The 144179-nt window shown below is 40.1% G+C and overlaps 4 protein-coding genes and 4 non-coding genes across 13 annotated transcripts; 4 read left to right on the forward strand and 4 right to left on the reverse strand.

Moving 5' to 3' along the window:
- Positions 1 to 11036: 11036 nt before the first annotated feature.
- LOC109413923 (protein kinase C) lies at positions 11037 to 69035 on the forward strand. Of its 2 annotated transcripts, none has more exons than XM_062858978.1 (11): positions 11037 to 11978; positions 44816 to 45009; positions 46194 to 46379; positions 51524 to 51597; positions 58198 to 58232; positions 58898 to 58971; positions 59042 to 59326; positions 59739 to 60437; positions 60503 to 60755; positions 64313 to 64452; positions 64522 to 69035. In XM_062858978.1, exons 1-11 carry the CDS (start codon positions 11828 to 11830, stop codon positions 64684 to 64686), a joined length of 2256 nt encoding a protein of 751 aa, XP_062714962.1. In that variant the 5' UTR covers positions 11037 to 11827; the 3' UTR covers positions 64687 to 69035. The 2 variants fall into 2 exon arrangements, with proteins under 2 accessions (XP_062714962.1, XP_062714963.1); XM_062858979.1 differs by having other exon boundaries at positions 58898 to 58968.
- Trnas-gcu (transfer RNA serine (anticodon GCU)) lies at positions 59576 to 59657 on the reverse strand. The gene has a single exon. It is a non-coding gene; the product is annotated as a tRNA-Ser (tRNA).
- A 9030-nt stretch (positions 69036 to 78065) lies between the features above and the next one.
- Trnas-gcu (transfer RNA serine (anticodon GCU)) lies at positions 78066 to 78147 on the reverse strand. The gene has a single exon. It is a non-coding gene; the product is annotated as a tRNA-Ser (tRNA).
- An 872-nt stretch (positions 78148 to 79019) lies between these two features.
- Positions 79020 to 79101, reverse strand: Trnas-gcu (transfer RNA serine (anticodon GCU)). Its single transcript has one exon. It is a non-coding gene; the product is annotated as a tRNA-Ser (tRNA).
- Positions 79102 to 79457: 356 nt separating this feature from the next.
- On the reverse strand, positions 79458 to 79576 carry LOC115254359 (5S ribosomal RNA). Its single transcript, XR_003891809.1, has one exon. It is a non-coding gene; the product is annotated as a 5S ribosomal RNA (ribosomal RNA).
- A 5992-nt stretch (positions 79577 to 85568) lies between these two features.
- On the forward strand, positions 85569 to 97833 carry LOC109622067 (uncharacterized). Of its 2 annotated transcripts, XR_009998633.1 has the most exons (4): positions 85569 to 87183; positions 95258 to 95393; positions 95458 to 96106; positions 96627 to 97833. XR_009998633.1 is itself a non-coding variant. In XM_029878279.2 (3 exons), exons 1-3 carry the CDS (start codon positions 86295 to 86297, stop codon positions 95723 to 95725), a joined length of 1293 nt encoding a protein of 430 aa, XP_029734139.1. In that variant the 5' UTR covers positions 85569 to 86294; the 3' UTR covers positions 95726 to 97833. The 2 variants fall into 2 exon arrangements, 1 of the variants encoding a protein (XP_029734139.1); XM_029878279.2 differs by having other exon boundaries at positions 95458 to 97833.
- A 13747-nt stretch (positions 97834 to 111580) lies between these two features.
- On the forward strand, positions 111581 to 126026 carry LOC109622066 (dnaJ homolog subfamily C member 3). Of its 2 annotated transcripts, none has more exons than XM_020076288.3 (3): positions 111581 to 111928; positions 112211 to 112318; positions 124286 to 126026. In XM_020076288.3, exons 1-3 carry the CDS (start codon positions 111835 to 111837, stop codon positions 125566 to 125568), a joined length of 1485 nt encoding a protein of 494 aa, XP_019931847.3. In that variant the 5' UTR covers positions 111581 to 111834; the 3' UTR covers positions 125569 to 126026. The 2 variants fall into 2 exon arrangements, with proteins under 2 accessions (XP_019931847.3, XP_019931846.3); XM_020076287.3 differs by having other exon boundaries at positions 111582 to 111928; positions 112205 to 112318.
- An 8522-nt stretch (positions 126027 to 134548) lies between these two features.
- LOC109622065 (large ribosomal subunit protein eL33) lies at positions 134549 to 135888 on the forward strand. 3 transcript variants are annotated; one of them, XM_020076285.3, is made up of 3 exons: positions 134549 to 134704; positions 135213 to 135717; positions 135794 to 135888. In XM_020076285.3, the coding sequence occupies exons 2-3, from the start codon at positions 135223 to 135225 to the stop codon at positions 135815 to 135817; spliced, it is 519 nt and encodes a 172-aa protein (XP_019931844.1). In that variant the 5' UTR covers positions 134549 to 134704; positions 135213 to 135222; the 3' UTR covers positions 135818 to 135888. The 3 variants fall into 3 exon arrangements, with proteins under 3 accessions (XP_019931844.1, XP_019543192.1, XP_029734117.1); XM_019687647.4 differs by having other exon boundaries at positions 134554 to 134704; positions 135217 to 135717; XM_029878257.2 differs by lacking the exon at positions 134549 to 134704 and adding an exon at positions 134743 to 134763 and having other exon boundaries at positions 135217 to 135717.
- The last annotated feature ends 8291 nt before the right edge of the window (positions 135889 to 144179 follow it).

The raw sequence follows: 144179 nt of genomic DNA on the forward strand, positions 1-144179 counted from the left end.
CCAGTTAAATACAGCCTATGGACCATTGTGCATTGGCGATTAAACGTAGAGGTTATATTTTGGAAATAATTATTATGAGTTTTGTAAGGGAATCAGTAATATATCAGTTCTTTATCAGCATAATTTACAATTTATTGTCAAATTTAAATTCATTTCTACTACCTGGAGAAATTGTAAATAGAGATTATAATCACTCTATAGAGCAAAAAAAAAAGCGTTTCACCTGCAAGTGAGTTACGTCATTTCCAACAGTCATTTTAAATTGCTTCACCATTGAAATAACGATAAAGTAGATCCTGCCAAAGAGTGAATTCTATTTTTAGGATTTTGTGCAGTTAATTTGACAGCGACGGTCCATTTTAGAGCGAGTACGAATATCTACATTGATATAGAGCTTTAATCTGAGATAGTAAAGGAAGAAAGATATTTTGCCCTTTAAAACTCACATACACATAGAAGAAATCATCTTGTATCGAATTGAACATGTAGCCAAAGCAGCTGCAGTCGAAGTCAGTGAGATCAGTGAGCGTTCTTGCCTCGCACACACGGAATCGTCGTCGCGCGTGTGGGACTTCTATAAACGTATCCCAAGTGAACGCGATACAATTTTGCGCGACAGAATCGTAACGAGCACCGTCATATCGTACCGCCGCCGCCAATATGAGAGAAGATTTGCAGTGAATGATGTATTCGGTGACGGAAGAGTGCTGAAAGTGAGTGTGGTTTGCAAAATTGTTTTATCCCAGTCATGCTGAAGCAGACAGAAACACATCAGCGCTGCCACTAGGAGAAAGGCGAGAGAAAGTGTTGTTGGATAGGCAGCCAGATACCCATACACTGTGCATTGTTCACCTGCTGTTGTCAATACAGCGTTGAATGGAGTCTATCCAGATGAACGAGTTCTCTCCATCGTAGAGAGAATGATTGTCTATACTGATGAGCCACTAACACAAACCGCGTTTTGTATTCAGAATCTCTCGTGCATAAAGTTGGGATATCGTGTCTTCGCGAAACATTTATATCTACTGCCTACTGTGGATATAGCGTGATGATAGGGAAGGTGTTCCGCCGTTCTGTGGGATCGTTAGGGTGATTCAGTAAATGGAACAAAATATTGGAATATTTCTGGAGCTCGATTTGAATAGGTCGTATGTACATTTGTCGATATAAAATTCGATCAGTTTATTTTAGTTATTGTAGCAATAGGGAAGATATTTTGGAGATTTTTAATGATGGAACGGAAAGCCTGTTTTGTGATAATTCTGCTGTATGTATCAACTTTGTTCAATTTCAACGCTTTTTGCTATAATAAGCGAATCAAACTGATTGAATTTTTAATCGACAAAAGCACATACGACCTTTTCAAATCGAGCTCCAGATTTGGCGGACTACTTAGGCCGTTCGCAACGCTGTTTTATTTTGTATGATGAGTTTTAAAAATTTTAAAACTCGCCATACAAAATAAAACAGCATTGCGAACGGTCTTAAATACAGGTCGGACTCTATTATTCCGAATCGCATTCTGAAGTTTCCCAATTATAAATTAGACGAACGAAATGCTGTATAAAGCTGAAATTTTGACATTTTATCGAACCAACGTAAATTATTAGTGATGAACCTGTACAATTGGGTTCTTTAGGGGTATCCAGATTATTGCATAATCGGAATCTCCGTCCAAAAATTAGTCGAAATCCAAAATTTCATCATTTTTGGTACCCGGGAACTATTCTTAAAATGCATTTAAAGTTTGTATGGGGATTTTTTTTTGTTCGGGGCAAGCTGTCATTTTATCGATTGAACTGTCATTATAGCCACAAAAATTAAAACTGTTTTGTTTATTTACCCATCAAAACAAAGGAATTGGAACGCAATTAAATCACGTTATACTCAGAAAAATGAGCTCTTTTGATTAGGCTAAACCGCTAAAGAAAATGACAATGTTTAATTCTCTAAACAACCCAGTTATGAATACACTATCGGTCATGAGTACCGACTCGTTTAAAAAAGTATTACAACACTAGTTGAATATTGCATTGCCTTGAAAAGTTTAGCATCACTTGAAAACAGTGCTGCGAAGTGTCAGTATCAACCGACATTTAAAGCTTAAAATTGAGAAGATAACCACTCATTTTTCCATTTACCACCGGAATATCAATTGACTAGCTTCTGATCATTCAATTGACATCAGGTTCCAGTCCCAGTCAAGGCACATATGTATCATTCAATTGAGACCCAACTAGGAAGCAAAATTTGCGCTGTTGTAGATTTCAAGCTTTTAGCATCATTATGACGTCAAACCCGACATAAACTTATCATTCACATATTTTTATTCTGGTTAGCAAACCCAACATAGACCCATTAGTGGTTCGATGTTGGTCAAACAGTGGCCTGCAAAATTTGATGATTATTGGTATAATATTTTAAATATGTAGTACAATCGAAATAATAAAGGGCGCTGACCAATTGCTGGCTGAGGGGCTAAAATTACGTTCAGTTCCAATACATGTTTCGACTATAAAATTCTTGATAGTGCATCGATTTTTTTTTTGAAGTTTTGCCTATGCAACAAATGTAGATTGAGAGGTTTGAGTTTAAAATTTCAGCCATTTACTTTGTCAAGTTCAAAAGTTACAGCACTGACAAGCAAAACTAGGGGCTGTACAAAATTCAATGGCGCACATTTTGCTCTTTCATTGCTACAACAAAAAGTGCTGCACCGATTCACATGAATAGGGGAAATGAACACATCTTAAGATGTTATTAGGCCATATTTGAACAATTTTAATGTATCTATTGCAGAGTTACAGCTGTATTTCTGTGTCTCGATTATTGCGCATACAGGCTTTACCAACGTCTTTTTATTAGCTTTCAAGAATTGCTCCTTTACTCTACTTTTACTTGAACATTAAGTATTTCTTCCAGCAGTTGCGTGGATATGAATGGTAGGACATGTCCTATCCACAAAAAATATGTACTAGGTAAGACAGTCCATGTATTGTCCTACCCACGATTTTTAGAAAAATTCAAAGAAAAATATTAATATACTGTAATATCGAATTATCATCACAGACAAACAGACATACTACTCAAATCGCAATCATCGCACGATTTAACGGTCATTTTGAAAATAAAGTGTGGTTCGGACTGTGCTCGCATGTGTCATGGTGGCGCTGCTGTGCCACCGTCACCTCTCAATTTTGGAGAGAAATGAACGCGACGCCGATCAATGTTTACATAAAATGACTCAATCATGAACCTTCATTCATGTTTTATGAATGGATGACGCCACGGGGGAGTCGTCACCTGCTAATTTTTTACATCGAGCCGAGGGAAACAACACCTGCAAATGAATGCTTCGGATTGAGCATTATAGAGGGTGCTAGTGAGATGCCAAACGATGTTTTTGAAGCAATTTTCTTCTAAGTAGTATGTCTGTTTGTCTGTGTTATCATCACAGAAAATAAAAAATCGGCTGCATCGCTACTTAAACTTGATAATTTTTCTAGCAATTCTGTTATAGATTCATTGAAGAGATCTGGTGGCTAAACAAAGCATTACTCAATGTATGCAATATAAAATAATCCCCAAAACAACTTCATTGTGAAATTTTGCATTGTGAAATATTATGAAATTCCTGAACAATTAGGATTTGCGATATTGTATCAAGCAGAAGTAGGTATTAGATTAGAAACTTCTTTTGGCTCTCTTTAACAAATCTTTCCAAGGTTTCCACCATACTTTTACTATCTCTTTTTTTCTAGTAATTTCTCCGAGAATTATTACAAAAAAAAACAATAACACTATCAAGCATAAAGAAGGTAGGGAAAATTCAGTTGGCATATCATAAGAAATTTTCAAACGATTTCTCCAGATATTTTTCAAGAAATGTTGAAAATCCACGTGGAACTTTGCTATGTTATCACAACTCAGGAAACATTAACAAGTTTCACCAATGATGTCCTATTTTTTCTAGATATTTCTCTATGAGATACAGAAATTTCACATTAAGCTTCTTTTTTCGTTCAAGAACTACGAGCTTTTCGAAGAATTTAACAGAAATCCTTTCAGGGCGTTTCTCTCGAATTCCCAAATAGAATCTTCGCTTGGAATTCGCCAAGATTTTATTTTACATAGAATTTCTCCAAAGATATTTATTAGAATTAGAAGACTTGAAGATAGCGCAAGAACTGCTACAACAAAAGTTTCTTGTCACACCCACGAAATTGGACGTGGTCGCGCCTGTCTTCCAGTTCCTTCAAATACTACTCCAGAGATTCCTTCGAGAACATCTCAATGACTTTCCCTCCACGATTCTTTCAGAAATTCTTCTGGTACGTCTTCAACGAATTCTCCCTAAGATTCCTTTCGAGATTCCTTGCGGTATTCCTACCGGGATTTCTTCGATGATTTCTCTAGGAACTTCTCCTGAAATTCCTTCTGGGATTCCTCTCAATTTTTCTTCAGGGAATCCTTGCGGGATTTCGCCCGCAATTCTTACCAGGATTCATGAGATTTTTTTCAGGAATTTCTCGTCAATACTTTCAGATAGTCTTTACGGTATTTCTCCTTCCGGAATTCCTGTAAAGATTTCTTCTGAGGTTATTTCAGGGATTCCACCTTGGTTCCATTCAGAATTCTTGCCGATAGTGGCGATGAATTGCGTGAGAGCGATGAAATACGATCCACATCTGTGGATGAAGGTGCTGTCCCAAACATCAGTTACGCCCTTTTGCAATTTTGGTGCTCAGATATCACTAGTTTACAAAATAAAACGAAAGTCGTGAACTTCTGTCAACGACCAAAATTTATGAAGTACAATTTAGTGCTGATTTCGAAACCACGATTCAAAAAAAATAAAGTAGAGCAGTTTTTGAGTTTTAGCTCAATATCGAGTTTTACAATTTTTTAATATATAAAATTTACTAAAATTCAAATATCTTGCGTTTTGTTCAACCAATTTCAAATCTTTTTCCATAAACTAAAAGCAGAATACAATACCATTCGATCATCTAAATGCAGGTTTTGCGTCAGATTGATGAAATTCAAGACATTAGCGAGTTTTTGGGACAATCTCCTTAAATTTCAGCAAAATTTCCAAAAATATATGAAGAAATGTATTTTTTTCAATAAGAAAAAAACAATCTAAAAAATCTTTTTCAACGTTTATTTGACATATCATATGTAGCAGAGTAACAGTAAAAAATTCAGCTCAATCGGAGCATTGATTACGGAGAATGAGATGTGTGAAGTGAGCGACTTTGCTTAAAAATAGAACAAAAATCGATTTCAAATCATCAACCTTGTATGGAAAGTCGAAAAAATGTCCGCTCCACTGTAATTTTTTTCCTTCGCGTTTTCGAACTCAGGGCATGATTCTACACCAAAAATGATCATCAGCTTACCGAGTTCAAAAATGCTGTAAACTAGTGTATTCTTTCCAGAATTCCTCCAGATTTATTTCCGAAATCCCTTTAAGAGTTTCTCCTGTTGTCCTGTTCCTCCAGGAATTACTCCAGGATTTTTTTTTTAGACTGGGTTCATTATATCTTTCCATGATTCCTTCGAGAATCATTTGATAGTATAACGAGCCATGAAAGTATTGAAGCAGGGACAAAGAAATGTCTAAAATTATTAAACAAAAAATTATGGATTATTCCTTTCAAACGATCCTCTTAATCAACATGGAATAGAACCCATACACTTTCAGCACTGTTTGAACTGTTTGGATTAAAGCAAATAAGAGCACGGAGTTGAAGAATAAATGAAAGATTTTTTAGTAGTTGTCATCTTTTTCACTCGTTTACAGTTGTCCTGTATCTATAAATCCGTATATATAAATATATACGTTTATATATACACGGATCAGAATGCAACGATATTATAAAAGTTGTGCTGACATAGAACTTGAGATAGTTATCAGATCTTGCGGACCTAGATTTTGGTACTACATGATATATTTTCATTTTTGTCAATCTAAAGCTTTGTTGATCTAGAACACCCCTCCCCCGAATGAATTATGCCTGATGGTTCATCAATTTTCAAGGAGGGCATAGATTATTTTTGGTTATGTTATGTTATGCTACCGTAACTGCTGTAGACCTCAAGGACTGAACTCCAGGACAGTTCGGACGTCCCAGAAGGACCCAACAATGAGTAAAATTGCCTGTTGATCTTTATGGAAGTTAAACGAGCATCTTTAAAGTGTCTCGTAGTTGTAAAGCCCACGAGGACCATATATTAAGAAAACAACTATACACTATTACTGTTGAAGATTTGGAAGAACTAAACTCCTTGACTGGTTGGAGAACTAGAACATTCCAGGTTATGAATACATGTTTTATTTAAACCCGCCCAAGGTGTCTTACAGTTTAAATTTTTAAATAAATTTGTTATCAAAGGTCAAGTTCCAATAAAATAAGCATAGTTTGACAAAAAAATGGAAGTCTATGGTATAGTTCCAAAAAAAATCTTCATTGTAGGGCCTCAATATCTGATAATTTTCTCAAGTTCTATTTCAGCACAACTTCTACGTTATCGTTATATTCTGATCCGTATAGATACAATACAGCTCTAAACAAGTAATAGAGAACCACTCAAAAAGAATAGAAAAAGAACTTATAAATTGGGACAGAAATCTAACCCGTAAAACGCCTAAAAGTATGCATGGTTACAAGGGCATGTAGTTTCAACTGCAGTGTTCAATATTTCTCAAATTTATTTTTCTAAAACAATTCAAACAAAGAATGCTCACTATGTGTAGCATAACCAAACGGTAAAATACTGTAGGAGGTAAATTTTACACAAATAATGATTTGTGATAAAGTAATTGAATTTATCATTCAGTACCCCATAAACACTATTTACGTACTCCACCATACGTAAAATTTTCGTAAATATTGCATATTTCAAAAAGATAATCGTGTTAAGTTCCTTTTAATTCCACTAAGAATTAGCATCCTTTGACAGAAACGAATTTTGACCTCAACTAAAGGATCGTATTCAGTGTCTCGTACTTACATGTGTTCCACTAACACGCCCAGGTGTTTGATATAAAATTTCAACCAGATGTACTCTACACGGCTTCTCCACTTATGTTTGTACTACTACAAGATTTTTTATTCGTGAACAATATGTGTGTTTTATGGTGTTATTCTGGGCACTATGAAAGTTACATCAAAAAGATAATGTGTCAATAAAATAAACAAATTTTCACAAAAAAATATTGAAGACTATAGTGTAGTTCCAAAAAATACCTTCAAGATCCTCGACATCTGATGTTTTTTTTTTCAAGCACTGTTTAAGCACAAATTGTATACTTTCGTTATATTCTGATGCGTATAGATACAATGCATCTATAATTAGTGAAAGGGAGGACAACTACTGAAGAAAAAATAGAAATTGACTCTCAGATGACATCATGGTTTACTAAAAAACATCTAAGAGCATCAAAAAGCCCATTTCTCCCTGTTTCTCTATTTTTCTTTTACTCTTCCACTCTCAAGCTGTAATTCACGCTCGGAAGGAATCCTTGAAAGTCACAAAACAAATCCTCAACATAATCCCTGATAGAATCCTTAAAGAAGTCATGGAAGGAATCCCGGCTTTAAGCATAGTTGAAGCAATCCTGGAAGGAATGTCAAAAAACGGGAAGAATCTTTGGAGGAATCCCGGCAGGAATCCTGGCATGAATACCTAAAAGAATCCCACAAGATTTTCAAGATTCACAGAAATCTTCGAAAGAATACAAGTCGGAATCCCTGGAGCAATCCTAGCAGGAATTTCTAAAGGAACCCTTTACGAAATCGCAGAAGGAATCTTTGAAGGAACTCCACCAGTAATCCCTAAAGGAATGCTGACTAGAACACTTGAAAGAAACCTTCCAAGATTTTCCAAAGCAATCCCGGTAGAAATTCTTGAATGAATCCCGGGAGGATTTACTGAAGAAATTCGGGGATGTATATCTGGTAGAGTCCTGAGAGGAATCTCAGCTGAAAGCTTGGTAAAAATCTCTGAAATAATCACAGAAGAAATACCGGGAGGAATTGCTGTATAAATCCCGAAATGAATGCCTGGAAAACTCCCGAGAAGCCAGCAAGGACCCCGGCACATATACCTGAAGGAATTCCACTAGGATTCTCTGAATATATTTCGACAGAACACTTTGAAAGTATACTAGGATGAATCTGTGAAGTGATTCCAGCAGAAATCCATGAAAGAATGCTGGCTAGAGTTTGTGAAAGAATCCTTTCAGGATTTTCTAAAGCAATGGTCCAGTGCACGAATTTATGCTGACCTCCTTACCATCACCGAAAATTTGACGTTTGAGCTGTGCCGGCACCGGCACCGGCACCGATAGATACCCATATTGCATGGTATCATAGCTCAAACTACCATTCCGTGGCCGCAATCTTGGATATGGTCCGCCATCTTGGATTTCAAAATGACATCGAATATTCATTTTTGAGTTCTACTCATGAATCCCGATCGACAGATACCCATATTGCATAGTATCCGAAGCAGCTTTGCCGTTAAATAGCATACATTCTAGAGTTTTAGACGCCACCTTGGAACCTAAGCCGCAATCTTGAATTCCAATACCCCAGCTACTACCTCCACAACCTAAGGAATGTGTATGCCAAATTTGATTGAAATTTCTTGACGCATTCCAGAGTTATGCCGGAACATACATACAACATTTACATACGTACATACTTAAAAACATAGGGGCCGTTCATAAACCACGACTTTTTGTTGGGAGTGGAGGGGGTCTGGCCAAAGTCTACGCACCATACCAATTTTAAAATTTTTGTATGGACAAAAGTCTACGAGGGGGAGGAGGGGTCTGAGATCGACAAATTTTGGTCTACGTGATTTAAGAACAGCCCCATACAAATAGACAAACATATAAACATTCAAGCATATAAACATACAATCATACATATATTGACTTTTGTATGCATTAATTAACACTCTGCCGAAGAAATGAACTATAAATTGTTAACCGTTGTCAAAATTCCAGGGATATTTTTTTTGCATTGGAATTGAAGCTTATAGATCGTGGCAATATGTAATCTTTGCAGCATCGTTTACGCCATCTAGTGAACCAGTCACAAACTATAAGAGATATTCACGTCAAAAGGATTGTCCTATTTATAGGACGCTGGGCGTTCGGAGTAATGAGCATCTGTGCTATTAATAGGACGCTGGGCGGTTATGGGTTGATGAAAAATTCAGCCAAGATGTCAGGATTAGTATTTGGAAGTGTTGGAAGTGAGAATGGGTCAAAAGCGCATATTTTCACATTCATTGTTCAATAACTTTTGCTTCTTCGAGTGAGAAAGTCCAGGTAATCTTTTAAGTACCGTCAAGGCGCCATTCACCGTGGGGCTCCATTCACCGTGTGCCTTCGAATATTTTTTCATTACTTCCATATTATGATTGAATGATATGACAATTTCCCTTCAATTTCATCAATACAACACTAATGTATTGTTACCATGCCATAACGCTCATTAGAAACATTTAAAAGTATCATTTTGACACTAAAGTGTGTTTACATGAAGCTGGTTTCTGCTCGTTCACTGCATTCATAGTGAAAAAACGAAAACTGCGCTAAGGTGATTTAAGCGATAAACTAAATGTAGTAACGTTTTTATTCCACCAAGAAGCAATTAAATTAACATATCAGGTATGTATTTTGCATTACCGACGTAAGTTTAACAAGAAAGTACGATTACTCGTACTTTTTAATTGAAACAAAAAGGCACGGTAAATGGGTACCCTAAAAATCAATGGTCTCCATTCACCGTGCCCCATATTGTCCCATATATCTAGAAAAAATCGAAAATTTGAACATTCGTTTTTCTAATAAAATCTTGCAAGTTATTACTTGAAATGAATTTCAACGAAGAAAATTGGCCCTTGGCTGGGTTGTTTTGATCATTTTTAAACAAAGAAGAATAAAATTTCTCATACACGGTGAATGGGTTCCTACTACCACGGTGAATGGTGACCAACCACGGAATTAGGCGACCCTACTACCCTTTACTAATTGTACTATATCACCAAATTTTGTGAAAAATGTTCTACTTCTGTGGATATTGCTTTAATTTTAACCTATAATGAAGGCAATTAAAAGCGGCACCAACAATGTTTATAAGACTGGTGTCAAATGACAGCCCTTATTTGCCCCGAATCTTCTTAGATCCACGGTGAATGGTGCCTTGACGGTACATGCACAAATATTGAAAAAATATTTAAAGTTCGTCATTTTTTCTTAAAACTACAAGTGAAAATTGGCCCATTCTCACCCCTTCGAGGGGGTGAGAATGGGTCAAGGGAATCAAATTTGTTCCACATTGACAACAAAGCAAGTTAATAAAGTTCTAGTCAAGGTTGATACAACCTAACAATAATATACTATATGATGGATATGAATTTGAGATACTAAATGTAAAGTGTAAGTGCCATTTTAAAAAGCCTTATTTCCAAGCTTTTTTTGATAATTTATCAAAAATTAACTAATTGCTCTAGAAGCCTAATTTTTATACAGGAACTCTTAGTTAGTTTTTTTTCGACGTAGTATTTGATGAGATATTTCAGATAATGTTTTGACTCAATCTCTTCTCTCTGACCCATTGTCACCCTCAACGACGATAGTATAACCGTTTTTTTTAAATAATTGATATAACCTGCACAGAAAAAAATATGTAATTAAAATTCAGCGAGAAATCATGCACATAAAGGGAATGCTAGAGTTAGTGCATTTTTACATGATATATAATGTAAAATTACATTACCATCGTGTAAATTTCCGCCAACCATCGCGTAAACCATCATAGACACCAACCGGTTACGTGACTATTAGCGGAAGTTTACATGATTGTAACGTAATTTTACATGATATCTCATGTAAATATGCACTTACTCTAGCATTCCCTTTATGTGCATGATTTCTCGCTGAATTTTACATGAATATTTTTTTCTGTGTGGTCTTGTGTATAGCCTCTAGTCATTCAATAGAGTTGAATGGAAATTAACCATTGGTAGTCCGTAGAAAAATGTTCCAACATTGTTTCTACAAATTGGCGAACCATTGAATCACCCTAACCGATGGATATTCAAATGTGCGAGTTTGAAGATTCTCGCTTTGCTTCTCCGGAGCGCCAAAAGAGTATAGGAGTTATGCGATCATCGTCTTTTCGCTCTCGCGCGACTAGCTGACTGACTGTAGTGCTTGCGTTTTCATCGCGAAGCCCGTCGTCGTCAGTCCACCAGTCAGTCAGTCAGTCAGTGAAAAAAGGTTTGATGGTGCAGAAATATGTACGAGAAGTGAAAAATTCGACTTTTTCTTCTCTGGTTCTTGTGTAGAAAAAGCAGAAGGATATACACGGCAACGCGGAGAAAATTTTACCAATTCTTGTGATATGCATTAGGTTTTTGGGGTTTTTGTTTTGTGCGGGCGTGATCCATTTTTGGTGGTTATTGGTAGTGCAGTTCTCGGGGCACACTTGCAGCGAAGAGGAAAATTTCGTGGGATACAGCCAAGGAAGAATAGCTGCTATCTCGGGTGAAGTGAAGAGTGAGCCTGCAGAAAGTTAAGCGAAAAAAAGCATAGTCTTAAAAGTGGTCCTACCTAGTGCGAATGGAAAGTGCGTGAAGAAAAGCTTAAGGCAGGAAGCGAAGAAAAAGCGAATCCAGTGTGGCAGAGTATTGATTAAGTGTTCCGTCGTCCTCCTGAACCTCAGCTGAGCGCCTCCAGGATACAAGGCACAGCCATCCGAATCACCTTCAGCACACTGAAAACTGGGATTACAAGGACGGGAAAATGTTTACGGGTACCCTGCGTTTGAAAATCTGCGAAGCCTGCGGCCTGCGACCGACGGATTTTCAGACGCGACATACGATGACATTCGGCAGACTCAGCGATCAACTCATCGATCCGTATGTCTCGATAGATGTTGATGAAAAGTTCATAGGTAAATGATCGTCACCTTTCTCATAGTATCACATCATCATAGTACACCCAATTAGCCCAGCGGAACCTTATAATTGCATAAGTGAACATTCTGGAGGTGTATCCTATCTCCAGCTTCAATAGACTGCTTAAAAACATGTCGAGAAAATTTCACTGAAAAATCTTAAATCATCCGAACTGCTGTGAGAATCTGGCATAGCAGAGGAAAATGTTGCTCGGAAAAATGTCTTCCTTGGATATTGACATTTGAAAATCACAGTGGTAGTGTGAAATGAAAATGGCTGCCAGTCAGGAGGAAAATGGAAAATTTATTAGGTGGAATTGGGGCAAGAATTTTTCCGTCATTCGACAAACACGCTAATTTGACGTGCAATTTCGATAAACGCATCAAACCGAATCAAGGATGTTTAAAATTTAAACGTTTCAAGAAATTTCCATTCGTTCTGCTGTTGCACTGTGTTTCCTATACATTACACGGCAGTGGCAGAAAAATGCGTTCAGTGATGAGCTGTGAAGGGAATCGTATGGTCCTGGATTTCCCCAGAGCTCGCTGTGTTTAGTCCAACCATCTGTGTGCGTGTGTGTATTTGGAGGAAAAACTCTCCCTCTTCAGGAAAAGTCATCGCTACTGCTAGTGCTGGCTGATGCCTCTTCAGATTGGGAGGAAGCAAGCTTGTGTGATTGTCGGGTTATGCGGGAGAAAATGATCACATTCTTACGCGTGTATGGCTTTCGGTGCGTTTGTATGACACACTGGATAGGTCGCTCTCGCGATTCGCGCGTATAAGCATGCGTTTCAGAGTTGCCAGCCGTTGAAGCCATCATCATCGGGTGGTTGGTCACTCGATTGTTGATAAACAATCGACTGTGACGGTGATCTGGGAAAGTGGATAAGCGAAGCGTTAGAGCATCTGCGATAATTAAAGTTAATAATCAATTAAATGAGCGGCAGCATGCAGTGGAACACCATATGACTGATGTAATTGCTTCGTACCTAAACTGTACAATATTATAAGATTTAATGTAACTCTAGATACATTTGTTATTTTTTAAACTTAAAATTTAGAAGAGGAAAAAACCACTTCGAATGATTTGTTTTACTTTTACAGGCAGTCTACTACCTGGAAAACCGAGAATCCGCAGGGGATTTTATTTAAGTATTTCCAGGGAAAATCCTTGAATATTCAGGAAATACTTTGAAATCTCAGAGAAATTTTATACTGATCAAGAAAATGAAACATTGGGCAAAAAGTGACGACCATTACTTGAAAATGAACTACATTGTCACTGTCGAAACAAATATGTTTCCCGTAATGCCGAGGGTTCTTACTTGAAGCTTTTGGTTCTTTGACGATGAGATTCTTCCGGATGATTATTCAAAAAACAAGTTCTTCCGGATTCTTACCGGCATTTTTCCAAGCCCGAAAGGAATGGGGTTCTTCCTTGAGAATCTTCCAGGATTCCTTTATTTCGACCGATTTCTTTTGGAATTTGTCACGAGCCTCCTACAGAATTTCTTTCCAGATTTCTTTCCGTTTTCCGGTGTTGCTCCCAGAGTCCGTCGTGGGATGTTTCCTGGAGTTCTTGCTGCATTTTCCCCAAAGAAATTTACGTGAAATTTCTTTCAAGATTTGTCCCAAGACCTCAACAAGAATTTCTCTCAGCATATCTCTTAGATGTTGTCGTGGAATTTCTCCTGGAGTTTTTCTCAGGATTCTTCTTAACCCGGAAGCGGTCGCGTCGTGTACTGAGTACACGCACCATGGAAAATGCACGCTTGTGAAACACAGCGTGAACGTGGTGCCGTTGCAGGTAGTCGAAGACACGACTTCTCGAGGGTTACAAACCTTCCGGTGTTCCTTTTGGGACTTTTCAGGATTTTCCAGAGTTTCTGCAGAATTTATTCCTGAGATTTCTACTAGAGCAAGGATTTCTTAATAAGTTTTTTACGAATTTTCTGCCGGAGTTACTCCCAGAATTTCGTCCGAACTGATGGCACACATACATTAAAGGTTCTTGCGGGATTTCTTTTGAAGTTTGGGAGATTGGGAGATTCTCTCACGTTTTCATCGATATTTCATTGTTGCGGTCAATGCACACATAAATATTTTAATGTTTTGAAAAGCTTAGTCTTTCAGCTTCCTAATGATGAGTTCAGATTTGAAATCGATGATTGCGAACACAGCAAAAATCACGGTTTAGATATAAAATTCAAAATGGCGGCCAATTGCAAGATGGCCTCTAACATTTTTTTAATTTCAAATGAAAGGTCTATACTTGCCCTTCATAGAAGCGTGTAGTTTTGTACATGTTACAACATGAATTTTCGAGATATTTCGCGATAAATTAGGTGCAATTTCATGAAAAATCGTCATTTTTGTGACCTTGTCAGCCCCTTGGCAAGTAACCCAACCTAAGCGGTTTTCATCCTTTTTCTATCATTTTCTAGCGAATAAGCAAGAAAAATTGAAAATTTCTGACTATGTAAATAGCGGCCTGGTTAGGGCCGTGTAGGGATTTCTGTAGAAATTCAAGAAGGAATCCGGGAAAGAATAAACGTGAGAAGCATCGAGAAAAATTCTTAAAGGAATTTCGGGACGAACTCTGAGGGAGTTTTGCAAAAATAAAAAAGTTCTTGATCTTACGCAATTTTCCTTAAATACTATACTTAATTTTCGAGAATATTTCTGTACAGTTTTTGAAAAATATATAAACTTTAATGATTGATGATTGATTTAATGACTTAATGATTGAAAAATTTTAATTTACAATTAAAAATGAGCCTTATTTTAATAAAATTTAAATATTTTTCATGAACTATACGGAAAAATCCTCAAAAATTAAGTAAAAATTTTAATGAAAAAATGCGTCTAAAAGAATTCCACCAAATCGCTGAATTGAAATTTAGTTTATAACTCTTAAAATTGTCCCTGCAAAAACCTGGAACTAAGCCACAATATTCAAATGTCCCAACCAAGCTGGCAAAGATAGTTTTGTTAATTTGTTTAGTTTTTTTTTGTAGGCTATTATCCTATTTATTTTTGTTTTATTTTTATTTACCATTTCCATGAGGCCTGTATCTTATTTTTCACTTTCTGGAGCCGGACTATTTCGCTGCTACTGCCACAGCCTTGCTAGCATCAAACACGTTCGTTATGGTCGATTTCATCATTAGGGTCATCGGAGGGTCACCTCTCCGCCAAAGAATTAATGTTCCTTAAAACATCTAACCAAAATCTGATTACTTCTCTATTTTTATGAGCTAGGGTATAAATGCCAGTTGTTTTGATGAGTTCAGATCCGATACTATTATCACCAACTAACTTTTTGTTCTTGAGCTGCTGGATAACTTTCTTAACTTCCGTCAACGTGGTATCAGGTATCAGAAGGCCGGCTCCAGAGGCACGTTATCTTCTATTTGGGACATTTTTGCCATTGCCACATATTTAAGCCTATTTCATCATCTACCTGAGGGACAATGGGACAAGGGATGGGAATTAGGAAAGGAAAAGGTGATAAAATATGGAGGGGTGCCCTAGAATAGTGATGAACGCATAAGCGCAACGAGAGCCCATAGCTCATACCATAACGGGTTTAATCAGTGCCCTGAAAAGGACACTGTAAAACGCGTTAGCGTAAAGAGCGCCTGTAGCTTATTGGAGGTAGCTTCCCAAGTAACCACAAGCATTATATCATTGCACGAATTAAACTGAATATCAACCTTTGCAATGCGAAATGCAGTAATTCCACACTTGTCATGCAATAATTCTTTAGATTGACATTATCAATATAATGATGCATTACATGTTTCTTTACATTAGGGTGCATTAAAGGCTGATTTGCGACAATTCAATAATTCAACACTACAAAAACTGAATAAATGCAATGTACAAACTAGATGATGTTGCTCTAACAATACAATTATTCAATTCAATTCATATTTATTTGTTGTTTTATCAATTCACTAAAGTAGTTACATTGGTTCATTATAGAGTTTTGGTTTGCCTTACAACTATACCATAATTCACTGTATCATTTGATGCATTATACACAATTCATGTTCATTCAATTGCAGGAAAATACTCGCAAAAAACCTGCCAGACAATACAATTATAAAAGACTCTAATAGTAAACAAACAAAATCAAGAAGAGTGAACAACTTGACGGTCAACTCTAGCGGTTTTCAACACTTCTGGTTCGACTCCCGACCAACTTAATCCCCGTTTGAACAACCGATTGACGATTTTCTTCAGCAAAACCGTTTAAGAGATGACCTTTTCTCTTTTCTGTTGTCTGCTATCACATGCCAATAATGATGGAAACCACAATTTGCATAATGAGTAGTGTGCGAAGGGTGTTTTGATTGTCTTATGTTGATTAAATAACTTCTAAAATGCATTATGGATTTATCAGTGATTTGAGATCTATTACACATGACATAGTTGTTTTGCCCTCTACTGCAATGATCGAGACAGAAAAACAGTTTCCTTTTATTTAGTTAATGAAATATCTGTTGTTATCACTGCAGCAGAAACGGTCCAAGGCGCCAGCGCGAATGGAACTCATCTAGCGGACTTCAGCACTTCTAGTTCGACTCCCGACTGGCAACAAAAAATAATGGTTACAACATTCATGTGTGGGCGCATTAGTACCGTCGATAACGAAACGGTGCTAAAAATAGATTTTTATTATGTTTTTTCGTGTTGCACGTATTAAGAATGTGCAAATGCAAATGTACAGCACATGCATTTATGTTACTTTTGCAATGGCTGTCAACGTGCTGCAATATGTGGCACTAATTTGGTTTTAGTGGGGCCCTTTTCGATTTTAATATTGCTTCAATGAGGTGTTCGTGGTTACTTGAGTTGTGACGTTTTATGCGACATTCAATATGACATTCAAAGGCACATCATCGAAAGCATCCTCAATATTCAGAAAATCACCCAATGAAATACTACATCTGAGCGAGTGCTTTCTTGAAAACGTACACAAATTTGTGTAAAAGAGTCACTGAGAACATCCCAAATTGGGAGGCATGTGAGTCACATGAATAGGCATGGTAGCCAGACGAACATCACAGATGGGATAATCCACAATGCGTTTCAAGCATTTCAGAATGAACGAGGTAACCTGATTAATCTAGAACTCATTCCTTCTTTATACAACTCACGCACCCAAAACCCCATTTGCTCCTGGAGATTCGAAGTAAGCAGAGCTTTTTAGTGCCCACTAAATCGATTCAATAGCTACAATTCTCGGGAAGTTACAGATTCGTAACTATACAATAGACTGGTTTATCCGAAGATATTTTGAGCTTGAACAGATCAGAGTTTCATTCAGGAATACTACAATCTTTATAAAGCAATAGTTATGGTATACCACAATGGAGGACGTTGTAGTAACAAAACCACAATAAACCTCTCTTGGAGTGCCAATGGAAGCGAGTTATCCATAAAATGTGTCGCAACAAACAAGTACAGGTTCCCCAGTTTGTTGAGCAGGAACGTCTGAATACGCAAAGTATGCGAAGGAACACTGTGCAAAGAATGTCAAATGGAGACTCCTTATCTGGCACATGCCAATCAGACAACTCATGACAAATTCTGCAGAGTTGTGTTTGGCGCAATTCTATGTTGAGTTATCCATGAACTGTACTACCTAAGTATTCCATCAAACTGAAGTTTCAACGTGGGTGTGTGGACCTAAAACATAGCTCATAGCTGTTGATGCTATTGCCATAAAACAACACACTATTTGCTTCAAAACTGTTGATAAACCTTTAGCACTTCCGCTTAGGTTAAAAAAAAACACTCAGTGTATGAATTTTCCATTTTTTTTTTTACTTTCACTTATCAATAATGAAATGGATTTATTTTTTCGATTGGGATGCTCAAAGTAAATGTAAAAATTGACTTTTGAATGATACGCGTAATGATAGGAATACATATTGCAAAAATGTCAATTTTGAACCCGCGTCTAATAGTACCTTCATTAAAAATACAAGAAAAACTTAGAGGGACTTAATTGAAAGCTTCTAAAGTAATTTTACTTTTGAAAGAACCATGTGCTCAAAGGATATTTATATAAAACTAGCTGTCCCGGCAAACTCTGGGGAATCGAAGTAGGCTTCACCGCGAACGGACGTTTTTTTGCTGCTTGTCACGTTTTTTACGTTCCCGTTTTCAAAATTTCGACTTTGAGTGAATGTTTTAAAGAGAAAAGTGGCAATTAAAGGTACATATTAATTGAAAAAAGATGTTGCACCATTTTTTAGTGCACTGCGGAGGATTCTTCAAAATTGTGTGCTTTTTGTGATTGCGCTCGTAGCGTAAAAACCAGTAATACGCCATCCAGATAGTGCGACAATTTCGCGTCGTAAAATTAGTCGGAGCCGAGAGAATACGCGTTTTTTGAAAAGTATCCGGAAAGTGGTTCGCGTTAAATTACTGGAAGTTGGAAGTGCCGGAGCTCGTCGTTGTCTTGCGTTTAAGAAAAACGCTGACTAAGCGAGCATACTTTGACGAAATTTAGTGTCTCCCGGTCTCGCGAGGAGCTTGGTTTCAAGATTGGATTATTACTTTCGGACCGCACAAACCAGATGGGTGAGAGCTTTCCAATATTCATCATATTAACATATCTGATACATTATTTACACATTTATATATTCATTTAACCATATTTAACCCACTGGAGCGTTTGGTACGGTATGTCCACGCATCCTTCCTCCCCTGTAATTCTGGAATTGCTTCGACGGAAAACTATCGTTTTAAACTCGAGACAGTTCCAAGAATCATCTTTGCGTCAAATACAACGCAGTAGGCCTGGCCGCTTTGACGCTTGCATCATATCCCTGATATGCTACAAGCCTCAATATAGACAAGAACAGTAATTGGGCCTAATCTAACCTGATTACTTTTCAGGATGCTTTCTAGTACTGGCTGCGTTTGTATTAGATTAGATTAGATTAGAACTAGCTGTCCCGGCAAACTCTGTCTTGCCAATTTTGTGGTGGTTTGACAGCTTTTAAGCTCATTAAAGCACCGCACTCTAGATTTGTTTGATTTCGATCATGTTGATTTTCTTCGCAGCTCATAAAAATCAGTACTTTATCAATTTTTCAACTTTTTGAGTTGATTTTCGTAACTTTTTATACATATAAACACAGCCACCATGAATACGAATCGAAACGTGCAAGGGTCATGCTGATCGGTTCGGCCGTTCGTGAGTTTTGTTGCCTTAAAGAAGCTACAAACTCATTTTTATATATATCTATCATCTATCATAGATGTATCATAAAACATACAATAAAAAAACACAGTTTTGAAAACAATAATAATAATTCGAAGCACTGCTATTATGTATTAACTTACAATAGATCGTTAACTGCTTTGACATCCATGCACACCACAACAGAAACACGAGATTTTTTTTGTTCGGGCGTGTTGTCATTCTATCTACGAAAATTTGAAATATTTTTATAATTTTCAAATGCGCTCTTTCAACTTCAACTTCCGGTGGGAATCGAATCCACGACTTCTAATTCGTCAGACGGGCACTTGATTCCTCCAAGTTACTGTCCCAGACAATTTTCTTAATGTTCTTGAGTTTTTGAATTCGCTGTAACTATTACATGTACATGTACATGTACATAGGAAAAATTTTGCGTAGTATTATCATTGGAGGAACCTGTAGGTACATAAAATCTTTTTTTGATATAAAATCTCAAAAATTGGTTCCTTTTGCTTGTTTTGAAAATGCTTGATTTTTTTTTTCTTCTTAAAGTCCAAGTATTATTTTTTCTAAAGTTCTACAAATACCCTCAAACATCTTCGAAGATCATTTCAATCTAACAAACCGTTTTCGAGTTATAATTTTCTGAAGATTAAAATTGAGTGTTTTACGTCTTTTCAACAGATAGGAGAGGAAAAATGATTGTGTTCATGCAAATGGATATAAATCATGTAAAAACTCATTCAAATTGAAAAATATTGATTAAAAAATGATGTTTTTTGTGTTTTGGGCTGGAAATGCTTTTTGAATAAATGTGCTTCATCAGTTTTGTAAAAAAAATGCGGGTAACGCGATCACATGGTTTACAAATGCTAAGGGAAATTTATCAACCTTAGCATCGTATTATGGCCATGGCCTATAACACTAGTTTACAGCATTTTTGAACTCGGTAAGCTGATGATCATTTTTGGTGTAGAATGATGCCCTGAGTTCGAAAACGTGAAGGAAAAAAAATACAGTAGAGCGGAAATTTTTTCGACTTTCCATACAAGGTTGATGATTTGAAATCGATTTTTGTTCTATTTTAAGGCAACGTCCCTCAATTCACACATCTCATTCTCCGAAATCAATGCTCCGATTGTGCTGAATTTTTTACTGTAACTCGCCTACATAAAATACATGTCTTCATAGGGGAACTTACGTATTTTCGGCAGTTTTGTTCTCTTCGTCATGGGGGGTTTTTTGAAACCTGTTGGTCTCAGAGTTGGCCTCAAATCCTTCCCAACCAAGCTGAGTTATATGCCCAAATTTCAGGAAATTCGGATCACAAAAACCTCGCATGACGAAGAGAACAAACCTGCCGACAATACCCTTCGTCACCCTATATTTTTTTAAATTTGGCTAAAATTTAAGGAGAGTGTCCCTAAAACTCGTCAGTATCATGAATTTCATCAATCTGACGCAAAACCTGCATTCAGATGATCGAATGGTATTGTATTAAGCTTTTAATTTATGAAAAAAGATTTGAAATTTGTTGAATAAAACGCAAGATATTTGAATTTTAGTAAATTCCATATTTTAAAAAGTTGTGAAACTCGTGATTGAGCTAAAACTCAAAAACTGCTCTACTTAAAATTTGTTGAAGTACGGTTTCGAAATCAGGGCTAAATTGTACTTCAAAAAAATTTTTGTCGTTGACAGAAGTTCACGACTTTCGTTTTATTTTGTAAACTAGTGTAGTTTTGGCCAATACTGTACATAATAGTATGTCATTTTTATTTCGTTGTGTAATTATTATAACAGAAGGTAGTAGAAGACCAACAATGGTTTATTTGTGTCAAACTGGCAACCATGTAAATATTCTTGGTATTGCTGAAAACAAGTCCAAGAGAATCCCCCGTGATAAGAGCAAAATACTACACGAGGTATTTGTACCACTCTCTGTATTTCTTCTCACTCACACTCACAAAGTCGTTTTCACGATATCGCAAACTCTGCTGCACGATTTTCCGCTTGTCGTTATTTTCTCGTGCGTCCTTCACCCCCTTTTGACAAATTTCCAAAATATACACAACTTTTTCCCCTGTTAGCGTGCAGCCAGCAGGGTTGTAAACAATACTATTGGGCTTGTTCAGCCGTCGTCGTCGTCATCGTCGTTGTCGTGAATGCCGCTTGAATGGCTGGGACGCTTTCGAAACTTGTTGGACTAGGAAGATGCCTACTTGTCGCTGTTCCGCATCGTCATCGTGCTAATAATGCACACATTGCTGTTGTATGTATCTCACCTGGCTGATTGTCGGAGGCTTGGACTTGGACCAATTAAAAATACACGAAGGGGGATCACACCGCCGCTGTCAAATTAGCACGCTTCTTCAATGATGCTCCCACTACTGGTGTGGTGACTACTGACTGGAAGGCACGTCCTTAGTAATATGTAATACAGAACTACTGTACTACCTAAATATGTAACAGGAAACATCTGAAGAATGCTCTTGCACGTATGCTGCCACTATTGCAATTACTAAGGTTGTGGGGAATTATCTTAAGACAAAAAAAATTTGAACAGATACACGCTGTAGCAACAATGAACTGAAATCATTCTTTACTTATATGAATAACTGCAGTTCGTAGTTGGGCAGTGTCCATAAATCCTTTTCAAGTGTTGGAGCCGTTCAGGCCGCGGCCTAAAACACATGATCTGATCCACATTTTTTCTCTCACCACTGACATATATTTCAATTGTCTTTTTCACGGCATACGAGCAACGTGACCAGCCCACTACAGCCCACCGCATTGAATTTGCTTCTCAATATCCCTCTTATTTTACATTTGGTACAATTATGGGTTGGTACCTGGTATTTACGGCATTTCTGGAGAATATGCAGTATGGTGAAAGTCTGTTCCATTGTCCATCGGCCGTCGAAGAAGCCGGTTGATAACTTCTGTCGAACTCATTTGTTTTAGGTGACAGGCGACGGCAAATTGTCTGAGACAGCACTTTGCATCCGACATTCAAAATAGTAGCTTTGTTCTCTTCAGCTCAATGCGCCATGGCCTGTGTGATATTGTACCGTATAAGTAATGTGAGAACAATCCATTGATTTCGCTTGTAGATCTCAAGGCTTTTACTCATGGAAGTTCTTGGAGGACCTAAAAGATCTTTGGCAATTATTTCTCAACATCACTATGCTCCCTGGACCTGTAGGACGCTACACTGTATCAGTAATGTGACAAAAAACCATTGATAACGCTTCAGGTCAAAAAACCATTGATAACATCTTCAGGTCTTTACTCGTGGAAATTCTTGGAGGACCTAGAACATCTATGGAAATTAGTTGCTTACAGAATAATGGTTCATGGACCTATACGATGTTACAACGTATAAGAAATGTAACAACAATCCACTGATTACGCTTGTAGATCTTAAGGCCTTTATTCGTGGAAGTTCTTGGAGGTCCTAGATCATCTTTGGAAAACATTTCTCTACAGAACTGTGCTCCCTGGACCTGTAGGACGCTTCACTGTATCATTAATGTGGCAACAAACCATTGATAACGCTTGTAGATCTTCAGGTCTTTACTCATGGGAGTTCTTGGAGGACCTCGATCATCTTTGAAAATTATTTCTCTACAGAACTATGCTTCCTGGATCTGTAGGACGCTATACTGATTCAGTAATGTGGCAACAAACCATTGATAACGCTTGTAGATCTTCAGATTTTTCCTCGTGGAAGTTCTTGTAGGTCCTAGAACATCTTTGGGAATTTGTTCCTTACAGAAAAATGGTTCATGGGCCTGTAGGATTTAAACGTATCAGTAATGTAACAACAAACCATTGATTACGCTTGTTGATCCTAATGCCTTTACTCGTGGAAAATCTTGGAGGACTTTGGATCATCTGTAGTTCTCTACAGAACCATGCTTCATGGATCTGTAGAATCTTGCATCGTATCATTCATGTAAGAACAATTCATGAAGTACGCTTGTAGATCTTAACTCGCGGACCTAGCACATCTTCGAAAATAAATACTTTTCAGTACAATGCACAATGGACCTCTGGGATGTTACAACGTATCGGTAATGTAGCAAGAAACCATAGGCTATGTTTATAGATTTATAGATCTTCAGACCTTTACTCGCGGAAGTTCTTGGAGATCTAAATTGGAGGTCATGTTTGAAAAATATTTATTTACAGAACAGTAGGATGTTTCATCGTATCAGTAATGCAACAACAACACTAGTTTACAGCATTTTTTAACTCGGTAAGCTGATGATCGTTTTTGGTATAGAATCAAGCCCTGAGTCCGAAAACGCGAAGGAAAAAAATTACAGTAGAGCGGAAAATTTTTCGACTTTCCATACAAGGTTGATGATTTGAAATCGATTTTTGTTCTATTCTTTAAGCAACGTCGCTCACTTCACACATCTCATTCTACATAATCAATGCTCCGATTGAGCTGAATTTTTTACTGTAACTCGCCTACATATGATATAACAAATGAACGTTGTGAAAGAATTTTTAAATTGTTTTTTTCTTATTGAAAAAAAATACATTTCTTCATATATTTTTGGAAAATTTGTTAAATTTAAGGAGATTGTTCCTTAAACTCGCCAATATCTTGAATTTCATCAATCCGACGCAAAATCTCCATTCAGATGATCGAATGGGGCCCATATAGCCGAGGCGGTAAACGCACGGGTATTCAGCATGACCATGCTGAGGGTGACGGGTTCGATTCCCGGTCGGTCCAGGATCTTTTCGTAAAGGAAATTTCCTTGACTTCCTTGGGCATAGAGTATCTTCGTGCCTGCCACACGATATACGCATGCAAAATGGTCATTGGCAGAGGAAGCTCTCAGTTAATAACTGTGGAAGTGCTCATAGAACACTAAGCTGAGAAGCAGGCTTTGTCCCAATGAGGACGTTACGCCAAGAAGAGAGAGAGAGAGAGAGAGAGAGATGATCGAATGGTACCATATTCAGCTTTTAATTTATGGAAAAAGATTTAAAATTGGTTGATCAAAACGCAAGATATTTGAATTTTATTAAATTCAATATTTTAAAAAGTTATAAAACTCGATATTGAGATAAAACTCAAAAACTGTTCTACTTTAAATTTTTTGAAGCATGGATTCGAAATCAGCGCTAAATTATGCTTCAAAAATTTTGGTCGTTGACAGAAGTTCACGACTTTCGTTTTATTTTGTAAATTAGTGCAATCAATCGATTACGCTCGCAGATATTTAAGCCTTTACTCGCGAAAATTCTGTCCTGGAACATCTTTCTCTACACCACCTTGCTCCATGGATCTGTGGGGGGTCTCCTTGATCTTTCGTTTCGTCCGTTTAAACAGTCCTTAACGCCCCAAAATATCCTCTGCGATCTTCCTTGGAAACAGTATGTACAGATTCAACCCTTACTACTACCACTTCTAGTACCGCTAGTGACGATGTAAGGGCGAGGCAAACTAGATGTTAGTCACACGAACAGTCGCGACATTGGACTTCTGTGGCTAGTTATTCTAATCTAGCCACAGAAGTCCACTATCGCGACTGTTCGTGTGACTAACGGCGGTGCCATAGTACCGCTTCAAAGTGAGAGTGGGAGTGCGCGTCCAAAGGATTTTCGTGGATTTGCTGTTGCTGATATTCTTTTTTGCGGCTTCGCACACGCGCACTCTCACTCTCACGCGTAACTATAACGGCACCCTAACATCTAGTTTGTCATGCCCTTACAGCGTCAGCAACGGTACTAGAAGTGTCAAGTTAATTTTGGTTACAATAACAAAAGTCCTCTATAAGATGGACACTTGAAAATAGTAAATTATTGCAGTCAAAATTATTAAAATAATTGAATAAGAAAAGTGACTACAGCACCATTGGAGTTCTAGTGTATTTCTATTACTTTGCCTTAGCCGCATTCACCACCAGTCCGACCTTTGCTGCTTCACGTTTCAGGCGGGTGTACAGTTCTGCCACCGTTCCAAATGTTCTAGCAATAATATCCATGTCATCCGCAAAACAGACAAATTGGCCGGATTTCATGAAGATCGTACCCCGGCTCGTCGCATAACACCTTCCAAGGCGATGTTGGATAGTAGGCAGGAAAGTCCATCACCTTGTCGTAGTCCCCGTCGAGATTCGAATGAACTGGATAGTTCACCCGAAATCCTCACGCTGTTCTGCGCACCGTCCATCGTTGCTCTTATCAGTCTGGTAAGCTTCCCGGGAAAGCTGTTCTCGTCCATAATTTTCCATAGCTCTGTGCGGTCGATATTGTCGTATGCCGCTTTGAAGTCGATGAACAGGTGATGCGTTGGGACCTGGTACATATTCACGGCATTTTTGTAGGATTTGCCGTAGGTGAAGATCAGGTCCGTTGTCGACCGGCCGTCGATGAAACCGGCTTGGTAACTTCCCACGAACTCATTTACTTAAGGTGAAAGACGACGGAAGATGATCTGGGATAGCACTTTGTAGGCGACATTCAAAATGGTGATCGCTCGAAAGTTCTCACACATTAACTTGTCGCCTTTCTTGTGGATGGGACAGATTATCCCTTCTTTCCACTTCTCGGTAGCTGTTCGGTTTTTCAGATCTTGACTACTAACTGGTGCAGACAGGTGGCCAACTTTTCCGGGCCCATCTTGATGAGTTCTGCTGCGAAACCGTCCTTACCAGCCGCTTTGTTGTTTTTTAGCTTGAGGATGGCATCCTTAACTTCCCTCAGCGTGGGAGTTGGTTCGTTCCCGTCCTCTGTTGCACCAACATAGTCGTTTCCTCCGCTGCCTTGGTCCTCCGTGCCTACATTCTCTTCGCCATTCAGGTGCTCGTCGAAGTGCTGCTTCCACCTTTCGATCACCTCACGTTTGTCCGTCAGGAGGCTTTAAAGGGCTTGTGCAGTCTCAATTTTCAACCAAATGAACTCAAATTTTGGGAGAAGGCATATAATCTGATAAGGAATCGAATAAGCGGTGTGGAGCAAAAACGATTTTTTGAAACACGCTAATAGACATCTGCAATAATGGTGATAAACCGATTATCTCAAATGCAATCAGACAAGAGGTCTTAGATCTAACACTGTGCAATGCTGCAATCTTTGACAAGCTCACAAACTGGCACGTGTCAGATGAGATTTCTCTATCTGATCATAAACACATAATCTGCCATTGGAGTGGCGGAGATTATTCTAGAACCTCATTTAGAAATCCCAGAAAGACAAACTGGGATTAATATGTAGAATTGTTGAATTCGCAATCATTTACAATTGGAGAGACTATCGATTCAACCCAAAAGTTAGAATCATTTTCTACTAGATACGTGTCATTCTGGAACTTTGAACTAGATCGCCTAAGCATTTTTTTTCTCGTAAAATGTTCAATAGAGCGAAACAAACGGGAGATTGGGCTCAGTATAGAAAAGCCCTGAGTGAAAACATAAACAGTACTCCTGTAGTTGCAAGACTACAAAAAACGCTTGCAAGAGATCACGCAATCGAATTGGGAAATCTGAAGCGTAATGATGGAGCTTTTACCAATACTTCTCGTGAAACTTTGAATTTAATGATGGAAACCCATTTTCCGGTTTCGGTTCCAATGATACTATATCTCTGGAAGGTGAAGGATGTCCTAGTATAAACTCTACGGAGTTAAATAGTACAGTAAACACCGCCTCATATTTAGCTGATGAAATCTTCACGAAGGCCAGAGTAGAAAATGCAATTAGATCTTTTCAGCCTTTTAAATCTACAGGAGTTGATGAGATATTTCCAGCACTGATTCAAAACGGAGAAGCAGTGTTGGTTCCATCACTAGTTGAGATGTTCAAGGCTATCAGGAATCCGCAGTGGCACTACTATCACTATGGAAACATCCAAACATTTAAACTACAACACACCCAATCGATCATCGCTGGACTATAAGACTTTATAAGACGGGTGCGTACACTCAAACTTCACTAATTTAATAACAAGATATGTAAAAAACTCGATTTTTTTTCTTATGGGTCACATTCAGAACGACACCTATTTTCGCACTAAAACTGCCCGGCTGTACACAGGAACGACGACGCACCAACAAACCGACGACTGCGCGACCAAACCGACACCAAAAAGGTGACCGGCGGCTACTAGCTGGCATCGCCACCGCGAATCACACTCCTACCTATCACTTTGCAAGCGCTTTTCAATGGAAAACTATCCAAAAGGCATAGCGCCACCATTGACGATTCGTCCGGCTAATTAAAAACAACGCGGGGACGAAAAACACGGGACAGAGCATTTTAAAGCAGCCGCCGGCGCACATGGCTTGTGAGCATGAGCATAGATGAGCATAGATGACCGCACAATTCGTAGTTGCTACTCCGTGATTGACCAGAGCAATCGAAATTGCACAAGGAACCAATGAATAGGGCTTGGGACTAGCTTACTATTCTCAATGTACACAGTTCGAGAGCTCTCAACTTTAATAAGGTCAATAACGGCGCCGGCCACGTCCTTACGGTCATCGAGGATGGAAGGGAATGTTAGTAAGACAAACATTGTTATAAAGACCGCGACTCGCTGCATCTCCACGTTTGTCTCAGGAAGGAATTTTTTGTTAGTAGGGTAAGGTACATTGTCAGTCCGGGAGTCACCTATGGTTGGTGATATGATTTGACAATGGATCAATATAAACAAACCGCCGTTAACAACCGACCACTTTTCGACGCAAGAACTAGGCAAAAAGAAAATTCTATCGCGCGTCTCCACTCCACTAGGGAGCAGAAACCTTTAGTCTATTCCACACAGAAATACACTGAACGCGACTCACTTGTTGGCGCCCGGATTTTTTTTCTCGACCGGCGAACCCGAACTAACATGTTTCGCTCTTTTGTGTAAATGCAAAAAATGAAAGAAAATATTTATTATCAACTAAAAGTGTATTGGAAACTAGCGCCGATGGGAAGCGAAAAATTCGGAATCGACACAAACCACGGCGCGCCCACCGCACACTCGTCCCGTCGTCGGAGCCCCGCAGAGAGAAGAGAAAAAAAATCGCAAAAATCTAGCAAAGCCAGCGCGCGAAACTTTGCTGCTGCCGAACTACCGCACACTACTGACTGCTTGGCGTCCCGTCGTCGGAGCCCCGCAGAGAAGGATAAGAAACCGCACACTCAGCCGCCGGCGCACATGGCTTGTGGCGATTTTCTCGACTACAATGATTCCGGAACGATCCTTAACCTTCACGTACCCGACAGCTCATTTTCAAAATGCTGGCATTTCGTCAATTTTCATCCGATTTTTTTTTTAAGTCGCCCTCAATCGATCATAAATTGGTGCTTGTTTATTATACTCAAGTGACCATGCAATATCCGGAACCATTCCGGATTGTGCTGGGTTCAGGGGATTGCCAAAATGACTAAAAGAGATTATTTCGTGTGTTATTGTGTCTGAACCACCGATTTTCAGCGAAATTTTTGTTGCGAACAGTGAAACACAACTGCGATAATCAGATTTGAATAATTTGACCCATCTGGAGCTTCGTGACAGGTACTGCAGGGCCTCATAGAGGACACTTCTGGTTTTCAACCTAAACATGCCGTGCGACATATCCATCTTTATGATTTCGAAAGACTAAGTCAGAAACGACAGACTGAAGTCTGTATCAACTAATATGGCCACCCCGGAACATCTAGCATAGGTTCCACGGGGGTGTCATCGGGAATATTTCGATTGAGGACGACTTAAAAAAAATCGGATGAAAATTGATGAAATGGCAGCATTTTGAAAATGAGTTGTCGGGGGTCGGGTACGTGAAGGTTAACGAGTAACTTTATGGTTCGAGCAAACTCATTCAGGAAGCAGATGAGTACTTTATTTAAATGTATTTTAATACCTTAAAAATTTCCAAATTTACATAATGCAGAGGCTTTAGAATATGTGATTTTTTTACAATTGAAAAGATGTCTTTGTAGTCTTTGTCCATAGTGGTAATCACGTTCAAATGTATGCGTGCCTTTTTTGTAGATGTAGTTGTGAAACTGTGAGGAAAACATTTGCGCTCTTACCCAGGATATTAGTTTTATCATTATTTACCCGTTTTACCCAATTCGATTGGGTAATATTTGCATATGCAATCTAAATAGCCTTTGAATTGTGTGAGGAAAAACTCGCGCTAGTGTTCGTGTGTTGAAATGTCACTTATCTCTATGTCGGGGACTAGTAGGCATCTTCAGTGTGTGTGTGTGTGTGTGTGTGTGTGTGTGTGTGTGTGTGTGTGTGTGTGTGTGTGTGTGTGTGTGTGTGTGTGTGTGTGTGTGTGTGTGTGTGTGTGTGTGTGTGTGTGTGTGTGTGTGTGTGTGTGTGTGTGTGTGTGTGTGTGTGTGTGTGTGTGTGTGTGTGTGTGTGTGTGTGTGTGTGTGTGTGTATTATGCTGCTGATCTTCTATTTTTAGGCAAAACGGCGCCTGCTACGTCAGGTTGCAGGTCAATGTGGAAAATGGGAATGGAAGCGATTATTGTAATCGTTTGTATCCACAGCAGATCGAATATACCTCTGTGCCTGCACAAATTCATGCGGATGTCGGAGTGTTGGTGTGTTATGGTTGGCAGAGGGTTCACACATTGATGCGTGGATGCCAGGCGTAAGGTTATAGAATTGTGTGTTTATTAAAATACGCGTTTTTACACATATAATGGCACCTTTTTCGTACAAATAATAAATTTCGCGAGTGAGCAAGTTTCATATCAAGTTTTGCACGTTTGTTCTATTTTGACCTCCAAATCTGCGAAAAATATTTTCGCATTCTTACATTCCCGATTTCCCTTACATAGAAGATACAAAGTAGGATGAAAGGGACGGGGCAGGGAAGAAGATGATAAAATCGGAACATTACTATATATCGTTTATTGAAGAACATATGTACTTTGTTTGAGCTTTTACGGTAGTTTGGGATATCCTGCTATCTAGAGGTAGAATGATATTTTATCTAACAGTTAGACTGGCCCGTGTAACTGCTGGCTTAGAATAACACTACGGACCACTTGTTCCGGGGGCAAAAGTCCACCAAACAGGTAACCCCAATCCACGGTGTCAGGCGACCCGTGCTGAGGGATGAATGGATGAGGGGGTTTAAAATATGCTCGATCTTTAACGGAGCCCGTAGCGTGGGTAGATCACCTTTTTAGGTTGCGTTGCGGTGAAAGATCTACCATACTTCAATTTTGGAATATGTATTCTGGTAATTCAAGGAATTATAGTATTTAGTCCTTGCTACTGGTGTTGTGGTGACTTCCAGTTTTTGAATAAAACTAGGTTTACCAACTTTACTTTTCATATAGTTAAAAACCTCACCATCTGAGGCTAAACTCAATGCAAAGGAAATCAAATTTGGTTAGGGATCCATGTATGTACTAATTCTTCGAAGACTGGAAAGTGCTAGTACGCAAAGAACAAGCAAGAATCCTTATTAATGAACACATGTTTCATTATTGGAATGGTATTGCTGCTCATGCTAAAACTCTGCCCAACTAGCATTCACTCATTTAACAGGCACCATTATGAGGAATTAATTCAGCATAAAGTTGAATAACATTTGCATTATTTTCGCGTATAACCTATGTTCGGGTTTTGTTCACACAAATTTGGAGAAGTTATAAAGCATCATGTTGTGCACCAACTTAATTTTTTGTTGTTAAAAGCGTTTAACAAATATACAGGAAAGCTTTTATTAAGCTTTGGCAAAAATGACTGAAAATAAATAAATCGCAAAAATGTTGAACTCTCACGAGAGTAATTAGTTGCTCTCATGTTGAGAACATCTATTATGAAATTAGAATTACATATAAAATTACCTAAATCCGGATTAGAACTCGAGACCTGTCGATTGCCAGCCGCATGCCTTCCTAACTGCGCCATCCTAGAGATGGTAAGATGCAGCACCCAAAGCAAAACATAATCTTAACATGACTCAATAATGATCACTCCTGAACTTGTGTTCAGCAGTGGTGAATTAGCACAGCACGTGGTAATCAACTAAACAACGCCTTATACTTCAACAGCTGTTCAGCTCAAAACACGTGTTTTCCATTCTGATTTCGCTGTCAGTATTTTTACACACTTAGAAAAAATGACGGATTACGGTAAAACGTACTGCGAATCTCAGGAAAATGCATCTGTCAAAATTACCGGAACGTTCGGTACTTTTTACAAATTTACCGTAAAACTCGCAGAACGTTCGGTAACAAATGAATTCTCAATATCACTGAACGTACGGTAAATTTTACAAAAATAACGGCGATTTTATGCGAGCACAAAAAACAATATTTTTATAAAAAAAACGTCGATGATGGGATTGAATACATGACCTTCTGATCAGGAACCACACTTGCTGCCATTGTACAAGAGAGTCTTGCTTGGAGATGATGCGCAAATTCTAATAGAACTGATGCTCGAAGCTGCCGGCGTGGCTGTCAAACGCATTTTACAGTAGTACGGTAAAATAGTTCCATCACCGATCTGTTCGGTAAAATATTCACAGGTCTCCTGTAAATTTGTCTGATTTCACCGGTTCTTCGGTGATTTCTTACTTCTTCTTTCTTCTCTTCTCCTGCAATTTCATTGATTTCGCCGTAATACTGTAGTTTACTTGTTTACAGACCAGTTTCGGTGATTTTTTTCACCGAATACTGTAATTTATTCTAAGTGTGTATTTCACGGTGAGAAAACTTGTATCGAACGCGGCCAAAAAGTGTTGGTATCAATATCAATGTCAATATCAATCTTTATAAATGTATGGCAGTATGTGGTGCGGTATGGTCGTAGACATGGTGCATTCACAACATCTGTTCAGGTACACGCAGAAAAATGGCGCTTGTTTAAAACAATAAAACGTATGGTTGATTTTTAAACTGAGAGTTTACTTATTCCAAAGTTATATTTAATTGTTTTAATTTAGAGTTTATCGATAAAAACAACCGATTACCATCATTTCATATAATGTCAAAAATTTCATTTGTTTCAACAAAATAAAAACCATAAACATAATCCGAAAGCACTCACATATCTATAAAATGCTTACCCCAACATCGCCACAACGAAGAAGGTGTAGCAAATCCATCACGCCAACTTCCAAGTGCAGCTTTGACCGTGCTGGATAACGCGCAGGTACTCACGACGGCATCCACAAAAAGTTGATCGGTTTCGCCTTTTTTAGTCGTTCTTCTCCCCATCCGCTTACCGACGCTCTAAAAATAGATTTCCGAACTGCCGCAGCTGCTGCCGTCATCAACATAACCACATTCCGGGTTTGTTAGTGGCAAAAGTGCAGTCGTTTTAATCAATCCATTATTTCATGTTGAAAATACCATATCTCTGTTTGTTTTAACAAACTGTCAGAAATTTCGACAAATGAAAATATTTGTATTATCAAACAATAGAACAGTTTAGTTTAAACTAGAAATCAGTTTGTCGCTATAGTAAACTGAAAAATTGGTTGATTTGAACTAGAATTTAATTATGTTTACAATTTATTTTTCTGCGTGTAATCTACTCATGCAAAGTCAAAGATCCGTAAAGCAATTTTTTTATTTATGTTTCTATCATGGAATCTTGATATTATGTTCAACAAATAGTACATAAGAATGTTTAGGGATACTTGAAATGTGTCAACTTCTGAATGCTGTTTGGTTATCTAGGTGACTGTGGGAACAATATTCAGTAAACAGACAGCGCTGAAATGTCAAATGCATCGATCCAAGCGTCTCGTACAATCGAACTGCTGCGAAATCAAGGTACAAGATATCCTATTACAGACTAATAAAAATTAATAAATGCCTCATTTTTATGTTGATTATGTCTCTTGGCAATCAATGTTGAGCCACATAATTCTATTCTGTTTTATGTTATGTGATTTGTTTAAAATATTGGTTCTTTAATAACTTGGCTGTCTTAACAGTTTTAGCCATAATTTATCCCATTATCCGAACTTAGTTCCGAGTCAAACTATGACGGGTTGAAGGCGTTTATTTGACAAGTGAAAAGCACATTGTACAGGAACATATGCTTATCGATACATCAGCTTAATAAGATGCAGAAAAATGTTTTGTTGAACTCTTTTGTAAAGGAATCGATGCTTGTCGAAGTCGAATAAATTTCTTGTTAAACTTTCAAAAAGTTAAGTTCAGCTATCAATACCATTATCAAGCAACAATTCAGCAAGCTTGCTTGTTTGTGACTTGCAATTGTTAGTTGGGTGGTTCTAAACTTCTTAGGTAAACAAGGGTGATGCTAGGTTTCCGATGCATGGCCAATTACACAGCACAACATTTTTTGTCTCAAGACCAAACTTATGTATCTCTGACAGATTTTGGGCCGCTGAATCCGAATCTGGGCTCAGATTTGCTCCAGCACGTCTCAATTTTCAGCTATACCTCAATTTATAGGACAAAATATGCGATTTTGGGCTTTTTTGACTGCATGCCATTAAGCATGGAAATATATTTTTTAAGCAATCAAAGGATAAATTGGCCAATTAACATCTAAGTTAACGACTCATGCAAAATATTTCGTTTTACCTAATCAAATTTGATAGATTTAAGCATTTTATGTCAGTATGTAAACTTGCATGCAACTTTTGGAGGGTGACTTGTATGGGAAATATCGCTTATAACTATCAAATTCGATTTGGTAAAACGAAATATTTTGCATAAGTCGTTAGAATAGATGTTAATTGACCAATTTATCCTTTGATTGGTTAAAAAATAAATGTCCATGCTTATTGGCTTGCAGTCAAAAAAGCCCAAAATCGCATATTTTGCCCTATAAATTGAGGTATAGCTCAAAATTGTGGCGTGCGGGAGCAAATCAGAGCCCAGATTCGGATTCAGCGGCCCAAAATTTGTCAGAGACACATAAGTTTGCTCTTGAGACAGACCAAAAGTTAATTAATTTTTGTTGCGCTGTGTAATCAGTGCTCTTGTTTTGTTTTCTATAAGAAAGAAATTTCTGAGAAAACAAAACAAAAACTGTTTCAAAATCGATACTTTATTGCTCTTCAATTGCAATTGAGTAATGCGACATGCACTACACTAAGGATATTTTTTTTTTCAATCAATTTATTTATGTTTATTTGCTCTTTTGGTTTAACAATCATTTTATATATATACATTGTAAGTGATACCGCTGTAGAAGCTATTCAGACTTTAGTCATTTTATCTTAGTTATTGCTAACTTGTTTGTTTTGATTTTTTTTTTTTTGAATAAATGTTTGTGCTGTGTAAACAATATTATGTTTTGTTTTGTTTACACTAAGGATACGGGTAATGTCCCAATAGATCTAAAAACTGGTAGCAGTGACAGACCCGAACAGGAATAAAAAAAAATACAGTTAGACTGACACAAACTTTGATTTTCTCTTATGGACGAAATTCAACATTTTGTAGGGAGACATAAGAGTAGCCCTACCAATCCAATGAGTTTAACGATTTTGTTTGGGTATTTTTCATCAATTTTATTTATTATTTATCAAGACCAACCAAAACCCACCCCCCCCCCCCTTTGCGAGCCAACGAACAATGTGATAAAAGAAAAAAATTAAATTTGTTCCAGCCTTATTCTTCAGGTCAAGATCACAGAACGAGTTTTACTCGACTATTCTATGAACGATCCATTCAAGTGGACACTGCAGTATGTGACTGCAGAATAGAAGCATGTTATTCATCCACAGCCTTACTATGTATGGGGATTCAGATTTCTGAAGCAATATCACAACTTTGGCGAGATTCCATCATTACGTACTAATTCGTCATGCTTGAATCGTATGCCAACCGATGTAAGAGGACTATCAGGAGTACCCAAACTGCCTTTGAGAATTCGTGCGGTGATATATAGCAACGAAAAATTATTCTTATGTCCATTACATACATTTATACTCCAATCAAAATGTTCACCAACACGGTCGTGAAATATGAGTGTTTACCTTTTTACGAGGGATATCTGAACAAAACGCTTATTTCAAATTAGATCTCATGAATGTGTTGAGCATGAAAAAGCGAAATAAACTAATAATGTTGAATTTGAGAGTGTTGGTATTTACTTCAAGTTGCTATAGGGTACTAATTCTTTGTAAAAAGACCGAGAAAAAGACACACAACACTTGTCCCCTTGCCGCTTCGGCTACAGATGAGAAACAGCATTGCAAAGAAAAAAAAAACTAATTTGAATTTGCATTATTTTATCCTGTCACTGAAAATGCGATTGTGGTAGTGACAGTCGAAATTTGATTCTACTTTTGTCGTTCCACTGATGAATGCCCTGTATGCGCATAAAATGCTGATGTAGTGCCAAATAACTGCTTGTATGCACAGTAGTATGGGACACGCTTGTATGGAAAAATATAAACCCTCGCTCCAGTCGACTTTTTAGATCCCATTTAGGTCCCATATGAACTGTACAAAATTTCAGCACAACCGGTGAAACTATAATTTAGTGCAAGCGGTTCAAAGTTTACGTAGGATTTACTATGGGAAAAGTTACACTTTCAGATAAAAATTCCCAGAGGTCGCCCCTTGTCTCCTTAATTCAAATCGATCAACGCTTCTTGTAGAAAAATCATTTATGAAACTTTTGACTCGACTCGAGTCAAGTACAAGACACTGAAGACGACCTTACAGTTGAGGTCGAAATACGTATCTGTCAAAGGATGCAAATTCTTAGTGGAATTCAAAGGAACCGTACTTAACCCGATTTTCTTTTATTTAACTCGTTTTTAATTCTCACCAAGACTGCTAAGCCATCTCCCAAAGTTCCATATAGGGAATTCCGAAATGGAGTGCAAATGATCTCTCCCTCAATTTTCTGGTTCAACAAAATCAGTAACTTAGTATATCCAATCTACCTAAAAGATGAACTAGTCTGGAGTTGAAAATCTCTATAATTAAAAAAAATCATATAAGTTAAATCAAAACAAGTGGCAACGTGAACCACAGTTTGGTAAACCCTGCTGAATATAACTATTCATCATCGTTGACTACCATATTACAGAGACGGACCCATGCTGAGTTTCCTATTCGAGAGTTTCACGACGGTGGCCGGCGGGCACTTACTGGAAGATTCATCACTTTCATCACATGTGACACTAATTGAGCCGTCTTTATGGGTAAAATGGCAACTCAAACTATGCATCCGTGTAATGATGAACCATACTTAGGCCTGTGCATCATATGCAACTGACGTGTCGAGGATCTTTAGGGGACACAGGGGCTCTGCGTTTAGCTTTTTTTGCAAACATATAACAAGAAGCATGTACAAGCTTCACATATCCAATTTAAGCGCGATTCGCACGAAGTCTAGATATGAAAATTAGCATTGCACGATGATATATGCTCGTCTCGTCCTCCAGTGTGGTGATCAGTCCGTGAAGCTCGCTTGCACGTGTTTCGTTGTGGGAGGGATAAATTGAAAAGTGCATCCGTTTGGCTACTCTTGCTGCCAAACAGAAATTAAAGTGCATCCACAATTCTCGTGGGGAGCTCGAAGAGTATACCAGCTCCTCGTGCTTCGTCGTCTATGAATACTCCGGCTCATTCTGACTCATTATGTCCATTTCCATTCTAATTTGGCATTGAACCGAACTGTACGTACTGTTTTCCATCGGGTTTTATTTTTCACCATACCTACGCCAATCCTTGTCTTGTGTCGGCTCGTATTGGTTTTTCTTTTATTTCCACTCGTGGAAAACGAGTAGGCAAATCGAAATCATAGCGACATGTTTCGTTTTAGCTGGCTTTGCATGAATCACATTTGATTTGACGTTGTGCGAGACCTCCCCGGTTTGTCGATTGAATACCAACATGTATACACGCTGCATTGCGGCCGAAATGAATCCCCATTTTTATTCTAGGGCACAGCATGCTCCAGCACTGACCTATAAACAGAACAGTGATTTTTAATTTGACTCGGGATGGTCAGGGTGCTACAGTTTTGTATGTGCAATACGATTGCCGGTCCGGTTGAATAAATAGCGTATGATTAGATAAAACCAAGATAGCGATACGCTTCTGTCTAGGTTTACAGAGCTGCTCTCAATTTTATCTTGAAATATGCGTTTAATTTGTTCACTACAGGGAGAATTTGCTTTGTTTTTTTTGTATGAAAAAATAGTACTTGTTTGTTTTTATACCTATATAGTTCAAATTATATATTTTACTAACTTCACTTCATGAAATACTACCGTGAAACAATATGTTGCTGGTTTAGTGACGAAAATATGGCATTCAGTAACGTTTAAGAAACGAAACTAATAAATGTTACAGCGGTTACAGAACGTATGGAAGACTTAGAATACCTATTCTAGTCAATTCTAGTTTACACATACAGAGTCATTATGATAGAAGTTAATGTCACTCCGTCGATCTTCTTCCTGGGATGGGACATAAGAACTTAACCCTTATGTCTAGGCTCAAAAGCCTAGGCGTAAGCGCCATAAGGCCAGAAAAAATCTTAAGGTTATTATTATTATTATATTTTATTAAAGACACTTTACCAAATAGGTTGGCATTCGTGTCCAAGTAAAAAAAAAAAAAAAAAAAAAAAAAAAAAAAAAAAAAAAAAAAAAAAAAAAAAAAAAAAAAATAGGAAATGCTTTAAATCTTAAGGTGAAACTTAAAGCATTTCCTATTTTTTTTGGTTTTTGATTTTTTTTTTTTATTAAATAACAAAGCAATATTTTTAAAATCGGTTTTTGTACATATGTAGAGTATGGATCAAGGTATCTTCTGAATTTTTTTGTGGTGGAAAATGTTTTCCATTTTTGCAGAAATCTTTTTTTTTGCGAAATTTTGTTGAAAAATGGTTTCTTCTAAAACGAAAAACATTTTCCCCACAAAAAAAAAATCAGAATTGATCCATACTGTACATGTGTACGAAAACCGATTTTGAAAACATTGCTTCGTTATTTAATAAAAAATCAAAAACCAAAAAATGAGGAAATGATTCCAGTTTCGCCTTAATACCATTTTCTTCTTTTGTCACAGTGTTCGTTGACTCGTAAAGGAGAGAGGGGGGAGGGGTGGCAGATATTAAATGTATTGTATTATATGTACAATATTAGGGTATTCTAATAAACAGTGGACCTCTAACCAATAGTGGAGAACAACTATTCCTAAATTTCCTGCTCAAATCTGTTTATACTAGAGTGCCCATCCCGGGACAAAAATTTCAGGGATTAAATAGGGAAATACTTGGATAATTTCATCATCTAAATAGTCAGAAAACAAAATTAAAAAATAAATATCCTTAAAACAGATTTACCGACAGATTTCCAAGATTCAAACATTTTTTTCCGAGATTCTTGAGGATTCCTGAATTTGTTTCTAGAACTTCTTCTAATGTTCTTCCAGAGCTTTTCCCGATTCATTCATTTATTTGCTCAACATCAAATTTATGGTAACACTGAATCAACAATTTGCCGCCACGATACTCGATTTGCAGCTGCAGCTCTCCAACGTCGGTCACGCCCAACGCTCGCCAAATCACGTTCCACCTGGTCCGCCCATCGTGCTCTCTGCGCTCCACGCCTTCTTGTACCAACCGGATGGTTAGCAAACACCAACTTTGCAGCAAACACCAATATGTCCTGCCCACCGTATCCGTCCAGCTTTAGACACTTTCAGGATGTTGGGTTTACCGTAGAGTGCAGCAAGTTCGTGGTTCATCCTTCGCCGCCACACACCGTTCTCTTGCACGCAGCCGAAGATCGTCCTTAGCACGCGTCGATCGTAAACTCCGAGTGCTTTCAGGTCCTCCTCGAGCGTCGTCCATGTTTCGTGTCCGTAGAGGACCACTGGTCTTAGTAGCGTCTTGTACATGGTACATTTGGTGCGGGGATGAATCTTTGTTGACCGCAGTTTCTTCTGGAGCCCGTAGTAGACACGACTTCCACTGAAAATGCGCCTTCGTATTTCACGGCTCACGTTATTGTCAGCTGTTAGCTAGGAACCGAGATAGATGAATTCTTCTACCACCTTGAAAGTATCCCCGTCTATCGTAACATTGCTGCCAAGGCTTGTCCTGTCTCGCTCAGTCCCACCTACCAGCATGTATGTACTTTGTCTTAGCCGCATTCACCACCAGTCCGACCTATGCTGCTTCACGTTTCTGGCGGGTGTGTAGTCCTGCCACCTTTTCAAATGTTCTAGCAGTAATATCCATGTCATCCGCAAAACAGACAAATTGGCCGGATTTCGTGAAGATAGTACCCCGGCTTTTGAGCCCGGCTCGTCGCATAGCATAACACCTTCCAAAACGATGTTGAATAGTAGGCAGAAAAGCAAATCACCTTGCCGTAGTCCCCGTCGAGATTCGTACGAACTGGATAGTTCACCCGAAATACTTACGCTGTTCTGCACACCGTCCATCGTTGCTCTTATCAGTCTGGTAAGCTTCCCGAGAAAGCTATTCTTGTAGCTTTTCCCGATACTACTGCCAGAATGCCTCACGAATTTTTTCCCGAAGTTCCTTCTGCATTTCACCCACATTATTTTTTGCTGGATTTCTTCCAGGATTTATTTCTAGATTTCCACAACACTCCCACAACTCTTTCTCGGCGTATCTCAGATGTTGTCGTGAAATTTCTCCTAGTGTTTCTCTTGAGATTTTCCTCTATTCCTCTTGGAACTTTCATAGCAGATTTTCTCGAAATTTCTCCCAGAATTTGTACAGTAGTACCATTCCTACAATCTCTACAAGAGCCAACTCCTTGGAGGGACTTCTTCCCAAGCAACACACTCGGTTACAAAAAAATCACGGCAGCGCATGTAAGGGTTGCACAGAAGTAACTGTGACTTACTACGTAACCCTTAGATACGCTGCCGTGACTGTTTTGCAACCATGTGTGTTGCTTGGGTATAGAAGTTTTTCACGAATTTTCTGCAGGATTTCTTCGGAAATACAGTACCGTCAAGGCACCATTCACCGTGGATCTAAGAGGATTCAGGGCAAATAAGGGCTGTCATTTGACACCAGTCTTATAAACATTGTTGGTGCCGCTTTTAATTGCCTTCATTATAGGTTAAAATTAAAGCAATATCCACAGAAGAAGAAAATTTTTCACAAAATTTGGTGATATAGTACAATTAGTAAAGGGTAGTGGGTCGCCTAATTCCGTGGTAGGTCACCATCCAACGTGGTAGTAGGGACCCATTCACCGTGTATGAGAAATTTTATTCTACTTTGTTTAAACATGATCAAAACAACCCAGCCAAGGGAATTTTCTTCGTTTAAATTCATTTCAAGTAATAACTTGCAAGATTTTATTACAAAAACGAATGTTCAAATTTTCGATTTTTTTTCTAGATATATGGGACAATATGGGGCACGGTGAATGGAGACCATTGATTTTTAGGGTACCCATTTACCGTGCCTTTTTGTTTTAATTAAAAAGTACGAGTAATCGTACTTTCTTGTTGAACTTATTTCGGTAATGCAAAATACATACCTGATAAGTGAATTTAATTGCTTCTTGGTGGAATAAAAACGTTACTACATTTAGTTTATCGCTTAATTCACCTTAGCGCAGTTTTCGTTTTTTCACTACGTATGCAGTGAACGAGCAGAAACCCGCTTCATGTAAACACACTTTAGTGTCAAAATGATACTTTTAAATGTTTCTAATGAGCGTTTTGACATGGTAACAATACATTAGTGTTGTATTGGTGAAATTGAAGGGAAATTGTCATATCATTCAATCGTAATATGGAAATAATGAAAAAATATTCGAAGGCCAACGGTGAATGGAGCCCCCACGGTGAATGGCGACTTGACGGTATCTGTATTTGTATGTCATATTTTCATTTCTTTGTTTGATGAGAGTTTCAGAAGGGTTTCGGAGGTTGTTCGAGTGTCTCAGAGACCTTCCAAGGGGGGGGGGGGGGGTGTTTCCTCGAGTGAGTCAGACGCGTATCAACACTTTTCAAGGCATTTCAGGATGGTTCGAAGAGATTTCCGTTGGATTGAGAGCCCTGAAATCCTTTGGAACGCCCCTGCAAATCATTGAGAACTCTAAAACATCCCTAAACGCCCATGGAACGTCCTGGAACACTCCTGGATCACCGCGAAACACCCGGAGCAACGATGGAACGCTCTGGAATCCCAAATAAAATACCTGAAAGATCTCGAAAACCCTTGAAACGCACTGGAACACATTTGAAATGGATTGTTACTAAAAATTGGATCCGCTTGAAAATTCCTGGAACCCCTGAAATCGCTTTTATCGTTTCTGAAACGCCAAAACTCTTTGTAACACGTGTAACATCCTTGAAACGCCCCTGAAATCTCTATGAACACTTTTGAAACCTGAAACTTTCTGGAATGCCCTTGAAATTCATTGAAACCTCCCTGACACGTCCTGGATCACCCTCGGAACCTCTTAAAAACCCCTGGAACGCCCCTGAACACCTCTGGAACACACTTAGAACTCCGCTCAAATCCCCTGTATCGACTCTGAAACCCCTAGAAACCCCCTGGAACGCTCCAGAAACCCCTGAAACGCCGCTAAAATTGCTTTAGAATATCCCTAAAAATCCTTAAAATTCTTGGAATACCCTCGAAATCCTCTGGAACACCTGTGAAACTTCCTGGTACACGCCTGAACGTCATTTTAAAACTGAATCAGCTAGAATGCCCCTGAAACCGCTATTAATGTCAAAGAAACACCCTGAAACACCTCTGGAATCCCTTGAAAACCTCTGTAACGCACCTGAAAACCCCTGTAACGTCCCTGAAACGCCCTTGAAATTTCTATGAAAACTTCTGAAACCCCCTGGAACCCTCTAAAATACATTTGAAATCCCCTGAACCACCTTTAAAATCCCTTTGAACGTCACTAAAAACTGTATCCGCTTGAAAATCCCTGGAACGTTTCTGAAATCGCTTTGAACGTCTCTGAAACGCCAAGAAACACCCATTAAACCCTTGGTAACCCATGTAACATCCCCAAAACGCCCCGGAATAGCTTTGAAATATGTATGGACACTTTTCAAACCTCTGAAATTCCTTGAAAATTCATGGACATTTTCTGTATCGCCCCTGAATCTTTCTGGTACATCTGAAACCCCCTTGAAAATTCCAGAAACGCCGCTGAAACCCCTCGATTGCTTTTGAAACCCTTCAACTTTTTCTAAGACCGAGAAAATTGAACGAGGTGTCAAAGCATACTAACATGTAAATTATTATATACATAATAACATGTACAAACCAATTTTTGTTTGCAAACATCTAGGTTGCAATATAGTTGCCACAGCCTGTTTAGTTTCGAGGTACTTTTCTTCTCTGGACTATGACAAAAAGCCCGAAGAGAGATTTCAAAGTAGTAAAGGCTAAGTAAAGCTTATTGTAAAAAGTTGGAGCTGATTTTCTTTACGTAGTCAAATTTTGACGTTTTTAAGTATACAAACAAGTCCCAAATTGCTATTCAAGTTTTATTCAGGATCAAAAAAATATCCAACGTAGTTAGTTATCTCAAGAGTGTGTAAACCAAAGAACCAAAAAGACGTTCGACATAAGTTGTTATCAAGCAGAAAAAAATATAAATTGTCAGTGGCAATGTAGTTGACATTGCCTTATAAAGGGTTCACGCAAATTTGCGGAGATATTAGCTTGAAATAAATATCATGTTACCCTAAACAAAACTAAAGTTTCGATCCGAAAAATACATATCTTTGTAATATTTCTTTACTTTTTAACTGTTTATCTCACCTCGTGGCGAACTCACCTAGGGCGAAAATCCACGTTAATAAAGGAAAAAAAAAACTCTTTATCTCTTAGGGCAGAGGTTCCCAAACTTTTTGCTATCGCGGCGCCTTTTGAAAGTTTCGAAAATTTCACGGCGCACCAACATCTTTTAACAGAGAATTTTCAATATTTTAGAACAATTTCGGTTAAAAAATTTGAATGCAAAATTGTGAAGAATTATCAGTTAACAAATATGACAAAAACTTCTATGTATATATTAATCTTCCTAATGCATCACGTTGGGAACAGCTCGCTGACGTGGTGTACAGTTTGGGTCAAAAGTGATCCTTATGCACAAGGAGGGTTAAGCAAGCTTCTGGGTCTAAATAATTCAACCAAAAACAGTAAAATACCCGCAATATTCTAACAGTTCCGGGTGAATTGAAATTATTTCTCAGAATTTTATGGAAATCTTAGATTTTTGCGGGAATCACAAAATTTTCACAGATTGACTAGAAGAATGTAATGTGAAAAATGTCAGAAAACTAAGATACAATGTTCAGGACCATTTATTATCATGCGTTTGATTATTATGTCTAGAGAAAAGCTTGGAGGGCTATCTTTCACATGAATTTAAGAGTGCCTCTGGTGCGAAAATTTTTAAATCACAGAAATTCACAGAAATATATTGTGATAGTGATGTTAGTAAAACATGTCGTCCCAAAAACCAGTTGAAAACTAGAAGGCTGGAAGACTGGCGGAAATTATTCTGGAAAGAACTCGAAAAGATTTTTGAAATACAGGTATTCTTCGATATAACGTACCCTCGATATAGCGAATTCGATATAACGTACATTTTGCTTCGATATAACGTACAACATTGAAAAATTTTATTTTTCCCACGAATAACCCTTAGATAAACTACGAAATCACTCAAATCAATGTTTTGTTGCAGCATTAGCCTTGTTACTCAGAATTAGCGCAATTTGGGGGAAAAATAGTGTACGTTATATCGAAGCAAAATGTACGTTATATCGAAGCACAAAAAACGAAATGACTTTTTCGTCAAAACTCAAGTTTTTCATTATTGTTTTGTGTATTTCACCGAAATCATTATTTGGGATTAATTTCACGTCAAATATGTACATCAATACTAGCATAAAAAATATTAAATTTTTCTCTGTTTCGATATAACGTACACTTCGATATAACGTACAAAGAGAAAACTTTTTTGTACGTTATATCGAAGAGTACCTGTATTTACTTTTAATTATAAGCTGTTGGTGAAATCGAAAACACAACTGAAGTATTGCAAATCCAATTGTCTATTTTGGAATCTAAACAAAAAATTCTCAAAACTATTAAAATTTAAAATTTGGTCAAAATTAAAATATTTAAGGAGCATACCAGAAATTCCATAAAATATAAATAAGGATAAATTTTGGAAAAATACCCTGAAGCAACACTTCTAAGTTCCATCAAATAAAAAAAATACGTTCCTATGTTGATTTATATTCTTTTTTGTTTTGTCTCAAGAGCCTGCGGCGCATCAGCGAAATATTCACGGCGCACCAGGGCGCCGCGGCGTACAGTTTGGGAAGCACTGTCTTAGGGCCTGTCCATAAACTACGTAGACTCGAAGGGGGGGGGGGGGGTGTATTGATGAAAGTCTACGGTCCAAAAGAATTTAGAAATTTTTGTATGGACAAAAGTCTACGAGGTGGAAGGGGGGTCTGAAATGACCAAAAATGAGTGTACGTAGCTTATAGACAGTCTTAACATTTTTTTTCAAAAATATAGGGTTATCAAGCGCTCAAACTGTTGTAGTACATTTCATTATTCTTCTTGTCGACTAAATTCCAAAAATAATTAGCAATTCCAATTTTTTTTTCTTCGTTTCAGAACGATCCACTACAAAACCGCGCACATTCGATCCAGTATGGAATGAAAGCTTTATACACGAGGTGGAAAATGCCAGCGCACTCGGCATGACGATATTCCACGAGGGTCCCATAACGGATGTATTCGTAGCCAACACGACCATCTCCTTTGACGATCTAGTCACACGAAACGAGTCTGATCAGCAGGATTTTTGGGTAAGTTTCTTCTCGATTCTACGATTCTAAGATTACGAAAATTTGGTATGCGATTAAACTGTGACCCTTGAGAAGGTATCTCTAAAATGCTATAAGTATATAGTATTTTTATATTTTAATGTTTGGAATAAAATGAAAATCAATTGTCGTTTGTAGTATAAATAACTCTAAAAAAAAAACAAGAATGAATGGCATAAAAAAATCAGTATTGCTATTAACTTTGCTAGTTGAATTTATTTGTAGTATACTATAGAGAAGTAATATGCAAATTCCAAAAAGTTCCATGTCCATACATTTCGAAGACCATTTATAAGTTGTTCTCTCCAGCAGATACGACGCATGATCAAGGTCACGTCTTTATGCAGTAGTTCGGTGAACAATGCTAGACAGTAATAGCGTCTTTATCTGGATAAAGAGCTGATACGAATTTGTACACGCATCTGTTTGGATACGCGTATCTCATAAAGCAAGACATTTCATTCATGTAGTTGTTGGACGTTATACCAAAGACAGTGAATCAAAATTCAACCATCGCGCAACAATAATGACAATGTCGCAACCTGTATTTGTTGCGACAAACAAACCCATGCGACATAAGTTTGTCCCAACTTGAAAATAATGGGATTAACATCGTACACCACGAGTTTAGAGATTGTTAAGCCTTGCATTGCGATTTTCGAACGGTAACTTCGAGTCGGTAAAGACTGCAGCTCTGGTGAAGCTCTATCATCAAACAGTTTCGACTTTGGGTTAGCAATAATTGATTATTCACGAATTGAAAAGTACGCAACAAATTCAGCTTCCGTTTTGTCTGCAACAAAAAAATTAGAGATCATGTCATTATCTGTTACCAGTAGGGATAAAAAGTAATCGTCGCACCTTCTTTGTTGCTTGTTTTGTGCCTCTTTTGTCTGACAATTCTTTTCACTGACCAAAGAAGAATTTGTCTTTTGATTGAAAAGTTTATTTCTAGGGATATACTCTTCTGCGCAGGAGAATAAGAAATAACCAGTGTTATGAACCACTACTAGACCTAGCAAAAGAAGAAATGAATTTGCCAGGGACTTAAAAATATAATTAGAACACATGCTGTACTTTATTTAAAAATGAGGATTTGATTTCAAGGAAACCATCTACATATTCACAAGTGCCCAACACTAATACCCTGTAAATCTCACTTCCAGGTGGATCTGGAACCACAGGGTCGGTTACACGTCAAAATCGACCTAAAATGGAACCAGGACTCCAGCAGTATTGCATCGCAGCAAATGCTCCAGCAGACGACGACAAATTCCTACCGACGGATGGGCGGCAAGGACCAACCATTCCTGAACAGGCGGCGCGGTGCCATGCGGAGGCGCGTCCACCAGGTTAGTAGCGTTGTGAATAAACATCATTGTTATGAAACATATTTTCCATCCCAAATTGTCTTGTTCCAAAGTCAGATTTTTTTTCCGATTCAGCTGCAAAAGTTATTCATTTCATTCATCATCATTCATCATCATTCATCATCATTCGTCAACATCATCATCATTCATTAACAAACCTGTCCCAAAATATCCGAAGATATTTTGAACTTGAACAGATCAGAGTTCCTCAGAATACCTCTTCTTTCAAAGCAATAGCTATGGTATACCACAATCGAAGACGGCTAATAACAAGACAGACAGCTCCCACCCTGTTGCTGGCGACATGGTTGAAACGCCCTCAACGGTTCACAGGAACATTAAAACTTGATTGTGTGCGTGTACATGCAAATATGTACACGGAAATGGTAGCATCACATGCACACTCATTTATGATGTTGTTCCCTGAAGTCGTTCATGGCGCTAGTGTGCTTGTAGCTCCCAAGGTATATGGAGCGAGAGAGTAGATGTCTGTCTTGTTATTAGCCGTCTTCGCCACAATGAAACTCTCTTAGAGTAGCAATGGAAGCGAGTTATCCATAAAATGTGGTCACAATCAATGATTACAGGTTCCCTAGTTTGTTTAGCAGGGACGCTTGAATACGCAAAGTTTGTGAAGCAACACCCAAAAGTGAAAAGAAAGTCAAATGGAGACTCCTCATCTGACACATGCCAATCAGTCAACTCATGGCAAATTTTGCTCATGCAGAGTTGGGTTAGGTGCCATTCTATGTTAAGTTATCTATGAACTGTACTACCTAAACCTAAGTATTCCATCAAACTGAAGCAACTCAAATTAATGTTTGAGTTACTTCAGATGATATAATCATCGTAGCAACTGCCAAATATCAGCGAAAAGATGCTGAAAACAAGAGCATGTTTAAAGGCATCCGCAAGGAAAGGTTGAAACATACTGTTAAAGTTATTCTAAAATATAGCATGCTCGAGGCACGACACTTCATTTATAATGAAAGATGCAAAACGATGTTCCCAAGGTAACCTATACCGTAACTACGAAAATCAACTTTTTGAAGTAGAGCCACTTGGGCTACACACGCTTTTTACGCTGAAAATTGATCCTAGGTTTCCTAGCCGTAGCCACTACCCAAACTAGACAGGATTACACTCTTCACAATTACAGCACAAAAAGGAAACATCAATGACAAACCAAATCGGTGTCAATTGAAAAACGCCAATGGCGAAAACGCATTAAGCGAAACCATATAGGTAGTAATGTAAGCTAATTTACAACATTTCAATAATCCCGCCCTTATTTTGCCTCAAATTTGAGACCTAAGAAGGGAAACACAAGGCCCACTGCACCGTTGCTCCGGTTAGCGCAGTAAGGGCGTAATACTGTGGAGGATGCCCTAACACTCTACAGGCTCAGTTTGTGGTTAGGGTTTTATTAGACCCCTAACCATTCATTCATTGGCGCGGTAAGCATAAAGCCGCGTAACACCATGAATTAGGGGTCACCTGTTTAGTGGACTCTTACCAATGGATCAAGCGGTCCATAGTGTTATTCTTAGCCAATTGAGACAACTGCTACCGACACTACACAGCTATCTAGGCTGATCGGGAAAAGAAGTTAACATTGACGGTCAACTCCCAAACGAGCCCGAACAGCCCGCAAACCTGTCCCATGCATTACGCTGGCATACTTACCTTACTGGTCAGACTAAGGCTTGGGTGACCTCTGCTGTACGTAGGAGTCGTCTCCATTCTACTCGGTCCATGACTGTGTGTCTCCAGTTCCGCACTCCGCGAAGGGTCTGCAGATCGTCCTCCACTTGATCGACCCACCTAGCTCGCTGTATTCTAGTACCGGTCGGATGACTCGAGAACCATTTTAGTCGGGTTGATATCCGACATCCGGTAGGCGGGTCCACCGTAGCCTCCCGATTTTCACGGTGTGGACGATAGTTGGTTCTCTCAGCAGCTGATACAGTTCGTGGTTCATTCGCCTTCTCCAATTCTCGTCTTCCATCTGCACACCGTCGTAGATGGTACGCAACACCTTCCGTTCGAAAACTCCAATAGCGCGTTGATCCTCTGCAGGTAGAGTTGCTTCCCATAGAGGACTACCGCCGGACTTCGTTTGACGGCGAACTTCGTTCGATTGTAGAGTTCTGCGGAGTCCAAAGTAAGCTCGATTTCCGGCCATAATGCGTCTCTAAATTTCTTGCTGGTGTCGTTGTCGGTGGTCATCTGTGAGCCCAAGTACACGAATTCTTCAACCGCCTTGATTTCATCACCGTCGATAGAAGTTCGGGGTGGCGGGCGCGCTGATTCTTCCCTGGAGCCCTTAAGTACATTCGACACATTAACGACTTATCCGTTTCACCTGGCTTCATTCTTCAGTCGGATGTACGTTTCCACCATCGTCTCAAATTTGCGAGCTATAATATCAATATCAAGCAGCTGAACGGACTTCGTGAACATCGTTCCACTCGTGTTTATTCCCGCTCTTCTGATTACAACCTCTAAGGCAATGTTAAACAGCAAGCACGAAAGACCATCACCTTGCCGTAACCCACTGCGATATTCGAAGGGACTCGAGAGTGTCCCTCATACTCGAACTACGCACATCACACGATCTATCGTCGCCTTGATCAATCGTATCAGTTTATCCGGGAATCCGTATTCGTGCATAATCTGCCATAGCTGTTCTCGATCGAATGTATCATACACCGATTTGAAATCGATGAACAAGTGATGTGTGGGCACGTTGTATTCGCGGCATTTCTGCAACACCTGGCGGTTGGCGAACATCTGATCCGTTGTAGCGCGTTCCCCCATGAATCCAGCCTGGTATTGCCCCACGAACTGTCTTGCAATCGGTGATAGACGGTGGCATAGAATTTGAGAGAGTATCTTGTAGGTAGCGCTCAGTAGTGTGATCGCGCGATAGTTCCCGCAGTCCAACTTGTCGCCCTATACTATACACCCGAATAAATGTGACATTGGAGTCTTCGGGACAAAATCTTTTTAATTGGTTGCAATTGCAAATTGAATTTGAGAACTGATTCGAAACCCCGAATTAAATCATACAAGTTCCTTGAACAGTTTTGCCAAAAGAAAATGAGTTGCACAACTTTTATATTGATTGAATCTAGTATGCGGCATATTCACAGATTCGTTGAAGATGAGATACCTGTCTATACAACACGATTTGAGGAGTAAATCTATACAGCATTTCTATCATTGTAGGTAGACTGATGAAAATAGTGAATGTGCCATCCCTGAGCACATCCACGAGCTTATGTGTGGCCAATCTGACATGTCGTTTCATCCCGTTGTTGATGACACAACTATTGTTGCCTATCAACAAGTGTGTTCTAAATAGACGTACGAAATGGGCGAAAGCGCAAGAACGCTCAGCTATGGCATCGTATCGGCAAACGAGAGATGTTTGTCATCAGTTAACTTGCAACGTGCATTGCCTTCGTTCGCTCCTGCTAGCATTCGATGGAGACGCGTGGTGTTTGTGTTCCAACAGGTGATAGGTAGACAGAGTTTCCCATTGCTCATGTGTACATAAATGTGACAGTGAGCCTCCCACAAAATTGTCTCCTAGCTCTTCAAAATCGCAGTGTGCTGCGCTGCTAGGAGGCTCACGAAAATCCTGTGGGTGCGAGCTAAGCGCATGGCTCCCGGGGAGCTCGTCTCATGTGCTGCATGAGCTGTTGGTATCTAAGGTGAAAAACAACTTCTTGGTAACGAAGAACATCAATAACTTTTTTCCGTACACAACTCAACTGTCTGGTTGGTCTATGCGATACGACTAGGGGCTCTCAATGCAAAGGTTAAGGTTTCAATTCTCGTTCGTTTAGGAAGTTTTTGTCGTGAAATTTTCTAATTTAATCAGCGCATGAGACGAAGCTCATGAGACACATCTTGAGAAAAATGAGGCACACAACTTTCAGTCTCAAAATGTACAGAGCTCCTGGGAGCTCGCTTGCAATGTGGCTCCCGTACATGGGACTACAGCACGTGTACATCAACTCTGTAGGTAGAGCGAAACAAAACTTGACTCATCATAACTAGACGAGCATGGTCGTGTCTTGAAACTGGGGTGAATTGAGTCAGGATCATCAGGTTGGTATTATTGTACAGATGGCTGTTTTGTGCACATATACATTATGGCTAGGATTGGTATCGTTTCAACAGTCTGTAGTGATGAATATAGTGGAATACGTGAAATGGCCAAAATTTGCAGTTTTATAGGATTTGTTGAAACTTATTTGTACTTATGTCAAATCAAAACAACACGTATCTGAATGAATTAGAGTGAATCAAACATTTTGACCGCTAAATCTCTATAAATTACACTGTGCGGAAGTGTGTCTCTCGCCGAGAACGATGTTCCTAACAGGTAAAACAGTAGATGCAAACTGAAACAGATTGACAGCCATCAGCAACGGCGTATGTAGCAATACAGGAGGAAAATGGAACGGACAGGGAAAGCACTGAGAACTGAAGAAATTGGTTCTATTTTTAGAAGAAAAATATTTTGAATAATGTGTCGAATGATTTATTCGAATATGTTTTGTTCTTGTTTGATCGCAACTGGGTTTTATTGTTTGCCCGTTTTGCGATTGAATTACTTACTTGCGGGTATGTTTCCTCCCGTTTCATGTGTGAAACAGTTTATGATCGATGAATCTCGATGACAGGAGATGTCCATGCCATACAAAGACAGTATAGGCGACGATAAACTATTTTCACCTCAGACACATAAATTACTACATCAACATATTTACTTCAGAAAACGGGGTTCAGAGTATTTCCGTATGATAGCATGATATTTCAGTAGTATCAATCGTTATTTGCATCAGTATGTACTGAATTCTTTGGAAAACATTTTGAAATATATTCATGTTTTATGCTTAGGTCCATTTTTACTGTTAAGACGTATGAGTTTACACATTTAATACAGTGATTTTCCTACAATCATCAAAACCAGGAGAGATAGAAAATGGATCAAACCCAAAAAGCTCATGCATTTCCCACCTCATTTCAACATCGTCCACTATTCCCCTAGATTTTCTTGTCCAAAACAAACCATATTACTCACGTTTCTCTCTTCTTTTCTTTCATTCTAGGTTAATGGTCACAAATTTATGGCCACGTTTCTGCGCCAGCCAACGTTCTGCTCTCACTGTCGGGAATTCATATGGTAATGTTTTGATGGTGTTTCTTTTTTGTCTATCGTTTTCTATCGACATCAACGCGGCGTGAGTCAAGTAAACTTGTCGCTTGTACTCGCTCACATAGCTGTGTTCTGCTGCGTCTCAATTATGGTACAAGTGACAAACAACAATACATTCTTGGATTGCGCAAAATATTTGCGATCAAAACAGAACTGAATTAGTCGCCCGATTTTGGCGAGACGTTGACTTTTTAGTATCATTCGAATAAGCGCGTAACAAGGTCGAATCGCTGTAGCGTTTACCTCTGTGGAGTTAGAATCTTGAAAATTAAGATCAGCAACAGTTGATCCTACGTTTAACAGTTAGATATGTTGATCGGTTTTGGAAATAGAACAGTGTTTTGTATGTTTAGATTAAATCTTTGTTATCTATCGCAGCGCCTAAAACACAGTAAACAAAATTCGACATTCAATTGGTTTATTATGTCCAAAATAATATTGTATCGACATTTGGGAACTGCGGATACGGAGTGTACAAAATTTATGTATATTGTTGCATGAAGCAAATGTAAGTGAAAGTGGAAACTAAGAATTGCATTCAATCACTCAGATTATGGCCAAAACAACATTATCATATTCAAATTTCTCCTCAAAGTGCGATGTCTTCAAAATGGGATGGGGAAAAGAACAGGTAGGGGAATAAGATTGTCACCTTAGAAGAGGGCACTAACGCATAAGCGTACCACAATGGGTTAAACAGCGCCTTGAAAAGGGCACTGTAATAACGCATAAAACGTAGAGAGCATATAGCTTCTTACCTTCTTACCACAGCAGGTCAAGTACAACAGAACGTCCTGAAGATTCAGGTTTCTGAAGTCAGGTATACTCAATAAGTGTTTACCGTGTACTCGGGAACGCAGTTGCGCTAAAACTAGACTGTTACATATCACGTGATATGAAGTTTCATAATCGGATACACAGCAACCACATACAAATGAACCGGCTTGCTGAATATTCGTCATGTGATAGCTAAGTCAGCAGTGGCCAGTCAATGCTTTGACCAGCATGCTGCAATTCTGCTTAAACAGATTAGTTAGATACTTCGCCATCCCTAGAGATGGTTCAGAACAATACAATTTTATTTGACAACATGACTTCAAACTATTTCAATATTGTTTCTGCTGAGTGGTCGCCCAGGTGTCAATCTGAAGCTTTACCCAACACTTCGATACCGGAATAGCTGACTCAGGGCCAATAATGAAGTCATGTGATGCTCCAGTGCGAGCTAACTCATCAGCCATTTCATCCCCAGCGATGGAAGAACGGCCAGATATCCATACAAGGTGAACAGCATTTGCTGATTTCAGCTCCTCGATTTGAGTTCGACAGGCGATAACTAACTTCGGCCTAGATTTTTCCGAAGCAAGTGCTTTAATAACAGCCTGGTATCTGAACATAAGTATTTTACGTGCTACTGAAGTGCTGATTTCACTCCACTCGCACTCATAAAAGCAAAGAATTCGGCCTGAAAAACGGTAGCCTTAGCTCACGAGACACCAGTACCTGCTCGACCTTCGAAAAGGGAGCCATCAGTGTAACATACGGTGCCGTCTGAAATACTTTTCTCCAGATAATCAGATGACAACCCTTCCCGGGAAAGGAATTTCGTAGAAAATATTCTATATGAAAAATTACAAGCAATTGTAAGACCACTTGGAACAAGAAGCACAATTCACCAAAAGTGAAAACACCGAAGTTTGTGTTAAACTGTGGTTTACAGGAGTTTTTGAGTTTTTGAGTTGAAATTGGCCTTAAAATGACTTTTTCCGACATTTGTATGGAAAAATAGGAAAACAAATAAAAATGTAAAAAAAAACAAGAAGAAATATTTTAAGCCGCACCAATTCTGAAAGTAGAGGTCCAAACCTACGATGCTAGGAAATAACATTTGGGGTACATTTAGTATTCATAATACTTCATAATACTTACATTGGGCATACCGTGTGGGGCTAGAAGTAGGAAAACCGCTATTACTGAGTTGCCTCAATAGCGTATCTGTTACGAGATTCCACAAAAGCGGTGACAAGACTCCCCCTTGGGGGCACCCACAAACACTCAATTTCCTAATGGCTGCTAGACGCAATGTCGAGAAGAGATAGCGGTTTTTGAGCGTTTTGTGAATCCAATTGGAAATCATTGGAGATATACCATGACTCCGTGTGGCTTCTAATATGGCATCGAAAGGCACGATATCAAAGGCTCCCTCGATATTTAAGAAAACAGTTGAGTTGCTTTTGAGCGAAAACATTCCCGAAGGAATACCAATAGAAATTGTTGGGGGGATTCTATCAATCATTGCCAGAGGAATCCTAGCGGGACTTTCTTGCGGAACTTGATGGAAGTATTTTTTTAGGTATCCCAAGAGGAGTTGAGGATCATTCAGAAATTGTAAGCAAGATTTCTGCAGCAATTCTTGCTGGAATTTCTAAGCCATTTCCAACTGAGATTTTTCCAGTAATTGCTCTCCAAAGTCATGGGATCCCAAAACAAATTTCCGGAGGAATCCACTGGTAAAATGACGGTAAACATTTTTGGAGGAATTCCAGCAGCTATACCTAGAGGCAAGGATGGCATGCTGTGTGCACGGTTTTCATATGAAAATGAGCTGCGCTGTGTACTTTTTAAGTGCGGAACGCCATCACTGCCTAAAGGAATCCCAGCAGCATTGCCGGAGCAATTGCAGAAAAAAATTCTAAAGGTATCTCAAGAGAATTTCCTGCAGGAATTCTATAAGGAATTCCAGAAAAAATCCTGAAAGAATGAATGAATCTGTGAAAACCTCCGGAGGAGTTTCGGAAGAAATCTCTAAAAAGAAATCCTTGCAGGAATTGCTTAATCTTCCCAAGGTGTTCAAAAAAAGTTACGTTTAAGGTGTTCGGGTCATATTGACCCGGATTTGGTGCAACGATTTCATAGTCAATAATCAAACCGACGCCAGAGGGACCATGATTTGACCATTTTCGCAGGAGAGTATTTTTCGCAATACATTATGCAAAATGCAACTGATTTCAATGTGTGGAGGCCTAAATGCACCGGAAAAAGCAACATCAAACTGCCCCAATCACTAAGCTAACTGACCAGATAGATTTTGGCTATCAGGTGACCACGGGACTAAATCTTGCGTGCGGCCCCGGAACGGCTTCTCGGAGACCCCCGATAGGCGGCCATTTTACAAATATGATGAATCCATGCCGTGCGACATATCAGAAGTTACAAAATTTTTTGCAGAATAGATCAATGATCATGTCAGAAGCCAGAAGCATGATTGACCACTTGGTGATCCCGAAACCGATTCCCGGGACCCCAGAAATGTGGCTAATTATCGCATTTTGTATGACCTTGCCGTATGGCACTTCAAAATTCGCAGAATTTCGTAGATAATTCATCAGTCATCAAACCAGCAACTGAAAACAATATTGTTCACTTGATGGTCCCGGAAACGGTTCCGAGGACCCCAGAAATGTGGTCAATTCTCGATTTTTTGTTTACCATGCCGTGCGATACATCTAAATTTGCAGAATTGTGATGCGTATATATCAGTGGCCACATCAGATACGAAAAGGAGGATTGACTACTTGGTGGTCCCGGACCCGGTTCCGGAAGCCTCGGAAATGTGGCCAATTCTCGCATTTTGTATGACCGTCACATGTGGCACATCAAAATTCTCAAAATTTCATAATGAATTCATCAGTTTTCAAACCAACTACGGGAAGCAATATTGTCCACCTAGTAGTCCTGGAAGCGGTTACCAGGACCCCGGTCAAGTGGTCAATTCCCGCAATGTCTTTGATCATGTCGTCCGATACATCTATATCGAGAGTTGCAGAGTTTTGATGGGAATACATCAGTGGCCATGTTAAATGCCAAAAACAGGATTGGCCACTAGATGGTTCGAAACCGGTTCCCTGGACACCTGGAATGTGCCATGCGGCTGGTCAAAATTCATAGAATTTCAAAGATAGTTCAAGTGCGATCCGGGTCGTATTGACCCGAACGCCGCCGTAGGAAGGTTATGAAGTCTCATGAACAATTCTTGGAGCAATCCCAATTGGAATTCCTAGAGAAATCGTTGAGAGAAACCACAAGAGGAATCCCAAAAGAAACTCCTGGAGGAATGACAGGAAAAACATTTGTTGGAATCCCAGCATGCACTCATCATTGGAAAAATTCGTAGGGTAATTCCTAAAGGAATCCATGGAGAAATCCCTAAAGAGTAATAAGAAGAACTTTTTACAGGAATCCCAGCAATCTTTCTAAAAACTCCGCTGGAAATTCCTGGAGAATCCTTGTGATAAAGCCTTGAGGAATCGTTGCTAAAATTGGGGGGGTGTGAATCTCAAGAGAATGAATTCTCGCAGAAATTCCTGAAGAAATCCGATTAGAAATTTACAAAAGGAATCCCAGAAGACAGAAGGGAAGAATCACAAGAAGAATTTGTGGCGGAATCCTTGAAGAAAGCCCTGGAGAAATCATAGCAGTATATTTTGGTTTAATTTTTTTTTTCTTCCAGTTTTTAATCAAAATGTATGGTTTTCACAGCTGTTATTGCTAATTTAAAGAAAACTTTCCGTTTTACGGTAGAACGAAAAGCTACCGCAACTGTCAGACTACTGATTTTCACTGAGGTATCATCGATCTACCCTAGCAAGCCCTAGCGATGCCTTGGATAGTCTTGGATACGACGCCGATGATCATTGTTTGTTGTTGGTTTTCAGTTCAATTCACCTTGCAAGCATGCTTTGATTTGGCCTTCAGTTTCAATGATAGGATGATTTTCAAGCCTGCGGTAGGACTTTGACAGCTGCGGTAGAACTCGGCGGCTACCGCAGAGTGGACATTTTTCTAAAAATCCGCAATATCATCATATTATATTAGAATCTACTAGTAAAAATAAAATTTATGCCGATAGATCGTAACAGGCTGAATACCGCACTCCAGGCTGGCCAAAACTGAAGCTTCTACCCTTTTGAAAAAATCATGAAGGCATCCGGAAAAGAATCTGGTAAAATCCTGAAGCATTTCTGAAGAAATTTCCTGCACTTATTTCGAAAGCAGTCTCGGTTCCAGTTGAGAACAAATAAGGCCATTATAATAAAAAGAACAAATTGAGGCCATTCAGCGCATTTTAAAAGCACACAAATTTGAAATTTGTACCACCGTCTAAAATCGCGTTGATTCGTGGAATCCCATACACTTATTACCTGGCGCAAGGTACTAGATGTTGGAATATCAAGGTCATTTTGTAACTTAAATGCATCTCGAAAAACTAGTGTTGTACACTCATAACGATAATTTGATTAATCCCCGAACTTAAAACGCTCGGAAATAACCGATAAATACCAATATAAGTAGCCTACTGCGATTAAGAAATGTTATCTGTCATGCAAGTAGAGCATCATCCAGCATATAAACTCATCTGGCCTGTCAGCCTTAAATACAATTATTCCGTGAGCAATCTTTTTATGCAGGTTCATAGGAGAACCGACCATGATGCATCTCTGGGAATGCGTAAGGATATTTCTGATAAAGCTGGCGGTGGTCGAAGAATTCGGGTGAAATTAATAGTAAGGGGATTCACTAAACAGTGTAAACTGATTAAACTGATTAAACGTCGCGATCACCAAGGCAATCTTTGATTATTTCATTCGCAAAATCATGAAACATTTCAAATAAGCAGAAAATCATGGCTTACGCAGCAAATTAATCTGTTTAGTGAATCCCCCTAGTGTTTTTTTTCTTTTTATTTATGTGTATTTTAACATCACGCTAATTCTACACTTTATAGAGTGTAATTTTATAGAATCTTTGGAATAATTCTCTGCTAGATTATTTTTGCTACTATCCCTTCCGATTTTTTTGACTAATTGCAGTCGGAAAGCATCTTTATATCCTTCAAGGATTCGAGTTTTCAATTTTAATTTTCATCATACAGATTTTTAGACAGGTTTTCAGGATTCTGATCAGTTTCGCTATTTTTTGTCAACATTCTTGAGAAAACTTTAATGTTAAGGGGATTGCGGTTACGATATTTGCGGGATTTCCTAGTGCAGTACTTTTACGATTTTCAATAATCCTTTCAGAATTCATGATGAAATTTTCTAAGAAACTGCTGGTAGAATCCAAATACACATGGATCTCTAAAGATGTTAAGTAACATAGTAATAGTGGCGTAGCAAGAAACTAGTTATTTGAGGAGATTTTATTTTAAATAAACGTACATCCGTACTTCTGTTAAATCATGGGTAGGACAAGTTATATGTAAAGTTTTGACTTAATCTCATTTTTTTTTTACGAGAGAAGTAATTAATATAAAAAAAATCAAACTGAACTACAACAAATACATAAGATCTAGTAATAGCAATTCTGAGATGCCTTATAAATCAAAATTCCATTATTTTTAAAACCTTTCTTAAAAAGTTTCAAATATTGAAAACTCGAAATATTATTTAAGAGTCAATACTCTACTGTTTCCCATTTGGTTTCTGTGCATTATGTATGAATAGATTATTATTTGTTACTAGCAATTAACGTCTAGTTGCACTGTTTCTGTTTCATTTCACCTTACAGGGGATTAATAGGAAAACAAGGCTATCAATGTCAAGGTAAGAATGACACACAGGCTTTGAGCACAGAAGCGCCTGTGTGAGCATTGTCTCTCGATGTTTTAATCCTATTTTGCCTCTAATCTATCAAATCTGCTCATCAAGTTTTCTGATTTCTTTGAATTTTTGTTTTGTGTTCGACAAAACGAAAAGCCTTGTTTGATCTTTACTATGTTTCTCATCCTTAAGGACAAGGTATTTGAAGTACATTGCTCAAAATTTCTAGAGCACCGTTTTTTAGAACCGTTGAACGGATTTGGATTAAAATGCATCACGCTTTTGACAACCACTGAACAATTAGCGTGATGCATTTTCATCCAAATCCGTTCAATGGTTCTAAAAAACGGTGCTCTAGAAATTTTGAGCTATGTACTCCAAATACCTTGTCCTTAATATCCAATCATTGGTTTGCAATGGATCATCTACATCGTGAACACCGATGGAATACCTATTCCACAAACATTCCTCACAATAATATCTGTACTTGATTTCAATTCACTGATTTATGTAACCTTATTTTACTGACACGTACTAACTCTTCAAAATCTTTTTTAAAACCTGCTGTTGAAATTGAATTGTTTCCTAATGCTTCTTTTTCAATTTAATGTTGTACACAAAAATCACTCAAATAGTTCAACTTCCACTAATATCCTATATTTTTTCAGTTTGCACATGTGTCGTTCACAAACGATGCCATAGTTCAGTCGTGACCAAGTGTCCCAAGAAGAAGGACGAGGTAGTGAGTTTTTAGCACGCGAGAGCACTTCCACTCGAGCAAACCGATTAATGGTCACCGTTCATCTTTTCAGCAAACCAGACCCACCCCGGAGGACGCGGCCCAGCGCTTCAATGTAAATATACCGCACCGGTTCGCGGTGCACTCGTTCAAACGGCTGACATTCTGCGACCACTGCGGTTCGCTGCTGTACGGCATCATCCGGCAGGGTCTGAAGTGCGAGGTCTGCAATATGAACATCCACCGGCGCTGCGAGGGCAACGTGGCCAACAATTGCGGCATCAACACGAAGCAGCTGGCCGAGATGCTGAACGAGATGGGCATCACCATGGATAAAACACCACCACGTAAATCTAAGGTGAGCTCGGTTCATGAAACTTATTTGTTTTTTTTTTGGGAAAATTCTTCCCAATGAAAGCAAATAAAGTACGTTTTTAACTCCGACACGAATTTCTCGATTGTCGATTTTTCACATAAGACGGTTATGCGTTCACCTGCTGTATACATGTGTATCAATAATCAATTTTCATGTAATTGCCTGAAAATGTCAAGTCGAGAGATAACCAATCTCATCCGCAAAAGAAAAATAAAAATAAAATAAATTATCCGACGAGGATGGGATTCGAACCCACGCGTGCAGAGCACATTGGATTAGCAGTCCAACGCCTTAACCTCTCGGCCACCTCGTCGCTTGGCAATTCAGCTCGCTAGAGCCCATCACACACGGTGGTCGTTTTACTGATCCTTTTTGCTCCTGTTTTCCATTTCAGTATTTAAACCAAGCGCCTAGTGATAATTCATCCATCTCGGAACGCAGCGAGGACAGCTCGCTGGATTCGCTTTCGACCAAGAGCAGCTTGGACACCGACAGTCTACATTCGCAGCAGGGCCCACACCAGCAACATCTGGGCGGCCGACCAACTTCTAGTCAACAGCAAAATCTGGTTGGTGCTGTGGGTGCAAGTCAGGGCGACGACCGGGCACCGAGCGGCGGTTCCATGGTTGGCAAAACGTGCCTGAACGACTTCAACTTCCTCAAAGTGCTCGGCAAGGGTTCCTTCGGTAAGGTGATGCTGGCCGAACGGAAAGGTACCGACGAGGTGTACGCCATCAAGGTGCTAAAGAAGGACGTCATCCTGCAGGATGACGACGTGGACTGTACGATGACCGAGAAGCGAATTTTGGCGCTGGCGGCCAAACATCCGTTCTTGACGGCGCTGCATTCGTGCTTCCAAACACCGGACCGTTTGTTCTTCGTGATGGAGTACGTCAACGGGGGCGACTTGATGTTCCAGATCCAGCGGGCACGCAAGTTCGACGAACCACGAGCGGCATTCTACGCGGCGGAAGTGACGTTAGCACTGCAATTCCTGCACCGCAACGGAGTCATCTATCGAGATCTGAAGCTGGACAACATCCTGCTGGACGCCGAGGGTCACTGCAAGCTGGCTGACTTCGGGATGTGCAAGGTTGGTATTGGCGGTTTTTCCATCAAAGCAGGGGACGATAACCTAACAAAAATTGTGCTTTTCAGGAGGGCATCACAGGTGATAATTTGACCTCGACGTTCTGCGGTACCCCAGATTACATAGCGCCAGAAATTCTGCAAGAATTGGATTACGGGCCCTCTGTTGATTGGTGGGCACTGGGTGTTCTTATGTATGAAATGATGGCTGGGCAGCCACCATTCGAGGCGGATAACGAGGACGATCTGTTCGAAGCGATTCTTCGCGACGATGTGCTGTATCCCGTATGGTTGTCTCGTGAAGCAGTATCGATTTTGAAAGGTAAGTACAAAATCCGGCTAGTGGACGCTCAGCCAATCCCTCTCATACCAACCTTACATACATACATTTATTTGCTTAACATCAAATTGAGGATAAGACATAATCAACAATAGTACGCCACAATACTTGGTTTTTGGGCTACTGCTCTCCATCCTTGGTCAGGCCCAATGCTCGCCAAGTCACGCTTCACCTGGTCCGCCCATCATGTTATCTGCACTCCCCGCCTTCTTGTGCCAACCGGATAAGTCGCGAACACAAACTTTGCAGGGTTATTTGTTGTCCGGCATTATTGAAACACGTCCTGCCCACCATATCGTTCCGGCTTTCCACCTTTTGGATGCTGTAGAGTGCAACGAGCTCGTGGTTCATCATTCTCCGCCACACACCATTCTCCTGCACACCGACGAAGATCGTCCTTAGCACGCGTCGCTCGAAAACTTGCAGGTCCTCCTCGAGCATGGTCGATGTCTTCACGGCTAGCATTATTGTCAGCCGCCAATAAGGATCCGAGGTAGACGAATTCCTCCACCACCTCGAAGGTATACCCGTCTATCATCACATTACTACCTAGACGGACCCGGCCATGCTCGGTTCCGCCTGTCAGCATGTACTTTGTTTTAGACACATTCACCAACAGTCCGGCCTTTGCTGCCTCGCGTTTCATGCAGGTGTACAGTTCTTCCACTGTTCCAAATGTTTCGGCGATAATGTCCATGTCATCCGCAAAGCACACAAATTAACCGGATTTTGTGAAAATCGTTCCTCGGTTGTTGAGCCCGGCTCATCGCATCACACCTTCCAGAGCGATGTTGAAGAGTAGGCATTGAAAGTCCATCACCTTGTCGCAGTCCCCGGCAAGATTCGAATGAACTGAATAGTTTACCCGAAAACCTTACGCAGTTTTGCACACCGTCCATCGTTGCTTCCATCCGTCTAGTCAGCTTTCCAGGAAAGCTGTTTTCGTCCATGATTTTCCATAGGTCTGTGCGGTCGATACTGTCGTATGCCGCTTTGAAATCGATGAACAGGTGATGCGTTGAGATTTGGTATTCACGGCATTTTTAGAGGATTTGCCGTACGGTAAAAATCTGGTCCGTTGTCGACCGGCCGTCGATGAAGCCGGCTTGTTAACTTCCCACGAACTCATTCGTTTCAGGTGACGGCGGAAGATGATCTGGGATAGCACTTTGTAGGCAACATTCAAAACAGTGATCGCTCTGAAGTTCTCACATTGCAAATTGTCGCTTTTCTTAAGAATGGGGCAGATTACGCATTCCTTCTACATCTCCGGTAGCTGTTCGGTTTCCCAGATCCTGAATATCAACCGGTGCAGACAGATGGCCAACTTTTCTGGGCCCATCTTGAGAAGTTCAGCTACGATACCATCCTCACCAGCTGCTTTGTTGGTTTTGAGCTGGTGAATGGCATCCTTAGCTTCCCTCAGCGTAGGGGTTGGCTCATTTCCTTCCTCTGCTGCATTTCCGTTGTCGTGGTCTCCCGTGCCTACGTCTTCCATGCCATTCAGGTGCTCGTCGAAGTGCTGCTTCCAACTTTCGATCACCTAACGTCCGTCCGTCAAGAGGCCTCCGTCCGTATCCCAGCATTATCGGCTCGCGACACGAAGCCGTTTCGGGTGCGTTGAGTTTTTCGTAGAACTTTCGTGATTCATGCGAACAGCATAGCAGTTCCATTTCCTCGCACTCCGCTTCTTCAGGCGGCGCTTTTTCATCCGGAAGAGACGGGTCTGCTGCTTCCGCTTCTGTTTGTAACGTTCCACGCTCTGCCGGGTTCCTTGCTGCAGCATTACCGCTCGTGCTGCGTTAATCTCCTCCAAAATCGGTGTATAATCCTCGTCGAACCTTTCGTTTCGTCGACTCCTTTCCACGTACCCGATGATGCTCTCGGCTGCATCGTTGATGGCTGCTCTTAACTGTTCTCCAGCAGTCCTCTAGAGGGGCCACATCGCGCTTGCCCTCGTCTGGCAACGCTGCCTCGAGGTTCTGCGCGTATGCTGAGGTTACATCCGGTTGCTTCAGGTACCGTGGCGGTCGTCGGTACCATACATTGTGGGTGGAAGTTTTGGGCGCATTTCGATCATCACCAAAAGTGGTGGGAACGCCACAGTATGTCCTGACACCGACAATGTCGGAGAAGTGCCGTCCGTCAATCAGAACGTGGTCGATTTGCGATTCCGTCTGCTGTAGTGATTTCCAGGTGTAACGATAAGGCAGGCTCTGTTGGAAAAAGGTGCTACTACGTATGGCCATATTTTTAGAAGGCGGCGAAATCAATGAGTCGTAGGCTGTTTCCGTTCGTCAGCTGGTGGGCGTTGAACTTTCCAAGCATCGTCGGTCTGAATTCCTCCTCCTGGCCTACCTGAGCGTTTAGATGACCCAGCATGATCTTGCGTCTTTGTCATCATCAGTGCTTCCGAAGTGAGGACTGTGTACGTTTATTACGCTGAAGTTGAAGAATCGGCCCTTGATCCTCAACCTGCACATTCTTTCGTCGATCGGCCACACACCGATCACGCACCTTTGCATGTCGGATGTCGCCCATCACGATTAAAGTTGTTCCCAGCTCACGTGTGTTGTCGCGACTCTGGTAGATGGTATGATTACCGCTAAACGTTCCCACCATGGATCCTGTCCAACACACCTCCTGCAGCGCTACAATACCGAACCCGCGGTCCTTCAGTAGATCGGCAAGTATACGGGTGCTCCCAATGAAGTTGAAAGATCGGCAGTTCCATGTACAGAGTATCCAATCGCAAGTCCTTTTTGTTCGCTGGGGTCGTTGCCGTTGGCCTCGGTTTATATTATTCTATTGCTGATTTTCCGTTACAATGTTTTTACGGCTGTACACAGTTGAGCTTAGGGTCCTTCTTCCCTGGCATTCGGACGTTGATCAGCCGTCCCTACCATGGGGACCAGACGCTGTTGTAAGCCGCTCCTCCTGGAGAATAGACGCTCAAGTTTGCAGAGGCAACCCCACCCTCCTTCCCTGTCAGCCTATGGCCAAAGTTCCCACCGGGGTTGGTTACCCGATCTTCCCTAAGGTTGCTCGCAGCCCGGCCGGTGCCATGCGGATGTAGGGATAGGAGTTCTTAACACCTTTTTCAGGTTGTACCCAGACAACGAGCGATCGTATAAGATTTTGCATAAGATGATAAAGTGGAGGCCATATGCGTGCATGCCTCCATTTAGGCGCATGTAAAATGTATGCATATAGTCTCCACTTTAGCATCTTATGCAACATCTTATACGATTACTGGTTGACTGGGTAGGTATAGGATCTGGAACTAACTTTGATATTGTAAAGATATTTTCGCCTGCTCGGGAAAAGTTTCCTAGGAAAACCTGGAGCCAACTGAATATCTAAGACACTTGACCAAAAGATATACTAACTTGGGATACTGAAATAGAAAATCATTTGAACGGTTTATGCAGCCTTTTCAATCAAATAACTATACTTTTTGAAAGGATTTCAATTTTTTCCGTTAACTTTGTGAACTTCAATTCCAGTGTCAAGTTTTCTAAAACTTTGTATGTTTCCAGGATTCATGACAAAGAATGCAGCGAGGCGGTTAGGCTGCGTTGACGGCGAAAACCAGATCCGTACCCATCCGTTCTTCAAGGACATGGACTGGGATGCGCTCGAACAGCGAAAAGTGCGACCACCATTCCGGCCAAGAGTGGTAAGATATCGCATTCTATGAATCCTTAGAATTAAATTAGCTAACTTTTAAATTTATTTCAACTTTCAGCGAAGTGCACGCGACGCCCTCAATTTTGATACCGAGTTCACCAAGGAGGAGCCAGTATTAACCCCAGTGCCGAACGACATCATCCGTTGTATCAATCAGGAAGAATTTGCCGGATTCTCGATTGTGAACTCGGAGTTCGGTCCGGAGCGTAAAATTGTTTGTTAAAAACGGCAGAACAGCAAATCAACCAGAGCAGCAACAACCAGCAAGCACACATTTATATACATTGCGCGCTTTACCGCTTATAAGTGATAAAACCAAAGAGTAAAAACCAACACAAGTAAGCACACAAACACACACAAACAGCAAAACAAACATACACACAACAACTAGGTGTTGCTCCCGGCTTAGGGGCACTTATAGGAAAGTAAAAGAAAAACAACAAAAAAGGGGAAAAGAGCGAACATGTTGTAGGAGCTTTTATAACCACCAGGACAGTCCTGATTTTTATTACAAAACGCCACCCTAACGGATCGGTATTGAACACGAGAGACTGCTGCATACCGAGTAGAGTTTGGCCAAGTAAGTGTGCTCGAAAATTTACGCACGAGATTGAGGAAGGCTTATTTTGGAAGGGCTGGGACAGAGAAACGTGCGAATACGACACGACGACAGTCAGTGCAACAGGGCGCGGAGCGAACAGCCGAAACGAACCAGTCGATTTTAGTAGAAGTAACTTTTAGTTGTTAGTTTCGAGTGAAGGGCGGGCAGGCAGGCATTACAAATGCGAAAACACGTTTCGTTGAAGAATCTGTTACTTATGGTATTGAACTTTAGTTGCCATAGTTTTTTTAACGATAGAATCGAACGAATCATCGATTGCGCAGTGATTTTTTGGTTTAAGCTTTCGTCGGTTAATTTTATTAGCAAAATAATAGCTTTATTTGGTAGGGTTATTACGCGCGCGCGCTAAAAGCAGGGCTTATAGGAGTGCAATATTTTGATGTTAACTCTTGTGTTTCTGTTAAGTTTAGAGCTGCTACGTATTTGATTTACAGTAATCTCCAGCAAACTATCAGATAGGTTAATTTTATGAATGCATTTCATCAGTCCGTTTTCTGGTTAATGTCACCATTGGAAAAACACCTCAATTGATGAGCTCTGTTTCAAAAGCATCAAAAACTACAAAAAATAAAAACGTCCTACTGTCTAACTAATAAAAAACTACAAAACAATCACAGAAGGTTGGTTAAGTTAGTTTCATTCATCCACTAAATAGTTATTAAGAAATCAACGCCATGTTAGCTAACGTATGCTTTCCCCCACGCTAGTCATTAGATCCCGTTCTATCCTATTAGTAACAAAGTGGATCAAGTGGGGTACATTGAGTTGTAGTTATGGTTGTGTTATCTCGAATGTTGTCGGGCTGCTTCCAATGCAATGGTTGTCGGATTGCTTTGAAGAGGAGTTTCAATTTTGAGGGAAGTTTCATGCATGATTTTGGAATATTGATGAAAGATAATGGTTCAATCCATTGGAGACGGTATTATCGCCTTCCTGAATGCAACCTCGCTGGTTTAGAACACGTTCGTAAGGGTCGGTTTTCTCAGCTGGGCTAATGTGACCCATCCGTATCCAAAGGGTTAGAGAGTAATTTGTGAAAAACAAGTGGATGTGAAATTCGGGAAACATCTCCTTACTTTCCAGCCTGACAGAAAATTGATTACTGATTGTTATTATTTCATCTTTTTTATCGAAATTTTCAGCCCTCTGCTGGGGCATCTTGTATTTTTCTTCTTCAGAATTTCTGTGAGACAGATTTTTCCTTAAATCATTCAGAAATTTGATAGACTATTTCAACAAAAGTTATTCATATCCAGTACCAGAAAAAGGTGGAAAATGAACTTGTACTGAAATGTATCAAAAACGAGAGTTGCTCGACATCAAAGCAATTGGACAACCAATTCAAGGAAACCAAGCCCGCTGCAAACCAAAAAATGTATTACCTTTACTATAGTTTGTTACGTTACAATTGTATAGAACAAAGAAATCTCTTCCCATGGAACTCACCAACCATGCCGTACTGCGGAGGTAGCTAGGAATAAGGAATGTTGTTGTAGGAAAACGAAAGAGTAAAGTAATATCACTACTGGAAGTTTTGCGAGACATATACTCTCGGATAGTAGAGCTATTTACAATCGAAATTGTTGATAGGGAAAATTAGTGGACGGAAAGAAAGGACGGGGGCCGTACCGAGATGGAATGGAGGCGAATGTCTTCACGATTGAGATGGTTTAGTTACTATATTGCTATTTGTGTCGTTGGATGTGTATATTCTGAACAAGAGGAGAAGAACTTAGCAACATTTGTCAAATTTTTATTACAGTCAAAAGATTCATGCAAATTGCTGGTGTAACTGTGAATGCAACTACTAGATAAATCGAGATTGTTTTTTTAGTATTCGATGCATGTTGCACCTTAGCAGAATGCATAAAAATCTACCGTGTATTTTGATTATCTAAAACAGTTGCAATTGTCTGCAACTAAAGTTAAAACTTGATACAATTACACTATAGCAAATTTATGTTGGTTTCTTGTTCAACGTTTTATATGTAGCATTACTTTCTGAGTGGAAATATCAAAACAGTACAGAATTGGGCAAAGGAAAGCTTATAGAATGCAAGGATTGAAGGTAACATTGTTTTACTAGGCATTTACAGAGCGAAGGAAGAGTAAAATGCAGGAAAGGTTCGGCGATGAACATACACAGAGAAAATGAAAATCCGTCTGAATATATGAAGAAGAAATAAAGTACTGTATTAAAAGAAGAGCAAACCAAAAAAAACTATGAGATTTTAAAATACATAGATTCCGGCGCTAGGCAGGTATAAACAATCGAATTTTTATTATTTTGAAAACATCGGTAAGTGGGTTTATAAACATGTTGAACGCAATCAACATACGCGAGATAGGTTTTTGTTTTGCGAAATGCGTTTGCCATCGGAGACAGAAGGTATCACACTGTGTCGTACATACTCCCACCACATGAATAATAGAAACCAGTGCGAAAAAGACTGGGTCCTCCAAGATTTAGAAGAAACACACATTTCCAACACACTAAAAAGGAAATCTTCCCATTAGAGCAGGACAAAATCGTTCCCTGTGTTACACACAATTCCATTACGGAGAAGCATGCAACACGTCAGAAAGAGTATTTTTGTTGATAGCTTATCGTTGTGTATTCATATGCTAACATATTTTTGTTCCCAAAAACAGTAAAAAAGTATCCAAATCAGCCGCAGAAGACAGAACAACAAAACATAAAATGCAGAATACAGTTGACGAGAAATAAGAAAATCCGTGTAAATTAGTTAAATGTTTAGGTAGATTAAAGAACACTATATTATTATTCTAAATCATACTGCAGCAGAGGCAGCATCGTGGTGGAATAACTTTGAAAAAAAAAATGAATGCGTAACACATATTACCTAAATATACGCTGAAGCATATACATCCAAAAATGAGAAAACGAAATTAATGTCTGCGGCAGAAAAGTAAGAGAACCGAAAAGTCAAAATTAACTAAGAAAACGATTGGAAGAAAGAGTAAACAACAAATGGATGCACTAAGCAGTATGTATGAAAATATAAATATTTATGATAACATATAATAACTGACAGCAGTAAATTAGTGCACTGGATGTTACAGAGAGTGTAAGGATGCAAAAACAATAAAGTGATGAATACTGTCACCAAAGCGACATTCTGATCACTTTTATACTAGATCCTTACAAACATATAAGTCGTGGTTTTAAAAGCAGAGATTAAAAAAGTAGTAGACGCAATGTGTAATAAACTAGGATATAACAGACGAGCACAAAATCGAGAAAGCAAAACAAAAATATTGCATAAAAAGAAACAGAATACACAAAGTTTAACTGTTGTGCATAATTTATCGATGTTGTATTTAGGCAATTCGTGCTATTTATTTACTGTTTTCGTTGACGATCATTAGCGTACAATCTCTCGTATTTTCCGACAACTAGACAAACGAATCACATCATTCTTGCCAGATTTATTTGCTGACAATCTTTCTGTTTTGTTCCTACATTACATTCTAAGACGAACTAAAGCTTACCGTTAATCCTCAAAAAAAAAGGAAATCACAACAGTAGGAAAACGTCATCAACTGAAGAAACGAATCTGTTTCAACCTACCACCCTCTCCCTCTTTTTGAAAGTATCCCACCGTAATTGAACGATCAAATATCTCCTGTAAGAACACCTTCAAAGACGAAACATGTGTATCATTGTCTCGATAAAAAAAAGTCTTGCCATATGTTCCGCGAGACGCTTCATTTCCGTCTTACTCACACACATTGTCTCACAGTCCCGTTCGATGATTCAGTTAATGACGTGCACTGGTCCCGCATAACAGTCCACTCCAATCGTATCGAACAGCTCGATTTGATGTGCTAACAATTCCAATCCAGGGGTCAACATTTCACATCAGCAAGAGCGAATGGTTAAATACATTTGAAGTGTCTGTGCAATTGACCCCGCCTACAACCAGAAGGGGGTCAATCAGGAAAAATTGCGCTGTTCAATATAACAAAAAAAAAAAGAAACAAGATGTGCAATCCAGGTTATCGTGGAAACAAGTCAAAACGTCGAGACATCCAAAACCCAAGAGCAAAAAGAATGAACCGAAACAGAATTTTAACAAACAACAGTTCCAGCACACATACAACAGACCCATACAAAAGAAGAAGAAAAAACAGGAAACCGACACGATAGAGAACGCGTTATGAGCAAAACAAAATGGAAACACAAAACATGAAAATTAATATATAAATACCAAAATATTATATAATAATAACAAGAAATAAATATATATAAAATATGTGATTATAACAATACACGATCGCTGCGAACAAGTGTTGAAGTTATTGAAAATCCTTGCCACATACTCTTTTTTAAGGGGATTGATGTTGAACCGAATGGCTTCATTGTCCTCAAAACGCTAAGTGTTTCCAAATGATGACAATACTTCTAGACAATAATAAGCCGTCTACTTTCTACGACTACCCAGGTAACAATGACAACTGAACAACAGCTTTTTCAGCCAAAATTTTCAAAATCATGCTTAAGAGCGGCTTATTCAGCTGTTCTACAACAATAATGTTTATTGGGTACTTTCTTGATTATAAACTATTCTAAAGGGATAGAAAATTGACTGTCAAATAACACTACGGCATGCTACAGAAATGTCTACCTACATATGTCGAAAATTTCTCTTGGTTTTCTATTTCGCCTTCATTTTTATTTGATCTAATTCAAACTATTTTTATTCTGGGTCTGGGTGTCTGGGACCGACCGGTCCAGATTATTCAAAAAAGACAGTGTCTTTTTATCAAATTATGACATTCTCCTGTCCTTGTAGCATATTATCACATATCGAGAAATACCCTAACTCCCCACATGGAGTAACCCCCACAGATATCTTGGGAAATTACCTGGAGAAATCCAGTCTCAGGTTGATTGATTGATTTGTCTTTATTAGAGAGACTTTCAGCCCTTGGCTGGTTCGTCTCTTTTCCAGTCTCAGGGAGAACCCTAGAAGGGATACTGGAAGATATCTCTGAGAGAATTAAGTACCATTAGGTAGCAATCCATGAAAGAATCCTGGAGTAATCCCTGAAAGAATCTCAAAAAGGGCGACTGGGAGAATCCTGGAGGAATTCCTGAAGGAACTCCGGGAGAAATTTGGGAAGGAATCCCGAAAGGATTCCTAGAGAAATCATGTCAGTAGGATTTTCCGAAAGAATCTTTGGAGAAGTCTCAAATTGAAATAAATGAATCGCTGAAGAAAAGCTGAAAAAATCCAGATGGAAACCTTGAAGGAACCCGGAGATGAACCAGCCGCTGGATGAAAATCTTAATAATAAAAATAATAATGAAAGAATCCCCCAAAATATCTCCTGAAAGAATATCGGAATTAGTCCATGGGAGAATCAATGATGGAATCGCGGAAGAAATCCATCAAGGAATGCCGGAGAGAATCATTGAAAATGTCACTGAAAGAATATCTGATAAAATTCCAAAAGGAAACCCGACAAGAATCAATTAAGGAATCCAGGTAGAATGAAGGAATCCTGAGAGGAATTCTTGAAACAATCCCTGAAGGAATCTCGAGAGAAATCCCGGCTGGAATTCCTAAAAGAACGTTGGAGTAATTAGGGTATGAGCGCCATCAGTAATCTCACGCTCCCATATTCATCTTATTCGAAAACAAGCGATTACGGCACCAACTGCTTCCGTTCTTTTTGTTTTCATGCGTGCTCACTTCTGACAAAAGATACAAAAATAAGAAACAAAACACGCTTCAATCCTTTGTTTATCGTAACGTCCTCACTGGGACAAAGCCTGCTTTTCAGCTTAGTGTTCTATGAGCACTTCCACAGTTATTAACTCAGTGCTTCCTCTGCCAATGACCATTTTGCATGTGTATATCGTGTGGCAGGCACGAAGATACTCTATGCCCAAGGAAGTCAAGGAAATTTCCTTTACGAAAAGATCCTGGACCGACCGGGAATCGAACCCGTCACCCTCAGCATGGTCATGCTTAATACCCGTGCGTTTACCGCCTCGGCTATATGGGCCCTCACCCTGGAACCAATACCCTAATGAAACTAAAAAAAAATCGTTTGAATAGCTTGGAAGAATCCATGAGTAGCTTTCTAAATCAATCCTAGAGGAATCGCTGAAGAAACTCCAGGGAGAATCCCTGAAGGAATCATTTAAGCAATTTCTTTAGGAATCCCAATAGGAATTAACGTAGGATTCCCGGGCGAAAGTTCTGGCGGAACTCCCGAAGGAATGTCAGGAGGAATCCCTAAAGAAATCTCAACAGGAATCGCGGAAGAAATTTCAGAATAAATATCTGGAGAAATCCCTGAAGGTATCGTTGAAGTTATCACTAAAAGAGTTTCGGGAGGAATCCCGAAGTAATACTGGAATAAATTCCTAAAGGAAACCCGGGAAGAATCAATGAACGAATCACGGGATAAATTTCTGAAGGAATCCCTGAAAGGATTTAAGAGAAATCCCCGATGGCAGCCCTTTAAGAATCTCGAGAGAAATTTCTGAAAACAGGAATCCAGGAATCAAAAAAAAAAAATCCCTGATGCAATCTTGGAAATAATCCGTCAGATAATCGCGGAAGAGAACCCTGGAGGAATCACTGAAGGAATCTCAGAAGCAGAAAATATCCATTAAATAACGAATCCCCGAAGAATTCCCTGCAGGAATCCCGGGAGGAATCAATGAAGAAATCACAGGAAGAATTTCTAACGGACTTCCAGAAACAACGCATGGTGGAATCCTTGAAAGAGTCCTCAAGAAATCCCTTCGGGATGGATCTATGAAGGAATCCCGTATCGATTTGCGGGGGAATTAGTTGTAGGAATTCCGTTAAAAATGCCGGAAGAAATCCATTGAAGAATTTCAGGCGAAACCATGGAATAAATCCCGAGAGGTGTCTATGAAGGAATCCAGGGAAGGTTCCCTGATGGAACCCATGCAGGAAACCTTGAGGGAAATCCAGAGGAAATTTGTAAAGGAATTCTTATTTTGTCCTTCTAAAGATTTTTTTCCAAAAAATCTAGGTTTTACAAGGGGTGACCAGAACGTTTAGGATAGGCAACTTTTTTTTATCTCTCACAAAAAAGTTTAACAAGCTATAGGGGTTGTGTGCTAGTAGTGGACCCTGCGCCTATAGTGGACCCCCTTCAGAAAAACTCAAATATAAATGCCCAAATCAACTATTTTCAAGCAACTTCCACCGGGGGAACCTCAATTACATTGCTACACAGCAGTTCCTGGCAAACAAATGACCTATTGGCCGCAACAATCGGTTATTTTAACTATTTAATGAATGTAAACACTCAAAAGGGTCCACTATACGCACACTCAAGGAGGGTCCACTATAGGCACCGTCGGCGGCGTGACAGCTAACATGGAAATCAAATGGGGGTCCACTATAGGCGCCAAGATATTTGTAAATAATCCTATAATGGACCCCGGTGGTGTCCATTATAGGCAACACCGATGCGTATTTTCAAATGCGAATTTCACTGGAATAATTTATAAATGTTGTATGATTGACGGTCTTAACATAAAGAGGGGACGTGAAACTTGTTAAAAAAATCGACTTTGGAGCAATCCACTGCCTTAACAAGCTTAAAAGCCGCAGAAGTAAATTTCGATGGCTTAGGGGGTCCACTACTAGTACCCAAACCCTATAACTTTTCATAGAGTGCATAAAAAATTCTCAAATTTTGACTGTTTGACAACCTATTATACATTACTGTATGTGCATCATTAGTACACATTTCTGCTCGATTGGTTAATCTTTCGCGAAGCTAGTCGAGAACGATTCCAGTTTCGTAGAAAGATTAACCAATCGAGCACAAAATTGTACCAATGATGTACATACAGTAATGTATAATAGGTTGGCAAACAGTCAAAATTTAGGAATTGTCATGCACTCTATGAAAAATTACATCTTGTTGAACTTTTCTCTGAGAGAGAAAAAAGTTGCCTATCCCAAACATTGTGACCGCCCCTGTGCATTCCAAAAATACTACCCAACTTTGCTTTTCGAAAATCCTAAAAAAATGTCATTAGAGTTTAACAAAAAAAAATCTTTGCTGAGGGAATGTTTCAAAAACTTACTCAGGAAATCGATTGGGCATATCATACATTTCAGATAAACCCAAAGTCTTTCAAAAGCATACAATTCTACCCACAATTCTTTCGAGAATCAACAATACTTTCCCATAAATTTATCATTGTGTAGAAGTTTGCCTAAAATTTCATTTAGGGCTCTTAAACATATTCAATCAACTAAAGAGATTAGGAAGAAAACACCCCAAGTAACATAATCTAATGTATTGCACAAATAGAATTTCATAAATAAAGGAGTAATTTTCCTTTACATTGAAATTAAAAAATTAACAAAGAATTGATTTAGATACTGTCGAAAGAACTGCTCAAAGAAATTTTCAAACAATTACCTAAAGAATTTCTAAAAGAAATTACGAAAGATTTATTGAAGCAATTCCTAAGGGAAACTCCGAAGGCACTCCCAAAGAAGTTATTGCACGAATTTCTGCAGGATTTTTAAACACAAATGTCCATGAAATTCTTAAAGAAATTTCAGCAAGATTTTTTTTTGTAGAAAGCATTTGCAAATATTTGCGAATTTCTGGAGGAATTGCTGACTTAAGCAAAATACCGACAAAAATATCTAAGTTATTTCTGAAGAAATTCCTGAAAAAAATCCGAAAATCCTCGCCAAAAAAACAACTGTAATCGCCGAAGGAATTTCCAAAGCAATTCTTTAGAGGGTTTTCGGAGGAATTGCAGAAAGTAGGTACTCCCGAAAGATTGAACCGAATCAATTTATAGATTCGAAGAAGTTGCTCAAGAAAATACAAACATAAATTTTTAAGGCATTGCCTGAAGAATTTTTGACGGAGTGTAGAATTAGTCTAAGTTAAAGTACACATAAATAGAAATTATAAAAAAATAATTTTTGACTGAATTGCCGAAGAAATTACAGAGCTCGAACTCGAGCCAACTCAATGAACTTTAACCTGAAAAAATATCTCAAAAAATAAACTATTTTTATAAATAAGATTTTTATCCACAATTATCAAAATTTTTTACTCGAGAACCACAGGAAATTTTGCCAAGTATTTCACCAAGAGAACCCCTTCAATCTTATTATATAATTTGACCAAATAACAAGCTTGGTTTAATGGCAAAATTTTGTGATATTTATTCATGGATCGCCGAATTCCTCCAGTGTTTCCAAATCTTACTTCAGTCATTCCAGCATGGATTGCTCCAGATTTTTTTTTTGAGAATTCCTCTATGGGTTTCACCAGACATTCCACCGGGAATTTATCCTGGGATGTGTGTGGAGGTTCCTCCAGAGATTGTTCACGAGTTTTTTTCGAGGATTCTTCCAAGAAATTCTCGAAGAATTCCCAACAAAAATTCTTTTAGGTATTTCTGCAAGTGTTCCTTCAGAGATTTCTTCAAATATTCCCCATATATTCATTCAAGAATTGTACAAGAGATTGCTCCAATAATTCAATCTTTAATAATTCGAAGTATTCGCTAGGAATATCTTCTGGAATTTTTCCAAGAATTCCACCAAAAATTCTTCCTGATTTTCCACCAGGAGTTGCTGCAGAGATTCCTCCAGGAATTCTGCTAAATATTCCAGGATCTTTTTCAGTGTTTTTTCCAGAGATTTTATCACAAATTTCTCCAAGGAATCCCCCAGGGATTCTTTGGAGGATTTCTCCAGGAATTCCTCCATAAATTTCTATAGGAATCCCTCCAGAAATTTCTCAGGATATTTTTTCAGAAATTTCTCCCAGAGCTCCCCTAGAGATTCCCCCAGAATTTCATCCAGTAATGGTTGCAAGAATTCCTCCAGAGTTTCCTCCAGGAATTCCTTCAAGGATTCCTCCATCAATTCCCAAGGGAAATCCTCCAGGCGTTCCTCCAGGATTTTATCCAGGAATTTCTCCAGGAACTCCTCCGTGAAATTCTCCATGAATTACCCCAAATATTTCTTCAGGAATTCCTTCGGCATTTTCTACAGGATTTTTTCCAGAAATTCTTCCAGGGAATTCTCCAAGAATACCCTCAGGAATTTTTAAGGGATTCCTCCTTAGATTCCTTCATGAATTGCTTCAGGGATTCTTCCAGGGATTTCTCCATAACTTTTTCCATGGATTTTCCCAGGGATTCCTCCAGGAAATCCTTCGGAGATTTTTCCAGAAGTTTCTCTAAGGATTATTCGAGCAAATCCTCTTTAAATATTTCGGGGATTCCTCCAGGTGTTCCTCCAGGAATTCTTTTAGAGATTCCTCCAGGGACTTCTTTACTGATTTATTCAAGGATTCCCCCAGGGATTCCTTCGAGAATTTCTCGAGGAATTCCTCCAGAAATTCCGCTAAAAATTCCTCCAGGATTTTCACAAGGGATTTTTTTTCATGCAAATTTGTATGAAAAACAGCTAAACAGATAAAAAACTCAAAATTTCCCCGATTAAATATTTTAAAAGTTTCTGCCTATGATAATACAGCATGAATTCTGATATTCCGTGGAAAGAAACATGATGTACATTCGATTTTTATAATCTGCTGGTTCAGACATAGTGTGTGGGCGGAGCAATAATCAATCTAACAACCTTTCATACGCCACTTATGACGATATGTTTATTATATTAAAGCAAATATCTCACAGCAGCATCCTAGCAGAAATAGAAAAAAATAATAGAAATAGAAATCTCCCAGGATTTCCCCGGAGATTCCTCTAGAAATTCATTCAGTATTTTTTTCAAGAATTCCTCTAGAATTCCTCCAGGCATTCCTCCAGAATTTTATCCAGGATCTCCAGGAATTCCTCCAGAAATTACCCCAGGAATTTCTTCAAGAATTTCTCCTGAGATTCCAGCAGGAGGCTTCAGGGATTACTCCAGAGATTTCTCCATGAATTTCATGAAGAATTCTTCAGGAATTCCTATAGAAATTTCTCAAGAGATTTTTTCAGAAATAGAATAAAAAAAAACAGAAATAGAAATAGAAATCTCATAGGATTCCTCTGGAGATTCCTCTAGAAATGTATCCAGTAATTCTTTCAAGAATTCCTCTAGAAATTCCTTCAGCAATTCTCGAAGGAATACTTCTAGGAATTCCTCTAAGTATTCCTCCAGAATTTTATCTAGGAATTTCTCCAGCAACTTATCCAGGAATTCCTACAGGAAATATCCCAGAAATTTCTTCAGGAATTCCTCCAGGAATCGCTCCTGGCATCCTTCAGAAATTATGTCAGCAATTCGTCTAGGAATTTCTACAAGAAATCCTCTAGGGATTTTTTCAGATATTCTTCCAGAAAATTCTCCAGGAATTTTTCAGGGATTTCTCCAGACATTCCTCCAGGAATTGCTTCAGGGATTCCCCCAGGGATATCTCCACAAATTTCTCCTGGAATCCTCCAGAAATTCCTCCAAGAGTTCTTCCAGGAAATCCTCCTGGAATTTTTCAAGGTTTTTTTCAGAAATTTCTCCTGAAATTCCTCCAGAACTCATCCAAGAATTTTTTCCAAGAATTACGCCAGGAATTTATTCAGAAGTTTCTCCAGGCATTCCTTCATGATTCTCTCTAGAGATTTCCCCAGGTTTTTTTCTCGAGTGATTCCACCAGTAATTTCTCCAGAATTTCCTCCAAGGAATCCTCTAGAAATTTTTCTAGGATTTCTTGTAGGATTTCCTCATGAAATCTCTGCAGAAATTTATCTAGGTAATTTTCCCATAATTTATCCAGGAATTCCTCCAAGTATACTTTCAGAACTTCTTTCAAGGATTCCTCCAGAAATTCTGCAGGGTTTCCACTAGGCATTCCTGTAGAAATTGCTCCAGGGATTCATCCAGGTATTTTTTCAGGGATTTATCCAGTAAGCCTCTCAAAGATTGCTCCGGGAATTCTTCCAGGAATTCCTCAAATGTTTTTTTTTTCAGAAATTCCTTTCAGGTTTTCTTCAAAAATTCATTCAGGAGTTCCTTCGGAAATTTGAGAAATCTGCTCTTGATGGACACAGAAACTGCCAATAAAGAATTTCTAAAGAAATGGTTTAAAAACTTCACAGGCAGTTGCCAAAGTCATTCTAAAAGGAATTTGAAAAACAGTTGATTGAAAACAATGCAGAATGATTTCTCAAAAGTATTTCCGCAGGAATTCTTAAACAAAATTTCCGAGAGTGTTCTATAATGGAATTGCGGGCGAAATTTGTTAAAATTCCAAAGGAATTCCTAAACGAATGACTGCTGTATTTTTCTGATGAAATGGGAATCAAAAGAATCCCTGCCGCGGAGGTTTTAACCCTAATTCGGCATTAGGGTCATTTTTTACCAAAACCGAACACTACGTCAGCGAGCTGCTCCCAACGTGATGCAAAAGCAAGGTTAATAAAGAACGAACTCACCAATATGAAAATAGTTATCATTGTGCCGACCGGAAGGAACTGGGCAGCTGGCATTGAACAACTAAATTTCACAAAACTACCTAGTTTGTGCCGTGCACACTCGCGAAAAACACCAAACACGACAATGCATGGAACGAGTACCTAAATCAGCGCGGTCTCCGTCATGATAAATGTTGAATGTCATTCGATAATTTATGAACTGTGCGATTGTTTCCACACAATAATGTAAGTGGAATATCCAATCAATTAAAAGTTCTAAGCAAATAACATTTTCTGCATTGCAATAATTCTCTTGAACATGTGATTATTTTAAGGCAATGAAATGCAAGCACTGCCATACTAAATGTCAAGTTAAAATCAAAAATCAAATTTTTCGAATTCAAAAAACAATTATGATTGTCAAACGATTAGGTACATTTTCAATTCAAGCAAAATCATCATCGATTTTCCCTTACATCAATTTCAAATTAATAACCTAAAACATTAAAATAGAGCCTCTACTGTAATTTCCCAAACCAACCAGTACCCAAAAAATATTACTCGACGAGGATGGGATTCGAACCCACGCGTGCAGAGCACATTGGATTAGCAGTCCAACGCCTTAACCTCTCGGCCACCTCGTCGTACGTTCGTTGCCGACCGTAAAGCCGATTCAGTTTTTTAACGGCCCCACTCGAGCTGGAATGCCAAAGATTTGCGACCGAAAGTAATCATAACGGTACGCCCAGCTTGGTAGTGGTGAGTGCTGAATCGAATGAATGACATCACCGTTAGGGAACGGTGCAAAGGGAGAGAATGAGAGCTTCCCGTTTGATATGATGGTGTTTGCTTGGTTGAGTTCGCATCGGAGTGTATACCTTGAAATGCAGGGTCGTTGGAATGAACCATCTTTATCGACGTCAGCCAGCGAAAGCAACCAACAATAATAGCAACATCGTAAAGCTGCCATAAACTATCTGACAGCTGCTGTGGAAGTGGAAGCGAGAACGGCAAATAAAAGCAAATCGATTAACAAATGCACGAATAACATCTAGGGGATAAGTGCTCTATTTACGTGCCACAGAAGTCTATAAACTCATATTTCAACTGTTGCTTGTACACAGCTGTTTCCATATCTTGTGAAATGTTGTCAGGCAGGATTTGGTGGTATTTATGGTGTATGTATTTATTTTTTTTTGTGTGGCGTTTCGGTGGAAGTCGAAGAACGTATAATTAGTTATTTTCCTCCTGTGTGAATTGCTTCTTTATAAATGTAAGTTAGCTTGACTGATGATAGCTCCAGCATCTGAATAACGAGATCATAGTGCTGAAGTTTCATCTTGATGATTGGACATGGAATCAATCAAATATCATCTCTCATTAATCATGCATGCATGTGTGATAAACATGATAAATGATAAATTCCGCATCTATCATTCACCAAATTACGCTACTAACTAAGGCCAGAGTATTGTCGTATTGTTATAGCTCCACAGTCGAGACCAAAAAGAATTACCGACGAGGATGGGATTCGAACCCACGCGTGCAGAGCACATTGGATTAGCAGTCCAACGCCTTAACCTCTCGGCCACCTCGTCAGATGTGTAGAAATAGGACTCCAAAACGCCTTTTTGAACGGGGATCCCTGACGTAAGTCAAGATTGACCAGAACGGTACAATTCCAGTGAGTTCGGCATTGGGTGATTGGCGGAGCAATAAATAATCTAACAACCTTTCATACGCCACTTATGACGATATGTTTATTATATTAAAGCAAATATCGCACAGCAGCATCCAAACATTTCTTTGTCGCTTTCATATAACGAGTATATTGTAGGAAGAATAGTCGCATAACATTTGGTCTATTTTTTACGGACTTATTTTTCCAAATAAATAATTTTTGAAATATTGGTAATAGTACTTGTCACACAAAACAAAACAAAACAAATAAAAAGGCCAACGACACGCGACGTTCCCAAGCGGTCACCCATCTAAGTACTAATCGCGCCCGATGTTGCTTAACTTCAGTGATCGGACGAGAACTGGTGCTTTCAACATGGTATGAACGTTGACGGTGTGGAATAGTTCCGAAGGGGGTTTTATGCTACGCACCAAAGGATATATTGAAGCCATGAGTCGCATTTTTCAAAAGCGCACAAATTTGAAAACTCCAACATCGCTTTGTGCTGGCATTTTTTTCAATTGACTACACAAAAATTCTAATAAATCAATGAGATTGCAACGTGATGCGATGTTCGGCTATGCAAATTTGTGAGCTTTTTAAAATGTGAGGTTAGGCTTCAATGCATTTTCGGCTGACAAAGGGCTGTCACTGTCTAAAATCACGTTGACTCGTGGGAGCCCATACCTCCCGCAAACTACTGGAGGTTGGAATAAGCAAGCATGTATTCCATAAAAATAAAAGATATCGGTTTTTGAGCATTTGGTAAATCCAATTGGAAATTATTGGAGATGACTGCGTGCGAATACCAATATGGCATCGAAAGGCACGGTATCAAAAGCACCATCGATATCTAAGAAAACGCTCAAGCTAGATTGCTTTTGTGCGAATGCCGTCGATATCGTACACAAATTTGTGCTAAAGAGTCACAGTGGAATTTCCAGACTGGTAAGCATGCTTGTTCACATGAAGAGGCACGTTGGCCGGATGAACATCACGGATGTGATGATACACAATGCTTTTTACGCATTTCAGAGGAAGGAGGTCAAACTGATAGGTCTAACCGCACCGCACGACCCACTTTCGGAATAAACTTTACAGTAATATCTCGCCAAGATTTGAATATATGTACACTGCAGCAAAACTGCAAACAAGTACATAGTTTTTTTTAAACATGTTTGAAATAATCAAATCCCATCTGAGGCAAAATAAGACAGATCCCATCCAGGGATGGGAACACTCATTTGCAAAGAGTTACACTCACTTGCTATTTTCTCAGCTCAGAAGCGTGCAATCAAAAAACGATGTATGGACGACTTTTGCTTTGTGGTTTTGTCTAAAACTTTGCCGAATATAATAGGGGTCGCACACGAATCCCACACACCAAACGCTTTCAGCAATATTTTGCTGAATTTTGCCGAGCTGAAGGGTCCAGCAAAATTTTTTGCTGAACTTTCAGCAAAGTTTGCTGAATTTCAGCAAAACGTTACTGGCGATCAGCAGAGCTTACTGAACAAAACAGCAAAATTTTGCTGAATTTCAGTAAAATTTTTGCTGAAACCTTCAGCTCGGCACAATTCAGCAAAATTTTGCTGAAACCCTCAATCGATTTTTGGTGTGCAAAGTCGTGACAGAGCTGTGGAAGCGACTCTCCACGAGGTGAGTGTAATTTACATTCACCTCGTGGAGAGTTGCCTTCGCAGCTCCCTCACGATTTCGGTATGCGTGTGCGTCCCCTACTCTATTCGGAAAACTTTTAGACAAAATCACCAGGCAAAAGTCGTCCATACATTGTTTTTTTGATTGCACGCAGGGTCGTGCAATTTCGAAAGGAAAACATGACGTACGACGACTGTAGCAAATCGTTTCCCATGCGAACGGACTGCTGTGATGCTTCATCTCTCACCCAGCAACACACTCGTTCGTTGCTGCTACAGAAACAAGTGTGTATGAAATATGGGATGATACACTTGGATTTTCGTTTCATTTATGAGTCATTGAAATACTTCAACATGCTAAAAACACTATTTAAACCACATTTTTAAAAAGTGGTGCACGCCAATAGAATGATAATTATGTTTTATGAAAGAGGATAACAAATTCGACCACTTAAATCCAATTAACGGGCGCCCGTAACCATTGAGAGACTAGCGCGCACCAGTGAGACACTAATGCTCTGACGGGTGAAGCACAAGCAATGCGACCGGGTGGGAGACTACCGAGTGCTACGATGAGTGGAAAAGTTTTTTTTAACGACCGAGTCATTAGAAAAATGTATGAAACACTTGAAGTGACTCATTCAAATGTTGCATGAAAGTGTATCATTGAAACGAAATTGTACGCCCCTGATTGCACGCTTCTGAGCTAAGAAAACTGCAAGTGAGTGTAACTCTTTGTAAGTGAGTGTTCCCATCCCTGATCCCATCTGCCCCAGGATATTTGAGAGGGGGGGGGGGGTTGGCAAAGCTATTTAGTACCACTTAATCGTTTTTTATAGTTACAATACTCGCCGGGCCGAAGACCGAGAATCATAACTACAAGAAAAGACATCAGGTTCATCCGAAGATGTAATATCTACACATCCGGGGAAGTGGGTGTTGAATAAGCATTCCAGAACCAAAGCCGTGGCGTGCGGTTGGCCTCCGCCAAGGGCGCTAGCCTCAGAGGGGCACCGAAAAGGCATAAGGCTATAGATGAAAACAGGATGATGCTAATGTTTTCTTGAATGTTATCAAGATTTCACTATTTTCAGTATTTGAAATAGATATGCTTTTTACGTTTTTCTGCATTCTCAAAAATTAAGATTTCTCTAGTTTATTTTGAGCATTTACAATGATGTTACCTGGGAACAAGCCCGTGCACAAGGGAGGGGTTTTGGGAGTTAAACCCCTCTCATGGCCACTTGGCACCCCTCCGCCCTTTGACAAAATTAGGAAAAAACCCCTACCTTGTCGCATTTTCTGTGCACGGGCCTGCCTGGGAATCTATCTACTATTTTATTTTGAGAAATTATTTTATTTTTTTAAATGAGCAAAGCAAAAATCATATACGTTTCAAATTCTAGTGAAAGTTTCATTCTAAGAATTCTTTTATTTCTTTGAAAATTTAGAAAGTTATCTAGGAATTTATTCAGATATTAGTCAAAGGATTCTTTTTGATATTTCTCCAAAAAATTTATTAAATAAATTTTCCAAAATTTCAACAAGGAATTTCGGCAGATATTCTTTCAAAAAGTCTTTCAGTGATAAATTTGTAAATTTTCTTAAAGAATACCTTCAGAAATTTCTTCACAGAATCCTTCAAAAATTATTCATGCTTCTATTTCTCACTTCTATTTTACTATTTTTCCTGGGTTTGTCCTGGAAAACCTTCAATGAATTTGTTGTGAAATTTTCCAGAGTTTTGTTTCAGAAATTCATATAGAGATTCTTGCAAAAATGTCTTAAAGAACTACTTTGAAATCCTTCAATAGATTTCCTCAGCAATTCCTCAATGGATTCCTATATAGAATCCTGCAGTAATTCCTTCTAGGGATTACTTCAGAAATTCTTCCAGATATGTATTGGTTTAGAAAATCGTCCATAGATGTCTTTTGTAATTCGCCAAAGTTTACTTCAGTAAGTCTTCTACCGATTCCATTTAAGAAGAAAGCTCTAATATCGCTTAGAAATCTTCCGATGATTGCTTACGAAATTGTCCTATGTTCACTGAAGATTTCTCCTTAAATCTTTTATGAATTCCTCCAGAAAACCACAAATTTGGAATTCCTCCGGGAACTTCTCTGGGCGTTCCATTGAAAAATCTTCCATTGATTTCATACAAAATTTCTGCAAAAGATTCTTTTGAAAGCCTTCCATGGATTCCTTCAGAAATGTTTCAGTGGTTTTTTTTTCATAAAATCTTCTATCGACATTTTTAGAAAATCCTCAAGACATTCATTCTTTGAGAAACTTGATTCCTTCAAAAAAGCTTTCAAGTATTCTTTCAGAAAATCTTACTCTAGTTCTCGACAAATCCTTACCAGGCAGTGTTGGGATTACTCACTTGCAAAAAGTTATACTCACTTGCAACGATCTCAGTTTAGAAGCATGCTATCAAAAAACGATGTTTGAAAGACTTTTGCGTTGTAGTTTCATCTAAAACATTGCCGAATACAGTAGAGGTCACACACAGCACGAGGTGAGTATAAATTATACTCATTTTACTAAATCAAACCCTTGCAAGTGAGTGTTCCCAATACTGCCTACAGGCACTCCTTCGGGCATTTCTTCACGAACTACCCCCGGAATTCCTGCAAGAATTACTACATGAACTCCATTGCAAATTTTTGCTGAAATGTGTCCCGGATTTTCATAAGGCTAGATATTCCAGCAGAATTCACTCAGAGATTCCTGCATAATTTTATTCAGCAATTCCAGCAGGAATTCTTCCAGGGATTCCAACAAAAACTCATATAGAAATTTCTTCAGGAATTTCGCCTGATGTTTATCCATGTCCATGGTTTGTCTAATGATTACTGAAAAGTTTCTTACAGATCTTCTGGAAAATATTGTACAAATTGATTTATTTTAGATCGAAGTCGATATGTGAAATCAAATATCCCCAACAAAAGTTCGCCGAAGTAAAAACGTCGGCATTCTAATTGAAGCGTCGCCGACACAGGCAATTCTTATGCGTCAGCGAACCCCAAATAGAATGCCGACGCCGAACTTCGCCGAAGTTTTGACTTCCGAAATTCCAACTTTCTCTCGCATGATCAATATTTTATTTAAACTCCATAAGTAACTGTTGGTAACGTTATTGGAGAATTCTGGTAAAACCAATTTAACAAGACCGAAAAAATGATAATGAGTGAGATGCTTGAAATGTAAAATTTGTTCGTTGTTATACTCCTATAAGAGAAATAAATTTTGGAAAATTTTTGAGCGACTCCCACTGAAATACCTAAAGGAAAACACTATAAAAGGAAATTTAAAAAAACGGGGGGAATTTGTTTCTTCGGAAGACCAAAATCCAAAAAAAAACTTCGAGAAAAAGTAAATAACTACAAACTTTTGCAAATTTCCAATTGTCGAGGGGCGCCAATCTTGATGCTTGCCAAGGGTGCCGGAAGATTTTGTTCAACCGACTGACTTCACTAAAAAGGGAATTTGTGCAAAGAATTTTCCAGCTCTGTTCCAACTCTTTTTACATTGTTTTCTGATCTTCGCCAGATCAGAGTTCCACCAAGGTGTTCCTCTCGTGATCTTAACAGACCGTAGAGGGCAAGCTTTTTCGAAAGCTTTCATGATGAAGGACGTTAAAGTATTAGCGGCATCATCTAAATCACTTGGAGTGCCATGGATGGTGAGTATCCATGAAATTTGGCCGCAACTAAAACAGTGAAAAGGTCCCAGTTGGTTGACAGGGGATTCCTGAAACGCAAAGTTTGCGAAGTAACATTCACATGTTCGTAAAAGAGGCAGCGATGGTCAAATAAAGATTCTTCATCTGACGCATGCCGATTGGTCAGCTCGTGATTTGTTATACTAGAGCAAAACAATATGTCTAACACTTCCTCTCTGGCAGATACCATGAAGGTTGGGCGGTTGCCTACGTTAAGTAATCCAAGATCTGTACCGTCGTTGGGGGTGAGAATGGGTCAAAAATTCATACTTCCACATTCATTGTTCAATAACTGTTGCTTCTTTGCATGAAAAATTCCGTTGATCACTGGAATATGATCTTTGTTAATGCATGCACAAATGATGAACAAACATTTACAGTTTGTCAATTTTCCTAAAAATTACATGTGTATGAAAATTTAGAATGGGTCAAGGAAACCGAATTTGTACCACATTGACAACGAAGCAAGTTGATAAAGTTCCGGTCAAGCTTGATACTACTTACCAATAATACATTATATGTATTTTATCAATTTTCTTACTTTTTAGTTGATTTTCGTATATTTTTCTATTTATATAACGAATCGTACCGAGCAAGAGTCATGCTGATCGGTTCATCCGTTCGTGAGTTTTGTTACCTCAAAGCGACTTCAAAGACATTTTTATATACACTACCCGTCATAAGTACGGACTCACAAAAAGTATTGCAACAATATTGCATAACCCTGACTCACCTCGATATCTCTAAAACCAGCACACCTACAAGAATGCCGCCTTCAGAAAAGTTGTTGTTTTTGGGCTTCTGAACAACTTACCTGAAGACAGCATCTTTGTAAGTTCTCAGGTTTTGGAGATATCGAAGTGAGTCAGGGTGATGCAATATTGTTGCAATACTTTTAGTAAGTCCGTACTTATGACGGGTAGTGTAGATAGATTCCCTGCAAGCGTAAAAGTACATACAAAAAAACATGTTCACATTCTAGGGTTTGCAAACCTGTGTTATTTGATTGCAGCGCAATAGTGCCCTCAGCTGAACAGGTGCCGTATTCATCAGGCGAGTAATTTCCTTCACCGTGCCAGTGAGACGATGACATTCATCAAAATTAAACACATGTTCATGCCAAAATGGCTCATATATTACTTACTAGAATTATACGCCATCCGCGCTGTCAATCTGGGAGGAGAAAGGAAAAAAAACGAGAAAGTAAATCGTCAGAGTCGTCGTTTCTAACAATTTTGAATTTATAGGTATCGGATGAACTTTGAAACGAAACTGGTGCGGAAAGAAGATTTAGCACGCCACCACCAGAAAATTCGCATATAAACAAAACATCATGTGAATTTTAGTACTGTTTTAAAAATAAACAAACGCCACTCTGTCTCTGGTTACCAGTGGGAACCAAAATAAAAAAAGAAGTCCTCCATCCCCCTACATTCCCTTTCTGTTTGAACCATAGCTATTTGTATGTACCGAAATTCACTAGCCGCACATTTTCCAAGAAAAGCGGAAAATCGCATCACACGCTGTTGAATGTCGTGTGTCCTGCCTGACGCTGAACGCCGCCCGCCAGCGCGCATTTTCAGTTGGCACCCGACGACGGCATTGATCAAACGTACCTACGGTAGATATATGTAGCATATCGGCGACGACGGACGGGATCAGACTCGAAGTTCAGTTCTTGTTGCAAGTTTGTATCCGTCGGGCGCGCCGCGCATTCTGTGGAAGATGAAATTTCCCAACACATTGGATTTCAACACTTATCGGGCGTACTTTTGCTCCCGGCACTTGTCACGGGATGAGAACCGACAGGTGGACAGTATCAATCTCGAATGGGACACGTGCAATCCGGAACCGTTGAAAATTCTATGCCTGAACACTATCGCGCACAACTGGCTGTCGATTCCGTTTTTCCGACAGATCCCACTATGTGAGGATAGACATTTTTTGTTGGATTTGCTAGATTTGAACTTTCCTCTGGAAAACCTTTGCGCCAGGATTAGAAGTGATGCATTTTGGAAGCGTGCTTTCGTGAATAGATGGAAGAATTACTATCCAGTGAATGTGGATGGTAAACCGTGGATTAGAGTTTACCTGGAGCAACATATCAAAGAAACGTTGGAGCGAATGAAACCCAACGATTACGATCAGGAAAGTGTTCAGCATTTGGTAGATCTATGTTCGCTGCACGTGAAAGAACTCAAGCTGGACCAATTGCAGCCGTCGACGAATGATAACACCGACCACATACCGCTGGATGTGGTCCTCTCGAATCTGAGAGAACTTCGAAAAGTAGATATCACATACGACGTGAAAAACGCCGGGCACAACTTCTATCTCGGCTGCGGTTCCATTACGGAAAAGGACATCAAACTGATGACCCAGGGGATAGAACGCTGCTATGAGCTGACGGAGTTTCGACTGCACAGCACCAAACTGGAACCGATGATGATGCGGCGACTGGCGGCAGCAATGGACAAGGGATGTCCGAATTTGACCACGATAGCCTTTCCGCACTGCCGGTGCGGTGACGTGGGTGTGCGAGCGTTCTTCGATGCGCTTTCGCCGGAGTCGCTTCCGAATATCAAGGAAGTGGTTCTCACGAACAATTTTCTTTGTAAGTAATATCGGGGCAGCTTTGAAGATGTTACAAAAACAAAACTAGTGTTTAGGACTCGGGCATAATGAACACCCAGGGCGAAATGGACACCCGTTTTACGAAACTGTTGAATTTCAAGTTAAAATTTCAATACAGAAGTGTGAAGTAGTGTTGACGCCCACTCCAAATTCATAACAGCGGTCCAGTTTCGAATTTATAGTGCGACAACGATACTGCCCCCACACGCAAAACAGTCCCATATGAATAGGAATCCCAGCAAATATGGGACTGTTATGCGAGTGGCGGCAGGATAGGGTTTCGAACTACTTGGGCACCCGCGTCAATTCCCGGCACCTCACAGCAAAACAAATCAAAATATCACTTGCCGCATATTTTCCAAACGCACTTCCGTAGGTAATAATCTCCCGCAACATTTCCGCAACGAGATCTACAGTCAATAAGCTACACGTTAACTCTGAAGCTGCACAAGTCGCACAAGTGCTCAAAACAAAACTTACACGCAGACGGGTGCACTTCGACAGCACAAAGATGGGTGCCGAAGTGATTTCCCATTTGGTTTTGCTAGAAGTTCGGCACTGGTGTCAAGAATTAGTGCTGAACTAGGGGCAGTGAACTCGTTCAAAATCAACTTTCCGGCAGTAAATTTTCACAACATCCACTGTAGGGTGGCTCAAGCTTGTATGGTAAAACCACATGTCAAAAAGTTCGATGGGCCCCCTTCTCATTTCGTTTTTTATGACGCCACGATGTTCAGGTCAAATTTTCAGCCAAATCCGTTAACATTAGGGCGGTGCTAAACTCGTTTGAAGTTTGTATGGGAGTTTATATGGGAAAACATTGATTTTTGCAATTTTCTTCTGAGGGGTTGTAATCTTCCTTGAAACACGTAATCAATTTTAAAGAAATATAGCCTTGGATATGCCGAAAAACTTTGTAGAAGACTGGAACGTAATCAGACACTTGCGAAAAAAGTTATAGCCTAGACAGTACGGGTCCATTCAATGAGATTTTATTGCTATTGTTATTCCTTTACATGTTAAATGTTAAGCACCACCAAATGGTCTGCATGTAATATCTTTTCATACAAGCCTCGGATGACTTTGCGGTCTTCGACAAAGTTTTTCGGCATATGTAAGACTATAGTTCTATATAATCGGTTATGTGTGTTAAGAAAAAATAGTGCCCCTCATGAGAAAAATGCTAAAAACGATGTTTTCCCATATAAATTCCCATACAAACTTCAAATGAGTTTAGCACCGCCCTAATGTTAACGGATTTAGCTGAAAATTTGACCAGAGCATCGTGGCGTCATATAGAACGAAATGAGAAGGGGGCCCATCGAACTTTTTGATATGTGGTATTTTGAGCCACGCTAATCCACTGTTAACAACAAGTTCACGCAATAAGGTAGCTGATTCAGATGGAAGAATTGGACGAAAACCATCGTTTCGTTGTAAATTTACGTATTAAAAAATTATGTTTACATGTAGTGCCGCCAGAGATGGCATACACCTCAGAGCGCTAAGTGAGAAGATAAAAAAATACACATTACACACAGCCTGCATGGTGAGAAAGAGTGCATGTAAAGAATTATCTTCTGCGTCTGGTCCGACTGCACGCGCTTGGCATCGTTGTCCCATCGCGCACGACGGTGAGCGCAGGAAAACAAAAAAAATACAGTCCAACACACAGCTCACATCACAGCGCTGCGCTACTCTGTACTTCCGAGAGCATACAACTTGCAGCTCAGTCAGCGCAGATGTGTAGCACATTCCTAGAAATGAGCAAAGCTCACGCAGAAGAAGTTTGAGCTCTGCGACGTCTCGCGCAGCTGGTGTGGCAACTTATACACATTCGCACTCTCACGCAAAGTTTTGCGACTGAGCGATGTGTGTTTGTTGCCGGTCCACATTCGTAGCAAAAGAGAGCGGCGCTCATTTTATTGAAGATGTGTGCGCAGAGCTGTTTATCAGTGTATCTATGCCATCTGTGCCGGGATTGGGGTCAAAAACCCTATACAGGGTGTTAGGTTCCTAAGTGCAAACTTTTTAAAGGGTGATAGAGGACCATAAATGGGGAAAAAATTGTTCTACGCATATGGTCAAATCTCAACCGTTACGTAGTTATTGAACTACCCATGTTTTTGACTCTCATTGCCTTAGCTGACTGTAACTTGAAAATAGTCAAACTTATCGCAATTTTTTTACCCTTTTTCAAAAGATTATTGAATTTTCTATCAAATGGCATCTTTGAATCGATTGGTTTAGTTAAATAACTAAGTTTTCTAGAGCAAACTAGCTCAAAATAGCGTGTTTTAATTTGTTTTTGTCAAATATCTTTGAAACATGCGTAATAAATTAAAATTATTTCTTTGGCAAAGTTGTGGCTTCTGTTCCACCCTACAATTCGTTCTTTGGCATCAAGCATCTATCTCTTATTGTTTTCTTGCAATTTCGATTTAAACATCGCATTTCAGGTCAAAAATTTGCAACTGTCAAGGTAAGCACTTTTTTGCGCACTGTGCCGCACATTTAAATCGAAATTGCTAGAAAACGATAAGAGCTAGAAGTTTGGTGTCAAAAAACGAATTGTAGAGTTGAACAGGGGCCACAACTTTGCTAAAGAAAGAATTTTAATTTATTACGCATGTTTCAAAGATAATTGACAAAAACAAATTAAAACACACTATTTTTAGCTGTTTTGCTCTAGAAAACTTAGTTAATTAACTAAACCAATCGATTCAAAGATGCCAGTTGATAGAAAATTCAATAATCTTTCGAATAAGGGTAAAAAAATTGCGATAAGTTTAACCATTTTCAAGTTATAGCCAGTTAAGACAATGAGAGTCAAAAACATGGGTAGTTCAATAACTACGTAACAGTTGAGATTTGACCATATGCGTAGAACAATTTTTTTCACCATTTATGGTCCTCTATCACCCTTCAAAAAGTTTGCACTCACGAACCTAACACCCTGTATAAAAAAAATATAAAAAGTAAACCGCGCTTTACGCGAGTATGCTCATGGTATTCAATCACTGAAATTTAGTCTGAATATTTGAGGAGGTCCCCAAGTAACCAAGCCGTAATGCATGCATAAATACGGTGTAAATGAAGCAAGCATTACTCTCTATGCACAAATGAAGTTGAAATTCCGAAAGCAATCTCCACGAGATTCCGAAGGGAATCGCAGTGAATCTCAACGACATTCCGAAGGAAATCTCCATGAGATTCCGTAAGGAATCTCTACGATATTCCGAAAGGAATCCCTACGATATTCCGAAGGGAATCTGCACGAGATTCCGAAGCTAATTTCCACGAGATTCCAGGAAAAATCTCCACGATATTCCGAAAGGAATCTCCTCGAGATTCCGAAGATAATATCCACAAGATTACAGATGGAATCTCCACGAGATTGCAGGAGGAACGTTCTCACTAGCGCCGTCTAGTGGTACCATCGTGAAAGGAACGGCCCAGCAACTGTGAACCCTTGACTTCCAAAGTGCTTTGCCAAAGAAACCATCTTTCTAAACACTGTCATATTCCTGGTACATTTGGAGCACGAGAGAGTTATATCGAAACAAAAAACTGATGTAGATCTAGTTGTAGTTGTTTTAAACCAACAACGAAAACGTAAAAATAAATTACAGGGTGCGGCAGGAAAAAATGACAAAAGTTCAAGGCACTATTACACAGTAAATATGGGATATATATGACCATTTTTTCATGATAGTGTATCAGTCAATGTCTATATTCTAGCACTGCTAAATAAAAATGAACATATATGATGTTAAACATGTGATAATGTAAGCCTAATAAGCGGGTATCAATAAACTGCGCGCCCAATGATCATTAAACAAAATGACTATAACAGTACAAAAATTAGCTTAAATTCGATGAACTATTAGACCACACTGATCCAGAGCCATGTAGTTTCACATACTAGATGAAATAAGTACATATTTAGTGATATTGCAGAGAAAATTAAAAATTTTGTTTTATCAGATACGAAATTTAGCGACCTGTGTACTTTTCTGCGGTTTGAAAATTCTGATTGTCTTCAGTTTCAGGCGCCGCCCTGTAAAGGTTAGTGACCAAAATGGGAAAAATCTCAGATAACTAGCCTATTAGAGATCATGGAACGTTGAAACATGGATTGGTTAACGTCAAATGGACGAAAACGAGGTTTGAAGTTGAAAAACACTTTCGCATTTTTTCCTGCCGCATACTGTAACAACCATATACGAAGCACTTTTCTGAAGACTGCAACCCTCGAAGATGCACATCCAGACTCTACAGTAAAATAAAACTGATCTAGATCAAAACCGGAGACGTAAGGATTCAGTACCGTTATCTGGGGGGAAGTTGACCACGTTTCCTCTATTCTTTTGAATAAAATCATGCACATGACTCCAAACAAATATTTTCAAAAAATGTACTGAGTGGACCTGTTCGAAGTTCCGTAAACGAAATTCTTACAAGAAATTGCTAAATTTTATAAAAATTGCTCAAATGGCCAAATTTGCAAACTTTCAATCCGGGGTGAAGTTGATCAATCAATGACATAACGTTCTAAGAATGGAAAATTATCGAAGAAACTAAATTCAATGATGCTGATTCTGAATAAGTTTTTCAAATTCTTACAACTGGTGTACCGTAAACTGGGGTGTAGTTGATCAGTGGGGTGAATTTGATAACTCAATTATCCGCGGATATAGACTTTCAAGGTAGCAACAATTATATTTTAACCATTCGCATGCCAATGACGTTACATTTAAATGGAATGGTAACTTTCTTAAAAGTCCATATTCGCGGGTAATTGATTGATCAGGTTCACCCCACTGATCAACTACACCCCAATTTACGGTACTTTGTAAGTTAAAAATAAAATAAAGTTATTAAGTTACAGAATGACCCACATTAAACGCCTAAAGGTATGCAATTTCTTTAAAAATCGTCTTACTGTCGCAAAAATACGCTCTTTTTCATATAAAAACTATATGTTAACATCAATTTTATGGCAAATAATGTAAAATATTCTTCGGTTGGTCGATTCTACGATGAATTTGTTTTCAATTAACGTATTCACTTGTTGTGTGTGATACAATGCGTAAGCTGTACGAGTGCACCGAAAATGTGCTTCCTCTGGGGGGAAATGGGTGAAATCGCAGTGATTTTTCAATTACTTATTTTCAATGACGCTCAATTCAATGCTTTTAAAGTCAATGCTACCAGGTTATATTACGGAAAGCCATTTTTCAACCTTTTTGGGACAATATTTGCCCAAAAAGTGTGTCATTTCAATGATAGGGGCTGTCCATTTATTACGTAAGGGGATTTTCAAGGTTTTTCGACACCCCCAACCCCCCTGGTAAGATTTTTTGAATGAGAAGCCAAATATTTTTGTATGGCGCGTAAGATTTTTTTTGTCCACTGATACACAACTAATTGATCCACTTACAGTAAAAATTTGAGAATATTTGATGCACTTTTCGAATAGTTACAGCTATTTGAATATTTTTTGAGAAGGGAAAATTTTGCCTGTCCCGATAATTTTGTCTATCCCCTACCTATAATCCCTTAATCAAGAAAGATCGAATATTTTGATCAATGTTATAACCGTACAGCTGTGTTCATAAAAATAGCAGTGAAAGCCGTTTTCCATATAAAATGGCCAACTTTGACATACTGTAACATTGTTCTCCTATGAGCTATTGATCTGAAAATTCGACAGCGAACTACAAATATGATCAATTTCGTCCTAACAAAATTTGAAAATTTTCGAAGCAGGTGAAACAAAAGTTAAACACTATGTGAAATTGTTCAAAATAATACCGTGCCATGCCCTAATACCGTGACCTTAAGGATACTCTTCACTTCAAAGAGCCCTGTAAAAATAAATAATCTATGTTTCTTGATTTTTAAAACGCTATATTATTGCTTATTGTGCGTATTATGTATAATAAATATGATTAATGGAATTCCAAATGTTTAATCCATTGTTAAAATCAAAATTGTAAAACATACCATTGTTCCTAATACCGCCCAGGTAACCAATAAGCATTTGAATAAGCCGAATTTCTGTTTTATATCTGCATTTGACCTGCTTACTGCCGTATGATAGCAGTTCGACGGCTAAACTGCCCTATATTAGCAATTGAAATGCTACTTAAAATTTGACAGCAGTTATGTAGCATTTCAGATGCACGGTATGTTTTGGTCAACAAGCAGCATAACTGCTATATTAGTGCCATAAAACTGCTATGTGGGAGGAGTGATGCTGAACCCACAACACATTTCCACTTTTTAATTTACGTGCCCCGGATGTAGATGCCATTATCATTCGCTTGTCCTGTCATTTATAGAGTGGCAACTAAAAAAACATGCTTTGGCAAATAAATTCCATGGTTTTGGCTACTTTCCAATGCTCGATTTAATTATCAGCACATGCTGGGCACATAGCATATCCGACGAAACTACTGCCGCAGTAATATTCAAGCTTTAAATTGATCAAAAAACCAACGCACATTATCTAATCATCTATAGCTTACATCGTAGCGAGGTTCAGCATCATCGTCAACCCGAGGAACGGGAGATCAAATCCCAATTTCGCCGAAATCAGCAAAAAAAACAAGAACAGAATTTCAAAACGTGCCCCAAGCCTCAAAAGTTGCACAGGAGAGTGAAGATAAAAATAGAAGAGAAAGAGAGGCCGTAAAATGGGCAGGGGAAATTTTTTGTTTTTATTTTTGACAATCTGGGGGTAGGAAATTTAAGCATTAAATCATCCGTATATTGGGCCAAAACCTGCATTTAAGTAGCACTTATGGCGCATATGGGGCAAATTAGCATTTAATGACCTGCCGTAAAGGCGCATATAGTGCCGAATTAATGCCATTTTTACTGCTTATTGGTTACCTGGGCGTGTATGTGACCCGCATACATTGGTGGTCCTTTGAATCATCATTATATCAATCATACTAAGTTCATACTTAAAAGAACCTATGCGTCAAACGTTGCCTAGAGGTTAGTGCAATTGATTCATGAAGTAAAAATTATCAATAATATTTTCAGTTTGCAAGTTTTAGCCGAAACACGGTATTTGGAACACTAAAGGAACCATGCCCCAATACCGTGTATTGTTACTTTGCACTCACATTGTGTAAATATTTTTAATTGCTTGTTTTTGTAAATATGTGCCAAATTTATCACGCCTAACTGAGAAGGTTCGATATGCTAATGATTGAGCTAGTTACTCAGTTAAAAAAATAATACACTTAGTAAAATATTTGATTTTTTTTGTCAAATACACGGTATTAGGAGGCACACGGTATTAGGGCATGGCACGGTAGCAGTGTAAATAAATTGGAATGTAGCTTTATCTTGAAGAAAATAGACATATTTTTGCATGCTATTTAAAAAGTTTCCTTCTTGATGACAAATTAATGCATAAGATTAAAAAAAATGAAAATGTTGGCTGAATAAAAATAATCAAAACAAACACTGCTATTATTTTGATCAATTTCACATAGTGTTTAACTTTTTTCCACGTGCTTCAAAAATTCTCAGATTTTGCTTAAACAATATTCACCATATTTGTAGTTCGCTGTCAAATTTTTAGCTCAAAAGCTCAAAGCAGAAAAAAGTTACAGCATGGCAAAGTTGGCCATTTTGTATGGAAAACGGCTTTCACTGTTATTTTTATGAACACAGCTGTATATCGTGGACTACGATACCTTTACAAACTATGTATTTGACAAAGACAGCCTCAAACTTTCGTTGTCATATCAGTATCCGGCATGTAGTGAATTTCTAAATTGTAGTATCTAACAGCCAGATATTTAATTTGAACCAGATTTGAAGTAATTATTTTATGAAAAATATAGGGTATTTTGTTCGGTTTTGGTGTGCAATGTGAGTGGGAAAGACATAGAATCTGTTGCGCAATCGTCATCAAAGTCAATTTAATTAGGATATCATACTGTTTTCACGATCAGAGCAGTAATTTTCAGCTACTAAGTGGTTCACTATTGGTTAAAATACCCTAGTAACGGAACTATTTTTAATTGCAGCCTCCGACAGTATCGTGGACCTTATACATCTAATAAGACGACGACCCATCGAGAAATTAGATCTCCGATTGAATCCTATTCTCAGCGAGGGTGCCATATGTGTGCTAACAATGATGTTTTATCTTCCCTTGAAAGAGTACGGAAATCATACATAGAACCTATTCGGATATCATCCCTGATTGATTTTTTTCATTTGACAGACTGAATCTCAGCTGCTGTTCCATCGACGAGGAGATCGAAGAATATCTGCTGATGATGTTGCGCTTCAACAGCAGTATAAAATTTCTGGATTTCTCCTCCAACAAATTGGGTCCGGCCATGGGTGAACATCTGGTGGAACGAGTCCAGGAGAACAAAACGCTGCAACGGTTCGACCTACGCAATACGGAAATATCCGCGGACGTGCGTGCCATTGTGGACGAACTGGTAATGGAAAACCGCGATCCGCACAGTTTGAGCGACTGGTGAGGGGATTTGGCGCATGTGTGGAAGTGTAATAATGTTTGCAGCTGACACTATAATCCAGGATCTTCGTATTTGATTAGTGTATATTTTTAGAAAATATATTTCATCTGTTTTAGAGGCGAATGCCGCATTGCGGTAAAGTCTCTTAAAAAAAAAAAAAAAAAAAAAAAATATTTCATCTGTATTTACTAGAATTTTCGCAAAACAAATGATATGAAATTATTTGCAAAAATATGAAAATGTTTTTTTTTGTTTTTTTTTTTTAACAAACGATATTAACATTGATCTTTCCAGCACAGTTGAACTACTCATCCTAGTTAGTTTCACCGGAAAACCGTGTTCTGACATGCTAAGGCACTATTACTACACTGCTGGAGATAATAGGTGAATAAAGCTTAGTAAATACTCATTATTGAATCTACTTAAAATGCTCATAACAACATCAAAGTGGCGTTATTTTCCTGTAGATTAAGGGTGGATTTTATTATTTTCAATTCAATCCATGTAAAAAGTTTGCTTGGAGCGATACAATTGTGGTTTAAACATGAACCCAGTGCTTAACTCCTCCATGATCGGATCAATTACCCCAGTGCTTCCCAAACTGTGCGCCGCGGCGCCCTGGTGCGCCGCGAACCTTTCCCAGGTGCGCCGCAGGATTTTGGCTTTTGCGACGAAACGAAAAAAACAAACTCTTTATTTGTATTGCGGAACACCTTTAATTTTTTTTATATTAGTAATACTAGTGTCGCTCACTTTTTTTAATCTTTCCTGACTCTTCGATTGTTTCATAGGTTTTCTGGTATCAATTTCAAGTTTTTGATTTTGTTTTTGCTTCAGACTTTTGATTTTACTAAAACTTGTCCAAAGTTTTTAATTTCAAAAACATTATTTACGTTCTTTTCAGAATAATTACAAGGTCTTCGGAATAGCTTACCGGCATGCAGGTTTGCCGATCTGGTAGTGTGAAGAGCTAGCTTTGACCTTTTCGAACCGGACTGTTTCATCAATACTGCCGCAACCTCGCTGAACTCGAATAAGTTTTTTATGCTCGGTTTCATCAATGGGGTTATAATCCAGGCCCAAAGGGTTAAGTTGAAATTTATGAAAATAAATTCAATCAAAGCCCACCTGGCAGGTCTTTACAATCTCTTTATGTGTCCCAATTTGCCAAAATTTTCCAAAATAAATAAAAGTTGTTGAAGCTTTGGTCAAGTTCTGTGTAGTCATTTTCATTCAATAAGAATTCTTTAATTAGTGAAAACGCTTTAGAATTTTTGGCTGAATTGTTGATATTCAGCAGCTTGTTTTACCTTTACATCTGAGTTTCTTCTTATTTTTAAAACTCCTATGATGAAATCTACATGATTTTTGAAATCTTACAAATATTTAAACTATCTTTGAGAAATTAATTTTAAAAAAAAGTTAGTTTTTCAAATATTGAATTCTGAAAACATGATATTAGAGAAGTGATTCACGATTTTGTCTTGCACAATGTAAAATGATAGTTGCCCAAAATTTAAAAAAAAAAAAATGTTAAAAACTTTGGTGCGCCGTGACATTTTTGGAAATGTCAAAGGGCGCCGCCATAGCAAAAAGTTTGGGAACCTCTGAATTACCCTATAAATCAAAACAATGACCACGAAAATGTATTCCAGGGTGTACATTCAAATTCAATTTTCGGATTCCCGGATTTTTCCCGGGTGTGAACACACTTATACAAATTGATCATACACACTCAAAACAGATTCGCGGGCTCGGCAAAATCGCGCACAGCCGTCTGCTCAGCAAAATCTTTATCTGGTATCTCAGCAAAAAGTGACGATTGTTAGCTGATTCTCAGAAAAACGATTGCCGACTATCAGCAATGAACTGTCAAAATTGCCGAGATCCCGGCAAAATGATTGTTTGCTGATTGCTCGGCTGTGCGAATCTCGGCAAAAGTTTGAAAAAATGGGATATCAGCATTTTCTGAATTAAGTGTGTAGGGTATGCGTGCCATCAGTAATCTCACGCTCCCATATTCATCCTATTCGAAAACAAGCGGCACCGATTGATTCCGTTCTTTCTGTTTTCATGCGTGCTCACTTCCAACAAAAAAAAAAATACAAAAATAAGAAACAAAACAAACAGTGCTTAGTCATGTGTTTTTCGTAGGATGAAAATGGGAGCCACAAGCTTAAGAAGGTAACCAGTACCCTAATGTGCTCAATTTTTGATATTGAAGACCAATTTTTATGCGATCACAAAGTAATCTAGAAAAAATGGTGTTTACTTGTCCTCTCTCAAAACTATTCGAATAGCCCCTTTAAAGAGGGAATACTTGCTTCAGAACACTCATCTGGATGTCTTTGCTGACAATAATCATAAATCAATAGAAAAAATGATGGAAAACTACCATAAAAATTTTTTGATGAACTCCTTGGTTTTCAAGGAGATCATGACATGTAGATATTTTGAAAAGAATTTTTTTGTTCAATTTTCAAAAAGAAGGCCAGAAATTTATGAACCATTTTTATTGATATTTCTGAAAAATGTTTTGCTGAAAGTTGTTTAAACCGATTCTTCGTAAAGCTTATCCAACATTCGGGAAGCTTACCAGAAAATAATAAGCAATTACCAATAACTACGGAACCCAACATTTCTTCCTTCAGGAAGTCCTCCGTAGGCTCTTAAAAAACTCTCAGGAAACCTATAAGATATTTCTTAAGGTAATCTGTCCGAGATTTTATGAAATTTGACCTGAAGTTTCATCAAATACTCTGTCCCGAAGTGAATGCTCTAGGAATTCAATCGGACATCCCTCAAGAGATTTCTTCAGAGTTATGCCAAAGAGATCACACGTCTGAGGAATCAGACTGAAAACAGTCCAGTAATTTCACTAAGAAAGTCATTGGAATTCATTCAGCAACTGCTATTTTTTGTAATCTTTTCAAATTACATGATCAGTATCAAATTATATGAATCCCTATTGTTGCGTCCACCGCAAATTGAATTGTATTTTTAGCACACAACACACCAACTGAACCATTGTGTCCCACTACACAACAAATGATAAAAAATAGCTATTGAAGTCAGTTACTACCGCCTCTTTGACCCGTGCGGTTGCGAAATACACGTTGTACAACGAGCGACGCAGTGAAGTGCCCATTCTTGCAACGACCGAAAACTCCCCAGTGCAGTGACTATTCCTCGCGAACCAGTGACCAAACTCCGAATCTGTCCACTCCGTCGTTGTCCCGCGGTTGAGCTCCGAAGAGGATTCCCTTGCGTGGACACCTATATTCAAAAAATCATATCTAAAAACTAAAAAACAAACATCTCAGATTTTTTTATATGTTACGCCAAATTTACTTAAGTTTTCTGATATTTTAAAAGAATTCTTGAACGAAAAAAACTGTTTTCAAATGTTTGACGATGACGATGATTTCAATGACGAATGGTTCAACGTTAAGTAAATCTCTTTGAATTTTCACAGAGATCTTTGTTGAGAATATTTATTCAGTGTTATATAGGGTGACTTTGAGTATTATCGGCAGATGTGTGCTCTTCGTCATGGAGGGTTTTTTTAAGCCAAATTGCCTTAATGAATTTTGAATGGTTATGAATGGTAAAAAATATCCTACATAAATTTAATGAGATCCCATAGATTTCTTCATACAAATTGCTTTAAGCTTCATGGCCATAAGCTTGTTACTTATACTGCCGCCTAGATTTATGCAACGCTAGTTCAATTTTAGAAGCCATTTAGGGCGCCAAGCCAGGTAAGTGCATACATTCAAACACCGATGACCTACAAACACGAGGATACGCGTAATAATTCTGCAACAGTAGGAGGATGTGTTTGTAGAAATTTGTAATGGATTGCAGTCGCTTATAATACTAGGAGTTGTCAATTTCATTCACTGGCGAAAACAATGTAAATAGATTCAAATATTTTTTCAAACGCACAAATTTGCGCGACAACATCACCGTGACACGCTTCGCGCGTGAAGTCGCAATCTGCCAAGGATGGAGGTTGGATTGTTCGAAGATGCAGCAGATGGTGAAACTGAGCCAAAGGTGGACTGCCCGGAAGATATTGGCGCATCAGAGGAGGAAATTTCATCGACGCAACAGGGCGAGGAAAATTTCGAAGATCGATTCGATGATGACTGCGAAACGCTTGAAGCTGGCACCGTGGTGGTGGATCTAACTGATGATGAAAACGAAACATCTCGCACAAGTGAACAGCAGTTCAAATCGCTTCTGACCTGGCTTCAGGAATACTTCGAGTTGAACCTGCAGACCAAGCTTACAAACTTGGTCGACTTTACACTTTGTGAGCAGTGTAAAAATCCGATAAACGATATCTTCGATATGGTATTTGTGGAACAGTTCCATTTAGTTTGCTACTATAAATTTCATCTCGAACAGGATTTGAGCCAAGAACATATAGCTAGTATACAAATGTTGAAAATCAACTTATTTCAGGCTTTCAAAAGTGTACGCGCAACTAATACACTCATAAGAAGCCACCCAGAGTTCCGACTTTTCCTTGAATCTCTAAAATCCGATATCAGTAAACGCGTATGCCTAGAATGCGGCCAATCATCGGACAATATCCAAGACCATGTACACCAAGAACACTCCCCAACGAGTACCAGGCCTATCATTACCACGAAAAAACGGTACCAGTGTCGGTTTTGCTCCGAATGCTTCAAGGAAGAATATCTCCAACTGAGGCACGAAATGCAGCACCCCGATCTGGTGAAGGAAAAGTATTCCGGAATGATGCTCAGGAATGAGCAGTTCCTGTGTCCATACTGTAGGGTAAGATTCGACAAAAGCCATCGTATGCAGCAGCATCTGGAAGCACACGAAAAAGCCATTAAATTTAGCCAACCCAAAAGACTGCGAACCTATCCGGCTGTGACTGTCCGGGCCCGGAGAAAAGTGAATGTAAAATCCGAAGCGGATCAATCTAAGCGGCCATACTCTTTGAGATGTTATTCAAAATCTAAGTATAGACACAAGTAGCTGTATTGTCAAGTTTTTGTGTTGTAGATGAAAAGTACAAATTGTAACAGATTTTATTGTTTCAACAAAATGATGAAAATAAATTGTGTTCTTGTAATTTATAATTCCGAAATTCCATAAACCTGTAACTAGGTAAGTAATTTGCTGCTTACTGACAGGACATTTTTGTAATCAGAAAAAGATTAATCCCTTGCACTAAATGTACCATGTACAAAACGCTAAGAAGACCGGTGGTCCTCTGCGGACATGAGACTTACACGACGCTCGAGATGGTCCTATAGTCCTGGTCCTGGGGTGTTCGATTGACGAGTGCTATGGACGATCTGTGCAGCGATGTGCAGAAGAACGCTGTCGCACCAGAAATGTTACAACAATCCATTGAATGCTCTAGAACAGCTTTGGAAACACAGAACAATGCTTTAAGGATCTGTAGGATGTTGTACCGCATCCGAAATGTAACAACAATCCATCGACTGTCTTTGAAGATCTTACGGCCATCACTCGCGTAAGTTCTTATAGGACTTGGAACATCTTTGGGAATCAGTTCGTTACAGAACAATGCTCAACAACCCATTGATAGCGCATGTAGATCATAAGTCCCGAATATCCTCTCAAATCCTCCATGAAACCAGTATGCGCTCCCCTCTACAAACCTCTAAAATCCACCCTCACTTGAACTCTCCAAAACAATCCTCGGATATCTGAAGATGAGGATATTTTCAGATTTTTCTTTATTTTTTACATGGAGCACGGTATTTTTTACGTGGTTTCTTGAATTCGGTTCTTCAGGAGGTATCCAGATAATTTCATGATCGAAATCTCCACCTAAAAATTAATCAAAATCTAAAAATTTAGAATTTTTGGTAGTTGGGAACTATTTTTGACATGAATGTGTAGAGAGGTGAACCAGCGTCTGGCTGAAAACCTCTTTAATAAAGACAAAAAAAAATATTTTTGAATTGAATTTAAATCTTTTATGGGGATTTTTTTTTGCGAGTAGAAGTCCTCTACATACAGGGGATAGACAAAATGATCGGGACAGGCAAAATATTCACTTCTCAAAAAATGCTCAACTATAATTGTAACGTTTAGAAAAGAGCATCGAATATTCTTAAATTTTCACTGCGAATTAATCAACTAGTTGTGTATTAGTGGTCAAAATTTGGAAAAGATCGAGCTATTCCGCACGAGGTTATAAAGATTCTAAAAAAGGTAGAATTATCCTATAGCCAACTTTATGCTGTTATATCTCCGGATTAAATGAACCGAATGCATTGAAATTTTGACCATTTATGACTTATATAATGAGCTCGAATACGGATTCCCGGATAAACTGATACGATTGATCAAGGTGACCATGGATCGAGTGATGTGCGTAGTTCGAGTATCAGAGACACTCTGGAGTCCCTTCGAATCTCGCAGAGGGTGACGACAAGGTGATGGTCTTCGTGCTTGCTGTTCAACATTGCTTTAGAGGGTGTAATTAGGAGAGCGGGGATAAACACGAGTGGATCGATTTTCAAGAAGTCTGTTCAGCTGCTTGGATTCACTGATGATATTGATATTATTGCTCGTAAATTTGAAACGATGGCGGAAACGTACATCCGACTAAAGAGTGAAGCCAGGCGAATCGGATTAGTCATTAATGTTTAAAAAAGAACATTATGGCAAAGGGCTCCAGGGAGGAATCACAGCGCCCGCCATCTTGAATTTATATCGACGGTGATGAAATCGAGGCGGTTGAAGAATTCGTGTACTTGGGCTCACTGGTGACCGCCGACAACGACATCAGCAAAGAAATTCAGAGGCACATTGTGGCAGGAAATTGTGCTTACTTTGGACTCCGCAGATCTCTACGATCGATTAAAGTTCGCCGAAACACGAAGTTAACTATCTACGAAACGCTGATCAGACCGGTCGTTCTCTATGGGCATGAAACATGGACCCTACGTGCAGAGGACCAACGCGCCCTTGAAGATTTCGAACGGAAGGTGTAGCGTACCATCTACGGCGGAGTGCAGATGGAAGACGGGACTTGGAGAAGGCGAATGAACCACGAGCTGTATCAGCTGCTGAGAGAACCAACCATCGTCCACACCGCGAAAATCGGGAGGCTATGGTGGGCGGGTCACGTCAACAGGATGTCGGATAGTAACCCGATTAAAATGGTTCTCGAGAGTCATCCGACCGATACAAGAAGACGTGGAGCGCAGCGAGCTAGGTGGGTCGAGCAGGTGGAGGACGATCTGCGGACCCTACGCAAAGTGCGGAACTGGAGACAAACAGTCATGGACCGAGTGGAATGGAGACGGCTACTATGTACAGCAGAGGCCACCCCGGCCTTAGCCTGACTGGTAAGGTAAGTAATAATGAACTCTGAAAAACGTTTGACTTAACTTTAGATATGGTCGATGTTCAGTCAGAGAGGACTACGCGATTTTTCAAGCAGGTAAAGATAAGCTGAGGAATTCGTAACGTGATAAATGGACAGCCCCTTACGTTAGTGCAACTGTAAAGTAAATTGTTCTTTGGATTCCTTGGTACTACATTATTACGTCTTCAGTTGTGATCTAGATCTGCTGATGCTGATCTAGATAAGTTTCATCTTTCAATACGACGCTCTAGTGTTCTCGATATGTATCCTAGAAAGTTGGAGGCTGCGGCAATATGCTTTGGATTGGCTGGTACTACATGCTTACATCTTTCGGTTACTCTAGATCTACTTCATTGATCTAGATCAGTTGTATCTTTCAATATGATTGTGTAGTGTTCCAGATATGCATCCTGAAGGGCTGAAGTCTTTGAAGAAGTGTGTTGGATTTATTGGTACCACATTTACCAGCCTTTGATATTAATCTAGATTGGCTGTAACTACTCCAGACATTTTTTAGCATGTTTCTATAGAACACTAGAACTAGCATCCTAGAGAGTTGCAGTCTTCGACAAAGTGCTTTAGGTTGATAGTTACTACGTTTAACATCTTCGGTTTTGGAATAGATTGACTGCAACTGATCTAGATAGATCTAAATCAGTTTTTTCTTCTTTCGATGTACCTCTTCAGAGCTCTAGATATGCTTATGTCGTGGGTTCGAATCCCACCAAAACAAGTGATAATTTTTTCACAAATTTATCTCTCAATTTGCCAATTAAACGTACTTTGCCTAAAAATACTTCAAGTTTTTACGTCTATTTCCCTTGTAGTTGGGGGCCAATTTAAACTGTTGGTAATAAAGCTCGAGCACGGGAGTGGTCATCAAAATAACTACTCCCTTCTACGTTCAATTTTTATTTACAGAGTTAGGTTCACTTGTATTTGCTGGTGCCGTGTGCACCGCTCCTAGCTGATCCTTCTTGGTGCCGGGTGCACTCGATTTGCTGACCAGGCAGGCGTCGGATGACATCGCTCGACGTTTAGGTTCCCAACGCTAAACTATGTTGGTTGGCGGGCTCGCCTCGTTGCTTCCTCCAGCTCCTGGATCCGTCTGGCGTTCCGCTTCCATCTCCAAATGATGATGACGATGATTACCGCAGTGCGAATATAGATTCGGATCACTACTTAGTCGCTGTATGCATGCGCTTAAAACTTTCGACAGTTATCACCACGCGTCGAAGTCGAACGCCGCGGCTCAACATCGAGCAACTTCGTAACGTAGAAGTGGCTCAAGACTACGCGCAGCAGTTAGCAGTGGCCCTACCAACGGAAGAGCAGCTTGGCGCAGCTACACTTGAAGATGGCTGGAGGGACATCCGATCCGCCATAGGTAGTACCTCGGCTACAGCACTAGGCTTCGCGACTCCGAATCACAGAAACGACTGGTACGATGACGAATGTGAACAGTTGAAAAACGAGAAGAATGCAGCATGGGCGAGAATGCTGCAACACCGAAGGTGGTGTGGTAACAGATCTAGAAGTATGTGCACAGGACGAAAGACTTCCAGCCCCTGACCTTCAAGAGATTGAGGAGGTTGGCCGGTTGAAAAACAACAAAGCCGCTGGAGCAGATCAACTACCAAGCGAGCTTCTAAAATACGGTGGAGAAGCACTGCCCAACTAACATTTTTTGTGAATGTAAACGTCAACAAAGCGTCCTTAATACGGCTTGATGCTGAGCTACTGTGTTGTACATATAGATGGAAGCTTCTATGCAAGCTCTATACCAATGAATCTGGCGAAGTTAGTCAGCATGTATATGCTGTGCGAGAAGCTTCTATGTCACCAAGTCATAGCTCTTTTCTCGGCTCCTATGTAGCCACTAACTGAATAACATCTTGAGAAGGCGCCTTTTCAGCCTTTTCGCAGTTGTTAAATAATAGTTATACGGCATCCCCAAATTAAACGATTAAATATAATTAGGTTATGGATACCGTGACGCAATACATGTGAAACTGGAATTAGGGGTAGGCGGGGCATTATGGACACCCGGGGCAGAATGGACACCCTCTATATTTTGAAATGTGCGAACTTATTTGAACTTTTAATGAATGGAGAATATAGTCCATTTGTCTAAAACGTAATTTCAGGAAATAAACATTCGAAATTAAAATTATACTTGATTTTACACGAAAAAGTTGCGTCTTCCGTTTTTTGTGTATGGAAATTATAATTTTCACACCATCTAAAATAAGATTTAGTGATTAATTTATTGCAGGTCGATTAAAACCTGATATTTCTAGAACACATGCAAGTAGTTTTGCTGTATCTACATGCTTAACATGTTTATATTTTCTTCTTTATTATATTAAAAATCAAGTTTGAAAATATCTTCTGCTGCCGGGGCAAAATGGACACTCACCTTTTTGAAAGAAGCGGCAAGAGAAAAATATAACCTAAATCACAAACCAACCAAATTCTTCGATTTCAGTATGTTTTCGGTTAAATGTTCACTATAGTAGACATAGGGTGAAACAAATTGGTCAAAAAACGGCAGAAGTGGAAAATAGTTGTTCTAGGCACAGCTGTACATGCCGACAAAAAACGAAGCTTTATCCAAAACAGCCTGAATTTAAATTAACTGAACAAAAATGAACTGCTTCAGCGTATTATTCATCCATAATAGTTGTTTTGTAATGAAATGACTTTATAGGTGTAAATAATGTACGAAATTCGTAAAAGTCTCATGGTGTCCATATTGCCCCATGGGGGTGTCCATTCTGCCCCGTAAGACGGTCATGAAAAACTAACATTTTTCAAAACATTTTTTGAAGTGGATAAATCATTTTTCTTCATGAGCATTCTTATGCAATAGATGCTAAATAGACTTTAAAAGGTTACATGTATCGAAAAACTAAACTTTTTTGACATCTTGCCAGGTAATGTTGGCAAAAACCTTAGGGTGTCCATATTGCCCCGCCTACCCCTATCACTTTTAAAATTGAATAATTAAAGTACTTGCCGCTACTTGGAATTGAACGTCCAATCTCCGTATCCACTGCTCCCGATGATGTCCTCACTGCCACACTGCTATATATAAATAGCATAGAAAATAGCCCGTTTTGTTTTACTCCAGACAAGGCTTCACAATTGTGCCACAAGAAACCTTACCCAACTTCATCTTGCAGCAAAAGCTTGTGAAACGTCAAACGCAATAATGTTTACATTGAACAAGCTGTGTGGTTGCGCCAACAGATTCTTCTTCACAGCTTCTAGCTGAAAGAGTGTTCTTTAAACGGCTACGAAGCGCTGCTGTTTTGTGTTTTGGCAACATTACAAAACGTACTGTATAAAAGCAGCTGTTGTAGTGGCTGGGACTCTTACTCGATTTGCACATCTTCCGGAAAATCTTCCGGCATTGAATAAAAGTGCAATAAAAGCAACCCAAATAATTTCACAGACAGCACAGAAATGGATAGCTGTAAAGAATTTGTGTAGTAGCTATATATCCCGCTTGAAGTTTGTTTTGACAATAATGTTTACATCCGACAAGCCGTGTTGGTAAACCAACAGTTTCTTTATTACAACTTCTAGCTGTAATGAAATCGCATAACGGCCTTTAAAGCGCTGCTGGTTTTGGGATTTGTCAGTATAACGAATTGTACTGTATAGTAGCAGCTGTTTTGTTAGTGGGGACTCCTATTCGATTTGTTCAAGTTTTCACATCTTCCGGGAAATCTCCCGGAGTTGGAATAGAGTGGAGTAAAGGCAGCCCCAGTGACATGCAATGGAGCTGTATGGTGCTTGTTTTACAGTCGTGTAATAGCTTATGATTTATATTTGACTAGCTTCCCTTTTACTCAGCATTGACTGCTTTTATTCGATGATTACACAACAGAAAGCAAATGACTGAAGCTTATAGCGCTGAAAATGTTAGTTGGGAGGTGAGAGCACTACACTGGGTCATTACCAAGATTTGGGAGGAGGAATATTACCGGAGGAATGGATGGAAGGTATCGTGTGTCCCATGTCCATCTACAAAAAGGGCGACAAGTTGGATTGTGGGAACTACCGCGCGATCACACTACTGAGCGCTGCCTACAAGATACTCTCTCAAATTTTATGCCGCCGTCTATCACCGATTGCAAGAGAGTTCGTGGGGCAATATCAGGCTGGATTTATGGGTGAACGCGCTACAACGGACCAGATGTTCGCCATCCGCCAGGTGTTGCAGAAATGCCGCGAATACAACGTGCCCACACATCACTTGTTCATCGATTTCAAATCGGCGTATGATACAATCGATCGAGAACAGCTATGGCAGATTATGCACGAATACGGATTCCCGGATAAACTGATACGATTGATCAAGGCGACGATGGATCGAGTGATGTTCGTAGTTCGAGTATCAGGGACACTCTCGAGTCCCTTCGAATCTCGTAGAGGGTTACTGCAAGGTGATGGTCTTTCGTGCTTGCTGTTCAACATTGCTTTGGAGGGTGTAGTACGAAGAGCGGGGATAAACACGAGTGGGACGATTTTCACGAAGTCCGTTCAGCTGCTTGGTTTCGCTGATGATATTGATATTATTGCTCGTAAATTTGAGACGATGGCGGAAACGTACATCCGACTAAAGAGTGAAGCCAGGCGAATCGGATTAGTCATTAATGTGTTGAAGACAAAGTACATGATGACAAAGGGCTCCAGGGAGGAATCACCGCGCCCGCCACCCCGAATTCATATCGACGGTGATGAAATCGAGGCGGTTGAAGAATTCGTGTACTTGGGCTCACTGGTGACCGACGACAACGACACCAGCAGAGAAATTCAGAGGCGCATTGTGGCAGGAAATCGTGCCTACTTTGGACTCCGCAGAACTCTACGATCGAATAAAGTTCACCGTAACACGAAGTTAACCATCTACAAAACGTTGATTAGACTGGTTGTCCTCTATGGGCACGAAACATGGACCCTACGTGCAGAGGACCAACACGCCCTTGGAGTTTTCGAACGGAAGGTGTTGCGTACCATCTACGGCGGAGTGCAGATGGAAGACGGGACTTGGAGAAGACGAATGAATCACGAGCTGCATCAGCTACTGGGAGAACCAACCATCGTCCATACCGCGAAAATCGGGAGGCTACGGTGGGCGGGTCACGTCATCAGGATGTCGGATAGTAACCCGACTAAAATCGTTCTCGAGAGTCATCCGACCGGTACAAGAAGACGTGTAGCGCAGCGAGCTAGGTGGGTCGATCAAGTGGAGGACGATCTGCGGACCCTACGCAGAGTGCGGAACTGGAGACAAACAGCCATGGACCGAGTGGAATGGAGGCGACTACTATGTACAGCAGAGGCCTCCCCGGCCTTAGCCTGACCGGTAAGGTAAGTATGATTACCGCCAGCAATAGTAGGCCGTCTATAGTGTACTTAGCCTGCTGCCTCGTGAGTGGAGATCTCATTCTCCACGGTGATTTCGGAGCTTGCGTCGAATGGCCACATTGTAGTTGGTTATGGTGAATATATAACGAAGCCATACCTCGAATTTTCAAGAGCACAAATCTGAGGAACCGAAAGACGGATTGCGCTGAAAAGTTGATCGGTTGGTGACCCGCTGATGGTGACCAATCGATCAACTTTTCAGCGCAAATCAACTCTCGGTTCTTCAGATTTGTGCTTTTGAAAATTTGAAGTGTGGCTTCGTTATATATTCACCTTATCTCAGTTAGGAATATAAGAAAACAAATTGTATGTTGTTGAGAACCACTGGATTGGCTCTCATGCTCTCGTCGTTCTGCGTGCTCGCCGATAGCATTTCGTTATGCCTTCGGTCGATGCACAATCGCAGAGTTTAATTTAGAAGTAATGTAGTCGCCGTGTCGTACATACGTGTCGTTTTGTAATGTAGTCTTTTATGTAAATAAAGTTACGTTTTAATGTGTTTGTTATTCGCTACGCCTGGGAGTTTAAATAGACAGTGATGTCTCTCGGCCACCCCGAACTCCAGGTCGTAACAGTGGCGACGAGAAATCCGTGCGTGCAGTAGTGAGGACCCGCGACGCGTTAAGTTTTCCGCGGAGGAGAAGATGGGCGACGGCGACACGATGGACATCGGGCGGAGTGATGAAGCACAGCGCCAGCATTCGGCTTCAATGGCTGGACAGGATCTGCACCAGCGTCAGGTGGATCAGTGGCAACACTCGCCGGTTCTAGGAGCAGTTTACCGGAACCGAAATGCTCCATTCCCATCAGTGCCCGTGGAAATGCATCCTCTTTTGCAGCACCAGTACAACAATCAACCCTCGCATCAATCCCTAGCTGGAGTCAATGAATGCCCCATTGACTCGCTATCATATGATGGGCAGTCAGCGGTACAAGCACCACCGCCGCCATCATCGTCAGGCCGGTTTCCACTCGATCGAGAGCAGTACCTCAAAGAGCAGTTTCGGCAGATGCGAGAGGCCAGCGACAAATACTTTGATAGTATGAATCGGCTGATGGAGCTCCAATATCAAGCTTATGTGGAGCGAATGAAAACATTCAACCAACAGACGCAGTTGATGTTTTCTGTATGTTGGGCTGCTCGAGGACTGCAGCCAGCATACGAGTCACCAGAGTCTTCCCCGATCAGCACACAACAACTGGAAACACAACACCAAGCACCGTTTCCAAATGATGCCGACTCTACGGCGGCGGTAATAAATGATGAGCAACCGCGGCAGCCACGAGTGGATCAGCTGTTTGTTCCCGTGTCGACGTTTCATCGTGACGAACAACAGCAGCAGAAGCGAGCAATAAAAAACCCTATTGTCGTACACTCAGCCAAATAACCTTAAGATTTCCATAAGGCCCAACTTATGAAACGGCCTTTAAATAATTCATAATGATTCGGATGAATTTCATAAGGTCACTCTATGACATAAAATCGTCCCACAGCTTGGCTTTTATTCATGTTTAGCAACATGGTATTCTCAAGCGTCGGTAGTCGTGTGGATAAAACACGGGCTCGGTGATCCCGACGTTTATGGATCGAATCCAGTCTGCATCATTTTAGGATTTTTTTGTTCTTTTCATAAGTCTATCTTATGAAATTTGTCATAGCAAGCACGATCAATTTTCATAAGGTATTCGTATATCATGCATAAGAATTACTTATAGCAAATTTTCATAAGGTATTTCGATGAATTTCGCTAGTTTTTTTCGCTGAGTGTTATCTCCGATAAGCGCCCACCCATCAGAGTCAAGTCGGATCCAAAATTCGCCCAATATTTTGTGGATCGACATGGGCATCGGATGGATTTGGCACGTGGACGTGCCTCAGTGTTCAGCGACGTCTTCGAGTGGATGATACACAATGGTGGAATCAGGATCAAGCTCCGGTGTTCCGTACATCATTGTTCGTCAACCTGGTTACCGGCAACGCTTTCACCACTGTCCACCATCATCGCTCTTCCTGCGCCAGAAGACCGCTGCAATGGTTTATCGCCAAACCAATTAGAGGGGGAGATGTTGAGAACCACTGGATTGGCTCTCATGCTCTCGTCGTTCTGCGTGCTCGCCGATAGCATTTCGTTATGCCTTCGGTCGATGCACAATCGCAGAGTTTAATTTAGAAGTAATGTAGTCGCCGTGTCGTACATACGTGTCGTTTTGTAATGTAGTCTTTTATGTAAATAAAGTTACGTTTTAATGTGTTTGTTATTCGCTACGCCTGGGAGTTTAAATAGACAGTGATGTCTCCCGGCCACCCCGAACTCCAGGTCGTAACATATGTTATAATAATTGCAATAAAATTATGTATCATTGAAAATTTTCTAGCTAATAAATAAAATTTAAATGCTTTTGAAAATATCATCTTCTACAGTAGTAGCAAAATATCTAAATAAAAATAGAAAAGTTAAGTCGAAGATCCCAGAACGAAAATTTTAAATCGGTTCGCAGAACGAGCAGAAGAGCTGAATGAAGGTTACTGATCATTGACCTCGCTCTCCTCCCCCTAGTGTTACGTAGACGGTGCCTAAACGGCTTAAATAAACGCTCAACACCGAAAGGTGGCGGCTTCAAGATTAGTGCTTCTTCAGGGGGTTGATGTAGATATGAAATCATTTTGAGACTACGTAGCATAAATACCTTGTTTTTCACACGTTTACAATAGCCATCCTATTCGAACAGTCCACAAAAAGTATTATTCTTATTCTATGTTATTTAGACAATGAATTTGGAGAATTAGCACACAAAATTTTAAATGAAAAACCTGCATGCGCGTAAACATTACGAACTCGCGCCAAACTTAAATCTACTACTTCCCAATCGGCCAATGTTGCCAGTTTCCCTTTGATGCGAATTCAGCTCCTTCATCCGCTGTCCCATGCAGCCGAACTGCATCTTCAAACGTCAAAATTCCAACCAATCAGCGTCGACCACATCCAGGCGGCTGTCAAAACTGCTCGACTGGTCCCGCTATCTGCAGTCTGTCTCTCGCCAAAACACGTCAGTCGTTCAGAAAAACCACGGTCGCGGTTGCAGTTCATTGTCTTATGAAACAAAATCATCACAAGAAGCTGCGCTAGACGGCAGAATTCGTTTTACTATTCGGTTATTAACACGGTTTCAGCGAGAATATGAACGTTGTGTATTAGATTAGAAAACAATAGTTCGCGATTTGGATAAAGTGGGTGCAATTTAGCGAGTGCGCAAGTGAACGATTCCGCTACTTGCCGGAAGGATGCTGCCAAACATCTACGAAATGTCGCAGCTGAGTGATAGCCGAAAATTGACTTCGGTGCTGCTGGTTCTATTATTAGAACTACTTTTTAAACGTAAGTATTTTCGGAGGATTTGGAGGAAAGGATAGATGGGTTTGAATGGAAATGTCCAGTTGTGTGGAAAATTCGAAGAATGAAGTGCGATAACAACCTTTGTCTCGTCAATCATCGCCGCACAAGATTTCACCATAGACAACCAAACACTGACGTGTCCCAAATATAAATTTATTGGGTGCAGTACGTGACGTTGGCGTGAAATAAGCCTCTTAGATGTAGCGTTTCGAAGTTGAAGGCCAAGTGTTAAATTAATATTTTGGTTTCTTTTTTAAGGTGCAGCTTCAGCAGCCTCACAGGCAGAAATCGATAGACATCTGGAGATGGGAAGAGATCTGCTGGCCAGAGGACAGTTATCGGATGCCTTGACTCATTATCATGCTGCAGTTGGTAAGTTATGTCGGATTGATGTATTTATTATCTACAATGATACCTTATTGACTACGAAGTAACTTTATTCCAACAACGAGTGTATAGTAATTGTAATTTATTATCATAAACGTAAGCCTGGCGGTATAACCATTAATCAGGTCAAGGAAATTACTGTTTAGTATTTTACAAACATTTTGAATAATAGTACAATAACCGATTTTGTCAGCTGTTTGACCCGATTTTGTGAGCCTTTTTTGAATTAGGAAAATAGTACATTATTTCAGTTGATATCTTTTGGCGTCATATAAAAACTACGTTCGTTGAAATTCGTTTCTTGTACGTATTTTTACTGGCGTTTCTCCAAGAACTCCGCCGGGAATTCTTCCAGCAATTCTATAACAATCCATTCAAAAGTTTCCCTTTAAGATTTTTCCAGGCATTTCTCCTGCAGGCTGCAGTGTCTACCTAATGGTTGTGTGCATACCTACCTACATTCATGACAGTACCTAAATATCTAGGTATAGAGCTTGCTGACGTTTATTCACCTCTCTCTTTCAAGCATGCAGGCCGGGTAGGATTTGTTTTCATCGGGAAAGGTTTCCCGATGAAAACAAATCCAATCCCGCCTGCATGCTTGAAAGAGAGAGGTGAATAAACGTCAGCAAGCTCTATGATTCATTATGTCTACCTAAGGTAGTATAAATACGGGTGGTCATTGGACCACACAGCGGAGTCTGCACAAGCTTTGGACTTGTCAACATCTTTAATATTCTTCTTTTGAAGGATATAAAACAGGCATTCCTCCATAAATTCTTGCTGATATTCTTGCAGGATTTTTCCAAAAAAAAATCTGCATGAACTCCTACAGCGATGTATCCAGGGGTTTCTCCTATAATTGCCAAGTGGATTTATCCAAAAATTTCTCTATACATTTGCCTAGAGATTCTTTCAAGATATCCTGCTGGAATTTTTCCATATATATCTGCTTTGATTAATTTAGGAATTTCAACTGGAGTTCCTCCAAGATTTTTTCTGGAAATTTCTATGAGACGTTCAGATATTTTCCTAAGAATTGTTTATGCATTTTTCTGTGATACCTCCAAAGGTTCCTTCAGGAACTCCTGCTGGGATTCCTTTAGAAATTCTTGTTGATATTCCTGCAGGACTTTATCCAGTTATGTCTACAGGAACACCTTTAGTGAATTATACATTACTCCGCGCATTCAATCGTGAATAAACCTGCGGATCACGGATGGCACACATTTCCTGAATGGAGGAGAACGTGCCCCTGGAGCCGACCTACTAATGAATAAATCTAGGGATTTTTTTGTTTCAAGAATTCCTCTTAGGATTCCTTCAGAGATTTCATAAAATTCATAAGGAATTTCATAAAATGTTCCTCTATAAATGCCTCCGATTATTACTTGTGTAGGAATTCCTCTAGAGATTTTACTAGGATTCCTCTATTAGATTTCCCAATTTGGCCTCCTATATGGGTTTCCCGGGAGTTCCTCTTGGGATTGCTTTTCCTCATCCAAGTTTACCTCTTGGTATTCGAATTCGGAAATATTGATCTTGATATTGCTTCTAAAATTGCTTTACAAATTCTTGCTCAACATTCTCCTGGAATTCATCAACCCATTTGTGCAGTGATTCTTCCTGGAACTGGTTCAAATATTTCCCTAGTGCTTTTTTCAGGATTCCTTCATGGATTTCTTAAGAAATTCCATCTGATATCCTAACAGAGATTTCTTCGAAGATTGGAAATCCTTCATTTTTTTATCTGCATTAACGAGATTTTTAGCCCTATGCTAGTTCATCTCGGGACCCACGCTTTACTTCCCTTCCGAAGGAAGAACTCACATTTTGTGAGTTTGTCGGGAGTGTCGGGATTCGATCCCAGGTCCTCGGCGTAATACTCAAGTGTTCTAACCTGATGGTTAGGTGATCACCAGGTTCGCTCCCTTACCTAATGTTTTGCTCAAACAGCATCAAACTATGCAAGGAATCATTTTTGCCCTATTACATTGCAAAACGGAGAATTGACCTTTCACCATACAAAAATTAAGCTCAAATTGGGTTTTTAAATTAAGAAAAATGTATCGTTTTTTTGATTTTATACGAAAGAGCACCTTTTTCTGAGCCACCATGATTTTTTCAGATTTTTAGAACTTTGTTTTGGTACCTAAAATCAATTTCAAAGAGATTTTTTGAAATCACCTTTTGACAGCTGGGTAACTGTTTGACAGCTCCACCCAGTACAAAATGCGACGAGGGGTGATTCGACAAATCGCTCCCATACAAACTTAAAATTGATTTTTAAATAGGTTCCCGGTCACCAAAATTCATGAAAATTTGGATTTCGGCTCAGTTTCGCATGCAGATTCAGAATATGGAATTATCTCAACACCGTTAAAGAAGCCAATTGCAATTGGAAATCCTTCAATGATTTTTCAGAAAATCATCTAGGAATTCCTCCAGGGATGCCTCAAGGGATTTCTACAGAGATTGCAGTAAGGATTCTCTCAGAAATTACTTCAGGGATTTATCCGGAGCTTCCGTAGAAGTTTTTGCAGAAACTTCTTACGGGATTCCTTCAGCAATGCCTTGAGGGTTACGTCCCGTAATTCCTCGGGTAATTTCTCAAGGAATTCCCTTAAATTTTCTTCAAAGATTTCTCCAGAGATTTTTTGGAAATTAAGCTATGGAAATTAAAGTGGAAAAGCAGCGGAAACGTAGCCACTTCGGTAATATGAGTTGTGACATACTTGTCAATAAGATGTTGGTTCATTTTTATTCGTTGACAGCTAAAGCTAGAAGTTATAATTTAGGCTGCACTAACCAGAAGCGGTTCTGCTGCCGTCAACTACCTTCTGTAAACTACAATTGCTATGAGCTGAGAGAAGGCCAGCGTTCCGGTAGGGATATCATGACAAAAAAAAGTAATAGATTCAATAGTTCTGCTGTAAAATGCAAGGTAAAATGCAAAAAAAAGCTTATTCCGAAGCATTGAATATTCCCTTTAAAACCCCATTTTTTATCTGTGCCTTAACCCACTCGAATTGTTTACTACAAAGCAGACCCTTCCCACCTATCTGTCTGCTTAACCTTCTTCGTGCATTAACTTGCGCTCACTTCGCTGACCTAGTGCACGTTTAGGGGTCATAATGACCCAAATGCTACCAAGAGCGGAGAAAATCGGGTCCTTATTGTATTTTTTTAACTTTATTAGGATAATTTGACAAGTTTACCACCATGGTTAGGCAGGAAAGACCTGCAGGCAGGGTTAACCTACGAGCCTAACCTAGGCGGTCGCAAAATTCGGAAAAAATAAACCTCTGCTGCCCTTGGTTGCTTTAGAGCACCATCTATTTTCAGACAAACGGAGTCAGATGAATATGATGCAAAAGTTTTTTTTTATATTTTAAATGTATTTTTCGGAAACGCTTTCTTGCCGTAGGAGTAGTCCTTCAAATTCTTGACAAGTAGTAAAGGGCACAGAGAACAGACATCCAGGCTAGAACAAATTTCATTCGGAAAGTTGTGTAAGGATTTGAATCTTTACTTGAGTAAGGTGGCAAACCAATACACGATGACAACACTAACGCCACCAAACACCATATTGCCACAGTCAGTGGTGAATTGAAACATTGATGAAGGAGCATTTCTGGAAGCGCTGGTCTGCTGAGTACTTGCACCACCTCCAATCTCGACCGAAATGGCATAGCGGAGTGACGGACATCAAGATCGGTGCATTGGTAGTACTCAAGGACGATTCGCTCGCCAAGGTGGGCGCTATAGAAGGCGATATTTATGACCGTCATATCGCCACCAGTGGGTAACCAATCGATCAACTTTTCAGCTCAAACCGACAATCTATTCTTTAGATTTGTGCTTTTGAAAAATCGAGGTGTGGCTTCGTCATATATTCACCTTCAATGATTTTTTTTTTCGATTGCTCGTCAGCATGCCTTGGTCAGTTGGCAACAAAAATGGGATGCAGGGGAAATGGGCAGGTGATTACATTCAATTTTCCCACAGGTATCGAAGACAGCGTGGTTCAAGGGGTTGGACATGGGTGAAGATTTTATCAAGATAATGTGTCGACTAATGTCCAATCACTACTCTCTGGGCTCGCATTTCTATCGAATAAGGCTCACAGATAGCAATCGTTGTAGCTGTGGAGCAGGCTATCAAGATATCAACAATGTTGTGTGGGAATGCCCCGAATACGGTATTGCCAGATCCGATTTATGTGCATCCCTCAGGGCCCAAGGGAAACCAGAAAAGGAAGACATTAGAAATGTGTTGGGAAAACTTGATCTTGTGTACATGAAGCTTGACTTCTTGAAACAAGCTGAAGTCTTCGTTTGATATCCCCCTCTTGTTTTTCCACTTGTCCAATTTGTGCCTTTGATTGATACCCCCGAGGATACCCCAGTCACATAACATAAGTGGAACTTCATAGTCAGAGCGAAGGAAAAAGTTGTATCCTTTTCCAGCACGCAAATCTGTTATATCTTTTATAAAAGGCGTCGAACTGTCATTTATTTTGGTAAACAAAAAACATCTGATCCAACCAGTATTCCAGTTTTGGCAAAGAATACAGGCACAAAGATTGGTATCTGACACTTGCGTAAAACTAGCTGCTGGAAATCCACTTATTCATTTTGTCATATTGTCATTGAAATCTTCGAAATAACTCATCCACGTTTCACATATCAATGTCAGTTTATATTTAGGGCTAGAAAACGTATTTTTGACTTGAGCTTAAAAGTTTCAGCACAATTTATAACCTATGTTAGATCTCCACGGGCTACCAGTCTAGATCTATGAGGTCTTCGTTTAACTTCACAGCAATGAAAAATGGTATACATGCTGAAAAATAGTATAGCAATAATGTTGTAACGCATTTGACATTTCGATGCTCTGTATACCAGTGTACAAAATCGAAAAGGCATCAACTTTTTGAGCCAGAGTTCCCCTTATGTTATGTGCCCCAGTTGTTATCCACCTTGTGTCCCTTCGAAAATCGTCTGTTTGTATCATTACAGGTTATTTGTCCACTTTACGTTTGACCAGCAGCAATAAGCTGTCATGTGTCAACGAAAAGCCCCCATGACCCTATCCTTTCCTCAAATATTATTGTTATCCCTAACCTCGACCAAACCGCAAAACTAACATAGTTTATAAATCAAAAACATAAAATTGAAAAAAATTTAAATGAATTCGGCTCGGTTATGCCTGTTGGCGCATGAGCCTCGAATAAATGATTAAGTAAAAAAACGGCGCGCTCTTGTGCGGGCTGCGTGCCATAAAACCTGCGCATATCGTTCCTAGCCATGTGTTCCTCCGAATAGCACACGAGGGGACAATTTCGGTGGTAGACGACCTGGAATCAAAAAAACTTGCGTCCGTTCGGGGTGAAAGTCTACTTTATTCTAACAAAAGAGTGTTCTTATAAAAATGGGGTTTGAATGAGAGTCTGATTGTATGTGTGTGAGTGTGATTACAAATGAATGCATGGTGGACTGTATGAAAGTTAGGAGTTAGTTTTGATTTGGGCGTAACATCCTCCCGGGGCCTTGAAATGACTTCATTTCTAAACATCACTCTTCGCTATCCAAAGGTAGCAAACATATCTTTTTGACCGCTCGCTTAGTTGTTCCATTCTTCGTCTTCAGGGTTACAACACGTGTGTGTCCATCGGTACCAGGGTGCGTGTCGATAATCCGCGCCAACGACCATTGCAAAGGAGCAAGGTTATCGTCCACGATCAGTACGAGTGCACCAGGCTTGAACTCGGTGATCTTGTAGTCCTTTTGTCGTCGCTGAAGTTCTTGCAAATAATCAGTCATCCAAATTTTCCAAAATTTTTGTTTCAGGTCTTGCAAAAACTGCAATCGCGACAGTCGTCCAACTGGAATGTGGTCATACGAAGGCTCAGGTATCGCCTGGAATTCACGGCCGATGATAAAATGAGCAGGAGTGATTGCCGTGATGTCGTTCGGATCGTCGGATGATGGCACCAGCGGCCGAGAATTCAAAACAGCTTCAATTTGGGAAAGCACGGTAGCAAACTCTTCATAGGTCAACTTGTGCTCAGCCAGAATCAATTTGAGGTGTGATTTGACCGATTTTACCCCGGCCTCCCAAATCCCACCAAAGTGGGGACTACGAGGCGGAATAAACGACCACTCAATGCTTCGTTGGGTGCAAAACTGATCGAGTCGTTTTTGGAATTGTTCGTCCTTGAAAAGCACAGCAAGACGCCCTAATTCATTGCAGGCTCCTTCGAAATTAGTGGCATTGTCCGATACCAGCTTGTTGGGCAAACCACGACGGCTCACAAATCGTTGTAGCGCTGCTAGAAAGGCTTCACTCGTCAAGTTCGACACTGGTTCCAGATGCAAAGAACGTGTACTCATGCACACGAACACGCAGACGTAGCCTTTGGTGTACATTGGCTTTCTGGATTGGGTGGAAGATTTGAAAGTAAAGGGTCCGGCGAAGTCGACGCCTGCTGTAGAAAAAATAGGCGCCGGTTGAACCCTGTAGTCCGGCAGGTTACCCATCAACTGCGTTGCCTTCGACGGTCGCATTTTGAAGCAGGGGATGCAGTGATGTATTATCTTCCTGATGACACTCTTCGCTCGCAGTGGCCAAAAGCGTTGCCGTACTACTGCTAACAACCCTCGCTGCCCCAGATGATGGTTGTTCTTGTGGAGATGTCGAATGAGGGTAGCAGTGAACGGATGTTTCTCAGGCAGCAACATTTGGTGCTTGCTATCATAAGGGATGATGGCATGCTTATTGCGGCCGCCTACCCGGAGAAGTCCGTCGTTCATGTCGATGAAAGGACTAAGACAGCGTAGCGGGTGTCGAGAGGATTGGTCCTGGTTGAGAAGTTCTAATTCATGCTGAAAACCCTCGGCTTGTACTAGGCGGATTATCAACAAGTTAGCTCGTTTAAGCTCGTCCACAGTGATCGGACCCTTCATCAATTCCTTCCGATGTCTTCGAATGTAATCAGTAAACCTGACTACGTATGCCATTGCTCGTTCAATTATCGAATATCTGCTGATACGATCAAAGAGTGCCAGTCGGGTAGAAGTCTTCACGGTTGCCATTAAAGATGTCTGCTTCGTTTCAGGAATATCATCTTCCTTCAGAGGCGGAGGTGATTCTGTGTTGCCTGATGTTGGTGGCCCATTCCACCAAAGTTCACGATTGATGATCTGCGTCGGTGTAAGTCCCCTTGAGATCAGGTCGGCTGGATTGGACGCCGAAGGAATGTAATGCCAATCTGCTACATCCGTGATTTCTCTGATCTTCCTCACACGATTTGCCACATAAACCAAGAGTTGCTCTGGTCTTTTGGCTATCCACGCAAGAACAATCTGCGAGTCGCTCCACAGTGTTGTTGATTCAAAGTTGTAGTCTAGCGCTGACTTCACCTTGTTAGCAAGATTGGCGAGTAACAAGGCCGCTTCCAACTCAGCACGGGGTGTGGATATCTGTTTTGGCTGTCCTTTCTTCTTCTTTGGCAAGATTTTGGATTTGCTGCATATCAGCGCCATCTGTGACGATCCATCCGAGGCAACAGATCTTGCATAAACACAAGCTCCACAAGCGTGATCCGATGCATCGGAAAACCCATGCAGCTCCACCATTACAGCGCCCTCCGCGATGAACCGTCTGGGGAGATCCATGCCATCGAGGGAATTCAGTTCTTCACGAAAAGTTTTCCAGCGTGCTGCTATAGCCGACGGAATGGTGTCGTCCCACTTGATGTCAAGCACCCATAATTCTCGCATCAGTAGTTTCGCTGTAGTTAACACAGGTCCGAGAAATCCTAAGGGGTCAAATATTTTGGCAATTTGACTGAGGATGCTTCGCTTGGTGAGTCCTTCGTTCAGCTGCAAAGGGATGCTAATCCTGAAGACGTCCTTCTGCGGCTCCCACACTATTCCCAGGGTTTTCGTGAGGATGTTGATATTTCCATCATCTATCTGTAGACTAGTTTCTCGCTGGTGCTCTGGAGTTTCATCGAGTAGTTCGCTGGAGTTGGAACAGATCTTGTGGATGCTAAATCCACCCTTGGCTAGAAGATCAATCAATTGCTGTTTCAGCTCCAACAATTCTGGAATGCTTCCGGCGCCCGAAAGCATGTCATCAATGTAGCACGATTTTGTAATAGCACGGGCAGCTAAGGGAAACGAGTGTCCCTCATCCTCCACAAGTTGTAGCAGCGACATGGTGGCCAAGAATGGAGAAGACTTCATGCCGTACGTTACTGTTGTCAACTGTAGTACCTTCAACGGTTCGCTGTTGTTCTCCCTCCAAAGTATTCGTTGGTACGGTTGATCGTCAGGATGTACCGCCACCTGACGGTACATTTTGGGGATGTCTGCGCTAATGGCATATCGATACGACCGGAAGTTGAGCAAGATGGAAACCAGGTCGTTCTGGACAGTTGGACCTACGTACTGTGCCTGGTTGATTGAGATCCCTGTAGAACTCTCCGCCGACCCATCAAATACTACACGCAGCTTTGTCGTAGTACTTGACGGTTTGAGTACGCAGTGGTGGGGCACGTAGAACGCACCGCCCGGCTCTTCATTCATGGGGGGAGAAATCTCACGCAAATGCTGCAAATGTTCATACTCACAAATAAACGCCTTATACTGTTCCTTTAGCAACGGTTCTCGGTCCAACCGCCGCTCGAGTGACAAAAAACGTTTTTCTGCCATCTGTCGGGACTCGCCCAGCTCGGATTTCAGATCGTTGAATGGGATTCTTACGATGTAGCGCCCATCCGGGTTTCTTCGGTGTGTCGTTCTGAAGTGGGCCAGGCACGACTCTTCATCCTCTTCTTCCTTGGGTGATTCGGCGCATGTCTCGACCTCGTAGAATTTAGCAAGGATCCTACTAAGGTCGTCTTCTTCTACCACACTTGTCAAACTATTTCCTACCGTGGTATGAGCCGCCGGAACAAGGCCACTCACGATCCAGCCGAATTGTGTTTCTTGGAGAAAAGGAGCACTAACCCCAAGATCGTGTTGACCGGGTCTTAGGAGTCTGAAGAAAACTTCTGAACCAATCAGCAAGTCCACGGTGTCTGGAAGATTGAAAGCTGGGTCGGCTAATACGATTGCATCTGGAATTTGAAGAGCCTTCGCATCGAACTTTGCAAGGGGTAGGTCTCCAGTGATTCTCGGAACTACGAGAAGTTCCAATGGCTTCGTTGCGTAATCATTCATCCTGGATTCCACTTGCGTATGTAGCTTGAACTTGATGTGCACTTGTTGTCCGTTGATCCCGGAAATGACACAGAATGCGGGTTTCCGTTTTAGGCCCAGCAGAGTGGCGAATTGTTCAGTAACGAAGTGCGAGTGGGAAGCTGAATCGAGTACTGCTCTGCAGGCGAATTTCGAGTTACCTTTGCCACGGACGAGTACCACGGCCGTCGCAATAAGGTTCTGGCTCTTCCCAGTCTCCACCATGGTACATAGGGTGGTCGCGGTGCTTGCAGTCGTTGGTGCAGGATCGGAATTCGGAACGATCTTTTGCTGGTTTGTCATGTCCTTGGGTGGTGTAGCAGGTTGTTCTTCTCGGTGAATCAACGTATGATGACGCTGTCTGCATTTTTTACAGGTGTGGGTCGATTTGCAGTCGCTTGCTGTGTGCCCTCGCTGAAGGCAATTAAAACAAGCTCCGGATTTGATGAGGCTGGTTTTTTGCGCATTGTATCCAGCTTTCTGGAATGTGTCGCACTTCCAAATCGGGTGCGATCCGCTGCAGTGAAAGCACTGTGCTTCTGTGATGACGAGCGAATGTGCTTTCACTTCTGATTTCACAGCCGGTCGATTCTGCTTCACAGACTCACCAGCTGCCTTCACACTGACTTGAATTTTCTCCAAGGCCTTGCACCTGTCCTTCAAGAAATCCATCGTGTTAGAATACTGGGGAAGCTGACCCGGTTTCTGAACCAGTTCCCAAGCCTTTCGTGTTTCGAAATCCATTTTTGATGAGATAACGTTCAAAATCACCATCTCACCCAATCCGACGACAGGTAAGTTCAGGTTGGTGAGGGCATCGACATTCTTACTGCAAATATCGATCAGTTTACGAAGATCGATCGCACTCTCCTTGGTCATCTTTGGCAGGCTCAAGATAGCTTCGATGTGCTTGTTGACGATTAGCCGTTTGTCTTCAAACCTGTCGCGAAGGGTGTTCCAGGCTGCGGCATAATCATTGTTGTTGATTATGTCCTGGTCTATTATCCCAGCAGCTTTACCTACTAAAGCGTTCCGTAGGTGGTACAGCTTTATGGCTGGCGATTCCGCGTTGTACCTGTTCATGATGTTTTCGAACATGCTGCGGAAAGCATACCAATTTTCGTAAGAGCCATCGAAAGTTGGCAGCGGTACCTTCAATGGTGGCAGATTCGGCTGCACAGCCTGGTTTAGCGCCTGAGGTGCAGATGAGGCCTGCTGGAGCTTCACCTTCGACGTATCTTCAACCTGCTGGGCCAAGCGAGCTAGTAGGATGCCATAAACCCGCTCGAATTCGATGTACACCATCTCTTCTTGAGCTTGACGTTCGTCGCTGGTGATCAAATCGTAGATTTCATTCTGGAACTCGTTGTATTCCTTGTAGCATCGTGTCAGCATTTCAATTTGCGTTTGAAGGTAGTGCTTGCTCATATTGTTTGGATTGTCCGGATCCGATGTAGCCACATAAATCCGCTGCACCTTCCGTCGCACGGTTTCACGTTTCTTCGCCAGCATTTGAATTTTCTCTTCCATTTTCTTCTTTTCTTCTTTAAGTGTTTGTTTTTTCTTCTGATTGCTCACTGACAACGGATTTGCATCTCGTTCTTCACTTCCTATGCTCTGATTATGTCCACTTTCCAAATCCGTGTCTTCACTGTGGTTTTTCGAAGCACTTCTCGTTTTAACCGGTGTACGCTTCATGTCACTTTCATTGGTGTCTGTGTGGAGGCAAACTCTTCCACTGATCCGACGTTCTTGGGCAGTTCACTTTTAGTGTTCCACACTATCCGGCGTTTGTCTTCCAATTCCGGTGAATTGGATCTTTGCACTTGCTGCAATCTGCAGCTCCGGTTTTGTTTCGCGAACAATCGATTCGCCAAGATGGCGTCCACGGATAACACGCCGATGCGTGTTTCGCATCGCTTGTGCACGGCACTCGCGTCGAATTTTTAACTTTTTCCGGCTACTTTCGCGTCCCGTTAACAACGGTCGGAAACCATCGAGATTGTCCTTCCGTAAATCCGGTCGAATGGACCAATGTTCCTCCGAATAGCACACGAGGGGACAATTTCGGTGGTAGACGACCTGGAATCAAAAAAACTTGCGTCCGTTCGGGGTGAAAGTCTACTTTATTCTAACAAAAGAGTGTTCTTATAAAAATGGGGTTTGAATGAGAGTCTGATTGTATGTGTGTGAGTGTGATTACAAATGAATGCATGGTGGACTGTATGAAAGTTAGGAGTTAGTTTTGATTTGGGCGTAACACCATGCTTTCATGCGCTTCAGGAATCTTGCTCTTTTTGTGCTGCAGTTGGATTTGCTTTTCTTCTGGTATTACCACAATGTACCTCTCCATGGCTCCATGTTTAGCCGGGTACCGGTCACTAGCATTCGACTTCTGACGGCATTCTTCTTGTTCATCACTCGCTGGCACTCCTTGTCGAACCAACTATTGCGTTGGCAACACAGAAGCGGTTCATATCACCTTTTGCGCTGTTAACTATTTCATGAATAATCTCCTAAAAATTTTTGACATCGCCAGATCCGTTGGTCTCTTGTACAAAGTAACTTTAGTATAATGCCGAGCGTGAGCACAATTACCGTGCGATGATCGTATGATAGCATAGCTACCTTCCTTTAATATAAAACAATAGCATAACTATAATGATCTAATAATATCATGCACATCTCCTTCTTTTTTCCACAGAGGGTGACCCGAACAACTATCTGACCTACTTCAAACGTGGCACGGTTTACCTCGCCCTGGGCAAAGCCAAATTCGCCATCAACGATTTCTCCCGGGTGCTGGAACTGAAGCCGGACTTCGTGGCGGCCCGGGCCCAGCGCGGTCAGGTGTATCTCAAAATGGGTGATTTCGACAACGCAGAAATCGATCTGATGAACGTGCTGCGGATGGATCCGCACAATCACGAGGTAAACTTCCAGTACGCTAGGATCGATCCGGCGCGGGATCAGTGGGCTCTATGTTTGGATTTGTTGGCGAGGGGTGATTATACTACGGCCATTGCGCTGCTAACCCAGCTACTGGAGATTTGTCCATGGTCGGTGGAAATTCGGGAAGCGCGAGCCCAGTCTTACATTAGGGTTGGCGATCGACTGTCAGCTGTAAGTGACTTCCGTTCCGTTAATCGGCTGTCCCAGGATAGTACCGATGGATATTACACCCTTTCGAAGATTCTCTATGATCTTGGTGATTCCGGATCGGCCCTGAAAGAAATTCGAGAGTGTTTAAAACTCGACCCAGAACACAAAGATTGTTTCCCATTGTATAAAAAGATCAAGAAGGTCGATAAAGTTTATACAGAAGCTCAGTCTGCCTTAGAGAATCAACAGTATGCTGAATGCATTGCACAAGCTGAAAAGATCATCAAACTGGAACCGAACGTTCCAATGATTGTCTACAATGGCAAGCAACTGCTTTGCTCTTGCCTCGTGAAGGATGAACAGTTCACGGCAGCCGTTGGTAGATGCCGGGAAGCGCTGGATATTTACCAGGATCCAGAGGTCATGTGTGACCGTGCGGAAGCCCTTATCGGCGCGGAGATGTACGACGATGCAATCAATCAGTACCGGGACGCCCTGGAAATCAACGACGGATTCCAACGGGCAAAGGAAGGCATCGAACGTGCCCAGAGGCTACAGAAGCAATCCGAACGAAGAGATTACTACAAAATCCTGAACGTGAAGCGAACTGCCACCAAACAGGAAATCACCAAAGCCTACCGGAGGGCCGCCCAAAAATGGCATCCGGACAACTTCCAGGGCGACGAGAAGAAGGTCGCCGAGAAGAAGTTCATCGATATTGCCGCCGCAAAGGAAGTGCTTACCGATCCGGAAAAGCGGCGACAATTCGACGCCGGCGAAGATCCTCTGGATCCGGAAGGCAACCGAAACGGCTTCGGAGGAGGCAATCCGTTCCACCACTTCCAGCACGGGTCGCCATTCCAGTTCAAGTTCCACTTCACGTAGTTTAGTTCCGATACCTCAGAGGATGGGTGAGTTCTCTAGTTTTCCTTCATGCACTACTATCCCTTACCTATCCCCACCTGTTGATGCCGTACAGTGCCAGCTTTAATTTATTGTCCCTTAAATTTTCGTTATAAAAAAAGTGAACGTCGTCACTTTTGTCATCCCTAGGAAAGTAACTGAGCACAGTCGAATTTATAAAGCAATTATTGTTTTTTTTACTATTATAAAAAAATCTGAAATTCAATCCATAAAAGAATGACATAGAAGCTAGTGATGTAAGAAAACGTGAAAAGATACGCGAGGAAACGAGTTTTATTTCTGATTATCTACAGCCGCCTCAAAATTTGCGCAAGTTTCCTTATTTTTTTCACTTTTTCGAAGAACTGATTAAGAAAGTAAATACAAAAACCTAGTGTAAATAAACGCTTAATCACAATTTAATAAGTAGTTTATGAGAATGAAGTTGTGGTAACCTTATTTTATATCCGAACATCACTTCACTGCCCCTAGCAAGCAAGCATCATGACGAGGGTATCAGTGTGTGTGTGATGCTGCTTCATTGAAAAGTGGAGCTTTGGTGGAGTAAATCCAATGAGATACAGTTGCAGGATAAAAATTGAAGGTACGGTGTATTTGGAGCAATCATTACTTTACATGCAAAGTTAAAGTTTTTTTTATTCTTCAATCACTTAACCTAATTTACAGCTCTTTTGTCCACTAGGACACTGCGCGAGCGATTCCAATTGGAAGCTGTACTTACAATTTGTACAGCGCCTAGATGTATTCTATTCTAATTCTATTATATGCAACTGGTTGCCGTTGCGCTACTTTCACTTGCTACCCTATCATTATAGAATGATGAGCACGAGGAAGCTGATGTGTGGCTGTTGGTTGTTCCTGTTTCCAGTCCGATTGGGGGTCCATTATGAGTTGCCGTTCGCCGATGTCCAAGTATCCGGGTACATTTGAGCCATTGGCTCAGAAGAGGGTCAGTGTCAGCTGCTCTCAGGGGGAAAGAGCAACTGACGAAAGTGTCGGGGCTGGGATCGAGTCCATGACCATCTGCTTATGAAGCAAACGTGTAGCCACTACGCCACGGGCCCCGGCCCAAAAAAAAAGTTAAAGTTGAAAGTGGAAATGGGCAATTAGAATTAAATTAAGATTATATTGGTACAATTTTAGAGAAGTCGCATATTTGCCCATTTCCACTTTAAATCAACCCCTGTTCCCATCTAATCCACTTTAAATCAACGGAGCATCACGCACGTCAACCACGAATAGTTGTACCGCGTAGTCCACATGATTTTGACATATTTGGGAAATTGACATAAAATCTGCAAAAACGCAAAAATTGGTATAATTTGTACAAAATAAAATTAAAATTGAACTATTTTTTTGGTAGCCGCGGCCCCCTGGAGGCTGCGGACCACCGGTTGGGAACCCGTGTGCTAAAACGTTATTTTTCACTCTGATTTGACGTTTCAGGTTTTTATTAGTCCTTTTTCTGAAGATTAGAATAGGTTATTGATTTTGAATTTTGAAGTGTCGGAAATTACCCAAGAGTTCCTCCTAAATACCTTCAGAAGTCCCAGAGAAATTCAACGATTTCACAAGAGTTTCTCGAGGATTCCTCGAAAGTATCGCAAGGATTTTTCCAGGAGTTATCTGAAAATTCCTTCAGGTAATTTTTCCGATAGTTCCTCCAGAAATTTCTCCTGAGATTACCCCAAAAACTTTTCCAAGGGTTCCTCCAGGAATTTCTCCAGCGATTCCTCTAGAAATTCTTTAAGGGATTCCTTCATGGACTCATCCAAGAATTCCTCCAGAACTCCTTCCGGAATCATCCAGGAATTCCTCCAACAACTAATCCAATGATTTCTTCAGAAGTTTCTCTGTGGATTCTTCCAGAAATTCCTCCAGAGTTTCCACCAGGAAATTTCTGCAGAAATTCATCAGGACTTTCCCCAGGAATACCTCCAGGACTGCTAATTCATCAAGAGATTCCTTCAGAAATTCCTCCACGGTGACCTCCAGAAATTATTCCAGGAACCTCCAGGAATTCCTCCACAAATTCATCCCGGAATTCCTCCAGCAATTCCAACAGGGGTTCTTCCAGGAATTCCTCACAGGGATTCGTCCTGAAATTCAATTTGTCATTCCTCCAGGAATTCCTTTAGGAAATCTTGGAATTTTAGAAGGAAATCTTGGAGTTGTCCCAGGAGTATTTTCTTGAGGAATTTCTGGAGGTTTCCTGAAGAATCTTGGAAGAATTCATGAGGGAATTTCTTGAGGTTATTTGGGTGAATTCTTGAAGGAATTTCCGAAGGAATTTCTTGAAATAATCTCTGGAGATATTTCTTTCAAAATTCCTGAAGGGATTCTTGGCAGAAGTCTTAGACGGACCCCTGGTTAAATTCTTGGGGAAGGTCCTGTGGGAGTTTTTAGAGGAATTCCTGGAGGGATTCTTGGAAGAATTCTAGGCAGATGTCCTGGTAGAATTCCTGATTGTATTCTCTGGGAAATCCTTTGAGGATTTTTTGATGGAATTCATGGAGGAATTCTTGGGGGAGTTTCTGTACTGCCGGTGGACGCATAAATGTCACATGTGCAAAAACAGACAATCGAGAAAATCGCGTCCAAAGTTCGAAAAAGTAAGTTGTCTCAACTATGTAGCATTAATGCCGAATCGCGTTCTAACATCAACCAATTTTGAATTTGAGCACTAATTTTTGTTTTAGAGGGATTTTAAAATTTCATAGGATTTCCAATGAAACGTGGCACTTATGCGTCCACTTTTCAGAATGTGACAAATCGACGTTGCATTTTTTCAACAATTTTCGGAACAAACTGCATATTTTTAAGACCACCTTACAGCGAAATTCTATCTCTTTCGCTCTTTCAGAGAGTTTGAAAACAACAGGACCAGTACCTGTCAAATTTGACAGGTGTTGGTCCTGTTGTTTTTTAATTTCCCATAGAATAGAAAGAGAGCGATTTCTTGATGACGTCACCGTGCAATGGAGTATTCACTACTACGAAGTTGTCGAATGTGCGTGAAGATTTACGTGAGAAAAAACGGGAGGGAAATATTTTTTGCTTTTCTTTTTCACGCACATTCTGACAGTTCTTTACGAGGTTTTTCATGAGAGCGACAAAGAGTTGGAATCTCTTTTACCTTCGTAGTTGCGAATGGGAAAACCGTAAAAAAAAACGCAAACGACGGAACGGACGCTATGTGTTGTGACCGAGAGAACGCGCGAAGGAATTTCCGGGGAAACAGTAAAAGAACTCGGACTACTTTCCGATAACTTCCAATTTTATCCGCGTGTACTTTTGTTCTACCAATGATGGATAATAACAAGGTGGTTTCCCAATACTGAACCAGCATGGCAATAAAGAATGAAGGTAGTTACAGTAATCAACGTATTTCTAATAGAGGTTTGATATTGGCAAGGTGAATATATAACACTATGTGTTCCAGCAGGCTTAACGTCGGACGTAGTGCGCTGGGCAGCGGATCTGACCCTTTATCCAGCGCACTTTGCCCGACGTACGTCCGACGCACGGTTTAGGAGAAAAACAGATTTTCGCGTGTCAAAAATTCTGATTTTCAACTGCACGAACATTTTTTTGTACTGTGATGATTTGTTGGTAGAGGTAATCGCAGCAATATCGAAGTAGAAGTTTATCCACCGACGAACCGACGTGACAGCTAGAACAAGCAAATTCAAATTTGTTGTCCTCGATGCCATGATGAAAAATAGCCGAACACTACCACCACCTCTATAATGCCTGGTTTACATTGTTCAACTGAAACGAGCATTTCACTTGCTAACTTCTTAAAGATGTTCAATCCAATGGAATGATGTGTTTAGACTGAGCAAATGACTTGAGTGCTCACTTGAATGCTCTTGAATGCATCTCAGTTGAAGCAAGTGTTTACATTGTTCAACTCGTGCGGAGCGTAAGCAAACTGAATTGAATTCATCTCACTGACAGATGACTTGAATGCAGCTCACATGAATCGCAGGTTTAGACGGGGCAAGTGAGACGATTTCGTTCGACTTGCATGGAAAAGTTCAACATGTTCAACACTAAAAATAATCGGCATCTAGTTTGTATATGCCGCGCACATAGATTTTTGCAATCAAGCTTTGCACATAAATTTGACTGGCCTTGCACATAGAACCAGATTCCTAGCCCATCTTAGTTTGCAGATGCAATGCACATAAAAAGTAAAGGTCTGTACTTTTTCATTTTAAAGGTCAACCTATTGCATTTTATATGCCATCCACAAATAAATATTAGGTGTAATTTTTTAGAAATAAAATCATTCTGACTAATTATCTTATGATGAAAAAAATGTATTTGGAACTAGATTTGGTAACTTTGGTGATCAATTGTATATTTACAAATGCGATTTTTCGGTGACAGAGCTTTTCAACAGTCCGGGCCAAACGAAAAAGCGATGTGGGTGAAAGGACGAGGAGATTCTCTCTGATACGGTGGGGACTCGCTGGTACTTTGGATTTCTTCAGGCTGGAGCTTCTCTTCGGAAGACCTCGGTGGCGCGGCGCGTTTTGCTTGCGACCAGCACCTCCACTTAATCAAACTTAATCAAAACTGAATCCCTGAAAGAAATCGTTTGTTTAAATCAAATGCTATTTTATCAATCACAAAGAAATAAATACTTACGGGCTCTTGCCTCCAAGCAAAAATCTGCTGATAGACTTCACCTACTTTAGGTTTATGACGGATCTTCGGAAGTTCAACTTTGGTCACAGTGCTTTGCAGCGTCGTAACCTCGATCTCGATCTGTTGGCATTATGTGATTATGCTTACATAATAGAAAATGATTAAAATACGTTACCTTAAAAAAAAACTGCAGGAATTGGACCGGGAAATGTCGACCGTAAACTCGGCCAGCAATAAGTCTTTTTTCTGGCTCCACCATTTTTCCGTTAGAGCAACATTAACGGCGGCTACTATTCGAGCAACCCGCGCAGCGCTATCATTTTGACTTAACCACCCTTTTCCACACCGGTAGCAATCAAATTAGTCACCCTGATTCGTATCGGGAGGGCTGTCATATTCCCATAGCATTTTTAGCAGCGCAACTGTCCCGCTACTATATTTGGTCACCCACCCATAGCGCTACTATTTTGCAAGCGCATCCAGCAGCGACCGGTAAAGTTTGCTGCAATGAAGGAGGGCTGCCAAACGGGCTATAGAAGCGCACCGTTAAAGGTGCTCTTAACGAAATGTTTTGAACGTTCCGAAATATCAATCGATGCCCTCAAACTTTATATTCAATTAACATATGTTGTTAATGCATCATTTTTAGAATTTATAGCAGTGCATATGAAAAATATGTGCAACTCAATTATATTTAATGCAAACACCTTAAAATCTAAATGCCGCACATAAAATGAGGATTTGAACCACCGATTCGCTTTTATCTGCTTTGTGCACATAAAAACTAATGGAGTTTTCATTTCAGTGAACTTTCGTTCAAGTCAAGTCAGTTGCTCAAGTGAGATGAATGGTGGTGTTTACACGTTCAATTCACATTCAAATGGGCATTTTCCATTGACTTGAATCAAGTCACTTGCACTGTCTAAACCAGGCATAACGGTTAGCGTTGGTTTGATAGCTTGACCCGAAACCCCCGTGTCACAGAGAAACAGACTGTCGCGACCGGGCAAGCTGACAAACGCTCCAGCCGGAACCGCGTCCGCCACGTTTGATTCCTCGTCCGACATCACGCGTCCGTTCTTGCCGACTATATCCGAAAGACTGCCAAGAGTTGCCTTTCTATTCTTGTTACGACCATACAACTTCTTAACAAGAGAGAGTCTCCACATCCGACAGAGATGATTCTCTCGATTTTGCCAATATATTCTCTCATCTATCAAACTGTCAAGCCGTTATCAAGCTCAACATATCAAATGGTGCTATGATCATAATCAATTTTGATCATTTATTTTAAGCATTTTATTTAACTGGAAATCCAAGTTAGATATATTTAAAGTATTGTTATAATTAGTAGTATTATTATTATTCTTATTACTATTATCATTGTTATTAACTTCATCTCTATACCACACAGACGTCACACTCTCATTGCATCCCATCAATCATCTTTATAACGGTTGATTCAAACACTCAGTAGTAGGTCGATCTACCACGCGCTGGTATCGTTTTTGCTCCTGTTTGACGTTTGCTCACTACCGCCATCTAGTGGCGGCCCTTCCAAACAGAGTACGTTTAGCATTGGGCGATTACGTTTTTGTGACGATGTTTTTCAATGAAATTTGTTCTAAGTGTTACGTCTGTTTCTCTGTGCCTGTGTATTCATATAGGAAAAGGTTCGCGTCTGCGCTGATTTGATAGAAGCACAGAGAAACAGACGTAACACTTAGAACAAATTTCATTAAAAAACATCGTCACGCAAACGTAATCGCCCAATGCTAAACTCTAGATTGAGTTTAAATAAGGGCGAAACTAACATGAGAGAGTTCTCTTCATCAACTCTCTCTTCTGCAAATGAAATTGACAAGATGCAAACTCAATCGAACTTTTTTACACTCAGACGCTAGTTTGCATCGCAACCTAGCGATTTATGTCCAAAAAGTTCAACAATACTTGCATCTTGTCACTTTAATTTGAAGAAAAGAGAGTCGATGAAGAGAACTCTCTTATGTTACTTTCGCCCTTATTTAAACTCAATCTAGAACTAACTGTGCTTGGCCGGGCCACCACTAGAAGGCGGTAGTGAGCAAACGTCAAACAGGAACAAAAACAATACCAGCGCCACGAGTGGCCAATCGACCTACTACTGAATATTTGAACCAACCGTTAAAAAGGTGATCGATGGGAGACGATGAGAGTGTGACGTCTGTTTCTCTGTGTTAGAAGCGTTCGCTCGCTTCACTGGTCGACCGTTTAATTTGGGGGGGGGGGGCACTTTTGAAACAGCACTGTCACGTCGTCGGTTCGTCGGTGGTTTATCCGTTGATTCAAATTTGCAGAATTTTATTTGATCTATTGATCGGTTTTACGGTCGTTTTTCACCAATATTCGGGATACGTTAGAATGAGGAGGACGAAATCAAACTTTAATGCACTTTCAACGATTTAACATGCAATTTTTCACGCAAAAACGATACACTAAACCGCCGAGCAATTACGATCAACGCTTAAAACTATGAGACTCACATACACCCGTTTCATCGCCATCCGGCTGGAAGATGACCGTGGTGACAATGTTGGTCGAAATTGAATGGGAACACCAGAGAAAATATTTTCTCAGGGGAACACCATCTGTTCGCTGTTTGCCACTTGGAATTTGTGGCGGCCATGTTTTTTACACAAGCTGCTGGGTCAAGCTGGAACGTCTGTCTGCGATTGAAGTTACGCCTGCACTGAAATAAATTTTGTTGTGGAAACTACCGATCATAAAATTACTAACCGTACCTATGATTCTCAACCGACAACAATTTTCAGTTAATTCCACTAAAACACTGTCAACTACCAGTGCAGTTAACACAACCCCTCCGTAATTTGACAGATGAGCTCAGTTTCGCGTACCTACTTGCAAATCGCAGATGTCGCTACTGTTCGTAAACAACGGGTCCATCCTTCACTGACGCAACAATTTTTGTCCATGCGAAAACATCTTTTTGCTTCGTGGTGAGTGGAAGCCAACAAGAGGCTAGCGTTTCGTATCAAAAGCACGTATTCAACAGAAGCGCAAAAACTAATGTTCATTAAATTGAAATTATTTTGATTTAGTATTTTTATTCGTTGTAAGAAATGTAATAAAAGCATATGTTTAAACGGTCTTCCATATTAAGTGGTGACTGCGCATGCTAGACCAAACCGAAGATCAAACTCGAAAAATGATTATTTTTAACTTCTATTTTGGCTTTGCCACCAGATAGTAGCTGTAAAATGTTAGCATAAGTAACCTAATTTATTACTTGCTGGTGCTTAATAACCGCACTAGAAGAAAACATGAGTTTCTTATTAATTTTATGAAAGCCGACTATAGAGACTTCACCCGTTTTATAGATATAATTTTCGCTTTTAGTAAACAAATTCATCATGCCACACTTAATTTGCATTTATCTACCACAAAAGAGCAAAAACAACAAATTAAGGTTTCTGCGATGTTTTAATAGTTTTTGTGCGGTTTGTTATTGTCGGTTTTCGTCCTTTTCAAAAGTAGCGCTTGCCGCTTTGAATCTGACAGTACCACCCGGACCAAAATTTTTAGGTACGCTGACGTTGTTTGGTAGCTGTCAAGAAGCTCCCGGGTTGAGTTAACATTACCAAAAATAGTCTTAATTTAACAAATGAGTATTGTATTTTTAACCATACTGTGTTGTAAAATGCGTGTCCTGGAAAAATTAACAATGTTTTGTTGTTGAGACGACTATGCTTTTAGTTGAATTTACTACAATGCATTGTAATTTCAAGCATATTTCAGTTACCTTAACAGATTTTGTTGTCGGTTGAGAATCATAGGTACGGTTAGTAATTTTACTATGGAATCGGTAGTTTCGACAACAAAATTTGTTTCAGTGTGTATAATATTGCGGATTGCGCGATTAAGAGAGCGACAAAAGTGAGATTTTGCGTCACATCGTTCAAAGGTTTTCACCGCACTTAACGAGGCACTAAATTAGCTCATGCCTGGCTGATGCTTAATCTGAAGCTGTCACGTCGGTGAAGGCACCGGAACGCAAGCCGGAACGATTTGATGCAATATCGTACTTTTAGATTCTGCACTTCTGTCGCAGTGCAGTTGGCAATGCTATTTTAAACGCGGAAATTTTCTTTCGCTGTGAATTTCGTTTAGCATTTTAGTTGAATTTCAGTATATTTCACCTTAACAACGCAATTTTACCTTAAGTCACGATTTCTTGTTCGGGTCATCCCGAACTGCTCGAATTCGATTTGTGCCCTTGCAGCACATTTCATTCGCGCATCGTTCCACAAACGCAGTACTAGATCGCCGCTGACAGCCGTCCGCAACGGAAGTGACCGAAACAGATTCATCGAATCTGACAGTTCGAACCTTTTCTCTCTCTTTTTCCGGCATCGTGTATGCTAGTAGACACATTTCATCCGAGGTACGGCGAAAATTTTCGTGTTAATTTAGTGAAATCTTCTGAATTTTGCTGTGAAAATTGTTAAAGATTTTGTGGGAAGATGTATCGAGTGAAGTGCCATGAAATTCGCCGGAAAAATGGATCATAATTCCGTAAAATTCGAGAATGTTGACGATTGTTGATAACCGATGTTCCTGGCTACGAATCAGCGGATTGGATGGAGGATTGTTGAACTGTCAAAATTTGTTGTTTTCTTGAGATTAATCGTGAAATTGAATGTGTTTTGGCAATGTAAATCGGATAAATTTGTACAAATTTTAGGTGTTTTGTGGTATCGAAAGAATCCGTGCAATATTTATCTGAAAAAAGTTGGGAAAATCATCGATTCAATATTTGTTGACATTCGAATATTTGTGGCATAACCTCGAAACATCGATTCCTTCGGAACAATCAAAATTTGAATTCCTCGATATCAGTAAATCTGAATATCAATACCTGAATTTAATATATATTTTTTTTCATATTTCAGCTAGATTACAATGGCCGATACAGCAAAGAAGCCAGCCGCCAAGAAGGCTGCCGGTAAGGCCACCAAGGCCGCCGCCCCAGCTGGACCCAAGGGTGTGAAGAAGTCCCAGACCAAGGAAGCTATCTTGGCCCGTACTCACAAGCCAAAGGGACAACGCACCCTGAAGGCTGCTCTGCCCTACCAGAAGAAGAGCTACGGTCGCCTGTGGGCTAAGGCCGTTTTCACCGGATACAAGCGTGGCCTGCGCAACCAGCACGAAGGACATGCCATCCTGAAGGTTGAGGGATGCCGCAACCGTAAGAACGCCCTGTTCTACATCGGCAAACGGTGCGTGTATGTGTACCGTGGCAAGGCCAAGCTGAACGCACCGGGAGCCGCCGAAAAGAAGTCCAACATCCGCGCTATCTGGGGCAAGATCACCCGCTCGCACGGTAACAGCGGCAGCGTGAGGGCCCGTTTCAAGACCAACCTGCCCGGACACGCCATGGGGCACCGCATCCGTATCGTAAGTAGTGCCCAGTGACATACGTCGAGCAGTTGTTGACTGTTGAATGCTAATTTGTTTATGTTTCCCATTTCAGATGCTGTACCCATCCCGAGTTTAAGATAGGTCAAACTTACTGTGTAAATTTGCGAGAATAAAAGAAGTGAGGGGATAAGCCTAACAAAAATGTAACTTGTGCATGAGTTTGACGAATGATTCAAGTAGAGAAATCCTAAAAGTGAACGACCGAAGTAGCCTATCAGGTGAGTATTGTGAGTAAATCAGTGTTAAAGTGACAACAAGTTGGTGAACTTGTACCGGGAGACAGTATCATAACGTTCAAGGCCATAATGTTCCAGGTCTTTATGACGCATTTTTCCGTGGCATAGCGTCCAAACACACAGAAGTCAAGAATTACAAGGAAAGAAGGCACATCACCCTCATTCTTGCTTTCGATCGAAACCACTTTTGAACGTGAATCGTTTGCATTCCCGTTTACGCCAGTAAAATCAAATGAGCTACGGATTCGAACGGACCAAATGCGTTCGAAAGTTTATACGCCCGTAAACAAAATTGAGGGTGACAATGACGCATCCAAACTTTTGGACGTTATTTCGCAAAAAAAAACGCGACCTTATCGACCTTGGATATTATGATCCGGCCCCGGTTCATGCTCCTGGACAGTACAAACAGTAGAACATTAAAATTAAGCTGGAAAACGATAGTTCGATTATTCTAACTGTCTTTCTCAGCATATCTGTCCCTGAATTCAAATCGTATTTTACTCAGCCACGGAATCATTTGAAGTTAATTAGATAATTTGTCTATTTTGTTGTAAAGCTGAATATGCTCCAATAACGATTTGCAAATTTCTGGCACTGATTTGAAAGGACAATTGACATTATAGTTCATGTAGCACGTTGGAGAACATAATGGGACAGATATACTTAGAAGGGCAGGAAACAAATATAAGTCGGGGTAATTTAACCAATGCCAATGGGGCATTTTGAGCACTACTGAGAAAACATCTAAAATCTCTTGGACACGAATGCCAACTTATCTGGTGGGGGCATCCATTTAGTACGTCACGCGAAATTTGGGAATTTTGCAGCAACGAAGATGACTCGCTTTGGGGAGTCCACCAATATAGCATGCTGGCGCTTAATCAGTTCCTAGAGTGGCCCTCACTACTACCTTTTGTCCTCGGAAGGCGGGCAGGATCGACCACCACACCCGCGCCCAGCTGTTTTGCGAGCATCAAGAACTGATACTTGCGTGCACGCGATTTGATCTGCTGAAGGCAAGGGTATTACTACCCTTCAGTGGGAAGAATTAGCCTAGGTTAAAATTGCCAAATAAAAACAAAACTAAAAAAACTACCCTTTTGGCCCTATCAGCTAGCACTAGGAGGTGTTGCTGGTAGTAGGGCCTCCCCCTGCCCCGGCCCTTACTGGGGGCCCTTTTCCTACCGCGGGCTCGGAGACCGATGCCACAACGCTACCAGAATGCTCTCTCAGCGGCCACTTAATCGCTGTAAGTATCGATTTCAACCGCAGGGCACCGGTATGACCTACGAAGCCGACTCCGAAAGCCTGGACCACCGCTTGTATTGCGTCTGAACTGGCCATTCTCCGAGTCCACGCGCCAACTCCTCTGTAGCTCCAAGACGATGTGGTTGATAGCCGTTGAAACGGCATTCCAACCAAATTCATCATTACACATCCTCTAGACAAGATAGTCCGGACAAAACGTGTTCCGTCGTTTGCTCAAAACCAGCACAAACCGGATGCGGGAGAACCCGCATGACTGAAACGATGTAGAAACTGTCGGAAGCAACCATCAGGTATCAGTAGGTCGGCTCTAGAGGCATGTTCTCCTCCATTTGGGAAATTTGTGTCATCGCCATGAGCACGAGCCTATTCATCATTTACATGACGGAGAAGGGAAGGAAAAAGGATAGGACAGGTAAGGGAATAGGTTCGTCATACACGCAAAAGCGTACCACAGTGGGTTCACATAGCGTCCTGAGAAGGGCACTGTGGTAACGCATAAGGCGTACAGAAAGACTATAGCTCTTTACCACAGCGGGTCAAGAACAGCAGAACGTCCTGAAGATTCAGGTTTCTGAAGTCAGTTTCACTTAATAAGTGTTTTCCGAGTACTCGGAAACGCAGTTGTGCAAAAACTGAACAGTTACATATTAAATGTTACGAAGTTCCATAATCGGATTCACAGCTATCACAGGCAAATGAATCAGCTTGCTGAATATTTGCCATGTGATAGCTGAGTCGGCAGTGGCCAGTCAATGCTTTGACCAGCATGCTGCAATTCTGCTTAGACAGATTAGTTAGATACTTCGCCACCCGTAGAGATGGCTCAGCACTATACAATTTGGTTTGATGACATGACTCCAAACTATTCCAATATTGTCTGTGTTGAGTGACAGCCCAGATGTGAATCTGAAGCTTAATTCAACACTTCGATATCGGAATAGCTGGCTCAGGGCCAATGAAGTCATGTGATGCTCCAGAGCGAGCTAACTTATCAGCCAAGTCATTTCCAGCGATGGAAGAATGGCCAGGTACCCATAGAAAGTGAACAGCGTTTGCTGAATTCAGCTCCTCGATTTGAGTTCGACTGGCTATCTGAACAGAAGTATATTACTTTGCCCATTACGTGCTGCTGAAGTGCTGATTGCACTCCGTACATAAGAGCAAAGATTTCGGCCTGAAAACGGTGCAGTGTTTACCAAGTGAATAAGACTGATGCAGCCTTCTTAGCTCACGAGAATAAACACCAGCACATGCTCGACCTTCGAGAAGGGAGCCATGAGTGTAACATACGATGCCGTCTTAAATACTTCTCTCCAGATAACCAGATGTCCACTCTTCCCAGGAAGGGAAATTCGTGGAAAATGTCCTATATGGAAAATTACAAGCAATTGTAAGATCACTTGGAGCAAGGACAACTTTGTCCCAATTCACCAAAAGTGGAAACAACGAGGTGTATGTTGGTGTGCGGTTCACAGGAGTTTCCTCTAGTAAACCGAGTAACCATTAGCGATAAGTGCAAGAAAGTGCTTCTTTTTGAGATGAATGTGTAGTGGGGCAACGTCAAAGAGAACTTCGAGCGTTGCCGTAGGAGTTGAAGAGAACGCTCCATACATCGCCATTAAGCGCATCCTTTGGAGATGGCCTAACTTTTATTGGACCGTTCTCACTTCGCGCTTTTGCCATCACACAAGACATCCATAGGCCAATATTGGACGAACAACAGTTGTGTAAATCTATTTGATATATTTGGGTTTTAGACCCCAAATTGTACCAAATGTTCGCCGGCATTGCCCGAAGGCCATACAAGCTTTCTTGATTCTGAACACAATGTGAGGTGTCTAGGAAAGCTTAGAATTAAGAATGACTCCAACGTACTTTACCTGTTCAGTCACATTTATTTCAGAATCAAAGAGACGTAAAGGTCGAACACCATTACGGTTTCGCTTTTCCGTGAAAAAAAAACAATAGATGTTTTACTCGGATTTACCGAAAGGCCATATTGGCGACACCAACCCTCAACTACCTGAAGAGCGTTTTGCATCAGGTCGAAAAGGGTGCTGATGCACATACCGACTAACAATGTTAGGTAGTCGTCGGCAAAACCATAAGTAGGAAAACCGCTATTATTGAGTTGCCTCAATAGCGTATCTGCTACGAGATTCCACAAAAGTGGTGATAAGACTCCCCCTTGAGGGCATCCGTAATCACTCAATTTCCTAATCTCCGGTTGACGCAATGTCGCGAAGAGATGTCGGTTTTTGAGCATTTGATGAATCCAATTAGAAATCATTGGAGATATACCATGACCCCGTGCGGCTTCCAATATGACATCGAAAGGCACGTTGTTAGAGGCACCCTCGATATCTAAGAAAACACCCAAGCAGGATTGCTTTTTAGCGAATGCCTTCTCGATATCGTAAACAACTTTGTGTAAAAGAGTCACAGTCGACTTTCCAGATTGGTAAGCATGTTGGTTCACATGAAGAGGCACGTTGGCCAGATGAAAATCACGGATGTGATGATCCACAATGCGTTCTAAGCATTTCACAAGTCTGAAACTCTTTGCTTTTTAATACGACGCACGACCCACTTTCGGAATGAACTTGACAGTAATATCCCGCCAGGATATACCCTGTAGCAAAACTGCAAACAAATATTTTTTTCAAAACATGTTTGAAATGATCAAAGTCCTGCTGAAGCAAAATAGGATAAATCCCATCTGTCCCAGGAGATTTGAAAGGAGCAAAGCTAGTTACAATATACTTACAATACTCCGAGCCGAAGCCAGAGAATCGTAACTACAAGAAAAGACATCAGGTTCATCCGAAGATGTAATATCGACACATCCAGGGAAGTGTGTGCTGAATAAGCATTCCAGAACTTCCTCATCAGAGGAAGTCAGATCGCCATTTGGCAAACGAAGTTCGTTCACTCGGAAATCCTTAGATTTCGCAAGTATTTTATTTAACCGACTGACTTCACTCAAACTGGAAACATTTGTACAAAGGTTTTTCCAGCCGAATCGTTCAGCAGACCGGAGAGCTTTCCTGTAGGCCTTGCGAGCCGACCTGAAAACCTTCGAAGCAGCCTAACGTCGTCTGTTCCAACTTTTTCTACATTGTTTCCTGTCAATTGATGGTGAGTATCCATGAAATTTGGCTGCAACCAAATCGGTAAAGTTGGCTGACCGGGGATTCCTGAAACGCAAAGTTTGCGAAGTAGAGGTAGGCGGGGCAATATGGACACCCTAAGGTTTTTGCCAACTTTACCTGGCAAAATGTCAAAAAATTTTAGTTTTTTGATACATGTATCCTTTTAAAGGCTATTTAGCATCTATTGCATAAGAATGCTCACGAATAAAAATGATTTATCCACTACAAAAAATGTTTTGAAAAATGTTAGTTTTTCATGACCGTCTTCAAGCATACGGGGCAGAATGGACACCCCCATAAGGCAATATGGACACCATGAGACTTTTACGAATTTCGTACATTATTTACACCTATAAAGTCATTTCATTACAAAACAACTATTATGGATGAATAATATGCCGAATTAGTTCATTTTTGTTCAGTTAATTTAAATTCAGGCTGTTTTGGATAAAGCTTCGTTTTTGTCGGCATGTACAGCTATGCCTAGAACAACTATTTTCCACTGCTGTCGTTTTTTGACCAATTTGTTTCACCCTATGTCTACTATAGTGAACATTTAACCGAAAATATACTGAAATCGAAGAATTTGGTTGGTTTGTGATTTAGGTTATATTTTTCCCTTGCCGCTTCTTTCAAAAAAGTGAGTGTCCATTTTGCCCCGGCAGCAGAAGATATTTCCAAACTTGATTTTTGATATAATAAAGAAGAAAATATAAACATGTTAAGCATGTAGATACAGCAAAACTACTTGCATGTGTTCTAGAAATATCAGGTTTTAATCGACCTGCAATAAATTATTCACTAAATCTTATTTTAGATGGTGTGAAAATTATAATTTCCATGCACAAAAAACGGAGGACGCAACTTTTTCGTGTAAAATCAAGTATAATTTTAATTTCGAATGTTTCTTTCCTGAAACTACGTTTTAGACAAATGAACTATATTCTCCATTCATTAAAAGTTCAAAAAAGTTCACATATTTCAAAATATTGAGGGTGTCCATTCTGCCCCGGGTGTCCATAATGCCCCGCCTACCCCTAACATTTAAATGTTCAAAAAAGATGTAGCGATGGTCAAATAAAGATTCTTCATCTGACACATGCCAATTGCTCTACTAGAGCAAAGCGTTATGTCTAAAACTTCCTCTTTAGCAGATACCATGAAGGTTGGGCGGTTGCCTATGTTAAGTAATGCAAGATCTGTACTACTTAAGGCGAAACTGGAAGCATTTCTCATTTTTTTGGTTTTTGATTTTTTATTAAATAACGAAGCAATATTTTCAAAATCGGTTTTCGTGCACATGTAGAGTATGGATCAAGGTATCTTCTGAATTTTTTTGAGGTGGAAAATGTTTTCCATTTTTGCAAAAACCATTTTTTTTGTGGAATATCATTCAAAAATGGTTTCTGCAAAAACGAAAAACATTTTCCACTACAATAAAAATTCAGAAGATACCTTGATCCATACTCTACATGTGCCTTAAGGCGAAACTGAATGCATTTCCTTGTTTTTTGAATTTTTGTGTTTTTTTTATTAAATAACGAAGCAAATTTTCAAAATCGGTTTTCATACACATTTAGAGGAAGGATCAAGGTTTAATCTGTTTTTTTTTCGTGGTGGAAAATGTGTTCATTTTTTCAGAAACCATTTTTTAACAACATTTGGGAAAAATGGTTTTTGACCCTCGAGCGATCGCGCTGTTGTATTTTGTGCAACACGTTGAAAAAATCCCGCTTTTTGTACTCAGCATTAGTGTGGTGCTGACGCAGGTAGTCAACCGCACGAGTTACGGAAGGTTAAAGAAATGAAAACATTCTCCGCAAACAATCAGAAGATACCTTGATCCTTCCTCCAAATGTGTATGAAATCCGATTTAGAAAAATTGCTTCATTATTAACAACTTGCCTCAAGAAGAAATTCCCACAGGATTTTGGAGTGCATTTTCTAGAGAAATTCCGGGAAGAAACCCTGAGAGAATCCCGAAAGATTTTTTTCTGGGTGGATTCCTGAAGGATTTCCTGGAGATACATATGTCTGTACACACTTATTTAAGAATTACGAGTTCGGTAACTATTTTTACTGAGCTCGAACTGTTAAACAATGATTTGGCGACAAATCAGCATTTTTGTTTGAAGAGATACCGAACTTCAGTAATGTGTTCTACATTTTACTGAGTTCGGTTATTTGAGTCGCTTGTTACCCGGTAATTTACATATTACACCGAAAAGGGGGAAAAAGTCAGTGAAATCAACTACCGATTTTCAGTAATCATTGCTCCTGTACCGAGTTTTCGCCAATGTAAACGAAAACAAACTGCTGCTCTCACGGGCAGCTGTCAAACATCCATTCACCATAATTTTTCAGGAGCAGCAGCAGCAGAATTCTTATCGTACTCGATTTTGCCGTCCATAGCAGCAGAAGACTTGATCTTTTTATCATCCCGTCAACTCACAGGTAAGGAATACATATTCTGCGACGAATCAATGGAGAAGGTTATTATGCGGAACTAGATCAGGGAAGATTCTGCAATGTGAGGCTTCTCCCGTGTGGTTCAAAGATGGATTTCCTTACACACTTTAGCACCAGCAGCATCGCGGATCTATTTTTGTTCAACCACTTTCGCAAATCCGTCGCAGATTCTGTACTGTCCTCCCAAGAGCTGACAAAGATTTAAAAAGACGATCATTTTGCCGGCATTCATGACTATCCGCAATGTACCTATTCAAAAATGATTAAATAACACTAAATGCGAGGGAGTGCGAGGTATGGGCAAGTATTGTGAAACTGGGAAACTCGGTAGTCAGCTGTAAACAAATGAATAACTGAAAGTAAGTAAATTTCCCCAACAAAATTACTGACTAGCTCAGTTATTATTTGACAGATGATCAACTTTTCAATTTACATACTCTTCGGTAATTGAAAAAAAATACCGAATAGTCAGCAGTTCAAAAACCCAGTAAAATTTTACCGAAGTCGGTAATCTAAACTAGCTGTGTAGTAGTAAGAACTTATGTATATGTTAAAAGTTAGTAACAGTGACTCTGAAAAAAAAACCATAGGAACAGCAGGGGGTATTTTTGAAATAATTCATAGATAAATTGCTGAATAAATCTGTGAATGAACTCGTTAATATTAATGAAAATAATTGTGAAAGAATTCCTGGACGACTTCTTGGAGAATTTCCTGACTCCTACATCCCTCTAAAATTATCTTAAAGAATTCCAATACAAATCGCTGGAGAAGTTCCTCTAGAAATCCTTCAAGTAATTTCTAAAATTTCTGTCTGAACCCCAGAATAAATTTTTTAAAAGATCCATAGAGGAATTTCTGAAAGAATCACTACAGGAATTCCTGGGCAATCCGTGCAAGAACTCCTGGAGAAATTCCTGAAAGAATTCCTGACGAAATTCGCAGAGGAATTCCTCCATGTGTGTCTGGAGTAAACCCTGTAGGAATGTCTGAAAGCATACCTGGAGGAATTCCTGGATGATTTCTTCGAGGAAGAGTAATTATGGGAGAAATGACTGAAAAAATTTCTGACGAAATCGCTTGAGGAATACCCGAAGGAATTCTTAGATTAATTTCTAGATGAATAATTAGAGGAATCCCCAATTAGGGATTCCTGGAGAAATCACTGGAGGAATTTCTGAAGGAATTCATTTCCTGAATGAATTCCTGGTGGAATATTTACAATTGTTTAGAATTCTTAGAGAAATCCCGTGAGCCATTCCTGGATGAATCCGTGGAAGAATTTCTAAAGGGATTCCTGGAGGAATTT

This window comes from Aedes albopictus, chromosome 3 (assembly GCF_035046485.1).
Source record: "Aedes albopictus strain Foshan chromosome 3, AalbF5, whole genome shotgun sequence".
In the NCBI taxonomy this organism is placed as follows: Eukaryota; Metazoa; Arthropoda; class Insecta; order Diptera; family Culicidae; genus Aedes; species Aedes albopictus.

What these genes read in the sequence shown, in the direction of transcription:
- LOC109413923 (XM_062858978.1), top strand. Translation starts at nt 11,828, where the DNA reads ATGTTTACGGGTACCCTGCGTTTGAAAATCTGCGAAGCCTGCGGCCTG. An exon ending in CACTGTCGGGAATTCATATG is followed by an intron (nt 51,598 to 58,197) that starts GTAATGTTTTGA and finishes TTCACCTTACAG; the next exon opens with GGGATTAATAGGAAAACAAG. An exon ending in CCAAGAAGAAGGACGAGGTA is followed by an intron (nt 58,972 to 59,041) that starts GTGAGTTTTTAG and finishes TCATCTTTTCAG; the next exon opens with CAAACCAGACCCACCCCGGA.
- LOC109622065 (XM_020076285.3), top strand. Translation starts at nt 135,223, where the DNA reads ATGGCCGATACAGCAAAGAAGCCAGCCGCCAAGAAGGCTGCCGGTAAG. An exon ending in TGGGGCACCGCATCCGTATC is followed by an intron (nt 135,718 to 135,793) that starts GTAAGTAGTGCC and finishes TTCCCATTTCAG; the next exon opens with ATGCTGTACCCATCCCGAGT.
- LOC109622066 (XM_020076287.3), top strand. Translation starts at nt 111,835, where the DNA reads ATGCTGCCAAACATCTACGAAATGTCGCAGCTGAGTGATAGCCGAAAA. An exon ending in ATTAGAACTACTTTTTAAAC is followed by an intron (nt 111,929 to 112,204) that starts GTAAGTATTTTC and finishes TTCTTTTTTAAG; the next exon opens with GTGCAGCTTCAGCAGCCTCA. An exon ending in TCATTATCATGCTGCAGTTG is followed by an intron (nt 112,319 to 124,285) that starts GTAAGTTATGTC and finishes TTTTTTCCACAG; the next exon opens with AGGGTGACCCGAACAACTAT.
- LOC109622067 (XM_029878279.2), top strand. Translation starts at nt 86,295, where the DNA reads ATGAAATTTCCCAACACATTGGATTTCAACACTTATCGGGCGTACTTT. An exon ending in TCTCACGAACAATTTTCTTT is followed by an intron (nt 87,184 to 95,257) that starts GTAAGTAATATC and finishes TTTTAATTGCAG; the next exon opens with CCTCCGACAGTATCGTGGAC. An exon ending in TTTTATCTTCCCTTGAAAGA is followed by an intron (nt 95,394 to 95,457) that starts GTACGGAAATCA and finishes TTCATTTGACAG; the next exon opens with ACTGAATCTCAGCTGCTGTT.